Below are 144,179 nucleotides of genomic sequence, written 5' to 3' on the forward strand. Positions count from 1 at the left end.
GCAGAAGTTCCTCAGGGCCCCCTCCCTGGCCTTCCACATTCTGGACACCAGAGGAGAGAGACGCCTTGGCATGGAGTGTACAACCAAGTTCAAAGACAGAACTCTTCTCCAGGGCCACCTCAGTACTATTGTGAAACAGAATTTAGTCACGCTAAAAACTATCCAACCAAATCCAAAAAGTACGATCCCAACCAAATACATGTAATACTTATATTAAAGAAAAGCATAACAAAGACTAGAAGAACTTGGAACCAACTGCTAACAGTAGTTTTCTCCCGGTTTGTAAAATTATATATTTTTGTTTGCCTTTTTTTTTATGCTCCCCTCATGTATTTTACAGACTTTCTATGGTGAGAGTGCATACTTATATAATTTGAAAAATTATCATTTTTAAAAAATGCATGGAGGGGCTGAGTCTTGAGTTCAGTCTTTAATTAAATAAATGTGAGTCACACTGGCTGTTGAAGATTTTTATCTGTTTTAAAATGATTAAAAATAAAAAAATAGAAAAAAGTTGGTATGATAGAAATATCTTTTCCAAAAATAGCTGTCCCAATTACTTAACAGTATATATGGTTTCTCTAGAAGCATATGCATTTCTTAATATACTGGCATTGTTATCTCCCCTCTAAGAAGTTCAGAGTTGCTCAATAATAATTGACCCAGTCACTGTAATATTGGGACACTGGCAGGAATTGACTGTTGAAAATCAAATTTGTTCCAAATACGCAGTCCTCAGTCTCAGATTATTTTTTACAGTCCCTCCCACATAGGCTTTTCTCTCTTGTCCCCAGATTGGATCACTAAAGGCTTGTAGAAGAGGTAAGAGAAGAGGGGGCAGAAGAGATGCGTTGCTTACTAAGCAGCTAGTATGAGCTAGCACTGTGCTACAAGGAGCCAGAACACTATTTACTGTCTAGTAAAGGAAAACTCCCCAAACAGCTAGCTCCTCTCTGCTTCCAGTCTCCTATTCTTCAGAGTAGATATCTTTTTCTTTTTTCTTTTTTTTTTTTTTAACTAAGTGTGGTGACTCTATGTACAATGTCTTAGAAATACTAGCAGGAATAAAAGGAAGGAAGGTAGGGAGGAAGAGAAGGAGGGGAAGGATGGAGACAGCAAGGGAGGAAGGAGAAGAAAAAAAAGGAAGGGAGACATCTGTGATGCCTGATTTATATATATATATATATATATATATATATATATATATATATATATATATTTATATATTTATATTTATATTTATATATATTTATGTATTTATATATTTATATGTATATTTATATATATATTTATACACACACACACATACACATACACACACACACACACAAGTGAAGCTATGGATGCATTTAATCATTATTCAGTTTATTTATTTTTGAACAAGGGTCAGAAAATGAAGACACTCTACTCAAAGGTTAATTTCAAAGTGTAAATTTCAAGAGTAGCCGCTGCTCTTTTATAGAGCCACTACTAAGCAGATGAAAATGCTGGTAATTTATTTCTTTATGAAACCTTCTTTTATAAACCTTACCCACCGTGATCATTTCATTTTCTGAATTCCTATTTCACTTAGGGCCTAACTTACATTACTTGGCATTCAGTTATATACTTTTTCTGGCAATTCTTGCTTTTTATTATTTCCCCATGTTTTAATGTTCTCTTTCCTACAATAACACATAGTCCTTGAGGACAGGGCCACCTCTTAGTATCTGCCATCATGCCCAGCTCCTGGATACAAACCTAGGTCCCAAAAGATTTTTATGGAAGCCCCAGCCTTACTGCCCCTCTTGAATGTCCCATGGCACATTGTTCCTCCCATTGCTACCACAGGTATGACACTGGGCTCTGTCTATCAGTGGTTTGGATACCAGTGTGTCTGTTTATGATGCTGTAAACACCTTAAGGGCAGAGTCAGTGCCTTATTCATCTCCTCAGTCCCCTCTGAGTTTTACAGTGCAAGCGACACATCATAGGTACTCGACATATATTGATTGGCTCAAATAGATTAAGGATGGAATTCTGATGTATTCCCAAGTCAGCTATGTATAAGCAGGGTTTTCTAAGGACCAAAGGGAGTCAGGAGATTCACCATCCCCTTTCTTGGGATTCTTGAAACGTTTTAATCACACATTTTAAAAGGCCACATAGTTTAGTAGAAAAAGCACAAATATTGGGGTCAGATAGCTCTAGCTGACATCAGAGTTGTCACCACTTTCTCTTTTAAGCTATTTTCATTTTCTTTTTTTTTAATATTTATTTCTTTATTTTCAGAGAGAGTGTGGGGGGAGGGGCAGAGAGAGGGCGAGAGAAGGAAATCCAGACAGGCTATGCAAGGTGGGCCTCGAACTCATGAGCCATGAGATTATGTCCTGAGCCAAAGAGGGATGCTTAACCTACTGAGCCATCCAGGTGCCCCTAACCTATTTTCATTTTCAAATGTTCACTTGAGCAGAAAGGTCCTTTCTTGATCTTTAAGTTTGTAATTACCCAAGCAACACATGAATTAAAATAATTACTAAAAAAACTTGGAAAAAATCATTCGACTTGTCCTTCCCCCAGCTCAGCTACCTCAAATACCCACTGTCAGCCATCTAGTGTGCTCGATTCTGGTTCTCTTTATCTGCATTTATATACATATGACTGTGTGTATAGATAGATGGAGAGATAGATCCACACTCTTTTTTTTGTATTTTTTGCGTAAATACGTCCATACTATTGCATACTGTTTTGTTACATTTTTCACTTAATTTCTTTCTCATTCAATATTTAATGTCAATTTATCTATAAATATGTATTTATATATAAAAATATGATTGTCTCCTTATCAATCTTTATTTATTTATTTATATGGCTTATCTTGTGCCAAGACTTTGTGGCTATACCTTTGAGAAGGACATAAATCCTCTGGGCACCAGTTTAAACTGGAAATCTTACCTACTTCAAAGTGTTGGGGTGAAGATTAAATAAAATCATGCATGCATATCACCTAAATGATTGGTACCGAATAAAATGTAACAACTGTGGCTGTTATTGTCATTACCTTTGAAACACAGAAATTACACTGGGAAATTCCTAGCTTCTTGTCAGGGCCAATCCTCAGTGGGATTTTAGGAAATCCACAGTAGAACAAGAACTACAGTATCCTGAATGTCGTAATTCACTGTTTGCAGGAGAACTTCGTTCCCTCACTTATGAAATACAAGAAGTCCCCGGGATTCCATAGGAACTTGGATTTCCTCCTAGTGCCTCCGTTCCCGTAGGGTTATAGGAGTGTTAAGGGTGAGGAGCAATGTCTCCCTCCTAATTGCCTTCCAGGGAACCAGCAGTGTGAGTTCACCTTTTCATTAACCAGAGCCACATATACAAAGACCTCACAGCAGCAGCAGCCTGACATTAAATTGTGACAAAAACAATACCCACTGGCGACTCCAGAGTACAGCTGTTCTCCCTTCCACGTCTGCCTTCCTGTTACAAGAAGGTGTGCATTGCATGCCTATCAATCCTGTATTTAAGAGGGCACCTCAATACATACATTTTAAATCAGACCTGAATTGCTGATCAAAACTGTTTGAAGTTTTCCAGATGCAAGTACATTTATCTACAGCACTTCTGAAGATAAGGGGGAGAAAAGCCCAAAGCTTGTCAAAGTTAATTAGATTCATACAAAAAGCTTAACAGTCCTATGCAATGTTTTTACTCTATTACATATAAATGTACAATAATTCCACGAACACTGGGTTTAATTGCTCATAATATTTTAATTAAGGTTATGCTTTGTATAAATATCAACTCATCATTTACTGTGACTACAGTCCTATTTAAATGATGAAGTCAATTTGACAGTACATTCATGAAAAAGAGAGCCTTTTAAGAGTTTTCTCTTATGTGGTCTAGAATACTAATGGAGGTTAATTGTCAAAACAAGCCTAGCAAGACTTCAGAATTATCTTCACATTTTAGTGATAGAACAACATAACCACATTTTTATGTGACCTGCTGACCTAAAACCATGCATAACATAATGGATATTGTAAGTCTCCACGTATGCTTCTTGAGAATCAGAGAGCTTCTTTTTAATATTTACATTTTGTGGCTGCCCTTTAAATAGACACCCTTTAACTACTGTATTTGCGATTCAGATGATCAGATAATTAGATGTAAGATTAGATGCGCCAGAAGAGATGGCTGCCTCAATTAATCTTACAGTCTGTGCCTCTGCAAATCACTACTTGGTGTGTAACAGAAAATATCAAATTAAGTTTTCAGAGGCAGGGAAATCTCAAGTCTGCAGTCATTTTAATTCCATCTGAGGGAAGGATATAATTTATTACTGTATTCAGAATTCATGTTCTCTTTTTCCAAAACACCAATTTTAATTAGAGAACAGAGACCCGAAAGAGTAGAAATAGGGGGAAAAAACGCCTTCTGGTGTCCACAGGGATCACTATCTACTCCTTCGCTAAGCAATACCTGTCTCAAGTCTGTGGCTGCCATGAGTGAATACCAAAAGATTAGAGACAGTGAGCCTTTTCCTATCAAGTGGCCCTCACCAGCCTTCGAAAGAGCAGTGAGGCATCTCCCATCTGGCAAACACCCCAATTGCTTTTCTTCCCCTTGCTACTGGTTTTCATATTCAAATTTCACAAACCACTGTGTCTTCCAAAATGATTTAGTAGTTTGTCTCATCAAATACAAGAAGATGCAAGAAAATCTTATTGCCAACTTTATGTACTTTTTATAAATAGAATAGAATTTTTAACAGAATAGAAAGAGGACATAAAAATAGTCCTAGAAACTAGAAAACAGATGGCAACAAAAGATACCGGTATTTATCCATGGAGCCTATTAAGAGGGAAGTGCAAAATAACCAGCCCATTTTGGGTTCTTTAAAGAGTTTTGAATAAAGTAAATTCCTACAGCTTCTACTGAAATCACAGGACTTTTAACAATAGAGGGTGGCTGGGTGGCATTTAAGTATCTAAGTTCATAACTCCCAGACGGGAAATCCAATGCTTGAGTCCTATGTTAAGACATTACCATGACAAACCTGACGCTAAAGTCATTTGAAGGTTTCACTTCATCTGCCCATGCCATATTTGAAAGTTGGGGCTAAGTTAATTTAAAAAGTCACTCTATTCATTCATTCAACAAATATTTGTGAAATACAGGAAAGCTTTCAAAAAGAAGCATCTGCAAAGTAACTCCTAGGGGAAAGAAATCTCCATAAATAACAAGAGGGCAGGAATAGCTTGTCATAAACTTATTTAATATTCCTCTGATCTCTAAATATGAGGGTGACAACACATGGGGACATGCTAACATCTTCAAGGATACCTGAAAGAGAAATCTGTTAATAGCAAACTGGAGCCAGAACTGATGAGCTTGACCCCATTTATTACCTGATGCACAACTAAAATAGAGCACACTTTGTGTATTTGTTTCTAAGTTTAACTCCTGCAGCACAGAGATCCCAGCCCATCATTTTTCTCTTTTGTGTTCACACAGTAGTTATATTATCTTTAACTGTGTGCTAATTATTTGCTAAGTGTGGATAGATCCCATTCCCCAAACTAGATGGTGAGCATCTAAAGGGCAGGGGAATGTCTTCTACAGGTTTTTCTCCTTCATTACCCCACACGACACACAGCCAAACACAAAGCAGAGGCCGTGTGTGAGGGATGGAAGAAGAATGGGAAGAAAGAAAGAAAAGCAGCCAGAAGACGAGTGAGCTTTGGTTCCAAGCTTATCAGCATCCTTTCCTTCTCTCTAGTTTTTGCCAACGGCCTCAATATTCTACCCATCATTCTACAGTCTGGTTCTCTCTGACTTCTCCCTTCTCACCTCCCCAGGTCTCTATCCTCAGTCTCTTACCTAACACAAGCACTCAGCTAATGCAGCATCTGCCCACCTGGCCTTCTTGTTTTAACTCTTCCCTCATGGTTATCACCTACTCTACTGGTGCTCCCACCTCCTCAAACGTCTTTGGTGGCTTTCAGAAAACCCCACACGTTACACATATAGTTTAGGTACTACCACCAGCTATTCTCGGTGCCTAGGGAGCCCCTGTCCATCTGCCTACACATCTCCATCTTGTTCCATTTCCCCTTCAAGGCCCAGCCCAAAGGCCATGCCTCCAAAAAAGGCTTGTATGTTCTCATGTTGCCCAAACTCATTTCTGACAGCTCTCTGCCTTTGTAGAAATGCCCTGTGCCTCTCGGGTGTCCCTTTTGGTATCTTTAACTGTTAAATCTCCCTAAGCATATTGCAAGTTCCTTGTAAAAAAAAAAAAAAAAGGCCACCACATCTCATTAAACTTTGTACCCCATGCCTTTTCCATAGTAGTTGCTAAGTAAACATTTGTTTAATTATGCCCATGAACCCTCACAACCTTATACCACCCTCAGCACCTACAATCTTAGTGATGATGCAGGAACTACAATTTAAGAATGGATTCTAGGACACAATCCTTCTATCTCAAAGCACATAAACATCTCAGCCAATGAAGAAGTTATCCCTATTTAAAATTCTACTAAGATAGTAAGTCCAAGTATTTTAATATGAGATATTTACATGTTACACATATTTTCCAGCCACCAAACCAAAACATTTCTACAAACACAGAACTCCTTTCACTAAACACGGCAAATTAACATGTTAATTCCTCTCCTTTCTTCTTTGTCCATTTTCCAGTGTTTTGCTGGTCTAGACAGTTCCTTCGGTGCCTTCTTTACACTTTGAGTGCATTAGCACCTCCACTCTTCAGCTGCCCCAAGATGATTTTTTTTTTTTTTTTTTTTTTTTTTTTTGCCTAGGAGTGATTTTTTCCTGTCCTTCCTCCTTTCTAACAAGACCTGCTAATTCTTTATAGCCACGGCTTGTCAACTTCTTTCACATAACCTTTGCCGACAGCTCTCTGAAGACCCGTACTGCAATACAGGCAGGTATGCCTTCATGTCTTCCACCCCACTTTTAGGCTTGCACTATCTCTTCCGTAACTCTTTCTATACCTGAATATAATTCCTTAGATCAAAACTAAATTACTCACACTGCAGTTTAAGGACATTTTTCCCTCCTTTCCTAATCTTAGGGGATGTGGGGCACAGTAATTTTCCTCTGTATAATTAGGGGGGGAAAACCTTCAGAGTGTGTCCCGAGAAACTCTTTTGATATTATTTTGTTTTTCTCTTGGACAATATGCCTTTTATATTATTTATCCAGTAGAAATCCACAGTACGTCAAATTTGCTCTGCCAATGACATCCTATTTCTTTTATCGTGTCTGCACAGTTATCTTGTCTGAGCTGATGGCTCCTGTTTTGAGAGTCCATGAAGGATTGAAAGATTCAGCATTAAGCTTGGTGAATTGTGGTTGTTAATCCAACGTCCATACACCATGGTAGTGTGGCCAACTCCCCCTAAGATACGCGTGATTTTAATGGAGAAATTCAAAAGAGCTTATTAGCTTAGAGGATTTACATGTATTAGTAGCACACTTGAAGTGTCCAATTACTATTGTGTTCTTATATAATATACCAGCTGAACCTTAATAAAGAGTTCACTCACCTGAGTCTAGAGGTTCTGTCCTACACAACCCTGGACACTATACAGGCCTCGTGAAATGTACACACGAGATGGAGACAAGTTTAGAGGATGCACTCACAGAAGTCCCTGAAAAGCACTATGGAGGATCTATAACCACACCTAGAAGCTTTCTTGCTTTCTGAGCCTCAAACATGACATGGTTACACAAGGATCCTTTCAAAACAGGACTATTCCAACTCTCTTCCTTCAATTGGAGGAACGAGAAAAAGTTAGCTAGAACTGGAATTTTTCCCAGCAGATTACTTAGAATAGAGTGAGAAGAAACTTTGCTGACGACACCCATAAATTTAAAAGAACAAATAAATAGGGGTATGTGGTTGGCTCAGTTGGTTAAGCGTCTGACTTGATTTCAGCTCAGTTCATGGTCTCGCAGTTCCTGAGATCAAGCCCTGCGTCGGGGTCTGTGCTGACAGCACGGAATATGCTTGGGATTCTCTCTCTCCCTCTCTCTCTGCCCCTCTCTCACTCGTGCTCTCTCTCTCAAAATTAATAAATAAACTTTTCAAAAAATTATTTAAAAAAACAAATAATAATCCTTATCAGGCAGTTGAAGATCTGCTTAGAGCTCCTGCAATCCATTAGAATGGAGTACATGTTTTATTCACTTGCTGAATCTTGACCACAGTGGCCCCCCGAGGATGAGCTCCTGTAATTGTCCATCTTCTCAATAAAGAACAATGCCAGTTGGACAGACTGAAGCTACTGAAAAATAAGCTGATTTATCTTCTGCAACTAAGCAAAGAAATCACTCCCCATCTTAATGTTGCTCGCATACATCACACTGCCCACCTACCTTGTTTGGAAGGTTCACGCAAGTTAGAAGCCCTGATATTCTCACCACCATGTCATATACTCCACCTGACTGGCACTTCAGTCTAAAGTATCAACTAAACACTTACTTAGAAGCCTAATTCCCCTTCTATTTTCAACCCACTTGGACATGTAAAAAACTTCTGCACATTTTGTATTTTCACAACCAACCCCAGACACACTGCTTGCCATTTTGTAAAAATACTAACAGATAAAAATAAAAGACTTTATGAATTCTCCAAAGTTAATAAAGCAAAGGTTATCTCAGTAAAGTAATTATTGTCTACTACTATGTGATAATTGCCACATAGCAATTTATGAGATATATCTGTCTGGGGGAAAGCATAGATGCACATATATACACAGATATGCATGTATGCACACATACATTTCTTTTTTCCATTTTGGGTACTAGTGTTATAGATGTTACATGAAAAAAAAAAGTCAAGGGGTGCCAGTTAAGCATCGGACTTTTGATTTAGGCTCAGGTCATAATCTCTCACTTCATGGGATCAAGCCCTGCATCAGCTCTGAGCTGACAGTGTGGAGCCTGCTTGGGATTCTCTCTCCCTCCCTCTGGCCCTCCCTGCTCATGCATGCTCGGGCTCCCTCCTTCCTTCTCTCTCTCTCTCTGTTTCTCTCTCAAAATAAATAAATAAACATTAAAATATATACATATATATTTTAAGTCAACTTTTCAGGGAACCAAATATACTGCTGGTGGTATTTTAAGTTGCTATACTTTTAAAGAACAATTTGTTTCTTAATTTTAATCAACAATTTTTCCATCTCCCTAATGCCTCCCACACTAGGATTTCTGTATCGATTTATACCCAGACTTTGGGAGACTATACATGAAGTTTGCCCAGGAAGAGTCCCTTTCATTTTTGCTTGCTATACCGTCATTAAACACTTCCACACTCAAAGGTGTCCTGGTTTATATAACAAATTGATGACCCTATCCTAAATGAATTTGTAGGATTAGGGATATAAAAGTTCAAGGAGGGGTAAAGTACTCTCCAAAATATGACCGTCTTGGGGTACCTGGGTGACTCAGTTAGTTAAGTGTCCCACACTTGACTTGGGCTCAGTTCATGAACTCACAGTTCATGAATTCAAGCCCTACACTGGGCTCTTTGCTGACAGTGAGGAGCCTGCTTGAGATTCTCTCTCTCCCTCTCTGCTCCTCCCCTGCTTTCTCTCTCTCTCTCTCTCTCTCTCAAAAATAAGCAAGCTTTAAAAAATAAAATAAAATGAGACCAGTCTTCTATCTAAAGATGTGCTAAATCTCTATTCTAAGAATGGAGGAGGGATTGACAGACCTCATCTCTACTTACCTATATTCTGCCATGTCAGAATGGATTAAAGATTGCTTTTTATCAACTTTGAATTGTCTTGAACTCTAAGGACAGAAATGAGGTGTGACCTAAGGTGAATGATACTAATATGGATACCCAACTATTGATACTCCTGCAAAACTTGCATTTTTGTGCACTGGAAGAAAGAGGCTTATCAAAACATAATAAATACAGTTGACCCTTGAACAACATAGTCTTGGACTGCATAAGCACACTTATATGTAGATTTTTGTGATAAATACGGTATAGTACCATGCATGCATTTTCTCTTCCTTATGATTTTCTTTTCTCTAGCTTACTTTATTGTAAGAAAACACCATATAATACATATAACTTAAAAAAATATGTGTGAATCAAATGTTTATGTTATCAACAAGGCTTCCAAGCAACAGTAGGCTATTTGTAGCAAAGTTTTTGGAAAATCTAAGTTATGCATGGATTTTAGACTGTGGGCAGGCGGGGAGGGGGAAGAGGTGCCCCTAACTCTTGCATTGTTCAAGGTCAACTGTAATCTCTATTGGTGTAGAGAGCCGGGCTGTGTTTTAGCATCCTAAATTCTTAGTAAATAAATGGGTGAATTGGATACATTCTCCATTTCTACAGAAATTAGACAAGTAATTATTTTCCTGTATGCTGTTATATGGTTTCATTTTCATTTACCTAGGCTGGTCTAAGAACCTAGAATCCTAGGTTGGTCTAGACACATATAATTTATTCTGTTTTCTAGCTAAAGTCAAGAGTAAGCAATTATGGATTAATATTAATTACTCTAAAACTAAAATCAGTATCTTTGAAAATTGTTTTTCAAAAGGCAATGGGAATTTATTTGCCCATTCTCATATCCCTTTCAGGTGGTATACTGTGCAACTAATTGATTTGGCTAGACTTTCAGAAAGAGCTCTTGTTAAAATAAATTAATCCTCGAGACTTTATTGTGGATTTTTTATTGCCATGATGAGTAATTAGACCAAAATAAGTATAGCTGTACAAAATGACAATAGTTTTTCAACGTCTTAAGCAAAATAATTTCTTTCACTGCTTGTCACATAGTCCTTTACAGAACCCCAATGTAAAAATAAGTAAAGCTGAATCCCTCAAGTCTTTCTTTTCCTTCACTCCCTCATCTAACCAAGTGCTCCAAGCACCTCTAATGAACTCAGAGCTTCAAGACTTGGTATGGAAACATACTATAATTTTCCTCATAGGTACTTGACATTACTAGCTTCCTACATGACTTCAAAAGCATACTGGTCCTGCTAAAAAACGCCCAACTAAACATATTCCTGCTTCTGTCTCTTTTTGAAACAGAACATGCTATCCAGCTCCTCTCAAACTCTGGCTAAAAGAAGTGACTTTAAAGAACATTGTTGAAGGATATAACAGTCAATCTCTAAATTATACTTTGGATCTAGTCAGACCACATGAAGTTTACGTATACAGACCAAATTAGCTTAGCTTTTCGTAATAGCGCCTTTACTGAACTGGCACTTACTAAATAACCTTTAGATTTTTTTTTTCATAAAGTTGCTTTTAAAAAGAGCATTTGCTTCAAAAAATATCATTGAAGAAATTGCCTATTAAATCAGTGCTCATTATTTATGGTCTCATGTGATAAATCTCTTTTAAAAATCAGTACCAGGAAACATGTACTCCTGAGGAACCTGCTTACTTTCTTCTTTTGGATAATAACAATGACGCAACTGATCATGTCTCCTTTGTCATCATGGCTGCCAAGAACCTTAGAGCTAAATCTGAAGTTCAGTGGTAACATATATGGTAGACCTTAGGTCTCATACTTGAGTTCTGTTTCTTCATAATACCAAGTTCTGCTTTTATATATATTTTATTTCTCTCATTATAGGTATTCTAATTATAGGTATTCTAATTATAGGTATTCTAATTATAAACTCCTTCAAATTCCTGATGGAGTTAATTGCTCATGAGCCATTAACTAACATTGTAACTGTATTAGTACAAATCTGTGAATCCAGCTAACAGTGTTACGATCAAGTCAATGCTGTCCACATTATCATTAGCTTTTGTTGGATGCTTTTGAAAACATTATTTACTTCTTGCCTATCTTCAGAAATATCTCCCAGCTTTTAGAAAGATTACTAAAAATGGTTCTATCATAACATATGCACATTATCTCAGTAAACTGGAATGTAAAGATTCTAGGATTGAAAACCTCACTGGGGCTTTCTTACTATCCCCTGACATCTTGAGATTTAATTCCATCTCAACTATTGTTCTACCTTTTGCCGTCTAAAGATCATTTTCCTCTTTTAATTTTAAGTCTAATCTAAGAACAATCATTTAGTACATCAGGCATCATCCTAAGTATCTCAGGGTATGTAATACCTCACTAAATTCTCATAACTAGTATTACCCATTCTTACAGATGAGAACACTACAGCCAAATGAAGTTAAGTAGCTTACCCAGGGTCACGTGGTACTAAGTGGCAAAGCCACAATCTGAACCCAAGTAGTCTAACTCCAGGGTCCCTGGAGTTATTATTCTATATTGCTCCTTTGGAAAAGTGTATAAAATAACAAGCTTGAATTCTGCTGCAAGAGATTAAGCAAAATATTAATAAGAAAGTTGTAATAGCATGACTTATATTTTGAAAGGATACCAGGAAAAGTTTTGAAAACAATTTTAACAGCTTCCGAAATAGGGCAGCATTTCATTTTCTTGAGCTATTTAAGTGTGAGGCTGCCTGAAGATAAGAATGGGGAGGACATTGTAAAAGTCTCTTCCTGCTCAGTCACTCTAATTTTTACAATATCGGGTGAAAGAGTTTTATGCAAATGATGGGCAATTCGCAGACCTCTGTTTCTTCAACTCTAGCCCTTTGTAATTGTTGAAAATAAGTAAGTATGGTTACCATAAGAGATTATAAAATATTACTATTCAGACACCATTTTGCACAAGAGCAAGGGTGGCAATATAGAGCAATAAAATGGAGGAGGGACATTTTCAAGAGATAAAATTCTTTTGAACATATTTTCTGCAACCAGGGAAAATACACCGGCACCCAAAGGAATATGGGAAACTTTACACTACATTTACGCACAAACACATTTTCTACTTCTTAATTTAAAAAAGGAAAGGACAGCATTAAAATGCGCATACAAATAAACAGGCCATTTATTTACTTCTACTAATTAACATCTCTTGAGATCTCCAGGGTCTCTTAACATCTCTAGGGCCTCTCTCAAAGGATGTTCTCATGGCAGGAGAACCAGTGATTCAAAAACTTGCTGAGTCCAGAGGGAGAAATGTCAGAAAAGAAAAGACACCCTAAAAACAAACATGTTAATTAAAAACATGAGATAAACACCAACATCTCCCACCTCTACCCACTATCCCTGGGAGGCCAGGGAAAATAGTGTTCCTGCTTTAAACTTTTTTTAAAGGGCCAAATTAGTTACGAATTCTCCAGAAACAGTTAACATTTGCTCCACACAGTCATCACCCCCAAAAAACGCAACTCCTAAAATCAGAGCTAAAGAGCAGAAGTAGAAATTTCCAATTGCTCAGATTTAAAATGCATGACACCCAATCAGTGTCACACCCAAAGAAGTGTTGTAAGTTCCCTTGGCTATTTCCAGCAGTCTCAACCAAGAAGAAAAAACTAAGACAGTTGGGATATCCAAGAGTGAATGTCAAGGTTGGGAGAAGACCAGTCAGGAACAGAAGGGGGAGACTGGATGAAGCTGTGATTTGATTATGCACCAAAAACAGTCTTAGTTAGAAATATGATTCCTGTTGACTGAAAACTGAAAGTGATGGGGTTTAGGACAACACATCACCCCCAAATACTGCACATTGATTTGAATATTTTAAGCTAAAAGAGTTTGAAAAAAACAGCAGAAAGAGAAGGTCTCTCTGACCTTATCCCCCACCTTCCCTTCTCCCCAAAGCAGCTTATAAGACCTTAATGTGGGAGGTGCCCTTCCTATACCCAGAAAAAAGGAGCATCTTTATCTCCTGGATGCAGGAAACCTAGAAGAATCTGCACGTGTGGTCCTTATGAAGTTCCCCCCAATTTATTACATCTACCTTATATTCTTTGACCTATCATATCCTTCTACAAATGTCTACTCTTCATCAAACTTAGCTAAAAAACTCAGACTTAACCATTTCTTTGGAACTTCTCTTCCTTATGAAGGTGCCTGTATCACATAAAACTTATATTAAATAAACACGTGTGTTTTTCTCCTGGTTATCTTTCTCAGTCCAATTTTCAGACCCAGCCAAGGACCCTAAGAGAGTAAAAAAAAAAAAAAAAACCAAAAAAAAAACCTTTTCCTCCCCTGAAAAAATATGGAGAAGGAGAAGAGAATAGGAAAAGAAGAGAAAGGAAAGGGAAAAATTAATGAACTGTAGAGGAAAGATGAAGGTGGAAAGAAAATAAAAATTGACCAAATTAACTCAAATAAACCATTTTTATGATACCACTCTGAATTCTTCCTTAATTTTCCTTATAATATATATGTGCATATTTTTTTTAACATTTTTTTTATTTATTATTGAGAGACAGACAGAGACAGAGCATGAGCATGGGAGGGGCAGAGAGAGGGAGAGATAGAATCTGAAGCAGGCTCCAGGCTCTGAGCCATCAGCACAGAGCCCAACGCGGGGCTCAAACCCATGGAGCACGAGATCATGACCCGAGCTGAAGTCGGCCACTTAACAGACTGAGCCACCCAGGCGCCCCTATATATGTGTGTATTTTAACTGTAGAAGCACTATTACCATTTTAGCACAATGTCAAAGGCATGGTTTTGGAGGCAAACAACCCTGGGACCAGGTCTATTCCGACCCTGAATAGCTGTGTGAACTGAAGAAATCACTTAACTACACTGAAGCTTGGTTTTCTCACCTGTAGCATGGTGATAATAAGAGTTTTCAAATGATTACTATTCCTCCACAAATCTATTTTCAATGTATATTTACAATAAAAATATAAGAGTAAGTTATCTACAATTCTAGCTGCATAACATAATTTTCACCTTGCACCATAGTTTCCAAGCAGTTTCCATGTTTCCAAACTTCCAAGCAGTTTCCATGTTGCTAAGACTTCATAACTGTCAATACCTGCAAAAATTCTGTCTAGTGGATGCATCACGTTCCTGTACTGCTGTTTTCAGTTTCTCCTTTTTGTAAATAAGGCAGTTATGAATATCATCCTGCTGAGGGTGTTTCTCCATATTTTGCATGATTCTTTCCCATGAGAAGAGCTTTCCGGTAAAGGAGTGCCAACTCCCTAAAGGGCATGAACATTGCTCTTGTCTTTTAACAACCAGAAGCAGAAATCTAGATCTGCCCTCATCAGTCAAGTGTGTGATTAATCCACTATTACTAATTACCGTGATCTGTAACCAATGTTTCAGGTTATGTGATTTTTGTCATCTTTACAGAGGCTCTTGTGCTCTTCAAAGATTCTCTTGAGTGAATTCCGGATTCTAGATCAATAGTTAATTCATGAACCTTCCCAGCATTCTCACCCTTGCTTCCCAGGTAAACACACTTGCACATACACAGTATGGATGGAGTTTCTCTAGAGAGCGATTTTCAGCCCCTATCTGCAATCACTAGGCTGTCCAATCAATATGAAGTGAAAAATTGCAGCCCAGTGTATTCAGCCAAAATTCAACTATGAGATGTTTGTCCATGGCAGCTTGTATATTATTTAATCGAGACCTTTATGACAACTTTTTCCATTGTGGTTGGTGATAAATGGAATCAATCAGGAGATGTACACCGATCGATCATCTAACTACTTCGAATTGTCTGTAAACTTTGTTGAAGTGCAAAGAAAAATAAGAACCATAATCAATATAATTGGTAATGCTGGAGGGAAATCAGACTTGGATGTTTTAAGTATGCAGGTGTGAAACATGACTTCCTGTCTATTCTTCACTGTCCCTGCTGGCCTGCTGTATTAACTTTAAGTCAAAAGTTCACCTGATATCTTTTAAAGAAACTATCATTTTTCACGTTAATATCTCCTACTTCATATTACTAATATTTATCTGCAAAGATCACATCTATTTGCTGTCATCTACAAATCTCATCTATGAATCTCATATTAATAGCTTCTGGGGCAAATAACATTAGGACTGTGTTACTCAGGATTTAACCACAAACCTTTGAAAGGTCATGATATGCAAGACAGAACTCATAAATAAATAAATAAATAAATAAATAAATAAATAAATAAATAAATAAAACCATTTTCGAAATCCATAAAATAGTTGTTCCCATCTGGATTTTGCATGAGATTATCTCTTCTATAGCACTTCAAGTTACTCAATGAGATAGAGAGTCTATTTTATAGATGAAAGAAGAATAAAATACAAAATGTGGTTTAACATACTTCAGAATATTATTAAATCATACCTCAAAGCATTTAGGAATAGGGGGAAAAAAGACATGAAAAAAACAATATGCAACTATTTTTGCAGATTCCATGAATGGAGAACATAAGTCAGGGTCATACATACTCTTAATGACACGAAAGTCCAATATTCTGGAAAGAGCATGGTATACCAGAAAATTTAACTGTATAACATGATCAAGTTCATTATTATCCTAACCTCTCCAAAGATTCCTCATCTGTAAAATGGGATGATACCTCCCTACTTCACTGAGTTTTTGTGATAACTGATGTTTGTGAAAGCACTTGGTCAATTATAATCTATGGATTCTAACTGTGAATCATATTTCTTTGACTTTCTTCACATATCATCAGCATTTTCACTTCAAAAATCAATTTGCCCTATATCTTCTTACTGTCCAATTCTGCATGGATGCATCACAAATATCACACAATTTTTCTTTTCCCCAACTCCTGCAATGTTAGCTGGAGATTTAAAAGAGACCAGTTTCATTCATGCAGAGAGTATTTTCTATAGATTTATAGGTTGAATTGTGGATTTGATTTCAATGGATTTTTTTTCTCAAACATTTTCAGAAACACCGGGCACAGGAATATAATCAAGGCAAAAACACCTTAAGGTATTACCCCATCTGATAAAGGAGTATTTAGTAAACTTACATTTATCCAAACATCCTAACTTATACAGTCTCTTCCTTCTTAAAGATTAAAGGCCTTTAAGCATAAGTCACCTAAAATCACCATTGTCATCTGCATCCAGGACTTTCAGGAAAGAAGCAAACAGGCATTTGTACAGAAATCAACACACCTCTCCATAAAAAGGCAAATTGGCATCTATTGTAGCTGGAACTTTAGAACCAGACTGAGCCAGTCTGGACATTCTAACTTGCAGGTTGTAGGACCTTGAAAATTTTATGTTACTTCACTGAAGCTGAGTTTCCTCATTAGAAAACCAAGAGTAGTCGTGAAGGAACAGCAAGATGGCTGGCAAATCATGGATTCTGGCTAAACATCTGTACCTTTCTCCCAAGGCCACCTGAGCTCACCTCCACTAAAGCACTTACACCATATACTGTAATCACCTGACTCTTTCGACTGCAAGCTCCCTGTGGACAGTGCCTGCTTCTTATTCATCTTTGCATTCTAGTGCCTGGTGTGAGATGCCACTGTTTGATTGATATGTCATCAAAACTTGTATACAAATGGAATGGCTATTTGCAAAAGAAACAGATACCATCGTGGGGAATATGCAAAGCAATATAGGAATATAATTAATGTTAATATAGCAACATGAAATTCATTTATTCATTCAACAATTTATTCAACAACAATATTTATTAGCAACTACTGCCTGCTAGATGTTTTTCCAAATGCTGGGGATACAGCAGTAAACAAAACAGAAAAAATATCCTGCCGCCAACGGTTCCGTCCTAATGCAGGAAATGGACAACAAATACAAGACATACGCAAAATACGTAGTATATGAGATCATTGTAAGTGCTGTGGAAAACACTAAATAAGGAAAGGGGAGAGGAAAGGTCAAGATTTTAGGAAACTATACTGAGAAGGTGACACTGGAGCAAAGACCTAATGAGGGAGTAAGCAGCGTATGTATGTGTTTAGGAGAAAAGCGTTCTAGGCAGAAAGAACACATTTCAAAACCCTGAGGCAGAATTCCTTGCAAGTGTGCCTAGAGAGGAGTTCAGAGACATTGGCTGTGGGGAGCGGGTGGGTGCTTGATCACATAAAGCCTTATGGGTCACAGTGAAAACACTGGCTTTCACTCTCAGTGAGGTGGGAGCCAACGGAAGGTTTTGAATAGAGAACTAACATCATCTAACTTATATTTTAACAGAATCACTCCAGGGACAGGGTGGAGAAAAAGGGCAGGGATATAAATAGGGAGGCCAGTTGAGAGGCTATATTTATAACCCAGATAGGATAGGATAATGGTTCGGACCAGGGTAACCACAGTGAAGGTGGCAAGTAGTGGTCAAAATCTAGATACATTCGGAAGGTAGAGCTCACAGGTTCGGCTATAACATGCAAACTAGACAGGAGTCAAAGACTGATACCTAAGCATTTTGAAAGACAAAGAATGGGCTTAATGAAAAATGAGTTACACAGGGTTCTGACATTAAAATGCAGGTGGCAGCTTCTGAGGAATAAAGAATAATCACTGGCTAGGATCTAAATGGGCAAAACACAGCAATCACTATAGAGAAATAACCTTTTGCCCACAGCTTAAAAAAAAACAAAAAGGTATAAAATGGAGGGTACATTCAGTAGCATGTGGTATCCCCACCCCTGGCTAAGACAGGATGTAAGAAGATACTCATACGCAGATGAGGAACAGCATCAAGGGTGTTGGAAGGGGCAATACAGGAGTCAGGGTGTGAAGGGGACATGTGGAAGGGAGGAATGATCCCAACCAATCAAGAAATGGAAACCCAGAGTTCCCTATGGTTGCTGGACATGATGCCTGCTAGTAGTAAGGGCAGGAAGAAATGATAAACAAATGCAAAATATCCTCATCCTTGGAAAGAGGACCAATGACTGGACTTTGGAAGCAAAAAGAGTCTTACATTGTTTTCTTTTTCTTTTGATGTTTATTTGTTTATTTTTTGAGAGAGAGAGTGAGCACGTGAACGTGCACATGCACACACATAGGGGAGGGGCAGAGAGAGACAGTATCTGAAGCAGGCTCCAAGCTCTGAGCCGTCAGCACAGAGCCCAACATGGGGCTCAAACTCATGAACTGTGAGATCATGACCTGAGCTGAAGTCGGGCACTCAAGGCGCCCCTTGGGAGAATCTCAGGGAAGCTGGTATCCACATCTACCCTGCCCCCCCAACAAACCCAAACCCCAGCATACAACATTCCAGAGTGGGGGTGGAAAGTAAAATTGTATGTAATTGAATCTTCAAAAGTCTCCATAAAGTGACATATGTGTATGTATGAGCAATACATCTCTCTATTTGTATATATAGAGAAAGAGCAAAAGCAAGAGGGAGAGAAACGGGGAGAGAACCTACTTATTCCGCAGCCACAGAAATACAGTGAACTTCTCATTAAAAGAGGGGAAAAAGGAAACTTTGAAAAAAGCTATAATCACATGAAAGTAACCTCCCTCTTCCTCAGCATTTTAGTTGCTTTGTGTCGAGGGGAATGAGATAGCAAAGACATGCTATAAATGTGAATGAATGAGTGAATGAGATGTTACATCACACACTCCACAATTCAACTAACAAAGGTATGTATTTCCCTTTATTTAATAACAGTAGATGAAAAAGATATATTCCTTCCTCCTCCAAATGCAAGAAACACACACACACACACACACACACACACACACACACACACCGGTGTTGTAGTCTCCAGGGCCTAAAATATACTAATTTTCAAAATTTGATAATCCAGTTCCCATAGCAACCATAAATCAGTCTTTTGAAGGACGCATAGGAAGGATATTCTGGCTGGAAACAACATTCTTTGACCACTGAGAAAAATGAAACCAAAGCCAAATTATAGCAACCCAAGAAAGGATTGTTTTAAAGGTCCCAAGTTTCTTCTCTTTGACAGTATTAATGCTAAAGTAGGCACGACATCCGCATGCTAAGGAAACCTTGAATTCCAAGGGGAGAGCGGAACGCCGAGAGGCGCCGCCTGGCCGGCCGCCCGGGAGCCTCCCCGCGGCGCCGGTGATTGCCTATCGATCTGAGCTGCGCCCAGCCTCCTGTCCGCACCCGGCAGGTCAGCAGTGAACTTGTACCAGGCATTGGCTGTGCTCTTTTGGGCAACCCAATTTCCTAACATACGCAGCGCGATGCATTGTCACTATACCTCTCATCTCTTTCAGAATTCGAACGTGTGTCAACAGAACTAAATTTCCACACACTCCCCTTCAAATTGTTGCTGGAAAACCTTCACATAAGATTCGAGTCTCCCCTGATTTGCTTGGGAGCTACTCTACAAAAGAATGTCTCTTACTATGTTACCTTAAGCAGAATATTGGAAACTTCAAGCGTCTGTTAGTATTCACAAACTGGCAATAAGAATGAAATAGACTACATCAACTCTAAAGTTGCTAAGAAAACAGCATCTTTGACTTAACCAGGTATGCTTTGGCCAGCCACAAACAACACTTCGGAGTTCTTTATTGTTAGGTCTGGAATGTACCCAATTAAATGGATTGAAAAGAGCACTTACCCAAGGAAGCTTAGTGTTCAATCTTCTTTTTTCAAACACTCCCTTCTAACATTCCTCAGCACAAATTCATTGAGTTCTCTCTCACTTGTGCTGTGTACCTTTTATGTCCCTTCATTGACTTCCCAGCTCCTGTCCTCTAAAATTTCTCCCTTTGGGGGTGGGTGCCTGGCTGACTGGGTCAGTGGAGCATGTAACTCTATTTCAGGGTTGTGGGTTCCAGTCCCACGTTGTGTGTAGAGATTACTTAAAAAGGTAAAAATAAATGAATGAGTGAATGAATGAATGAAATTCTCCCTTTGTAAATTCAGTTTAGTTTCATCATTTCATGATGATCCTTCTCAAATGAGCACCCTTCCAGGAACTTCCAAGCCCAGCATCCATTCTGTAGCAAACAGGTTTCTTCTTCCAGCCACTCCTTTCTCCATTCCTGTTACCGGGGCGGTGGTCTCATCGACAGGTAACTTCCCAAAGGGCCACGCTGATTCTAGTTTCTTTTCTGCCCTCCTGGTGCAGTGAACTAATCCCTCCTGTCCTATTTTCATCTCCACTTCTGAGAACAGCAGCCCAGAGAGGCATCCTTCTATCCACTCTGGCCTCAATGAGGAGATGGGGGATCAGAGTCATTACTATCCACTCTCACTTACCTACCTAGCTGGAGGGACAGCACTGTCCGCATTGCAGCCTAACCCAACTTCTTTCAGGTCCTGGAAAGCACCACACTCTTTCATAACTCCACAGCCTCCACAGTAGATGCTGTATCCTCTACTTAGAAAACTCTTCTGCCCCTGTTCCCTGCACCTGGCTACTGCCAACGTGACGTCCCCCGGTGTATCTTGCCATCACTTCCCCCCAGGAAGATGCCCTGACCTCTCTGCACAGAGCTATGGACCTCTACTCTCCCCATGGAAGAATAATTGCTGGTTTAGTTGCTGGTCTTCCTCACTGAAATCCAAGTCTTTTTGGGCAGGTACCTTTCCTCTCCTGACCCCATTGTAATTCCAGCCCATAGCGTATTGTCTCGCACACAGGTGTTCAAGGAATATTTTTGAATGAATGAATGACACAAATATTTTTTTTTTTGTTATCTACCTCCATGTTCTTTCCAATACAATGTTCCATCTTTGAAAAAGAAAGTATTCAAATAAGAGGTGTTATCAGTGGTCACATAGGGAATAGCTTGGTCAGCATGACTGCAGGATAGTCAACTTTGTAGGGGGTTTCCCTCACTCAGGAGGCTCCCTGTCATCTGACCTGCCAAAGGAACTGAAAGGACCTCATATACTTCAGGCCAACACCATGCCCCGCCTCTCACGCAGGCGTCCTACCATCCTAACCCAGTCCAATACTACAAGGAGGCAGAGTCCCTCCGAATGCCTTCCTTCATATTCAGCCAGAACACAAGGATGGAAGAGTCATGGCCATCTCCCTTCATACACGGCCTCAGACTGTAGTTCCTTGAGATGTCACTCAGCTCCTGGCTTGGGGCCAGACACAGGATCTATGCAGGGAAATCTCATGAATAAATGAGGAACTCTTTTTTTTTTTTTAAGTTTATTTAATTTTTTAATTTATTTTGAGAGAGAGACAGAGAGAGTGAGCAGGGGAGGGGCAGAGAGAAAGGGAGAGAGAGAATCCCAAGCAGGATTCTTGATCGATCCCACCAACCGTGAGATTATGACCTGACCCGAAATCAAGAGTTGGACACTTATCTGACTGAGTCACCCAAGTGCCCAAAGGGCTCTTTTCAGTGCTTAGTTGTCTGCCCTGTACTAGCTCTTGCCTCACTCACATAAAATGCTTCAGATTTATACAACACCCACAAACAACACCCCCTAGTTTCAATCAAGCCTCTTTGAAAAAGTAGTCTCCACCTACTCACTCCACTCTCACCTTCAGACCACTGGATCAGGATCTGAGGCCCAATCCCACCAAGGCCACCAGCAAACTCTTGTAACAAAAAAACAAAGGACACTTCCTAGAGCTTACTTGGTTTGTCCTTCCTAGAACGTTTCATGCAACTCACTTTCCTTCTGGCCCACTTTAATTCTTTGACTCTTCTCATAGATTTCTCCTCTATCCTTTTGACAACACCTATTCTGTATTCTTCACTGAAAAAGGGGGGGGTGGGGTTTGACCAAATTGCCTTTAATCATTATAGTATTATAGTAAAGCTAAATCCCCTGAATTTTTACTATGATCCAGTCCTATTATATACACTTCCACATATTAACTCATTTTATGGTTCACAACTAGCCTATGACTCAAATACGTATCATCTCCATATTATGGGTGAGAAAATTGAGGACGGAAATAAGTAACTTGCCTCAGTAACTGGTAGAACTAGGATTTGACCCCAGGCAGCAGAGCCCATACACTTAACTTCTATTCTATGCTCATCCGTTAAATGATGGTGGTCCAGAAGGAGCCCTCTGAATCCACAAATATTACCTGAGTGATCCTACCCTTCCCTGGTTTCATACCCGTATTACCAGACAACCCCAATCTATTGTTCTAGCTTACTGCTCAAAATCTCTCAGCTCAAGATCCACACAATCCAACTGCCTGCTGAATACATCCAAACAAACTCATCCTCTTTGACTTACCCAATCAATGGCTTGATGCAGAGCCTTCTTCACTTGTAGAAGACACCACCATGCACACAGTGCAGCCCAGAGATAATGATGTCACCCTTTGCCCCACCCACTGCCTTGCCTCCCACATGTACTGGTCAGCAAGTTCACCAGTTCAACTCCTTCCTTTCCAACACCTCAGTTCAGATCCTGATCGTTCCTTATCACACTTACAGCCTCTTCACACAGCTGCTGGAGCGATTTCCTAAAACCACAGCTGTTCTCCTCACGTCTCCACTGATGATATTTTCAATGACTCCTCATTCCTTCAGGGTAAAATGCTAACTCCTCAGCATAGCACACAGTGCCTCCCTGATAGGTCATGGCTACTTCTCAAGCCTTGTTCTACCTTACGTCCTAGCCTCTGGTCCCCAGGCCTGTATACATGTGGTCACTCGTGTTGAAACACAGTCAATCACCCTTCTTCCCCCTGTCACTCACCTATCATCTTTGGTTCATTCTAATCTGCTTCCCCACGCAGGCAACTATACCCAAAAGAGCCTTTCCTGCCTCCCACATGCTCTTAGAGCCCCCTAAGCTCACTTCTCCCCTGTTACCCACCATACTGAATTATAACTACCTTTTGATTGTTTTTCTTTTTTAATCATTAGACTGGACTTTTCTGAGAACAGAGGGCACATCTTATACCTCTTTGCATTAAATAAGCATCTAACACAGGACTCATACAAAGTAGGTGTTCAATAAATCTTTGTCAGATGAAATTGCAAATGGAAACACAAGCTTTTAGAAGCCGGTTCTGCCCCTCCTTCTGAATTAAGTAGGCATATGGATACAAAGCTAACTGCACTTCAAGTGAAAGAAGCAGATGGCTTCAAAGCACATCAACTCCAGCCAGGGAATGTATACTCTTCCTTTCAAAACATCCTTAAATTAACACTTTCATTATTGATCCCTTCTTCTTTATAAAAAGAAAGAAAGAAAGAAAGAAAGAAAGAAAGAAAGAAAGAAAAGAGAAACTTTAACATGTTTAATCTAAATAGGGGAAAATAATGACACTCTATGGGATGAAGATAACAAAAGTACAGTAGGGCCTCCCTGATATAAGCATCATTAAGAAAGAAACTGATTCACATAAAATAAGTTTCTTTATTAATATGTGCCTTTCCTTAAAGCATCAAATAAATGTATTTTTTTTCCTTTCTGGAAGAAAATCATTCTCAAATATATGCTTCTCTACTTTTATAATCAACGAATATATAAAAATATGCTCATAGCATAGTAGGGAAAGTCAATTTTTAAAAGTAAGCATTGGGGGCGCCTGGGTGGCTCAGTCGGTTGAGCGTCCGACTTCAGCTCAAGTCACGATCTCGCGGTCTGTGAGTTCGAGCCCCGCGTCGGGCTCTGGGCTGATGGCTCAGAGCCTGGAGCCTGCTTCTGATTCTGTGTCTCCCTCTCTCTCTGCCCCTCCCCCATTCATGCTCTGTCTCTCTCTGTCTTAAAAATAGATAAATGTTAAAAAAATAAATAAAAAAAAAAGTAAGCACGGTCCCATGTTGTTAAAACATAAACATACATATTTACATTTATATTGACATTTGTATTTATATTATGTAGCTCTTCCAAAATATTAATAGTGGATATCTCTGGTTGTGAAATTGCAACAGATTTTTATTTTGTTATCTCATCTGTATATTCTAATATTTTCACAATAAAGCGTGTAAGTTATATGATAAAAATAGAAATTCATAAAAAATTAGTACTATGCTGAATTTAAGATTTTATTGACAAGATAAATCATCACACTCATGTTCCATATTTACCCATCGGTATGCTTGAAAGCTAATAAAGTAAGCAAATGCCTCAGCAAACCAATCCAAAATATAATGCTTTCAGAGTTCTCAAGAATATAGTCTAGATTTTTCAGCCCTTCTCAGTCTACAGCCATATCTGCTTTTTTTTGCTATCAATTCCTGCTTCTAGAAGTCCCCTTTACCTCTTTTGAAATATGTTATTTGCAAATTTTCTAAAGTCATTTGCAAAGTAGAGTGATTCTTTCTTGAGACCCTGAAGTGTAAAGTCTGCTTTTTTTGAACACAGACTTTGTGACATCCGTTGGCACTTTTTATTTACTATGATAGTTAAGAGTATGTTAGGGCTTTGCAATTTAGTTCAGCTTCTAGCTTGACAGCAACTAGCTATGTGACCCTGGACAAACTATTCAACTTTTCTGAGCCCCAGTTTCCTCATCTGTAATTAGGGAGAACAATAACTGTATATGTTTATTATGAATACAAAATAAGACAAGGAAGAAAAGTGCTCCACAGAGAGCTGAAAACAAAGGCAAGTACCCAATAAGTGTTAGGTATATTATTTATGTTACTATTATTGTTCACTCCTGATTCTCAATTATTTTCCAGGTATACAGGCTTCCAGATACTTGAGTTCTAGGGAAGCAAAATATTTCTGTATGTAAGCAACTGGTTACAGAAGTGTGTCACCTGAAGGCCAAATCAGGTTAATCTCGTCCTTAGGAGTAGGAAAAAAAAAAAAAAGTGATAAACTTGTTGAAGTAGTTAGCAAATTATAGCACACCTGATGTCCAGTAAATTAAACATAAGACTGTAACTCTGAATCACTAACTGTAGGTCTGAAGAAGCCATGTTTATGGCGACTTGTTCCTCAATATGCTTACGTCAGTTACTCTGGAGCGAGGCTATAAGATTGGAGTTCATGTTGATAAGGCTAACTCTCCCCTGGTGCTGCGGGGTGCTTTGAGAGCCTTTAAACAAAGGAAGTTGCCTTCATATACATTTTTGACCATCACCGGGATAAATAATAGCGACCAGATACAGAGTACACGATGACATACTTTTACCGAAATACAAGTGAGCCATGAAAGTTCTTATCAGAAAGAAAGTTTGGTGGCACTGGGGGCCTCAACAGCAGTCTTACAAACTTGTTGTCAAGTAGCTCCGGTCAGTAATATATTACAGGTCGGAGAACTATTTCCAAAGCAAATAAATTTTTTAAGTATTTTTCTAAGAAAAGAGTAATAGATGTTCTTTATAGAGAAGTTGGCAAAAACTGAGAACTGGGGATGAGAGAATAAAAATTATCCATAATTCACCACTAAGAGATAAACGCTATTAAAACATTTTGACGCATTTTCCCCCTTTTGTGCTTATTATCTTTATATTTATACATTTATATATAAAATCATGCTGTTATAGGCATTTGTATCCTGCTTCTTTTTTGACTTATTATAATATAAGCATTTTATAGAGCATTAAAATTCTTTGTAAACATCGTTTTTAATAGCTGCATAAATGTTCCATTGTAAGGATATACCATAATTTACCTAACTGCTTCCTCATTGTTGGACATTTAGGCTGTTTCCTTTTTTTTTTTTTTTCTTTTTTTTGCTAACACACAGAAATTTTAAAGATGGTTTTCAAGAGAAAACAAATTTTATTTCGTAGGTAAATGAAGTACACAATGAAACAGACAGTGATGATAGGTTAGTGTAATAGATTCACTGCTAGCCTCAGGTTCAATCAGAATAGGCATTTATCTTTCCTTCAAGCAATAATTCATTTTAATTCAGACTTTCCATTCCTAGCTGCTTCCTCACAAATATGTTTTCCATCTCACACAATTGCAAAGACTCAGCCATAAAGCTCACTTTTTGACAGGTGGCATTTAATTTGTCTCTAGGTCAAAAGCCCTACTATCTCTTGTTGCCATACTGAACAGAGGCAGGAAGCCTCACTTACAATCCTGCCCATGTGTAACCCTCCTCCTTTGTGAGAATATTTGCCTCTTCTTCAAGCTCAATTCTTGGCTAGTCTGTCAGATGCAAAAGTGCCTTCCTTGGGTTTCTGGGGTACTTTAGAATTAACTTTTCTTCCCAGGCCCTCGGGCTCTCTTGAAGTGTCTGTCTCCATGGGGACCAGAACTCCCTATCAACAGACTCCACCCCACCTTAAGAGGATCCCTATTTCCTTCAGAATAGGCCTCTTTCCAGTTATGCTAGAAAGTCATGCCAGAAATATAAATGCCCCACCTATGCCTCCAGATGAAGAGCTTAAACTCTGAGATAATTGAAGTAGTCACAGCAAGAAGCAAAGCCTTGGGGAGGCCATTAATAATGCAACATGTGGTCATGCAGATTGCATGTACAAAAGAGAATATTATAAGCATATTTAATATGAAATGTAAGAACTACAGCGGAGTGAGTTAGGAATTTCAGTTGATTCTCCTTGGAAACTAATCACTTACCACTGTCTAAACAGCCATAGATTGATCACAAATGGAATCCAAAAAACATAACAGCTCGTTGGGGTCAAAATAGAGATTTCACAAAACAAAATAAAATTATGAAATATATGAAATAGGAAAGTTTGTAAGACAGAGGAGAGCTAAAGACTTCAAAGTCCACTTCTATTAATATTGAATCTGGTACTAGGGGATCCAGCAGACTGATCCCAACCAGACCACCTTATCCTTCAAAAGACCAGCACACCCTCTGGAATTAAACATCATACAAAGTAACCAGGAGTAGGACCAAAGAAGTTTTATCCTTCCTGCACAGAGAACTAAACTGCAATGAAGAAAATATCTAAACTGTAGAAAGTGGGTTTTTCTCCCTTTATCATTGTACCTAAATAATGATTTTTCAGCATTGGAGGCATAGTACAATTGCACAGTGTTTGGTGTTCACATGAAATAAAATGAAATAATATAGAAAGCCCTTGCCATGTTGCCTGGCATGAGGCTCCTGTTCAATAGATGTCAACTGATTCTTTTCTTCTATAAAGAAGAAATGGGCTTAAGAGAATAACAACAGAACTTGTTTTTGTGCATTACACTTAGTGGGAAGATATAGATCGATATAGATATAGATGAGATAGATATAGATAACAGATATAGATATAGATATAGATATAGATATAGATAAATCTGTATCTATCTATCATGTATCTATCTATCTATAACTCTTTTGGGGGGGTGGGGGTGGAAGGGGGACACAAGAAGCTAAACATTCTTTGCTTTATACCAACCAACATCCAGAATTTAAACAAACAAAAATAGGTGGGTACTTCTTTGCTTAAAAACAAACTTCATTTTATTGTTTATTTTTTTAATGTTTATTTTTGAGAGACAGAGAGAGAGAGAGTGAGCAGGGGAGGGGCAGAGAGAGGGAGACACAGATCTTAAGCAGGCTCTACGCTCTGAGCTGTCAGCACAGAGCTTGAACTCACCAACACTGAGATTGTGACCTGAGCTGAAGTCAGACACTTAACTGACTGAGCCTCTCAGGTGCCCCAACTTCATTTTGTTTTTTAAAAATCCATACAAATAAGCAGACTTTTAGAAGTTTACATAACCTTTTGAAATTCAGTATGTTCTTCAAATATCATATTTACAAATACAGGTTTGAAGTAAATGAATGCCTAGGGGCCAAAGTGTTGTAGAGTTCAGAATTTTTCAGATTTTAGAAAGGTAATAGGATGCATATGTGCCCAGGACTGTCTCAAGAGTCACAGCCTACTCAAACACATTAATATTTCTTCAGGGAAACTTAAGGATTTTCATATTGAATAAAATAAATGAAGTCCATAATTAGACTCATGTCTGTTCAGTGAAGGTTATGCCACCAAATTAGTCTGTGACAAATAACAGCAACAAAGAAGTACCTGCTGGTGCTCAGAGATTTTTTAATTTCAGACTTACGGATAAAGGATTATAAAACTATTTTTGATATGAACACACACGATCAGGTAAACCAGTCTACTGTGTAAGTTTAAGAAAGGTAAATAATTAAGAGAGAAAAAGTACAGCTTTGTACTGATACCATCTACACAAAACACTGCTGCAAATAGAAACAACTTTTATGAAAATTACAAGACAAAAAAGAGTTGGTGTAACTGAAGTGTGTACCCCATAAAACAAAAGGGTTTCAAGAGCCTCTAGTATAGATTTGGGCCATAAAAGCACTATCTTGGCATAAGACATCTTAAAATCTACTCTGATCATTATTTACTACCACTAACCAAAATCTACCTATGAGTCCAAAGCCACATTTTTTAAAATCTTATTTATTTGTTTTGAGAGAGAGAATCAGAGGGGGAGGAGCAGAGAGAGAGGGAGAGACAGGGAATCCCAAGCAGGCTCTGGGCTGTCAGCAGAGAGCCTGACGCAGGGCTTGAACTCACGGACTGAACCATGAGATCATAACCTGTGGCGAAGTCAAGAGTTGGACACTCCACTGACTGAGCCACCCAGGTACCCCCAAAGCCACATTTTTTTTTTTAAGGCAAAAGACAGTAACTCGGAAATCGAACATGTATTGTGGGCAATCGAAGGCTCCTCCAGAAACTGACAAGCACACATAATTCACCTCTTCATGTTTATAAAGGCACAAAAATCACATAGTGAAAACAATATGTGAACACGTTCTTCCAGTTATCACCGTCTTTGTATAACCTGCACCCTATTATCACTGCCAAATCCCAGGATTAAGAATAGATCCTTAGCACCCCAAATAACAATTTATAGTGACATGATCTTGAGTCTTTTTGGTTTTTAATGCACTTGGATAGTGTAAGGTTTTTGGATCAGTTTGACATTCGTCTTTACCTTTCTCCATCTCAAAAACCAAATATTTTCTCTCTATCAGCAAATGAGAAGGCTTCATTATTATCAACCAGAAACATTCTCTGGAGAAAAAGACCCTTTAACTATACCTTATCAGGGGGAGCTTAACATAGACTAGAGCCAAACAGGAAACTGTTGTCTTGGGCAGACATTTCCCTACATTTAAGTGCTCAATGTTAAATCATTATATATAACAAGTCACATTAGGAACATATTTTAAGGCTGGTCAATCTTTAAAGCATACATATCTTCTGAAACACATACCAAAGTTTCAACAAATAAGAAACTCGAGATCAGAGAGGTCACACCCAGATAATTTGTACCACAGCCAGAACAAGAATTCCCAATACTCATAAATAATTTAAGTTAGGGATACATTTTTTTATTGGGGGTGGAGGTGCAATATAGGGGGCAAAGAAACATGGGTTGAATGTAAGTTATCAGTGACTAGTTTTATTTCAACAGTTATTGGGCTCATACTTTGACCTCAATGAAAGTAAAATCTAGCTGTAGAATCAACACAGGTAACTAAAAAAAACTATTGGCAGAAAATGTTCAACAAGACCTTGGGAGACCCTAGGATTCAGATGAGGAAAAAGACCGGGGGTTGGTGGGGAGGTGGGGGAGCGGTTAGTTTTCTGGGGAGACTGAAATGAGGCAATGCAACAATGTACCGGGGACATACGCAGCCACTACAAAGAATCTCTCAATTGTTCATTGAGTCAGAAATATATTTAGAATCTTTACAACCATCGCCAGGTCATTAGAGTAGACTATGGACTCCCTGGTCCCTTAAATTTTAATGAACCTTAGCCCTTTAAAGGTGGCACTGAGATCAACTTTAGCTGTGAGACAATTAAAATGTTAATGGGGTTTCTACTATAAATAGATTTATGAAAGAAGGAGAATGCTGACTGAGTTGTTTCCTGGCCCGGACTTGTTACTGTCAATTGAATTCAAGCAAGATGTGCCCTACAAGGGATGTAAGGCATACCTTTTAATGGCGCTGCCTACTGTGTTTCCTATTTCAAAATTCATTTCAGTGTTGCATATAACACGCCTAAAGCCCAATACAAATACTATTCTGTTATCATATAATTGGCCAGTGTGTATTCCTGTGTCTTGGGTTTCTACTTGTTTTATTTTACATGTGGTATACCAGTACACTGAAAGGAAAGTTGTGTTCGTTTTTTGCTCATCCCTATTCAGAGAGAGTTCAAAAGTTCAAAAGATAAGAAGTGGTTCTCAGCATGAGTAAACCGTGAAATGCATTGCAAAATAAATTTTTGATGTCAAGATACATTCCTAGTTTATTCATGCTGAGAATAGTTTTTTTGTGTATTTTTTTATCTTTTGGAGTTTATAAGCTTGGATAGCCAAAATTTGTTTAAATTCCACAATAAATAAAGAAGCAATATAATTTACTATTATTTTATTGCCACATACTTTAGACTATAAACCAAACCCTTCACAGTGTAACAAAAATCTGGAAATACTGCAAATAAATATTAGTACTTTGAGCTCCAGAAATGAAAACCATTCAAAATGAGACTGCCTTTCTCCAGGTCAGAATCCTCTAGACTAAACTATGAAAATAATTTTCTTAGTAATTCAGAAAAACAAAAGTTCAAACCTCCTGTGATTGCCCTCAAGAGCAAAATCCACTAAAGTTCACGATTACTGTCAATTCCTTTTTTTTTTTTTTAATTTTCTTTTGTTTAATATTTATTTATTTTCGAGATTGGGAGAGAGTGAACATGCGAGCACGGGCGCATGGGGCAGGGGAGGAGAGAGAGAGACACACAGAATCCAAAGCAGACTCCAGACTCTGATCTGTCAGCACAGAGTCCACAACAGGGATCGAACCCACAAATCACGAGATCATGACCTGAGCCAAAGTCAGACATTTAACCTACTGAGCCATCCAGGCACCCCACTGTCAATTCTTAATTAACCATCTCAGTGAGGAAGAATATTAAACACCACTGAAAACTGTTCACTGAAGAATAACAAAATACACTTTCCAAATCACAAGTTCACAAGTCACATAATTTATACACAAGGAGCTGATTTACAGACAACTGGTTGGAAATGCTTTTACTAATTCTGAACATGTACCCATCATTATCACATGATTATCAAATAGATTTCTTTAAAGAAACTAGAGATCTCTAGACGCTGAAGTCAAATAAACATGGCAGTTAAGGGGCACCTGGGTGGCTCAGTCAGGTAAGCGCCCAACTTCGATGCAGGTCATGATCTCATGGTTCCTGAGTTCGAGCCCCACATCAGGCTCTATGCTGACAGCTCAGAGCCTAGAGCCTGGAGCCTGCTTAAGATTCTGTGTCTCCCTCTCCCTCTGTGCCCTTCCCCACTAGCACTCCGTGTCTCTCTCTCTCTCTCTCAAAAATAAATAAACATTAAAAATATTTTTTAAAAATGTCAGTTAAGATTGCTGAGACAGACATACAATTAATCCTATTTGAGTGTTTTGGAATCATTAGTGAAATAGATTATTTTTGTGCTGGGTCTTAGAGATTAGCCTGGAAGAAACAGAGGAGGCAGGAAGTTCACTGAGAGCAAAGACCACATGGAAGGAATGTATGGAATGCATTTAGGGCCCTGAGATATCCTGGTAAGGGTAGAACAGCTAGTGCATGGAGGCAAGGATGGCAGTACCAGTTAACTGCAGTGTATATCATCCCCAGAAGGTACTCTCTCCTTCCAACAGCCTCTAAGGCCTTGCCATACTCTGCTTTCTTCCTGTAATGAATATTCTTCTGCTCCTAATCCTATCTCACTTTCAAATGCCACCACATTCATAAAGGTCTTCACGATATCCTCTCATGAATTTGGTTTATTCCTTTTTAATTATGGTAAGACTTTGGTCTAAGTCCTTTATAGTACTTAACTATATACAACAGAGAAGAAAGTACTTGATTATAAATATGTTCCTTCGAGGTGAAGGTTTTATTTTACCCCTCTTTACAAATCTCTACAGAAAATGCCTTGATGATTCTGAGTTGATCTGTGATTAATTCTGCTGGTGTAGCATAGCAGGAAGTTCTTTCTCCTGTCATTTCTGGTGATGGGAATAATGAGGCTGAGAACTATGAATGATGGCAGATACATAGTAAGTGTTTAGTCTGCCAGAATGCAGACTGCCAACACAGGTAGCCACTCTATAGAAATTTCCACCTCTTGTCACCATGACCAAAAGTGATACCTGCTAGATCTAACTTCTCAACTAGAACAAGGTTCTTCCATCAGGTCTATCTAGGTTACCTCTAGGGCAAATTTTTTTTTTTTCAGTAGTGACACTTTCCACTTCCCAATTTCCTATTTTATTTACATTTCCTGAGGGCTCTTCCTCTAAGGCAGTTTTTTAATCTTGTCCTTAGGTCTTTCTTCCTCTCTCCTCCTCTCATATATTAAAATTTTCAAGGTTTCCTTGTTCAATAACCTTTCTCCTCACTTTTTATTTATACTGGTGTTTCGACACTTCAACATCCAGGTGTAGCTCTAGCCCAGACCACTCTTCTGGTCTCAGACCCTTAGGTGGAGCTCCTCCAAAGCATCTCCATTTGAGATCCCACAGACACATAGTGCTCACATGGTCAAGGCTGAACTCATCCTCTTCCCCCCATAAAGCTCCTCTTCCTCCTGTGTTTCTGATTTTCTCCATTACCCAGAGGCCACGGTCCAGTCTTCTTCCTTCCCATTTCCATTCATTCATCGACTCCTCTTGCTATCAATCTTTCAAATCCGTTCCTTCCTTTTATCACCACCACTGTTTCCTTCATTGATTAGACTCACACCACTTCTCCCTCTACTACTGAAAGAACATTTTAAGCAGGCTCCCTGCCTCTGGCTCCTTCCCTCTTGAGCCCATTCCTCATTCAAAACCACAAATCTAATTAGGTCCCTCCCCTGTATTCAGTCAGTCACTTCCTGGCTCCTCACTGCTTCCACTGCAAAGTCCAAAGTTCTCATCTTGATATGTAAGACCCTTTCTGTGCTATCCCCTCTGGCTGCCATGAACTCATCTACTACTGTGACCTCTTTCATATTCTTTCCTCCAGACATGATTAGGGAAATGGTTGATGGCTTTCCTAAAGCAGAGATTGTGCCTCCTTCTTGCACATGCTGTTCTCATCAACTGGAATTCACCATCATCACTTGTATTGCCCATCTAATCTCTACTCACAGAATCTGCTTAAGAAAATTAAACTCTTAAAAACCTGCCCTGAAGCCATGGATTCTTTCTTCCTTCCAGCTAGGTTACTTCTTCCATCTCTGCCAAGTTTTGGTTTGTTTGTTTGTTTGTTTGTTTGTTTTCAGTAGGTTCTAGTCTGTTTCTTGATCTCCCCCCCCCCCCAGGTATTCAAGGTGCTCAAAGACAGAGGATCACCCTATCTTCTCTGTATCCCCAAAGCCTAGCAAAGTACTTGACTGAATAAGTATTTGTTGAATGGAAGAAACAAGGAAAGAAATCAGCTACATATTAAGCAAATGGGTTAGTGATTTGATTTCAGCATTAGTGGCAAAAAGATACATACTTAGGATTTGAACATAGCCCTTTGGGTCAGCTCATGAAATCTATGTGCTCATCTAGTTCCTGAGTCTTCCTACCTATTGAAAAATAATGGAAAATCAACTGCTGGATGCAACAAAAGGTAACAAAACTAGATTTAAGCCTTAGCAAAGCCCATGCAGCTGAAACTGGGAAGGAAAATGTTAGGAGTGTTGGGAGACAATTCTTCAAGGTCTCTTGCATTCCGGCATATCTTGTGAAGCTTAGATGGCTTTTGTTCTGGAAGGATGTTTGTATAGCAAATAGCCTTGAAAGATTTAGAGAGAGTCTCCTGCCAGGGCTGAGAGAAGGGTTGTTTAATGAGCAGCATAATAAAGATGATGTCTCCCTCTAAGGGCAAAAGTTGGCTAGGTTTGCTAACAGTCCCCTTGTAAGATTGGAATTTTTTTTTTTAAGGCCTCAGTTCCACAGCTGGGACATAAATTCCACTGTGTGTATAGTACGCATTTAGGTCATTCCTCATTGCCCCTGTGGAATTTGGGAGAAGAGGCAGGGGCAAAGGAAACCAGTTCAAACATGAAGCTCATGTTACCTGTTATGGCATGGCTAATGAAGTCCTTTATCTTTGATCCAGGGATCTCATGTCTTTTGTCAGCAGCTATGCACTGTGGCAGACTACCTTGTTACCTTGCAGGTAGAGTAAAATTTTAAATACTTAATAGTTCTTGACAAGGAGAAGAGAACTAAAGGCAAACAAATTAAAACCTGCTCAATAAATTTTGTAAACTTGAATAATACTGTAATGATATGATCTTGAACAAAATGTAGTCAGTAAGAGCATAGATTCTAGATTCAAACAGCTCAGGTTCATAGCCTAGCTTTTACAATTATTAACTATAAATTCCCCTGAGCTTCATATTCTTCTATACAAGTTCTCCAGAAAACCTTAACTTCCTTTGGATATCAATTTCCTTTCGTGAAATTTGGCTCCTAACATTACCTTCTGATAGGGTTGTTGTGAGGATTAAATGAATTAAAATATGTAAAGTACTTAAATTGTTCCTGGCATATAATAAGTGCTATTTAATAATAATATTCTGATGCTTGAACTTTAGTCCATGTATAATCAAAGTTTTTAAGAAAAGAAATGATGTTAGTAGGTTTCTGCTTTGGAAACCAACTTTGATGAAAATTAAATCATATGTATAATAAAAATAAAGAGGAGCAAGATGGTATGAAAGAGAAGACCACGCAAGAGATATCTGTAACAGTCAAGGAGTAAAAATGGCGTGGTGGGACTCGAGTGCTGGCAAGAGGAAAGAGAACTAATTCAAGAAATATTCATTGCTTGTGTTTATAGGATTTGTCAATTGATAGGAATATAAATATTAACTTATAGCTATCTAGTCAATATATACAAAGGCCTTTTAACAATCATCTCACCTCAAGCTCATCATAAAACTACAAGGTAAATTGGGAGAAAGGTGACAGATAAAAGATTTCAAATATGAAGGGAGGGGAAGATGAACAAAATACCCAAGAAGGAGAAAATGTAGGGGGAGGCAATGATGTCTAGAGATGACTTATGGACATCGTGAATCTGAAGCCCATGGAGATAATAAACTTATAGTTGAAAATGCAAGTCTCCAAAGACACTGGGGCTAGATATACAGATCTGAGTGTCATCAAAACAGGTCTGATAGAAGCCAGTGGGAAGAAAGAGACATAAACTGTAAAGAGGTAAAGTGTAAAGAACAGGAAGAGGAATATACATAGAAGGTGGGAGAGTGCAGGGCCCAGTAGAGGAGAACTATAGGTGATACCAAGTGTACAAATGAAAAGCACAAGTGGGACTTCTGGGTGGGCCAGTTGGTTAAGCATCTGACTTCATTTCAGGCCATGATCTCACAGTTTGTGAGTGGGAGCCCCACACCAGGCTCTGGGCTGACAGCTCGTAGCCTGGAGCCTGCTCTGTATTCTGTGTCTCCCTCTCTCTCTGCCCCTCCCCTACTCACACTCTGTTTCTCTCTGTCTCTCAAAAATAAATAAAACTTTTTTTTTTTTTTTTTAAGAAAAGCACAAGCAAGGAAGTGGAGAAGTAGCAAATAGGAATAGCCAGTAATATCATATGCTACATAAAAATGAGAGTAAGGTGAGTTCTAAAATAAAAGCAGTTTCTGAGAATTTTAGCAGAGGAAGCCAGACTACAATGGGTTAAATGATCAATGATAAGAAGGACACAGCATCAAGAGCTGTTCTTGAGAAACTGAAGACAAGGAGAGAAGGTCAAGACAGATCTGCATATAGATACAGACATATGATAAACATGAAATAGAGATGTAGAAAGGGATACTTGGATACATTGGGGAGAAAAGGGAAAAACAAGCAGTGGAAAGGAAAGAGTTGTCCATAAAAGAAACTAAAGAGATGACTGATAGAAAACTTTTTAAGGATGGGATCTGGAGCATACAGAGAAGGGATTACCTTGAAAAAAGAGTGGGAAACTTATTCCCATGAGACACAGAAGAAAGAAGTGAAAAATACAGGGAAAAAATATATATGTTGAAGCCAATGACAGGGAGTCTGACAAAATTCATATAATATAATGTCAATTTCATTAGTAAAAGTATAAAATGAAGTTCACTGCTAAAGCCCCAATGCAGAGTTGAGGTTTCAGTCTGCTTGAAGTAATAGGAGAAAGAGTTAGCTACTGCTGAATCTAAGTAAACAGATTCAGACTAAAGCAGGAAGACCAGGGAGGAGGCTGGTAAATTGAGAGCCGAGAAAGGAGAGGTCAAGGGCTGAAGGACTACCACAGAGAACAGTGATTAGTAACAGAGCTCTGGAGTTAGACAGAACAGGTCCAAAGCCCATCCCACGACTTCTCAGCTATGCAACTTCAGACAGCTTACTTAACTTCTCTCTGCCTCAATGTCCTCATCTAAAAGTGGAGATGACAGTATTATCTACCTCATACGATTGTTAAGATACAACATACAACATATTCATAAATACTAACTGCCGACAGTAATGTCTTGCCCATAAAGAATACACAGCCTTCTCTAGTTCACTTTATGCTCATTTAGTGTGCCTGATCTCACCAGAAAGAAAAATATTTTTGAACTAATTTACAGTAATGAGCAAATGATGGACCACAGGCCATGCCTAAATTATTTGTAAATTTAAAATGTGGACTGTTAATAACCCCAGACAACTCTAATTGGCTCAATTTCTGACTTTATCATGAGAAAAGAAAAACAGATCCAAAACAAAATAAAGCAAATTCCAATATGTTGTGTGGGACAAGAGACAACTCTGTCAGTTTCCCCTTCATGACTTTGATTATAGCTTCTTGCCTTTGTCTATTTCTAAACGTATTGATTCCACAAAAATCTAAATCTCTGCCACTCTCACCACAAGTTTCCACACCTACACCACAAGTTTCTACAACTACAGAAGGCTGGCATAAAACATAGTTCTCCATGCCTGTGTTCACGGTGGGAGTAGAGGTGATAAACAGTATCACAGCAGGCATATTTTGGGTTTGTATGTCAAACTGCCTGTATCAGATACCTGCATGAGGGAATGGCTGTGAGGTGTCCTAGACAGTTTAGGAGACTGCTGGGTCACAAAGTGGTCACACCTTTGTTATATCTCCCCATACCTCACAAGTGTCAGAGGAATCCAAGTATCTCAAGTCCCAAGAGCTTAAGTTACTGCATCTGCCTTTAGGCACTTCTGCCCACAGGATAGCTGCAATACTTCCCTGTTTACTACTTTTCCTCATGTTGTATACAATAATTATGCAAGTGTTTACAAGACAGCATTACAAAGGATAAATTTTAATAGAGTGTGTTACCGCCAGTCACTTTCCCTTGATGTCTCAAAGATCTGGAGTAGAGTTTATTTCCTTCCATTTAATCCTTTAGAAAACATTTGCAGAGTACCATTAACATAAGTAAACTCTTCAATATCCCTTTATCAAAACGCCATCACCAGACAACTCTCCAATTCATTATGTACTTGCCAAGGATGGCTTTCCCCATCCCACAATTCCTAGTTTAAGCCCAGCCTATCAGTTAATACTTAAACACCTACAGCCATGAGAGAGCAGAATTTTTCATGAAAAGTTATCAGTGAGGAGGAGAGAAATCAGATCTTCTTTGTGAGGAACTATCTTAACGATTTCTAGAGAGTTAGCACCCCAATCACTTTCTGTACCTAGCACCAAATGCCACTGGAACCCTGTAGCTTTTACAACAATCAAGAAAGCCCCACTTTTGGGTGCCTTTAAGGTTTTTCAATATCCATGAGGTAAAGAATACCAGCCCCACTCCCACTGAGAGCCCCCGGCAGTGATTCTGGGGTGCCTGGGTGGCTCGGTCGGTTAGGTGTCCAACTCTCGATTTCCATGGAGGTCACAATCTTACAGTTCGTGGGATCGAGCCCCACATCAGGCTCTGTGCTGACAACACGGAACCTGCTTGGGATCCTCTCTCTCCTTCTCTCTCTGCCCCTCCCCTAACTAGTGCATATGTGCTCTCTTCCTCTCTCTCTCAAAAAAAATAAATAAACATTTAAAAAAAAAAAGAATTTCTTAAAATCAGGTACTGGGTCTGGATGTTCTGAAATGGAGCATATTTGCTAAGAACTCCAATGCTAGAATTGAAACCACTTGATCCAAATCTTCTGAATTCTTGGAGTGTACACTTAACTTTAGTGTGTCTCTTCATCATAAAATGGAGACGACAACAGTGCCTACCTTGTAGGGCTATTTCCAGAATAAAGTGAAATAATACATGTAAAGGAGCAAGAAATTTGCCTGGCATTTAAGAAGTCAAACAGATGAATTATTACCTGTGATTTCCAATATCTCCTTACATAGTAGGGACTTAGGCACTCTTTCTCGAATACTGATTTTATGAATCTTCCTAACTTAACTTATCCAAGGTTTCCTAAATGTGATAATACAAGATCATCATACAGATTAAATATCATTAGAGTTGGAGTATCCACTTGTCATACATCTTTTGCTTCATTAATAAAGTTTCCATTGAAAATGAGCTTACCTGTGGAGGAATGTGCCATAAACACAATGCATTAAGTTTAGGCTGACCATCATTTAGCCACACAGCCATTTCCTCTTTTCACGTGTCACCCCAGTTTCAAAATCTGCTCAAGGAGAAGACCAGCTACATAAAAGTTTGACCTGTGTTAATGACCTATAAGTGCCAGTCAGTAAGATGACGCAATTTCATTAGTGGTCCTCACCTCATTAGAAGCCTGCTCTCAACTGATAATGGACCTCTGAGGTCAATAAAAATTTCAGGGAGAATTCTCCTTAATTGAATAGATGAGCAGGTGTATGGAGTCATGACTACATTCCACATGCCTACAACAATTGGAAAGGTATCTGCAGAAACCTACCTCTAAATCTCCAACATGATTCCTGCTAAGGAACCCTTCACTCTAATACCAGGGAAGACTAAATACAAATTTGATCAGATTTCTTCCCATCTGGAGTCAGAAAATACTTAGAGTCATCAGACTGATCTCAATAATCCTCAGAAAGACCATTTCTATTAAACACCCAAGAATTTATATTGGCTTTAATATCCAATCTCATCTCACCTGATAAATAAATGAGCTGCAATAGCAGTGTCCTTTAAAAGAATGCAATGTCATCCTTCCAGCCTTTTCCACAAAAGTGTCAATATTGAAACATGAGGTAAAACAGTTAAGAAATGTAAAAAGTGATACAGTATTTCTACTATTTCTCAGTCTCCCAAAGGGATTATTCAGTTTCATGCGGTGTGGATGATTCTGTGGCTACCTAATGAGCTAACCTGAAATCCACTTTAATAACAGCACTCGTAAAGGTAAAAGCATGGCTAGCTGGCAGTCTTGTTAAATCAAAAGCAATTTCTAAGAAGTGAAGGCTATTCATCCATGAGATAGCCAAAGAAAGATGTGTTTTATGAGATAAACTGGAGAGGAAAAGTCTAAATCAACCTTCTCTTCAAAATAAACAAGACACGTTTTATCAAGGCAGGAGAAATCACCTACCCAGGAACTCCTTGCATTTCTGCAAATATGCATTTACAAACCAGGTAGTAAAGAAGTTGTTCTGAGGGGCGCCTGGGTGGCGCAGTCGGTTAAGCGTCCGACTTCAGCCAGGTCACGATCTCGCGGTCCGTGAGTTCGAGCCCCGCGTCGGGCTCTGGGCTGATGGCTCAGAGCCTGGAGCCTGTTTCCGATTCTGTGTCTCCCTCTCTCTCTGCCCCTCCCCCGTTCATGCTCTGTCTCTCTCTGTCCCAAAAATAAATAAACGTTGAAAAAAAAAAAAAAAAAAAAAAAGAAGTTGTTCTGGAATGCTACCAACACCCTGCCCATGTCTCAAGATTTATAGTTAGTGACACTCGCAGTAACCAGGTAGCAAATTTAATCTCCAGTGAGAAGGAAAAAATACAGAAATGTAAAGTGAATCCTAATATGGTATTTTTCTTACAAGAAAAAAGTGAAGTCCCAGAAAGGTAGATGGCCTTATGTGCTTATCTACACCATTTTTTTTTCCTGTTACAAAATATTCACATTTCAGAAAATCAAAGAGGAAGCAAGGAAGTAAGTAGCTAAGTAGCAAAAATGTTAAAATACTCTGGTGTCTATTCACAACCGCTCAAGAGCAGAAAAGGAAAAGCAGAATTAGATCTGGCTTCTCTCTCCGGCAGTTGGATGATGATCCTTCTGATGCTACAGAATTCAGTGAAAACTTCTCCAGCCAGTCAAAGCGACCAGGCAATTTGTAAAGAGTCAGACTTCCTCTGAGCTTGTCCCTACGCCTGACACAGTGACCAAGACCAAGAATTAATGTCTCCTGGCCTTCATCACTTCCAATCTGGAAATGAAGCCACGCCCCACCCCCAGACTGTGCTTTTCAGTCATCTTCCCACTCTTCAATTCTGAGGAGGCTAGCGTCTAAGTCGCCGAGCTTTCAGTCCATGACATACCCGGCTCCCCAGCTCCTCACTTGGGCGGATGAGCCGAGGTTCGTTTCTCTCAAACCTGTGGAATAATCCGCTCCATCGGACTCAAAGACACTTCTCAAAAAAAAAAAAAAAAAAAAAAAAAAAAAGCACCCCAAGTCATTGATCTCCAGAAAGAACATGTCAAGAAACTCGCTGCTCGACAGGATTTCATCCAAACCCTTTCAGAAAGTGGAGCTTGTCATTAGCCAACTACTCTTATCAATTATTTGAAACACACACACTCACAAACCGCGTACACACGCACACACCCAAATCTGGAGGGAAATTCTGTCGGGCGCTTTAAAGTATCAAGTGGAAAGCACGCCGCCCCTAATCCCGGAATCTGCTCCCGGGCTGGCGCTCCCCGAGAACGCGCTGGGGACCGCGTTCCCGCCGCGCTCCGCCCGGGACATCCCGCAGACGGCGCACGGTGCCCGCCCGCCGTCCCTGCCCTCCCTCCTTCCTTCCCGGAGGGAACAGGCTGCGCCCGCAGGGTCCGCCGCGGGCCCGGGTGGAGCGGAGGCGCACGGGGACCCGCTCTCCCCACGCGTCCCGGAGCGCGCGGGCGTCACTTACATGCCCGGCCGGAGCTGTAGGGCGCTGCCTGGTGGCCAGCCGGCGGCCACCCAGGCGCAGAAGCACTAGAGAGCCACAGTCGCCAGGTCATCTCAGCGGGGCGGAGCGGCGCGGCTCCAGCCGCCACCGGGGCTGCGCGCGGCGCGCCACTCCGGCTCTGCAAGTCCGAGCCCGGCGCAGAAGTTGGGCTCGCGGGGCAGAAGTTGCTGTGCGGGGCTCGCGGGGCTGGCGAGGTGCGCCTCGCTGAGGAGGGCGCGGCAGCGGCTTGACCACACTGGGCACCACCCGCTGCAGGGAGCGCGAGAGGAGCGGCCGGCGAGCCCCCCGAGGCGCCGTACGGCCGCTGAGCTGCGCGCCCCTGCTCCGCCGGGAGCGACTGGAACCCGGCGAGCCGCGCGGCCCCGCAGCCCCCGCAGCCTCGGTGCCATGGAAACGCGCTCGCCGCCCTCCCGCCTCGGCCCCTACTGAGCGCTTAAAGAGACAGCCGCGCCGCCACCGCGGGCTCGACGAGCCGCTGGCTCCCCCACCCTCTACGCCCCCCTCACTCCCACCTCTCCACCCGGCGCGGCGGGGGCTGGACGCTGGGGGGCTGGAGAGGCCGCCGAGACGCCAAATAAGCGGCTTCGCTCAATTCTCCCGCCTAACTCTGCTCCCCACCTCTTCCTACCCTGCCACCCACCTAACACACACACCCCCGCCCAGCACACACACCCAAACCCCGCCAGAGGGGCGAAGCTGCCTTGGCTCGCCCCCTCCTCCACCAACCTGCTCCGAACCCAACCAGCTGTGTATCTGCCACAAGCAGAGACCAAAAGAAGGCTGACTTTGGATTCTCTCTCGCTCCGCTCGCTCCCACCCCAAGTCTCGGGAGTCCGTCAGAACACAGGCTTGGGGGAGCTGTGTTTGAAGTGGGAACCAAATGGCAGTTGATTGAGTCAAATCTCCTGCCAAATCGACAGTTGCAGGACACATCGTAGGCTCATCCAAAAACCCTCGTTACTCAAAATGGGATAATCCCCCTTCATTTATTTGGCCACCATCTCACCCCCTTCGGGCACCAGAGTTACAAGGAGGAGCCAACCCTTTCACAAACCTACTCCCTCCTTTCCTTCAAACCTTCTCCTCTTCCCCCAAATTTACGGAGGAGCAGCCAGTTGCGAGCCCCCACGGCCCTTCCAGAAGGGAACGGCGTCTGCTCGAACGGGAAGCTCCGGCTGCGGTGGTTGGCCCGACTGCCTGGGACGCACAGCCAAGCGCGGCGCGGTCGCCAGCAGCTCCGGCCCGAGGCTGTGCCTCTGCCCGGCGCCAGCTGCTGTCTGGAAGGCCACAAACCTCTGGAGTCTGTTTCGTGAAAATAAAAATCTATGGTGCGTCGTGCCCTCCAACAAGGACAGCCCAGGTTCCGAAGCCAGAATCTGCAGTTCAGCCCTGTAGAAAATGGATGAATCCGCAGTGGGACAACTTTTTTCTTTGATTCCTGAACTTACCAAAAAGTGGCTCTCCAATGACTCATTCATAGTCCAATACTTAAAGTGGTACCATCTGATTTCCTCAGTCTTAGGAGCCCTAAAATGATCCCCAAATGGCCTTTTGGGCTCCCTTTTGCCCTTCATATTTGAATTAACCATCTGGCTTAGTTTCAGTCTTCTGAGCCTTTGTTCTCCCTTCTCTTCTTTCTGCTTTTTCTGCAACTAAAGAAGCAATTGGGCATTTAAAGGAGGGACCCAGGAGCAAACTTTTGGGGTTTCTCTGAAAAGAACGAAAAAAATGAGGGTGAGAAAGAGCCATACCCTTCCTGAAATCTTTACCCTCCTATGACTTTGTCCTCCTTGGTTTAGAATTCACACCAACCTCCAGCGTCTTCTGTTTCTCTTAGACATATCTATATATTTTTGTTTTTATTTTATTGAAGCTTAACAAAGTGAAAAATCATAAATATAAAACAAGGTGATATCTCTATCTTCTGACAAATATCTGTAACAAACAGAATTTTAGTTACTTGCAAAATAGAAAACATTATTTGAACCTCCTTATTTCACAAAAGAGGGATTCATTCTTCATTTTCTAAACATCAGTATACATGAACCAGGCCTTCTCCAATCCCGGAGAGAGTGGACCTGTGGACAGTGTTGGTATCTATTGTAGAGATGCATTGTCACTTAACTAACTCCTAATTAGTTCTGATAATGGCAGGCCTAGTGTGTGTTGCTAAAACACATTGATAATTTTTAAATCTATTTTTAACTCTTGGTTTTAACTTCTTCTAAATCTCTTTGCCACCTTTGTTAATAAGTAACAAAGTTCATTACTTAATTTCACCCCCTCTTCTTTTTTTCCTCTCCCTCTTAGGGTGAGGTGCTAATGAACAGTAAAATGACCAAAGGCAAGCAGGAAAATGTGGGGGAGGAAAGGAAGAAAAGGAAACTGGGTAATTCACAGTGATGGTGGCTCCCGAACTAAGTATACTGACTCTATAAGGTAGGGCTGTTTTTCTCTCCTCCTGGGGGTAAGCACAGGCGAAAAGACTAATCCTCTCCATTGATTCAATTTCTAGTTTCTTTTGCACAAAACCTAAAGACTCCGGGTTATTTCAATACACTATGATCTTCATTGTTTTAATGAAAATTTATAGCACACCTAAAGATGACGGTATAGATTAAGTATACCCTGAAGTTTCCCAGGGCTTGATAAGCCTTTCTTTGCTTCTGGACTAGTTTTAACTCTGCAGGGCTCTATCTTAAACTAATCTCATTCCTTCCTGGAGTGTGAAAAGTTTCTAATCATTTTCTTTCTTTATAATACAGAAACCCTTGCATAAATAATAGACCTCCTTTATTACAAGGCTAAATTTTATATAAGCCAAAGATGAAACTCAGAACTATTTTGAGAACTAAAGACTGATAGAAAAATGCTGGAACGTATGTAAATCATCTGATTGCATGGTTGTTTAGACAAGGACAGCTTAGGTACATTAGAAGTGAATCTATACATTGAAAATCACAAATTAGGAAGATTTCCTTTTATTTACATTAGTTTAAAAACATGGTTGTTACAGATGAACATTTAAAGCACTTTGGATGTAACAGGCTAAATATGATTAATGTATATTTCATAAAGTGGGGTTGATTTCAGATTATTCTAGCATGGATAATGATATGAACACAATGTCATGTAAGCAATTATCAGTAAAGAAAACATACTCTTCCAGCATAAGGATTTAGACTTCTGCCATGAACTAGGAAACTCTAATTTGAAGTCAGCTTTCCTTTTGCAGTCTATTCATACAATTTAAAAATAATTGGTGCTTTGGCTTGATTGGTTGGTTATGTTATATCTCTAAAACAGGGGAGTATTAAGAAACCTGTTAGCTACAGTCTTACATATTAAAAGAAGTGGTCAGGGGATGCTATGAACACGTTAAGGGAAGCCAGATACAGACAAAACAATTCATTCAGCATTCATTGCCTAAAGTGAAAGAATTCTAAAATTAACAAAGCAAGACAATGAGTCAAATACACAAAGAACCAATTTTTAAAATTAAGAGAGAGAAGTTTTGTGTCGATGGCATCCCTTGCTCAGACAAATTTCATGGGGGAAAAAACAGAAACATCACGAATTGGGTTTTATTCCTGTGAATGATTTTTCACACTGTCAACCTGGGCAGGCTCTTAAAAATGGATTTGATGTAGCAGACAAATGTTCTCTCTGAGAGGAGTCCAAAGGATTTGGGGGGAACCTCCAGTGGGAATGCCACATGTCACCCCACTCTCTTCAGGCCTGCATCAAAGGAGTAATAAATCTAACCAGCTTTTCCCTTGTTAGGAGGAGGCGGGGTAAGCCAATTTCATGCTTTATGTATGCTGGTTGTAAAAAGGAATGCTTACCTAAAAAGAAATAGATTCTGACCAGATGTTCTCAAAATCTTCCTCAGCTGCTGCTTGAAGCTTTACAGTCACCGCATACTTTATCTTCTCGTCTATCTCCTTCTAATTGAGAAATTGTTGATCCATGCAGTTCGACAGGCAGCCTGCTGCAAAAACCTTCCTGCCAAAGCTTTTCAGCCCTGCTCTCCTTTTGCACACAAAAACGTCCAGTGTCTGTATGGGGACAAGAAAAGAGAGCAGGCCACTTCATTCGGCAGGTGTTGTGGGTTGAAAGAGGAGGAGGTCAGAAAGTAATTCTTCAAAGGACAGCTTCTGCCACCTGAAAGTGTAATAAATTGCCATTATAGAAATGCCTACAAGCACTAATGAGCCATGTACATTGAAATCTTGATGTCAGGCAAAGTAGAATGAAATTCACCCAGGAACCAACTGGGATTGTCACACCAAGATGTGAATAATCATTCTCACTTTGGTTTCATCTGCTACTAAATTTTGTCCCTATGAACCAATAGCTCTTTCTCTTCTCAAGGAAAATGATAAATTCAGCATAAAATTTGTAAGATATCCGTCTAGTGATTTATACATAATTTCTCAGTACTGTGCTACTCCTCAACCATAAAGAGTTGGCCAATCAGATGTAAGATAGAATTATTAACTTCAGAATTATATTATTAGAACATAATTAGAAAATTAGCCCAGATACACATTGACTGGTACTTTTTTGGAAACTATACCTCACACAGATAATTCTTGTGTGTGTGTGTGTGTGTGTGTGTGTGTGTGTGTGTGTGGTAAAATATATGTAATGTTAAACTTAGTATCTTAACCATTTTTAAATATACAACTTAGTAGTGTTAAATATATTCACACTATTGGGCAACAGATCTCTAGAACTTTTTCATCTTGTAGAACTGAAACTCTAGTCCTGTTAAACACTAATTCCCCCCCTTCTCTGCCCAGCCCTTCACAAATACCTTTCTACTTTCTGTTTCTATGATTTTGACTACTTCAATACTTCATGAGTAGAATCATATGGTATTTTTTCTATTGTGACTGTCTTATTTTGCTTAGCATACTGTCCTCATGGTTCATCCATGTTGTGGCATGTGACAGGATTTCCTTCTTTTTTAAGGCTGTATAATATTCCATTGTATATATACACTACATTTTGTTTATTATTCATCTGTTAGACATTTGGATTTCTTCCACCTTTTGGCTATTGTGCATAATGTTGCAATGAACCTGGGTGTACAAGTATCTCTTGGAGATCCTCCTATGAATGCTTCTGGGTGTACACCCAGAAGTGAGACTGCTGGATCATACAGTAATTCTATTTTTTTTATTAGCAGGAGTGGAATCTCCATACTGATTTCCATAATGGCTGTACCATTTCATATTCCCATCAGTAGTTCACAAACGTTCCATTGTGTCCTCATCCTTCCCAACACTTCTTATTTTCTGTTCTTTGTATAATGGTCATTCTAATGGATAGGAGATATATTTCATTGTGATTTTAATTGAATTTCTCTTATGATTTGCAATGTTGACCATCTTTCCATATATTTGTTGCCATCGGTATATCTTATTTAGAGAATTGTCCTTTAAATCCTTTGTCCATCTTTTTGATCGAGTTATTTGGCTTTTGTTGTTACAGAAATTCCTTATATATTCTAGATATTAACCCCTTATCAGATATATGATTTACAAATATTTTCTCCCATTCCACTTCACTCTGGTGTTTCCTTTGATCCCCAGAAGTTCTTAAGCTCAATGTAGTCTTTTGTTTATTTTTTTTTATTTTTGTTGCCTGTGTTTTCAGTGTCAGCTCCAGGAAATCATGGCCAAATCTAAAGTCCTAAAGCTTTTCCCTTATGTTTTCTTCTAGAAGTTTTATAGTTTCAGGTCTTATGTTTAAGTCTTTAATCTATTTTGGATCAATTTTTGTAGATGATACAAAGTAAGGGTCTAACTTCAATTGTTTACATCATGTAGATATGCAGTTTTCCCACCTCCATTTGCTGAAGAAACTATTTTCTCCATTGAATAGTCATGGTACCCTTGTCAAAATCATTGGCCATAAATGCAAGGTTTATCTCTGGGCTCTCTATTCTATTCTATTTGTCTGTATATCTGTCTTTTTGCCAGTACCACACAATCTTGATTACTGTTGATTTACAGTATGTTTTGAAATCCAGAAGTGTGAGACCTCAAGCTTTGTTCTTTTTCAAGATTGTTTTAGCTATTGGGAATCCCTTAAAGCGAATTTGCATACAAAGAAGTTGCTCACTATTATTTGAGTAAGGCACACTTTTTCCAAGTCCTTTCTGTCAGAGGGGAAAATGAACACTAGAATCTCTTCCCTGGCAACTTTTATCCTGAATTCCTATTTTTTTGTGTGTCTGAATGCCTTGGGTAACTGGTCAAATCCAAACAGCCCTTGTCAATGCCATTCATATCCAGGAAAGATCAAAAACAATCCTTGAGAGTATAGAGTTTTCCGTTCCTTTTCCAACCCAGTATGTATAAAGCAGAGGAAGATTTTACAAGAGCAGGTAAGTGAGCAAAATAGTAGCTGATGAAAGTCTGTAAATAAGTACAAATATCCACTTAGGGAAAATGATCAAACCCAATATAGTCTCAGGCCTATCTTTTTCAACCCCACATAAGAAGATAGGAAGCACTGTCAGCTCTTTTCTGGAAAGTTAAGCCCAAATTGTGGCTAAGTCCCCAGATCACCAGCCTAAAGCTAGTACACTTGAAAGCTCATTAGCCTACATTTACATACAAACATAGTGCACATTTGCACCTGGAATATTTTGGTAGTTGTGACTGTGTGTTTTATGTAGCATATGAGAAGGCAGCTTTAGCTTACCATGTAGCTATGAAACAACAGTATTCAAAGTCCTGTCATTATAATATCAAAAAAGTGAACAACCCACAGAATGGGATAAAATATTTGCAAATCATGTATCTGATAAGGGGCTAGTATCCAGCATAGGTAAGGCTTACAATTCAATAATAAAAAGAAAAAGGGGGAAACAATTTGAATAGACATTTCTCCAGGAAGATATATAAATAGCCAATAAGCACATAAAGATGCTAAACATCATTGGCCACTAGGGAATTGCAATTCAAAACTGCAATGGGGTGCAATTTCACATCTACTCGGAGGGTTACAATCAAGGAGACAATAATAAGTGTTGACAATGTTGGAGAGAAATTAGACCCCTCATACAATGCTGTTGGGAATGTAAAATAGCCACTTTGGAAAATAGATCGGCAGTTCTGTCAAATCCTGGATTACCATATGACCCAACAAGTCTATTGCAAAAGAGCAGAAGACATGTCCACACCAAAAGTTGTACAAGAATATTCAAAACAGCATTATTTGCATGAGCCAAAAATTGGAAAAAAACCAAATGACCATCAGTTGATAAATAGGTAAGCAAAACATGGTATATCTAAACAGCATATTATCCACCCACAAAAAGGAATGAAGTACTAATACATGCTACAACATAGATGAAACTTGAAAACCTTATGCTACTAAGTGAAACAAGCCAGACACAAAAGGTCACATATTTCTTTTATGATTCCATTTATATGATTCCGTTTACAGAGAACAGACAAAGCCATAGAGACAGAATGTAAATTAGTGGTTACCAGGAGCTGGGAGAGAGGGGAAAATAGGGAGTGACTATTAATGGGTGTGGGCTTTCTTTTTGAGGTAATGAAAATGTTCTAGAGTTAGGCAATGGTGACAGTTGTACAATGTTGTGAAAATACTAAAAAGCACTGAGTTGTATACTTTAAAAGGGTGACTATCCGGGCGTGTATATTATATCCCAATTTTTTAACGTTGAGTTTACGGAGCAGTGCCAAACTGCAAAGTGTTTTATACTGGTCCCTGAGAAGATGAGAAGTCTATCTCACAGTGAAAGCAGACTGCATCACTAAGCACTCGATTTACTTCAGCTGACTCTTTTTTTTTTTTTTTTTTTTTCATGGCAAGACCTTCTCAGTGAAGTAAGCAGTCCATTGATTCTCCTGCTGAAGTAAGCTCCTTATCATCCTTGGAACCAGGTAATGAAGAGTTCACAGATCAGCTACTTTGAGTAAAGCTGCTGTAATCTGCATGCCTGACTTGGTTGCATGACACACTGATGAATGAATTAAGACATTTACAACTTCAAAGAGAAACCATTCCAAACTTACATCTTACCTACTGATTGTACATGGTAATATAACTTTCAGTACAGCTCACCATTGCCTCTGTATATCTGGCAATGGGTTAGGTAATAGAAATTAAGAAGGAGGAGAGCAGGAAGAAGAGCAAAAGAAGGAGGATGAGAAGTAAAGAAGTAAGGAAGATGGAGGAGAAGAAAAAAGAATCCAAAATAGACAGGTGTTATATGCTTAAAGGATTTATTCTGGGAAGTTAAACATGTGACTTGTCCAATGTAGTATAACAAAAGAAGTAGAAATAAAATATAGAGAAGGGAGGAGTTGCTTCGGGGCAGGATATGCTTTCTATATTGTCTGAAAAATCTTCTAGAGGATGCATATGAGGTAGGTCATAGAGGATGAGTTTAACAGGCACACATCTTGGAATATGGAAGAATATAACCAGAGTTAAACTAAAAGGCCATACATATAAGTTGGTGTTTGTCAAGGCGTGGTTCCTAAGCCAAAAGCAGCAATATTGCTTGGGGCCTTGTTAGAAATAATTCACAGGCCCATGGGGCACCTGGGTGGCTCAGTCAGTTAAACGTCTGACTCTGGGTTTCAGCTCAGGTCATGATCTCACAGCTCCCTGACTTTAAGCCCTGCATTAGGCTCTGCACTAATGTGTGGAGCCTGCTTGGGATTCTCTCTGCCCCTCGCCACCCTCTCTCTCTCAATAAGTAAATAAACATGAAAAGAAAGAAAGAAAGAAAGAAAGAAAGAAAGAAAGAAAGAAAGGAGGGAGGGAGGGAGGGGGAGGGGAGGGGAGGGGAGGGGAGAGAAGGGAAGGGAAGGGAAGGGAAGGGAAGGGAAGGGAAGGGAAGGGAAGGGAAGGAAAGGAAAGAATTCACAGGCCCATACCCTAAATAAGGAATCAGCCAGTCTGGGGCTGGGGCCCAGCCATGTTTTAATAAGCCTTTCAAGTTATTCTGATACACACTAAAGTTTGAAAACCACTATTTTAGATAAATACAAAAAAATAGTTTAAAAAATAGATACCAAATCTAGGGGGAAATAAAAAGCAAAGAGAATATTCTAGTTTAACACTATTTTCTCTCTTCTCCCTCAGAAAACCTCACTAAATGAAGAATTAAAAAAAATGTTTCAAGATATTATCTACCAAGACAAGTGGGAGAGGAAAGAACAACTAGCCAACCATTTCCAGAAGAGTTTGGAAGATAGAAGCCTGATGCAGGATTCCTAACTGCCTTGATAGATAGAAGTCATAAAAGTTACAAGGCAGATCCCTGCAGAAGACAATGCCTACAGGAGAAGCAAGCTAGTTCCCCAGAAAGAACACAAAGAAACATAGTACTTGAAGGCACCTGGAAGGAGTAGGTGGTGTGTGGGCCTAAAATAAGGAATCTGGTTGAAAAGTATGCAGCGTAGTTGAGTCCCTGATGTTACTCTCTCCTTATGTCCCTCAAGAGACAGGTGATGTATTTTCCGGAAAAGCTGAACTGTAGGTGTCTGGCCTGACACACTGCAAAACAGGGGTGAGGCAGAGAGCACAGGAACATTCAGTAAAAGGCTACAGGATGAATGGAGGGCTCTTCATTGCCCTTCTCACCTGTAGTCTTCAGAAAACCTGTATCCAAGTGTATATCTTGCACCATGTGGAGGTTGGAAGATTGTCCTCTGGAGACCCCAACTAAAAGGCCAGTGATTGATAACCTTCCAGTGACATTTACCACTTGGCTACTCCCACCTACAAAAATAGAGCTTCCTTTCCATAATCTTTATATGTTTATGCTTAAACATAATCAGCTGAGGACCAGATGTGAAGAAGGATTCCAGTATGTAGAGACCTATAGGAAAAGAATAGATAATAGGAAACTGAAAAAAAGAGGGAAAAAATTTCCCCTTCCCCTAAAATTATAATTACCATCTTCAGAAAGAGAATATATTACATCCACATCCACATAAAAATATTTTGCTATAAAAAAATTCAGGAAATGAGAAATTGTTTTATACAGCGATTTTTAGTTACAACATGGTTGACACACAGTATTATATTAGTTCCAGGTGTACAACATAGTGATTTGACAACTATAACATTATGAAATGCTTTCAACCTAGAATTCCGTACTCAACTAAACTATCAATCAAGTATAAGAGAAAGATAATTTCAGATATACAAAAACTCAAAAAATTGACTCACTCTTATACTCTTTCTTAGAAAGGTACTAGAGGAAATGTCTCAGCAAAATGAGGAAACGAAAAAAAAAGGAAGGAAATAGGAAGAAAAATATGGAAATCAGAAAATAGGGGCTCTGGCACTTATGAGGCAAAGAGAATTTCCAGGAAATTGGCAAAGGAAATTTTTTACAACCTAACCTGTGTGAGCCAGAACTAAAAAGCATCCTACCAGCTGGGGATAAGCAGGGGGTATGGGGTGAAAATCTCTAGAAAACAAAAGGGTGGGGCCATTTAGCCTGTCTGGGAGATACAGAAATCATTTCTAGGCATTAGAGCATTTGGGGAGAAAATTACCAATAAAAGAGAAAAAAACTACTCAAGAAAGTGATAAACTGTAAACCAACAACAACAAAAACCAAAGCTCAGATGAGAAAGACAATATCCTAAGATATTATTTGGTTTAGCTGCAAACAATATGCCATACATAAAATAATATAAATATTCGTGCATATTTATGATAAACTACTCAGAGCATAAAGGAAAGGAAGATTGGGGAAGTGAGGGGTTAACGGATCCCAAACAAAAAGGAAGTCAATAGACACAGCCTGATAGGATAAATTAAGACATAACAGAATAGGCTGTTCTATCAGATAGTAGTATACATATGGAAAAATATGTCCTAGGATAGAAAGAAAGGAGAGGCAGGCTGTTTTGCAGTGTAATCAAGCATTTTCTGAGCAGATATCTCAATTCTTAGAAGGAGTCTGTCATGCCAAATCTGGAGGACCAACTATCCGGGCAAAAGCAACAGCAAGTGTTAAGATTTCGAGGTAACACTAAACTTCGTGTGTTTTAGAAAGGCAAGAAGACCAGTAAGCATTGGGCAGAGTCAACATATGGGGAACAGTAGAAGAGACATATCCAAATGGGAGAAAATCATTTGAGCTTCACAACTGTGCTGTACCTAAGAAGATTACATGATTCAAAGAAAAACAAAGCAATACCACATCTGTTTATTTTATTTCACGGATTTATCCTGCCTTGCGTGATTCTATCCTACCTTCTTTACCACGTTAGTAGCATCAACCACCGACACCACAGCACCCTGTACTGTAGTAAACACTCAGATAAAAGTTCCTCTGGCCAATATATCTGAGTCTTTTGCATGTCTGGGAATTAGTCTATTACCACATCAATCATGCCCCCTCCGTTTCTAGCTACTCTACTCCATTTTGCATTTCTCCGTGTAATCATCATCCCAGTTTGCTATCACGTTTTAAATAGTAGCAACCTACAAGATTTCACATTTTCTGAAAATACAAGACTCTTGTGTAGAAATTATAATTAGGCCGGCTGGGCTATGTTCTATTATTAGTAAGAATTGTGATTTTTAGAGTTGTGGGTTAATTGCTAATAACTGTATGCAGTGTTTTCCCTCAAGATGTTTTCTATTACAGTAATTAACTGAGCAGCTGGGAGAGCAGACATTAACCATTTGTCTTCACAGTAGCCCTCACTGGGGACTCCCCCCAAACCTTTGCACATGGCTTTATTTGCTATTTGATGCGTAATGTAAGAGGGAAGCATAAAAGATATAGGATGTCCGCACTTTGGAATGGATATCCAATTTTAAATGATTTTTTCTTGTTGAAGGGATTCTTCCCCACACATGTGATGAATAGATTATGAGAAATGTAGAATGTCTTTTAGAGATATGGACTTATTTGACTAGTTTTTATGTGCATATTTCTCTTAGTATCTTCACACAATGAAATTTTGTCACAGTGATTGTGTCAGAAGCCTGAGCTACCCTGAAGACACCACTGGTTTATCTGTTTACAAATTAGATTGGACCGGTAAGAGCTGGCTGATACACTGAAGAAATCTGTTCTGGAAAACTTTAGGAGCCACTGCCTGGTAGCCCTATTCTTTTTCATGATATTTGAATTCCCATTTGGTGGTTACCTCAGCTTTGACCCTTGATTTTAGTATCCCGGCACTCCCTCTAGGACCCTTGGTGCTTCCCTGTGTGATTTTGTTTACCATCTGATGTAGCTCCTCTCCCAAGACTATATACAAAATCGGATATTTGACCCCAGTTCTCCTAACCAATTCTGCTATCGCCTGGATGCCACTCCATCTCTGCCAAGTTATTTTCTACAGCATGCTTTTTGTTAGCGCAAAGGCATTCTTCTTCTTCTTTTTTTAAACAGGGAACATTTTATCTAATTTTTTTTTTTAAGTAGGCATCACGCCCCGCACAGAGCCCAAGGCAGGGCTTGAACTCACCTCACTGAGATCAAGACCTGAGCTGAGATCAAGAGTCTGATGCTTAACCGACTGAGCCACCCAGGCACCCCATAACACATTTTAAAAATTGATCTCAAACCACAGGTAGGTAGAGACTAAGTACAATTTTTTTTTTAATGAAAAAAGCGAGGCTTTGGGGAAATTTTTAGGTATATAAGAATTTGTTATCTTCTCTCTTGTTGAATAAAATAATGAACTCATTAGTGTTAAGATCTCATTGCTTTTTTTTACCACGCTTTTCCAGAGGCGAGAGTTGTCTTTCTTCTTAATATTACTCCTTTCCTCTAAATCCAGAAAAGCTCTGGGTTTCTCAGAGTGTGTGGTCATAAGAGCCTCAACAGGAAGAATGCTATCTGATTTACACTAATGCTACAGAAGCTACACAAACAAAAGCATTCTAGGCCCTCTGGCAAATGAGGCAGGCCACAGCTTTTCTTTGAAAAGACACAAGACCCTGACCCACTCTGCCCAGTTGGTGGTGGCTCATCAGGACTCATTGGGGCCACCAACTCAGTGTCAGTGCTCAAAAGGGAGACTCACCCATTACAGATCACCCTCCTGAGTCTAAACTTTGCAAGTCTCAAAGGTCCCCCTCGTACTTCGAAGAGTGTAATATACCAAGGGTGTGAAGGCAAACAAGGCCGTAGTGTGAGGTAAAGACAATTTTTTATTTAGAAATTTCCATACTGGAAATCTCAGTGGGAGCCTGCGTCATTAATTGGAACAACCCTGGAAACAGGTTGACAAGACAGAGTCAGGTAGAACCTAGAGTCTGGGATAGATGCATTCAAGAAGACAAGTGTCAAGGCAATTAGAGGTGAGATACCAGGCAGAGAAGTGTAAGTCTGTGATCCTCGGGATCAGCGAGAGGTTTAAACAAAAGCAGGGCAATAACCAGGATGCCCACTTATTTGGTTGTGGACAAGGAAGCTCTGAGTCATCCTGCCTCTTCCTCTAGAAAACCTTGACTCCATGGGTTGATTCTCCCTGTACAGCATTCCAACCTAAATGATGCTATCTGCTTAATTTTTTATAAACAGTGCCTTGCAGGGAAATGCTTTAATGAATCCTTTTTGATTTACTGGTTGGTTGAACCAATTTTGGAAAAGCCCTGCAAAGCATGAATTAAAATACAAATTGAGTTTAGAAAATATCAGCTTGCATATTCCAAAGGCAGATAAGCTCTTGTTAACTTGCCCTCACATTCTTCCTTATGGCAAATCCTTTTCAATACACTCCTAGCAATAACTAACAGAGGAAGGCCAAACAAACCTAATATCTACATTTTCTGTCCACCTAAAATGAATTTTGTATGATGAAATCTGAGTTGATTGTTTCAAATTAATAGCCAGGTGTTTTAATTTTACTGTCTACTTCATTCAAATTTATTTTGAACTCCTTAAGGTGGGAAACATGTTTTATACTTATTTATATTATTCAAATGACAAAACTATATTGGATAAGGTCATGTTGAAAGACTGAAGTGTCTTAGTTAACGTTAAAGTTTCTTTGGGGCCTTTTCTAGAAAACTATTTCACAAAAGAACTGACTTGTATTGTCATTATTACTTCGGTTAACGGGGTGGGGGGGGCGGGGGGAGCGGGGGGGGGGGGAAGGAGGCATAGATAACAGCAATGCCTCTAAATACAATGCTAAATACAATACAATACAATGCTAAAATACAAACACTCTCCTACTTCAGAAATAAGAACCAAGGATAAAAGTCTTGGTGTTTTGGTGAGTTCTTCATAAGCAAGACAACACGTGAGGTTTTGCTATAATTCAAGAGCCATTCTGTCAGTGCTTTAAAGAGGGTAGAAATTAAGCTATATTAAAGCTTGTCTTGGCCCAATTATGGAGTGAAAGTGAGGTATCTATGGAATGGTTCCAGGATACGTTTCAAATCAGTTTGAATCCAGCTATTTGGTCCTTATTAGGACTTCAGGGGACAGCCAAGAATTACATTTAATTCATTATCTTGTTCTAAAAGCACTACAGTGGCTGCTACACAAATTGAAAGCAGCATTTACACAAGCTAATACCCATGGTATCTTTCCAATTTATCTTTTGGGCATTATCACCTCCCAGTGTACCTCCTTGAAAGTTTGACATGTGGCCTGAATTCTCATTTTGTAGGATGATAGCTATTCACCCTGAAGAGAACATTGAAGAAAATGGCCCCACATTAAAGTACTAAGAATGCTACCTGAAATACATTTTAAAAGATTTGAAAATAGCTACAGTCTTGTGGCAGAAATTGTGCTATATATAAACTTGCCTTCTAGGCAGTCCATTCTTTCTGGATTGAAGCTGAAGTATTATTATTGACTTAATTCATTGCTGTTTGACTCATGTCCAGCAATCTGCTGTAGATCCATAATAGAATTATTGCTCTCCTTTGTGAAACATTCAAAACCGCTGGTGCTTATTTGTTCATTTGTGTGTCACTGTTCTTTAAAAGGGAGAAAATTTAAATATGTTTATTTCTGTGATATGAAAGTAAATATATAACCTGTTGAAATTCAAGATAGGAAATTGTTCCTTTAGGAAACTGGTAGGAATGACACAGGAAGAAATGTTGCCCACATACAGTGTGATTTCTAATAGTTCATTGATCTGACTGTTTGGTGTCACCTTTTAGAGTGTGCATTAACAAAAACCCTGCATGGCTATGAGATTGACAGCATAATCCTAGAGTGTTTTATGTGACTAGACACTAGCAATAGAGAATAACGTGTGAACTCCCAGATATCAGGCAACAGCACTCCAAGCCAACTTGTATTAATGCTTTATATTGATGTAAAACCTTTTTTGGCAAAAAGTAAAAAGCACTTCCTTAAAATTGTCTTGTTGGGTTTTATAACAACTCAGCAATGCACAATATCTGAGACCACAATGTGTTGAGCTAAGATAATACCTTAAATTTCCCAATTCCTAATCTAGTATTTCAAACGTTTAATCATTAGTCATCCTTCCAGTCTCCAAAGATGCCAAAAATTACTCATTCCATATAAGACTTGAAAAAGGTTATAGAAAAATCTTTCAGAGAAGATTCTCTTAGCGTCTATAAACCATTAAGTAAACATTTAAAAATCAATTGTATGAGAATTCGAGTGACTTTCTTTTAGCTGAGGATTTAAGCCTATTATTTCATTCTAAAGAAGAATAAAGTGAATGTTAAGAAAAGATCAACAAAACAGATATTTTCCAAATATATCTATTTCCAAATAGATATATTCCAAAACTTAAGCACACTCTTTACTAATTCAAAATGCTTGATTAATCTTTTAATTGCAAAAAATGTTCACTAGTCTTTTAAAAAGCTAAGGATTAGCCATATTAGGAAATATTCACAATCATTTTGATACACATAACAAATGGAAGAATAGTTCTTTGTTTTTCGGAGGGTAATTGTGTCTTACTTTCTTATAATCTTATTTCTAGTCTCTCAGTTAACAGGCTACAGTGCTAAATTACAAGTTCTTCCTCTAGATGTAATGAAAGCACGCAGAGGTGAACACATAAAAAATAAAACACTATACAGGGCAATGTAAAGTTAGTCTTGGTGGTCCAAAAGCAAGATCTACAAGTCAAGGCTTTCACTGCTAGTTTGCTTTCCTGCTTTGTTGAGTTTAATATAATGACTTAAGGCCTAACTCAGTATAACACCCTTTTCTGTTCTTTCAGAACATATCTTCCCTTATTTCCCTCTTAATCACTTGGTCTTTGAAGATATTTCTATCAATGGGGAGGAAAAATGCCTTCCTAAAGGTAGCAACTGACAGTTAATAATTCAATGAAATTTCATAAGAAGGAGCACTGAGGATGCTCATTTTCCTTCAGTTTTGCTAAGACGCATGATAGATTTACCAACACCTGCTGTTATAATCTTGTTTGCCCTTTGAATTAAAGTAGAGCAGGGGCGCCTGGGTGGCGCAGTCGGTTAAGCGTCCGACTTCAGCCAGGTCACGATCTCGCGGTCCGTGAGTTCGAGCCCCGCGTCCGGCTCTGGGCTGATGGCTCGGAGCCTGGAGCCTGTTTCCGATTCTGTGTCTCCCTCTCTCTCTGCCCCTCCCCCGTTCATGCTCTGTCTCTTTCTGTCCCAAAAATAAATAAACGTTGAAAAAAAAATTTTAAAGTAGAGCAAAGGAACTGCAAAGGAAACAATCAACAAAACTAAAAGGCAACTGACAGAATGGGAAAAGATATTTGCAAATGACATGTTGGATAAAAGGTTAGCATCCAAAATCTATAAAGAACTTACCAAACTCAACACCCGAAAAACAAATAATCCAGTGAAGAAATGGGCAGAAGACATGAATAGACACTTTTCCAAAGAAGACATCCATATGGTCAACCGATGAAAAGATGCTCAACGTCACTCATCATCAGGGAAATACAAATCCAAGTCACACTGAGATATCACCTCACACTAGTCAGAGTGGCTAAAATGAACAAATCAGGAAACTACAGATGCTGGTGAGGATGTGGAGAAATGGGAACCTTCTTGCACTGTTGGTGGGAATGCAAACTGGTGCAGCCACTCTGGAGAACAGTGTGGAGGTTCCTCAAAAAATTAAAAATAGAACTACCCTACTACCCTGCAATAGCACTACTAGGAATTTACAGAAGGGATACAGGAGTGCTAATGCATAAGGGCATATGTATCCCAATGTTTATCGCAGCACTTTCAACAATAGCCAAATTATGAAAAGAGCCTAAATGTCCATCAACTGAAGAATGGATAAAGAAGATGTGGTTTATATATACAATGGAATACTACTTGGCAATGAGAAAGAAAGGAATCCTGCCATTTGCAGCAACATGGATGGAACTAGAAGGTATTGTGCTAAGTGAAATAAGTCAGTCAGAGAAGGATAGACATCATATGTTTTCATGCATATGTGGATCTTGAGAAACTTAACAGAAGGCCATGGGGGAAGGGAAGGGGAAAAAAATAGTTACAAACAGAGAGGGAGGGAGGCAAACCACAAGAGACTCTTGAATACAGAGAACAAACTGAGGGTGTGGGGGAGAGGGAAAATGGGTGATGGGCATAGAGGAAGGCACCTGTTGGGATGAGCACTGGGAGTTGTATGTAAGCCAATTTGACAATAAATCATATTTTAAAAAAGTAAAGGAGAAAAATGTATATATTTCATTTAGGTTTAAATGACCTTATGCTAGCAAAACCGTGTGCCATCTTTGCCTTTTCTGGATTCCATATACTTTCTCTTTTATTTGGAGCAACTGTGTGTTTGGTTAATAACCTCACTGTTTTCTGCTGTTAAGGGAACTGAAGTGCCATTAACACATATTAAAGTACCATTGATTCCATTAGTGCCGACAAGCACTAAATCCCAATTTCTTTTTAAATAAGCATTAAAACAAATGCAGATGTCCTTTATTAACAAGTAACATGCTGAGCAACCCTTATTGCAATAGTTTAATATATGAGAGATGTCTTAAAGACCAAGTTAGAATCTTAAGGAGCTGAAATGCTAGAACTTGGGTACAATGAAGGACAAGTGAAGGAGTAAATAGGAATTTTCTACACGCTCAGGAGGCTATCCAAAGGGTCATGTTTTATGTCCCATGTTAGAATCATAATCACTTTTCGCCTTTGCATGTCTCCACATTTGTGTATTAGAACACCTATAATACCACAGTAGTGAAGAGACACATGCTGTAGATTTACAATAAAGTGGTTTATTAATAAGGAACTTAAGCCTAGAAAATGGGCATAGCTTACATGGGCTCTTACTCTGTGGCTTCTAGATGTGGTCCTCATGATTAGATGTTACCATAGAATAGTAAAGCACTTTCAATTGTGAAGCAATCTCAAGGGAAGATATTTATGTGCCAGGGCATCTTCTTAAAATCTTCTTAAAATACATGACAATTAAAATACATGACAATTCTGGGGACCTTTTCACACCAGTAGAATGTAGAAGATTTCAGCATAAACCTTAGAGTCAAATACGCAACAAAAACAAAATGTTTTCTCTTTTTGTATTGATCACATTCCTAACCACTATTTTATTTCTTTACCCTTTTCCTTCCTTCTTTCTTTTTTCTCTTTCTTTCTTTCTTTCTTTCTTTCAATGTTACTTATTTTTGAAAGAGAGAGCACAATGGGGAGAGGAGAAGAGAGGGGGGACAGAGGATCTGAAGCAGGCTCTGCCGACAGCAGCGAACCCATTGTGGGGCTCGACCACAGTTCATGAGCTGACCTGAGACAAAGTCAGATGCTCAACCGACTGAGCCATCCAGGTGCCCCTCCTCCTTGTTTTTCGTCTCTTCTTTACCCATTCCTAGTATGGATTATGCTAGTTGTATGTATTTTTTGAAATCTGTTCTAATTTTTTTTTCAAATAAAGACATAGACAAAACTGAGAGACATTCACTTACTTTATTTGTTTGCTACTGCATTTGAAGAACCTAGAACAGTGCCTGACACTCAATATTTGTTGATTAAAAGAAAAAATGGTCGATGGCAGGTGATAAGCAGATAGAGATAGGTAGATGGATGAAAGAGAGATAGATAGGTAGATAGATAGATACTGGTAGGAAGCTAGGAAGCAAGGAAAGAAGGAAGGAAGGGAGGAAAGAAATGCCTGCACATTTAGGCAGAACTGCCTACTCAAATAAGTTTGACAGAGTGGAGAATGGCTGGAAGCAGTAGCAGATCACCAAAGTATAGAAGCTAATAGGTGGCTTTCCACAGTTCCACGGATGCTAACAAAAGACATAAGACTCCGTCAGAGACAAAGAACTTACTTACAAGAAAAGCAATAGCAGGTATATCAGCATATTTGTGTCAGCTCCCTAAGCTCCAAGTTCCACAGGGCTACATGGAGAGCCAGATAGAACCTAAACGCATAATACAGCGTGCCACAAGAGAGGAACCAAAAATTTAAGATATCTGCGACTTTCCTAGCAAGCACTTTTTTATATGGTCTGGAGGGAGAGCAGGTGTGTCAAAGGACCTGTGATTCATTACCTTGCTTTCCAGGATGGCCACTTTAAGGATTCCCTGTCCAGGAAAATGAGTAAAAAGAGCAAAAGCTTAATAGAGGATAAATCTGCTTTAGTATGTAGCTTCAGAGATTACACTGTTGAGCTACAATGTATGATTAAGAAGAGATAGCTGATTGTATGCACCATGGGAGCTAGAAAACATCCTGAGAGGTGATTGGCCAAATAGAAGAAGAATAGCAGAAAGTAATCAGCACATTCATCATACAGAATAACCTCAGATAACTTGGAGTACATAGCAATGCCCCCACCCCAAAACAGCATCTATTATGGATGGTTTACAAATGGATAGGTATGAATGGAAGTCACTGGAGTATCACACAGTGCGACAAGAGGTATTGGCCTGGAGTTATAGAAGGTGAGTGGAGTGTCAGAGAGTAGAATTGATGGGCTGCTTCATTGAAAAACACTGGAGCTAAGGTTGAGTACATCTTTTCTCCGAAGGCGGGTTCCCATTGTAAGAGGAGTAAGAGTAAAGGCTTGGCACCGCTATCCACAATGTAATGTTCTTTAACCAAATGTCTGAGCTGGCCCGTGGGGGCATCTTGTAGGAGGATTTCTGTTAAACCCGTCCCTGAACTCCCACGTCCAGCCATCAAGGTTGTCACAGTCTGTCTCTCCCTTCTTAAAAAAACCTTCAAAGACATTTTTAGTATACTCTTTTAGGGAAAAAAAAGTGTGGCTCGTTATGTTCGGCTTTTCCATGTAGCTACATTCTCAAGGATTTTGTTGTCGTTGGCAGCAGGGAGGTTGGAAACCGAGGAGCACTAATGAAATTTAAAAAGAACATCTTTTTATCTCGCGGGGTTTTAGCGGCTTTGGTTACTTGTTTATCTCCTGAAATTATAGCTCCTTTTTGATATAGAAATCTTAATTTCAATTCTCTGCAACATCAAAAGCGAAACAAAGACCACACTCCTTCAGCTGAGCCAGAAGCAGCAGGTTCAATGAACTCTGCATACTTCCTTGATGTTTTAGTGGTCTGTAGTTAATAACTTGTTATTCATTTGCTTTAAGAAAAAAAAAATCTAGTGGCACATGGGTGGCTCAGTTGGTTAAGCTACTGACTTCAGCTCAGGTCATGATCTCATGGTTCGTGAGTTCAAGCCCCACATAGGGATCTGTGCTGACAGTTCAGAGCCTGGAGCTTGCTTCAGATTCTGTATCTCTCTCTCTCTCTCTGCCCTTCCCCTCCTCGCACTCTCTCTCTCTCTCTCTAAAAAGTAAATAAACATTAAAAAAAGTTTTTAAAGAAAAAAAAACTACAACAGAAATTCAGGTGGAGTAACCAAAAAACAAACAAAAACAAAACAAAACAAACAAAACACAAAACAAAACCAAACAAAAAGCTACAAATCTTCCAGATTTGTTTTTCCACAGAGTTATTTCCAGGTTTAGGATATTTCTATCAGTGCATTTTTTTTTATGTCCCTGGAGCTGCATTTATCATTCCCATAACTGTGTAGGTATAGGGAGACATCCTAAATGAGTTTTAAGGGTCTCCTCTAGATTGGGCCTTCTGTTCAATGTTGCCACTAGCTTATTAGAATAGCATGAACAGAACAGTTGTTTTGGTTTGAGTTTCAAGATAAAATAATTACAACTCTCCAAGACAGTCCACAGATACAATTTGATAAATATGTCCATATTTGTTTACAATATGTTAGCTGACTTTATTCATTTACTGCAAATAAATAAATCTGATACTAAAAATTCCAAAAGGAAGCAAAACAAGCTAAATATCAGAAGCATGAAATAAGGCTTCTCACTTAACTCATAAGTATGCTTTTATCTTGAATCTCACTCAGAAGAGCCTTGGACATATTAACATTGCCCCAGTCCTAGGTAGCTCTATCTAGCATTGCTTTACTACTTAAAAGCTACAAGGCCTTGAACTACCTTAATTTGCTTCCATTTCAGAGCACCCTCTTTCAACTGAAATATCCTGAAGTGGAATGTCTTATACAACAGGGTGAACAACCTCCAAAGAACTCATTAGCATAAGAAAGGAGTAAGCGTTGCAACTATTTTCCACTTCACTCTTTTCATTAATTATTGTTAAATAACGAGTTCAGACAATATCTGTGATAAACTATGTGAAAGGCTATTCCATATGTACTTAAGAGAAAAAAAAACTCTATAAAAAGGAAAAAAAAAACCCTCCCCATCTAATTCTCTCTCACACTGGTCAGAGGCCAGAGTGGCAAAAAATAGTGTAGAAAAGTCTTTCCTTTCATTGCATAGGATGAGTCTGCCTAGACATGAGATAGAGAAGTTGATCTCTAGTGACCCTGAAGGACCGTATAAGATTTCAGAGAAAATGAATGTACATTATAGAAGATGGCTGTGTCATCATTTGTTCTAATTAATTTCACATGTTTGAGGAGATTGGTTGACATTTACGATCAAACTTTATATTTTGATTTATTTATCACCAGTATTTATCACGTTTATCTGCAAAGAAATCTGCAAGCTGCAATCACAGCGACTGCTTAGGGCATGCCTGGTGTCTATTTCCCTGTTTTACAACAAGTTCAAGGTTTTCACCCTTTTCTAAATTGTCAATATTAGAAGGGATCCAAGGTTTTAATGAGAGTAAAATTTGGAAAGAGAGATTCTTACTTTCGCCAAAGAACATTAGGCTTAAAATATTTCATCCAACAGGCATCAGTATTGCATTTTGCACATCTGAGTCTCCACAAGTTACCTCATACTCACCTGATAGAATCAAATTGCAAGTTTCGTCACAATAAACTAGAAATAGGCCTTTCTTGGTCTCAAATTTTGACTTGGTCTCATCCTGACTTCAGACAGAATGAAAAGAAATTTCATCTTTCAGGGATAGCCCTGCAAATGCAGATGACACTGGGTACTGTCAACCCAGAGGTGAAGAAGGAAGATACAGAAGGCAAGCGAGATGAGAGATGTTTAATCATAAAATTACTCTTCTCTTTGCAATTTTTCCCGGAGTAGAGTCTGCTTCCATTCCTCGTCATTTTCACCTGGAGACTCATTGCTATACTAATGAAAGATCATATCAGGAAGGAACCAAAGATGGCTAGTAAGCTTTAACTGCAAAAGATTTTAAAGGAAGCTAATATGAGCATCAGTAGTCTATGGTAATCAAGACAAAAAAAAATATTCTAAGGGCAAAAAGAAATACTAATCTTGCTGCATAAAGTGGGCAGGGCATCCATGTGGCCACTGCTACAATTAGTTTACACAGGCGTGTATTCTAATTGATTTACAATATAAGGCCTAAGTTAATGGCATGCATACCCAGATGCTAATCAAGCTACCTGATACACGTCTCAAGCATTACCAGCATGAAGAGCGATATTGTCAAATGTATGAAGGTGAAGAAATAGGGCCATTGTCAGCTCAGAGTAAGAGAGTTCAAAAGGCATCTACATCTGGCTTATTGCAAGCCTCATAACAAGTCCTTCGCCACATTTTTTACTGCCCCCTCCCCCTCCTACCCCATTTGTCCAGAATACCTTGCACAAAGTGGGCACTTACCTTTGTGTGGTTGAATGTAATGTTGAATAGAATGGAGTCAGAACTAAAAATTAGGAATGTATGGTTCTTAACCTACCTTTTGCCAACAGTTTTATGAGCTTAGGGAAACCACTGAACTTCTTTACTTGTTAGTTGTCTCATCTGCGTCATAACAGGTTAGAATCTATAAGCCCTGAGGTCCTCTCTTACAATGGGATGACCTATCCTTAGGAAAGATACCTGTTCAAGAGCACCTCTGCTGTATTTGTGGGTTTTCCCACAGGAAAACTCTGTGGGTTTTCCCTTCCTTCCCCTTCTCTCTTCTATGTGCTTTGGATGGAGCTGACTCTAACTCTAGTTCCTAGGTTAGCATATGGTCAACCCTAGCCAATCCAGGCACTGAATTCCTCCAACCATTGTCATATGATCCAGTCAGAGCCAATAGATACAGTGATACTTTGGACTGCGCGGACAAACAATTCTACGGATGACATGAGATGGAACTGCTAGGATTCAATTATAAAGCTGATAGGCAGAAAGCTGAGCAAAGAAAAAGGGAGAAATTGAGTATTAATAGCATCAATTGATCCCCTGCATCAAACTTCACCCAAAGCCAAAATAACCTGTAAGCTTTTCTATTATGTGAGCCAATATGTTCCTTTTATACTTATGTCTGTTTTAGGTGAATTTTTGGTAAGTAAAAAAAGGAAAAAAATCTTTACTTTTAATACCTATGCATTCCCTATAAAGTGTTTCATAACCCTGTAACCCATGAATATTTGTCAATAACAGAACAGATCTAATGGATCACCTGTCCCATTCATCTGTCACTACAAAAACAAGGCTTCTATTAATTGGAAGAAAAGTTTGTGTGTTTTACTAATGAAAGCAAGCTGTTAATCCCTACCTAAAGCTAAAGATGATAAAAGTCATATAATGAACCTTTCTATAAGAGGCTTGGTCTCCAACCACTGATAGGCTTTCAAAGACCATAAATACCACTTAAACAATGGCTGACTTAAGGGAAAGAGTCCACTACTCATTGAGTATTTGTGATATTCCATGCAGTTTTTAAAATAAATATTTGCATGCTACTTCGTATTTCCTTACTGATGTCCTTCTCTGTTCTCTCTGACATGTTTTAGCAAAATCCATTTTTTTGCCTGCAAGATATATGCCTATATTTCCCACAGTGTGTCCATTGGAACACCTAGATTGTGACATAAATCATGGACAGGTTCTTGACTGAGTCAGATAAGTCTGGGAAACAATTTAAAATCTGTCCCTCTCTGGAAAATTTATGTTAATATTAGAATATCAAATTCTCTGATTAGTCTTCCTTCACATTATTTAATGCAGCATTTGCTAAACTATTTAGATAAAAGCCATTACATGCCCTGCCCACAATACCTAAAAACATTTGAGAAATCTAGCATTCTACTGAAACTACTTTGGGAAAAATGCTCATTTAGCTCATGTCTTCAGAAATTACAAAAATTTGTGAGGATCATTAGAATTCAGAATCAAGAGCTTAAACTCTTCCTCTAATTGGACCTGCATCTTGCCCACCTGCCTTCAGATTCCATTAGGTTGAACCATATGAAATTATCCATATTTTATGGTTGCTGACCCACATCCCAACTCTTATCCTCTGCATTAGATATTTTTCATTTGCTCCTCCAGTCTACTCTCTGCCCTCCTCCATCCTACTCTGTGTCCTGTGGGGGTGCATCAGTGAAATTCCTTGCTTTCTAGCTTCAGGTTGGGTTTTCCCAGTGGGAGCCATTGGAACATGGGCAGGTAGGAGGGAAGGAGAGATACCTCTTGCCCCAGCTCTCTCTGTGTCTCAGATTGCTTTGAATTATATCTAAAGCCCACATTCTCAGAGCTCTGTTTTCATGATGCTTTCTCTAGCACAGGGGTTCTCAACTTTAACACTATTGATATCTTGGGCTGGATAATACTTTTTTGTATGTGTCTGTTTAACAGCATCCCTGGCCTCTATCCACCAGAGGCCAATAGCATCCCCTCAGTTATGACAACTCAAAATGTTTCCAGATACTACCAAATGTCCCCCAAAGAGAAAAATTTCTTCCTATCACCCACCCCCACCATTGAGAACAACTGGCAGCTACTCTCCCCTGGTTTTATTAACACTTCCCTTCCTTTGCCCCTTCAGGCCTAGGGGCGGTACACAGTTCTCACTGCTAACACCACAGTTGGGTCTCTATCCCTGGTTTCTCTGCTTTTATAAATAGCTCTTTTACTAAAATTGCCCTCAGTTGTCTCAGTTCAGTGTGTTATGTGTTCACTCTTGGGACACTAACTTATATACTCTCTATTCTCTCCCAACCCCATTATTTACTATCCACCACTTAAAATCTGTTTACTTTCTTCGAACCTTTACACAAGTTCTTCTCATAAGAGAAATAGAGGCAGCATTGATTGAGAGCTCACCACATGTCAAATATGGTGGCTATAGCTTACATGATTGTGGTAAATATTAATGGTTGGTTGTCTCACCACCATCCATTTTCTCTTTTCAAAAAGTACTCTAATTTGGATTCAAGTATCCACCCCTCCCACATATAATCCATGCGCTTCAGGCAGAGCTGACCCTACAGCTACTTCCGATTGTTCTAAGATTGTTAGGACGGACTATTCTAAAGATAATCCATTGAGCCATTCATGACAGGCATTAATTAAGACTTTGGCTCATAATAGGCATGTGCTACAATTTGGCCAAATGAGACTTGAAGAGCAGTTTGATGGCAGTTCTGGGAAAGACATTTCCTACACCAAAGAGAGAATTGTCAATTAATGGTCTCTTTGTCTCTGACTTTTCTAGACCTTATAATGAGCATTATAAGGTCTGGAACTCTTAACAACTACCTCAATACTGGTATGAAGAAGTAATCTCAGGCAGGAAAGCAAAGTTAGAGAATCACAAAGAAACAAGGCCATCGATTCAACCATACCTGATCACTGCCAACCTTCTGGACTTTCTCAATTATGTTATCCAATATATTTCTTCATTTTCAAGAAAGTTTGAGTTAGGATTTCTGTCACTTTCAGCTAAAAGCTTCCTAGCTGAGCCATTCATTTAATTCATTCAACAACTGTTTATTTCCTACTTACTATATACTAGGCCCTATTTTAGGCATTGGGGCTACTGCAATGATCCAATGAGCCCCAAATTGATCAGGAGAGTTACTTTCATGTCACTCTAAGAGCTAGATACATGTGCGTGATGCTGATAAGAATTCTCAGTTGAGAGATGTTAAGTGACATGTTTAAAGAGACCAAACTAGAAAGTTTTAGAGCTGGACTAGGGGTGTCTGACCACGTAGCCTTTCTATTACATTCCTTTCTATTTGAATCAGCCATATGAAATCATTTAGCTACCAGTATCCACATAAAAGAGACACAATTAGGTAAGTTTTGATGAGGAGGGAGTGGTTAGATAATCCAGGACTCTGCAGTCATTTCCATGAGTTTAAGGAACAACTAAACTAAATATGGAGTTGCCCTCCCCTGGTGACTTGACCTTACTGTGGTGCTTGCTGGTTCAGCAGAGCTCTCGGAGTCTTATCTACCATCTATCTCCACCTCATAGACTCAGAACAAGCCAATGGCTCCCAATCTTGTGCTTCCCTATGGGGGCCAAGAGAACATCTGCATTTTTTCCATGTCACATGGAACTTTGCATAATTATGTCCTGCTTCTACTTTTATTCCATCCCTGCGTTTCAGTGGGAGGCCAGGGTATAGCTCTGCTTTTAGATTTCCTTTCAAAATGACCACCACTCTCCCAGATGTCCTCTGGGTTTCCAACCCACAGAAAGGAAGGCACGCGACCGTGTCTGACTGGTTACCTTCCTTCGTTTCTTAGCCTTTCCTCCTCTTCACTCCTACATGGGGTAGAAGAGGCCGGATTTATACTTCTTCTTGTTTTTCAACTGTTTTCCCTATTTCACATCCCTGACTATGACCTCTTGCTGGGCTCGTAGGGTGGATTCAGTGTGGAGGGAAAAGCTACTTTTTTGATAATATTCCTTATGAAGCATTACAGAAATATTTCTCCCATCCCATTACAAATGCCAGCACATTGACCATCTGGAATTGTTTTCAGAATAAAATGAGATTGCATGAAAGCTGTTGATAAAATGTGAATGACAATAAAAAGTAAGATATCATAGTGTTATTATTAATTCACAAAGGAAACAATCCATTTAGCCCTTTATTCCAATTCTTTTTTTTTTAAACTTTTTTTAATGTTTATTTATTTATTTTTGAGAGAGAGAGAGAGAGAGAGCGAGCAGGGGAGGGGCAGAGAGAGAGGGAGACAGAATCCCAGGCAGGCTCCATGCTGTCAGCACAGAGCCTGACATGGGGCTTCAACCCATGAACCATGAGATCATGACCTGAGCCAAAACCAAGAGTTGGACGCTTAACCAACTGAGCCACCCAGGTGCCCCCCTTTATTCCAATTCTAAGATACTTCTGTACTGAAAACAAATTATGGAATTAAAGGCTGCCAACTGTATCCTGTTACAGTATGGAGCAAGAAACCAATCAATAAATTATATCAAAAGGTTATTGGTAAATCTTTGACTTGTGAAGTAACATTTTATAGTGAGGCAATCTTACAGATTTTCAATCAGCGGTTCTCAGTCTTTGCTGTACAATAGAATCACCTGGGGTAATACACACGCCCAGGCCCTACCTTCAAACCCACTACATTAGATTAAATATTCCTTCTTGAGAAGAGTGACATTACACGAAAAACATAAAAGAAGCTAAGGGCTGTTTTCATAAGATTTTAGTATTAAAAATTAGAGCCCCTCTGGAAAATCAGAAATGCCACAGGGATGGGTTAACGAAAGTAAAAGCCTGAGATCACTTGCCCAGGCTGGCAATCTTATTTTCAGGGTCGGAGAAAGCAGAAATGATTTTATGTAGACACCGTTCCATTTTCAGATGAGAAACATGACGACTGCCGGGTTTGTCCAAAGTTATCCGCCAGAGCCTACAGCCTGGACTCCAGCAGGATTCTCAAAGGCAGCGATGGCATCTCCCCCCAATTCCCTGCCCCGTGACTCCGGCATCTCGCTCTCAGCATACACTTCTCTGCCCTTCACCCAGATGAAAGCACGACTTCAGAGAAATGTGAAGTAGTTCCAGTTCCTCCTCACACTTAAATTGGCCTAAAACGCCAGCTGATCAGAAACACAGATGCCTAAGATAGAAATAGTCCTGTCTTCCTGGCTCCCGGGGCCAGGAGACAAATGGGTGGAGGCCAGAGCCACGAGGGAGGTGCTGCTGAAGCCAGCCTCCCAGCAAGCAGCAAAGTGAATCACCGCTGCCATTCAAAACGTGTCCAAAAGAAACCAGGGCTTCGGGGGAGAGGAAGCAGGTTTTTTTATCCCGCGACTCTGTAGAGATGGTGGTGACAGCAGCTGTGCTTCCTCCCCTTAGAAAGTCATTTTAGCGTTAGATTTTCCCTAAGGAGGAAGCAGATGGAGAGAAGCTTGACTTACACATATGTGACTGCTGCTGGCTTTCCTACTGCTGCTACTGACCCTGGATTATATGGAGAAACAGCGCTTTGGAGGAGGGAGGGATGATTATTCAAGGGGCTCTTTTCAGACCCTTAGACCTAAAGGCCTCAAGAGTGTGTTAATGTTAGGGGTTAACTGTGTGCTCTTTGAAATTCTGAAGATGTGGCCATAGGCTATCATTTTGTAGAAGATGATGATGTCTCCTGATTACCTAGTAAACAAGAATAGCCTGACAGCTGTGACAGGCAAGGTGGCCGTGAGGGTGCATTGCTCTGAGTTCCTGGCCACAGAGTGGTTGTAGTCGAGTCATCTAAGCAGTGCGATGAATTGAATCATAGGCTATGTTCCGGCCTAATAACCAACATATTTCCTTCTTGCAGACACAGTACTTCTCACCCTCACATCATCCTACAGAGAGGCACCGGCATATGACTCAGGGAAGCAACATAATTGGGTGAAAAAAAAGCAAAGAAGAAAAAAAAGTCTTTCTTCTTCCTGACTCCGCTTCCAAAGATTTAAGCCTAGAGGACACAGTGAACTCCTATAATGGATAAAACATTTGCTCCTTTTCTGAAGATAAAGAGACAGATTCTCCTTTTCTGAAGCAGGGAGAAGAGATGAAAGGGGAAAGGATGAGGGCAGAGAGTTTAATTAGAAAGGGAAGAGAGTGCCAACTCCATGAAAGTCATGTAAACCGAAAACTATTTTCTGCAAAGGACAACCATGGCATTGTTCACGCATCCAAGAGAAGAATGGGGGCTGACTTTTCATCCCCAGACCACCGAGCCTGCAAAACACTTGCATGCTCGCAAGATAACACTAGCACTTCCTGCCATGGGCACCGGAATCTGTGAAGGGTTTCCCTTCATGGGCAACTAGCACTTTGTCGGGCGGATACCCAGCAGTTGACTTCTGTCCCAATCCAGAGACTTTGCTTTCACCCTTCTTATTTGCCTCCCATAGACACACCTTTGCTACGTCCCAAAGAACGAGAGTGGGCACTGGTAGCTTGTGGGGTGATAATGGATTATAAAAAGTCTTCACCCCTATTCTCTGGCAGTACTTAGGAGGACCAAACAAAACCTGGTCAAAATTCTCCCTGAGCAAGGAGATTAATAAATATATCCCATCAGAGGTGTTAGAGAGAGAATGATATAAGCACAAGTAAAGTAGAATGGGAAGGGGGGAAAAAGGTACTCCATGTTTCTGGGACAAGAAAAGGAACTGCTTCTTGGAGGAAGTGACACTGGAACCTAGTCTAGAAAGACAGGTGGTTAGAAGCTTCTAGGTGGAGAGTGGCAGCAGGACAAGCATGGCATCCAGGGAAGTAGAAGAACCAGAAAGTTGTGTGAAATAAAACTCAAAGAAGAGGGAATATAGGAGTGGTCACATCAAATGTATCAGAAACTTCCTAAGAATCTAAGGGACAATGAAAAGTGTTCTTTCGATTTAGCCATTGGATTTAGCTACAGGGGAGCATTGGTGACTCTGGTCAGAGTAACGCCAGTGGACAGTGCCATACTGAAGAATGAACTAGAGGAAAAGAAGCAAACTGTGTACGTGGAGAGCTGTGGTTCTCAAAGTGTGTCCCCTGGACCTGCAGCATTAGCTTCACCTGGGAACTTGTTAGAAGTGCAAATTCTCTTTCTCTGTCTGTCTCTGTCTCTGTCTCTGTCTCTCTCTCTCTCTCTCTCTCTCTCACACACACACACACACACACACACACAGCCATCAATCTGGGTTTTCACAAGCCCTCCAGATGACTCTGATGCTTGCTAGAGTTTGAGAACTATTGGATCTTGTGCTGAACTTGAGGTCTTTATTTAACAATAATGAGGAAGAATTTATATTGTCTTTTTTAAGAACATGGTGGGGGGTGATTATATTAAAAGTACCTTGGTAACCAGTGAAATATCTCTTAATGATTTTTTTTAAGAGGTTGTGTGTTTTTTCAACGTTTATTTATTTTTGAGAGAGACAGAGACAGAGAGCTGAGCAGGGGCAGAGAGAGGGGGAGACACAGAATCCGAAGCAGGCTCCAGGCTCCAAGCTGTCAGCACAGAGCCCGATGTGGGGCTCGAACTCACAAACCATGAAATCATGAGCCAAAGTTGGATGCTCAAATGACTGAGCCACCCAGGTGCCCCTCTCTTAATGATTTCTAGTAATGGTCAAGGAAGCTCACCACAAAAGTGAGATTAATAATAGGTATATAAACCCTAAATTCCTAAGAACAAGAATTTTCTAGGGAGTTAAGAAGTCCACCCCAAATCCAAGCAGGGTGACTCAGAAAAATTTCAAGATTACAGACTTATAATTTGTTTGATTAAATTTAATAACCTTTGGCGTTTCTAGAAACAAAAATGTGAAAGTGCATGCAAAGACGTCTAGACAGAGTGAAGGTCAGGGAGAGTGTGGGAGGCTGGGGATAGTGGTAAGAAGCGAAGGGAAGGCAGCAATCAGGACTGGGTAGGGAGAAAGTACGTGGTGATGAAGCCACGCTAGCAAAAGATGAAACAAGAAAGAGAAGCTGAATACCCTAATCAGTGTCAGGAGGAGTCACGCATCTGTGGTCTGAGGACAGGTCATAAGCCTAAAGCACCTGAGTCGACTGAAATCTACTCTGGGCAACAGGGCTGTCTGTAGCATCATGTTCTAAGTGCCCAAGACCTTAGAGTCACCTGCCCAAATGGCTCCAGGTGCGCCTCAAGAGTCTGTACTCATTCTCACTTGGGTCTCATGCCCTAAGGAAAGGCAGAGGAATGGCCAATGGGTGGCCGTTTGTTGGCGGGATGGATTAAACTTGTATTTGTGTTGGCAGAGGTGTTCCCAACATAGATGTGAAACCCTTAACAAGTCAGGGCAAGAATCAGGAATGAAAAGAGGTGAGTCAGAGCAGAAGAGCATAGGATGGAGGCTGGGAGCTGTGAGGCTAATTCCTCCCCACAAGGAAAGTGAAGGTCTAGAAGGCCTAACCTGGCACTCTAGATCATAATGAAGGTATATTTGTCAAGGTAGGAAGACAGAACATATTGTAATCAATAACATGTTAATTAATTATTTATAAACACTTAGATGGAATGTGGGCCTTGATTTGTACTCTCGCCCTAGGCCCCACACAAGTTGGGGGGGGGGGGGCGCTGCTAGTACCAGGGATGGTTAGTCATAAATATTCTGGTCATTACAAGAAATATTTTCAATTCTAAATTAGTATATAGGTCTTCTTATTTATAAATAAATTTGTGGTGGTTTTCCTGATTGTAAACCACTTCCTCTTCAGGCAATCCATTGAGTTCCCTAGTCCTGTGTCCTTGAGAACTAGATCTAAACCATAGGGACCATGTGAAGACAATGGCACCCACTTGATTTGCCTAAGCGTTGGATGGTATCTTGGACAACATTGATCTCCTCTGTAAAAAGGGTAAGAAGGAAGAGCAGAAAAGAAGGATAAACTAAAGGAGAGCTGAAGCCAGATAGAAAGAGCTCTTCTTTCTAATACATAAAAAGGAAAAATGTCAGCTATTATTCAGTCTCATTTCAAAGGTTCAGTATTAATGGCAAAAAAGCAAAAGTTCTGATGCATCAATTTGGAAAAAGCTGTTATCAAGTGCTAAGTGTCCCTTAAGTAAAATTATGGAAAATTGGAATAGAAATTCAATATATTGCACAAATAGAAAATTATGTAGGTGGCATAAAAGGAACGTGTTGGAATCTACCTAGGCTCTAAAATTAAGAGTATCCTACTGAAACCATTTCTTTACTACTTACCAGAGACCACTTAAAGTGACTAAAGCTGATGGTCTATGTAAGAACTGTGGTGCCTTTAAGGCCAACTGCATATGGAATTGCCCCAGGGCCGGAGGCAGGTGGTAATGAAGACCTTGACAACTCCCACCATCAGAGGCAGATAATCTGTCCTATTCTCCTCTGGGGACTCTCCAAGCTGAGATTATTTTTAATGGGAATTGTTTATTATAAAGGCAGATAATTTTAATAATTTTCAAAGCTGAAAGGAAGCAATGAGCACTTGTAGCATGTCAGAATATGTTGGTCTCTGGCACACATAGCTTGAAAACACAATTTTTCCATTTAAGCTAAAAATCACAAGGAATATTTTAGACCATGGCTCAGTTTTTTATAGATAAATATTTGAGCACTAGTAGCTACAGACTGAAGGAATACCATCTATACTTGTCAACTCTAATTTTTAGAAAGATCCCAACTATTATCTACTCCCCCCCCCATGCCAATTTCATCCGAGAGAGGAAGTAGAGAGTAGGAAAGAAAAGAAGTAACAAATAGAAAAGAGGGCGGGCGGGAAGTACAGACAATATGGTAACACTAATAATATCTCCCACTTGGCTATAACACTTCCCTATTTAAAGGATTTTTACATAATTCTGTTATTTGCTTGGTACAGCCAGCCCATGAGGTTGGTATTACTACATTCATTTTGCTAACGAAAAAATTTGGGCCCAGGGATACATCACTGGCCCAAGATTACACAGAACAGCTGTATGAAGATTAGGCCAGAATCAATGAAATAATTCCCATCCTGTAGTCATAAAATTAATGATTGTGATATTTAACATACTCTGATAGATTATTACGTATTGGGCATTGTAACGTTTAATCTTGCCAACCAAGGGGATAGGAATATTCATTGACTCACTTTCACAGACATGGGGTTGGAAGCAAAGTAACTTGGCCAAGTCACCCAGGGAGCAAAAAGTCAAGAAGCCAGAATTGGTGGCCCTAACCTGCCTTTGGTCTACATCGTTACAGTCCTATATGCAGTGTAAAAGGAAAATTCATCTACCCATCTCTGATTTTCCAACATTATGAAGGAAAAATATTGCTATCTTTTTCTATTCCTTTACTTTAGTTTTCTTTCCTGCTCCTCTTCCTTCATTCCACACAAGTCAACCTCAAATCCTTTTAAAATAAAAAATAGCGGGGTGCCTGAGTGGCTCAGTGGGTTAAGCATCCAACTTTGCCTCAGTTCATGATCTCATGGTTCATGGGTTCAAGCCCTACATTGGGCTCTCTGCTGTCAGCGCAGAGCCCACTTCAGATTCTCTGCCTCCCTCTCTCTCTGCCTCTCCCTCTTACTCTCCCTCTCCCCTCCCTCAAAAATAAATAAAAATGTTTTTAAAAATAAAATAAAATAAAATAAAATAAAATAAAATAAAATAAAAAATAGCTTTCTTGACATATTTGAGCCAAGCACCAACCGCCTTATGTCCTCAACTAGAATTTCCAACCATGCTTCCATTGGTCGACATTTCCCTTCAATATATTTTCCCTACACCCTAAGCAATTACATATTGGATATTTTTAAAAATGCATTATCCTTGCGGCACCTGGGTGGCTCAGTCAGTTGAGTGTCCGATTTCAGCTCAGGTCACGATCTCATGGTTATTGAGTTCAAGCCCCTTGTCAGGCTCTGCACTGACAGCATGGAGCCTACTTGGAATCCTCTTTCTCCCTCTTTGTCTGCCCCTCCCCAAGTTGTGCATGCTGTGTCTCTCAAAAATAAATAAACTTAAAAAATATGCATTATCCTTTTCCACTCTACACACACTCTGTGAAACATCAGTGTGGGAAAGAGTCTGCCAATTACCCACCAATATCTATCTAGCCTCTCCATCCTCTAAAAAATAGAACATTGGTTTTGTGACCAGCTTAAATACTCTATTTCCAAGCATTCTTGAGGTAGGGGTGGTCATGATGCGTGGTTCTGGCTAACAAGGTACAAGCATAAGGTGACTGGGGCTATCCAGGAAAGTTTTGCTTTCCTGATAAGGCAGGACACCACTCTTACTTCTTGTGGATTTCTTCTTCTTACACCTGCAGTGCTCAGGGAAGGTTAGAGATCAAACATGTGGGATTCATGAAGTGACCATGTGGATAAAAGTCATAGGTCAAAAATGGAGGAGCAGAAGGAGAGAAAGCGTCTAGACTCTGATGTCACCAGGAGCCACTGTAACGGTCCTGGATGGCTGAACCCTGGTCGATTTTCTGTGAAAGAAAAAGAAACCCTTATTTGGATAATTGACTGAGATTTGTTTTATGCAGTTGAATACAATCTTATCGGACACAGTGTGTTAATACTGAGATAATAGTGTAACCACACTGGTACAACAACAAGAAAAGCAAATCTAATAGCAACAAAATCAACAGCAATTATATAAGAAGAGCACACACTGTGGTTTCAAGGGTGTGAGTTTATGCTCCAAAAATGAGAAATCAAAGCTGATTCCTATGGGCTTGTGAAAAAAGAGAGAGGCATTTATTGACAAGAGATACAATCGATAGAGAAAACAAAGAGATGCTAAATGAAAACACAAGTGTAAATAACGATGTAAAATGTATAACAAACATGTTGATTTTACTCATATGTAATGTATCTACACGTTTAACTCCACGTTGTACTAAAGCAAATATCAATAAGCTAAAACTACCTGGGAAGAACTCTATGAAGGCAAAATTATGAATTTCAGAAATGTTTTCACTGATACCCCTAATTTTCTACTACTTCCGTATCAACTTCTCATATCCTCAGCCCCCTCCCAAACCTCATGACTTCTGATTTAGTGCCTTTTATGTGTGTCCTCTGACTCGGCCAAGGACGATACCCAAAACTCATTTGCCCCATTCTCCAAACCTTTGGAACCCTGCACTTTGCTAGGAAAGGCCTGGATATGCTAAAGTAACCTGATATATTAATTAGAAAATATGCCTTTTAAGGGAATTAAAAGGAAATATGAACTATTGGGACCTCATCAAGATAAAAACAATCAACAAAACTGAAAGGCAACTGACAGAATGGGAAAAAATATTTGCAAATGACATATTGGATAAAGGGTTAGTATCCAAAATCTACATAGAATTTGCCAAACTCAACACCCAGAAAACAATAATCCAGTGAAGAAATGGGCAGAAGACATGAATAGACACTTTTCCAAAAAAGACATCCAGATGGTCAACCAACACATGAAAAGATGCTCAACGTCACTCCTCATCAGGGAAATACAAATCAAAACCACACTGAGATACTACCTCACACCAGTCAGAGTGGCTAAAATGAACAAATAAGGAAACTACAGATACTGGCGAGGATGTGGAGAAATGGGAACCCTCTTGCACTGTTGGTGGGAATGCAAACTGGTGCAGCCGCTCTGGAAAACAGTGTGATGGTTCCTCAAATAGTGCTATTCCAGCAATAGCACTACTAGGAATTCACCCAAGGGATACAGGAGTGCTGATGCATAGGAGCTTGTCAACCCAATGCTTATAGCAGCACTTTCAACAATAGCCAAATCATGGAAAGAGACTAAATGTCCATCAATTGATGAATGGATAAAGATGTGGTTTATATATACAATGGAATACTACTTGGCAACGAGAAAGATGAAATCCTGCCATTTCATTGCATGATTCATTCCACCCACATTGCAGCAACATGGATGGAACTGGAAGGCATTATGCTGAGTAAAATAAGTCAGTCAGAAAAGGACAGATATCATATGTTTTCACTCATATGTGGATCTCGAGAAACAGAAGACCATTGGGGAAAGGAAGGGGAAAAAAACAGTTACAAACATGGAGGGAAGCAAACCATAAAAGACTCTTAAATACAGAGAACGAACTGAGGGTGGATGGGGGGGAGGGTGGGGGAGGGGGGAAATGGGTATGGGCATTGAGGAGGGCATTTGTTGGGATGAGCACTGGGGTGTTGTATGTAAGCGATGAACCACTGGAATCTACCCCAAAACCAAAAGCACCCTTTACACACTGTATGTTAGCCAATTTGGCAATAAAATATATTTTAAAAGAAGAAAAATTAAAAAAATATGCCTCTTTCCCTGCTTACATAATATATCCAGGAACACTTAAGACATGTTTCTGGGAGGGCTGTAAGATGTGACTATTCACAGGAATTTCAGACACCATGTAGGGACTGGCCTCTTCCTGTTTGCAGAGAAAGCCCTATCACCAGAGGAAGAGGCCATCACACAGATGACAGCTTGACAAAACAGCAGTCATCACTCACCCCTGTCCTATAGACAAACTTCTTCAGGATACCCCAAAGGCGCCCTTTCCTGAACCTTTCCTAGTGAGTTCTGCATGGTTCTCTGGTGGGCAACGTGTAACTCTGAAACTGTCTTACTTTGTTGTTTTTTTTTTTAGCACCTGATCTCAAGCTTAGAAACCCAGCAGCTTTTATAATTCAATGCACCATTTTCCTTCACTAACTTTTGCATCATGTTATTACACTTGTTTGTGGAGTCCCTTAGGATATATGGATTAAAATGGCTAGGAGAGAAACTTTCATTTCTATTTAATTGAAAGTTACTGGTCAGACAAGTGTTCTATGTAATTGTTCACATGGGATGCTAAAAAAAAAAATCTATACTGTATTTTCCCAAACCTAAGCAGATCTGTATGACTTTCTTTAACTTTGATATGCCCTTATTTTCCAACCCAGCTCTGAACTAAGTGACCTCACCAGTCTAGTTAAAAGCTCTAACCGGGAAAAGAGTTTTTGCTCTTCAGATTCTTTTGTGACTTCAGCCTTTACTTTTTCAGTTGATTAGTAGATGAGAAATTTGAACTTTTATTTAAAGTCTCTACGCTGGGTGATTTTTAAAAATCAAATAATTCTAATTCCATATGATTCTTTTTAATGACTTTTTATAACTGTCGCTATTTTATCCATTGTTTCCACCCGTTCTTCACTTTAGAGAATGAAATTCAGCATTCACTAAAATGAAGTACCCAACGAACAATTACATTTAATGTGTATTTTCTCTTTTTCTGTCTCATAGTGTATTGAAGTTATGGATTCAGACAGAATCTCTTTGCAAATGTGGACAGCAGACTGCACTCTGTCTTTTCATGCTGTCATATTCCTTTGTTGATATCTCTGTTTTAAGATGAGTTTGCCCCATGCATCACCAATTGTCTTTTGTTTTCACGCTGCAGGGAAGACTGGGCTAATCCATATGTCACTATGAAGTTTCAGGCCTCTCTGTTTGACAGGTAGCGAGCCTGACAGCAATCTATTGAAAATGCATTTTAGACAGCAATCTATTGAAAATGCATTTTAGACTATCATTTTTCCAGTCTAATTTACTCTTAATAAAATGACTTTGAAGACAAGGGGTCCACTCTGTGTTGGTTTGCTTCTTTCAGATAATTGCATTGTGAGAAAGACACATTGACATTTTTCACAAATACAAAATGATGAAATTCCCTTGGGAATAAAATAAGATAGCTTCACAATAAATAGCCTCTTTTAGCCTAAGTGATCCCAAAGCACTTTGGGAACGGTGGACATTCAAATGACACCCCAGGGTAGGGAAGCAGTGAAACATTCATCCAAGCCGTAGAGTGAGACACATTCTTTTCTGTGCAGTGGAAAAACACAGCACCCACCCTCGTGCACACACACCTTTGTAAAACAAGTTATATTTATGTATTCTATGCATATGAATGTGCCTATTACAATTGCTGGCAATTTTTTACAAAAGAGCATATATAAAATATATCATAAAAGTGCATATGTAAAACTAACAGCATTAAATTACTTCTTAACATGATTTCCTTTTTTTTTTTTTTTAATTTTTTTTTTCAACGTTTATTTATTTTTGGGACAGAGAGAGACAGAGCATGAACGGGGGAGGGGCAGAGAGAGAGGGAGACACAGAATCGGAAACAGGCTCCAGGCTCTGAGCCATCAGCCCAGAGCCTGACGCGGGGCTCGAACTCCCGGACCGCGAGATCGTGACCTGGCTGAAGTCGGACGCTTAACCGACTGCGCCACCCAGGCGCCCCCATGATTTCCTTTTTTAAATTCACTTCATGCTGTGCATTTATTCATTTCTTCCCCTTCCAAAGAAGAATAAAAATAGTAAAAGCTAATATCTACTGCCCCTTTATCCATTTCCAGCCACCCTGGCAAAGTCATTCATCATTTAGTACCCACATCTCCAAATCTGAAAGAATAACTCCTTATAGGTACTTCCTCACATGAAACTTTGATAGAATTTTGCCAAATGAACACTTGATTGCCCAGGAAGAAGTGTTAATTAATAAGGTGTGTGGTATTTTTTAAGCCATTAAAATAATGCCTACGGGGAAGAAATCCTCAAAGTTTCTTAAACTGCATGTACCATCAGCAATATAATGGTTCATCATGTTGCTTTAAGAAAAAACTATTCTGCACTTAGGACATAATATCAAGGTGATAAATTTTCATTTTATTGCCTTAATAATTTAAATGGCCACCCATGCTACTTTTGCTACATCGATGACATTATTAAATTTTGGAATTGAGTAAAAATGATAATTACCTTTTCAAATGGGAGAAAATGGTTAGTTTTGCCCTTCGGTTTAGCCACGATGCTGGATCCATAGATTTGTTTACACTTATCTCAATGATTATTTTGATGAGGGAGTTGTTGTATTCTATTCTTTGAGACCAGCAGTTCTGTAACAAGCAGATCTTTAGCACTGAGGAAAGGATAGTGAAGCAAGCAAACACTGAGTGAAACTGACTGGGTCCCCGGGAATATTCATGCTCTTCATTTTGTAATGTCCACCACAGCCTTTTGGCCAGCATATAAAGAGGAAAAACTAACAAAGAGTGATCTTTTTCCAAGAAAGTTTTGTTCTCTCTCTCCTCCCTCTCCTGATAAAAACCAACACCAAATATTCTGAGAAGTTGGAGTGAGAATTTTAAATGCTCTTGAACTTGCACCTGGAGCTGTGCTTTAACATCTCAGCCTCTTAGATGGTTTGGGCTCTTTTCGCTGAAGGTGTGGAGAGCTTAATACTCGGAATATAATGTTTTGGTGCCATCTGGTGGATGATTGACAGTTTAGCGACTTCACTTAAGTAATGAGAGGTTTCTGAGGAAGGACAGAAGGAAGAGCCACGGGAAGGAAGGAAGAAATTGCTAATTTCTGCAAGTCATAGTAGCGTGGAGCCTGCCATAAGACATGCTGTGAATTATGGGTAAGGATGTGGAGGAGGGGCGGTAGTGAGATGAGAGCAGGGTTTGGAGCTGCGACAAGCCAGTGGTGGTGAAGCTCAATTAGCAAGAGTGGAAGCCAGGAGAGAGCAACTAGACAGCCCTAATCATTGTCAGGAGGGGTCGCGCATCGTGATCTAAATCGAAGTCACAAGCCTAAAGCACCTGAGCCCACTGAAGCCTATTCTGGGCGGCTGGGCTAGCTCTCGCTTCTGCAGGAGGGAGAGGTCAAATCTGAGGGGCTCAAGGGCATATCCAGCAAATGGTGCTAGACAGCAACACTTGATTGTCAGTCTGGGAAAACCAAGTTAACCCATACGATAAGAACTGAACCACGAGTGGGAAAATCAGAGGTAGGTGTCAGCAGGAACGGAGTTGAAAAGTTAAAGCTAAAACTTCATTACCAAAAATCTTTGAGGTCTCCAAGGTGCCTTAACTCAAAATTCATGGTCTTCCCTGCCACTCTCAACCCAATCCTTAAAAAAATAAAAACAAAACAAAACAAAAACCTGTTTCTTGTTTTCCTTTTTCGATGATGGCAAACCATCCAGTTTCCAAGTCAGCAACACAGAGTCTGCCTGATTCCACCCCCATTCTTCATCCCCCCCCCCCATATCCAGTCAAGTACAAACTTCTGTTGATTTCACCCCCTACATAACTCTTGAATCTGCCCACCTCTTCCTTGCTGAAACCACCTGGCTCAAGCAACTACTCTCTCATCTGGTTGACTGATCACCTCCTAATCCATCCACCTCCTCTCACTTCTCTTACTTCCAATCTGTTCTCCACAGTGTAGTTAGGGCTGTATCTTCAAAATGATTCCTCTCCTGCTTAAAATAGTGCTATCAGAACACCTTGCCTTTAGGATAAAGATCAAACTCTAGCATGAACTGCGAGAATCTACGTGACCAGGTTCCTACTTTCCCATCTTATTCTGCACGCTGTCTCCTCTGGGGTGTTCAACTCTAACCACTCAGGCTTTCTTTACAGCCCATCCTTCTTCCTACTACAGGACTTTGCCTATGCTGCTCCTGCCACCTGGGTGCTCCTCTCTTACAGCCTTATGTACTTAACTCTTATCTTTCAGAGCTCAGTTCTAGCTCACTGATTCACCCCTGGCCTTTCAAATCAAAGCCTTTCATGTTAAGCTCTAAAAGCTCCAAATTCCTCCTATTTGGATACAAATCACACCTGCAATTTTACTCTCAGAAATTATTTGAGAGGAGGAGTCAAGATGGCAGAGTCGTAAGAGGACCCTGGGCTTGTCTCATCCCTTGAACACAGTTAGATCAACATCAAACCATTTGAACACCTAGGAAGTCGGCCTGAGGAGAACGATCTGCATAATTTGAGAGGGAGAACATGGCAGGTACACGGTACAAAGAGGTGAACTGGGGGAGAGAAGAGCCGTGGTGTTGCAGAGGGGAAGGGGCTATTTTCACAGAGAGGAGAAAGAGTGGGAGAGAGAGAGCAGTTCATCAGTTTTGCGCAAGAGAGAACTTCCCTTGAAAAGCAGCTAGAGACAAAGAGTGAAAATATCCATGGAGGACTGCATAAGAAAACTGTTCCCCAAAACCATTGACAGGGAATAAAAGGAGACAGTTTCAATACCTCCAGTTGTTTATAAACAGTGGAGCACAGAGTCTGAAGTTTCAGCGGTCGGTCCCTGGTGGTGCTCTGGCAAAGAAGCAGGGAAGAGCCCGGGAGCAGGCAGCGTTGTCTGGGGATCCCCTCAGTGACACGGGGACAAGTAGTTCTCCCGTTTGGAGTGCATTTGGTAGAGGTTATACGGCCTTTCTCTGGGCAAAAGACCTGGCAGGAACCATTAAGCCACCACGTTCCCCTGTATAGGAACAAAGATGCTCACTGAGGGCAGCGAATCTGGTGTTGGCTAGGTGTTGTAATTTGCTATGAATTCTGCACTGCTGCCCCGGGTGGTGGCACGACTGTTTCCTGAGACAGGCCGGTTCTGGCTACAGAGCAGCAAGACCCTCCGTCAGAGGATCGCTGCAGGTCTGACCCCCCGGGGTCTCTGAAGTTTGGGGTTTTGAAACACAGCCATGCCTGAAATACAACTCTGGACAGAGGTGCCTCCTGGTAGGCAGATAGCTCAGACGCAGACAGAGGGAAGGTAGGGAGCTGATGGAAGCAGGGGACATGGGGGGACAACTGATCTTTCATCTGTGAGGGTGCGAACTCCCCGCTCTGGAGGCTAGAGAGCTGGATGAAGCCATTTTCACCATTAGCCTACCAAGACTGATCCACCCCAGAGAAGACAGCCACCAAGTCAAGAACAGAGCCATTATACCAAACCCCACCCCCACTCCCCCCATGCCCTCCAGGCACATTTCCACAGGGCAAGTCAGCCTGAGAATCAGAGCAGCAGGGTCCTCCTCCAGAAGACCAGCACAAATCCCTTCCACGAGCTTAGTCTACTGACCATAGAATGCTGCAAAATTTCAGCTCTAGGAGAAACTGGATCTAGCTTCATTTGGGGTTTTGTTTGTTTGTTTGTTTGTTTGTTCGTTTTTGTTGTTGCTTCTGTCTTTGTTGTTGTTTTTCTTTTCTTTTGTTTCTTGGATGCAAAAAGAGAAAAAAAATTATTATTTCACTTTATTATTCTTTAATTTTTAGTTCCTTGATTTTTTTTTTCCTTTCTTCTTTTCTCTTTTCTCTAATAACAAGGTACTTTAACAAGCAGGCGAAAGCACATCTAGGATCTCGCTTCCTTTATTTGATTTTTTAAATGTTTTACATTTTTATTTCATTCTATTATTATTATTGTTGTTGTTTCTTCCTCCAAATGACAAGACAGAGGAATTCGTCTCAAAAGAAAGAATAGGAAGAAAAGATGGCCAGCGATTTAGTAAATGCAGATATAAGTAAGATGTCTGAACTAGAATTTAAAACAACAATTATAAGAATACTAGCTGGGCTTAACAAAAGCATAGAAGACACCAAAGAATCACTTTCTACAGAGATAAAAGAGCTAAAATCTAGACAGGCTGAAACAAAAAAAATACTATGACTTAGGTGCAAAACCAAATGGAGGCCAACAAACTCAGGATGGACAAGACAGAGGAGTGAATTAGTGATACAGAAGATAAAATTATGGAAAATAATGGAGCTGAAGAGAAGAAGGAAACAAAGGTCAGGGATCAAAAAGGCAGACTTAGGGAATTAAGTGATTCCTTAAAGAGTAATAATATTCTTATCATAGGAGTCCCAGAAGATGAAGATAGACAAAAAGGGGCAGAAAGTTTGTGTGAACAAATTAATGCTGAAAACTTCCCCAATCTGGGGAAGGAAACAGACATCAAAATCCAAGAAGCACAGAGAACTCCCATTAAATTCAACAAAAGCTGACCATCACCAAGACATATCATAGTAAAATTTACAAAATACAACACAAGGAAAGAATCCTGAAAGCAGCGAAGGAAAAAAAAAAAAGTCCTTAACCTACAATGGAAGACAGATCAGGTTCACAGCAGATCTGTCCACAGAAACTGGGCAGGCCAGAGGAGTGGTGAGATATACTCAACATGCTGAATGAGAAAAATATGCAGCCAAGAATAGTCTACCCAGCTAGGTTGTCATTCAAAATAGAAGGGAAAGTATTAGCCTCACATTTTGGTAAAGAAACCAAAGTTTATTAAAGCGACTGATAGCTGTCAGAGTAAGATAAATACCATATGATTTCACTCATATGTGGAATTTAGGAAACAAAACAGATGAACACACGGGAAGGGGAAAAAAAGAGAGAGGGACGCAAACCATAAGAGACAATTAAGGATAGAGAACAAACTTGAGCCTTGCTGATTTGGATGCCTTTATTTCTTTGTGTTTTCTGATTGCTATAGCTAGGACTTCCAACCCTATATTGAATAACAGTGGTGAGAGTGGACATAGTTGTCACATTCCTGACCTTAGAGGGAAAGCTCTCAGTTTTTCTCCATTGAGGATGATATTAGCAGTGGTTCTTTTGTATATGGCTTTTATGATCTTGAGGTATGATCCTTCTATCCCTACTTTCTTGAGGGTTTTTATCAAGAAAGGATGCGGTATTTTGTCAAATGCTTTCTCTGCATCTGTTGAGGGGATCATGTGGTTCTTGTCCTTTCTTTTGTTGATGTGATATATCACATTGATTGATTTGCGGACATTGAATCAGTCCTGCATCCCAGATATAAATCCCACTTAATTGTGGTGAATAATTCTTTTAATGTATTGTTGGATCTGTTGGCTAGTATCTTTTTGAGAATTTTTGCATCCATGTTCATCAGGGAAATTAGTCTATAGTTCTCCTTTTTAGTGGGGTCTTTGTCTGGTTTTGGAATCAAGGTAATACTGGCCTCAGAGAATGAGTTTGGAAGTTTGCCTTCCATTTCTATTTTTTTGAATAGTTTGGAAGAATAGGTATTAACTCTTCTTTAAATGTTTGGTAGAATTCTCCTGGGAAGCCAGCTGGCCCTGGAGTTTTGTTTGTTGAGACATTTTTGATCACTGATTCAATTTCTTTGCTGGTTAAGGGTCTGTTCAAATTTTCTATTTCTTCCTATTTCAGTTTTGGTAGTTTATGAGTTTCTAGGAATTTGTCCATTTCTTCCAAATTGCCCAGTGTGTTGGCATATAATTTTTCATAGTATTCTCTTATAATTGTTTGTATTTCTATGATGTTGATTGTGATCTCTCCTCTTTCATTTGTGGTTTTTATCTATTTGGATCCTTTCTCTCTTCTTTTGGAAAAGTCTGGCTAGGGGTTTATCAATTTTGTTAATGATTTCAAAGAACCAGCTTCTAGTTTTGTTGATCTGTTCTAATGGGTTTATTATCTGCTTGTTTGTTTCTATATCATTTATTTCTGCTTCAGTTTTTATTAATTCCCTTCTTCTGCTGGTTTTGGCTTTATTTGCTCTTTCCCTTTACCTCATTAAGATGTAAGTTAGGTTGTATATTTAGGACCTTTCTTGCTTCTTGAGATAGGACTGAATTGCAATATACGTCCATTTTAGGACCACCTTTGCTGTATCCTAAAGGCTTTGGACTGTTGTATCTTCATTTTCATTTGCTTCCGTGTATTTTTTATTTTTTCTTCAATTTCCTGTTAACCCATTCATTCTTTAGTAGGATGTTCTTTTTTAATATTTATTTATTTATTTATTTATTTATTTATTTTAACATTTATTTATTATTGAGAGACAGAGAGACACAGAGCATGAGCACGGGAGGGGTAGAGAGAGGGGGAGACACAGAATCTGAAGTAGGCTCCAGGCTCTGAGCTGTCAGCACAGAGCCCGACACGGGGCTCGAACTCACAAACTGTGAGATCACAACCTGAGCTGAAGTCTGACGCTTAACCAGCTGAGCCACCCAGGCGCCCCTTGTAGGATGTTCTTAAATCTCCATGTATTTGTGGTCTTTCTAATTTTTTTCTTGTGGTTAACTTCAAGTTTAATAGCATGATGGTCTGAAACTATACATGGTATGATCTCAATCTTTTTTTAACTTTTTGTACTTATACATCTATGATTTGTTTGTGACCCAGTGTGTGATCAATGCTGGAGAATGTTCCTTGTGGACTCAAAAGAATGTGTATTCTACTGCTTTAGGATGAAATGTTCTGAATATGTCTGTTAATTCTATCTGTTTCAGTGTGTCATTCAAAGCCAAGTTGCCTTGTTGATTTTCTGCCTGGGTGATCTTTCCAGTGCTGTAAGTGGGTGTTAAAGTCCCTCACTATTATTGTATTATTATCAATGAGTTCCTTTATGTTCATTATAATTGATTTATAGATTTGGGTTCCTCCAAGTTGGGGGCATAAGTATTTAAAATTGTTAGATCTTCCTGATGGATAGAACCCTTAATTTTGTTAGATCTTCTTGATGGATAGACCCCTCCTTCATCTCGTTACAGTGTTTGGCTTAAAATCTAGTTTGTCTGATACAAGTATGGTTATTCCGGCTTTCTTTTGGTGTCTGTCCATTAGCATGGTAGATGGTTCTCTATCTTTCATTTATAGATGTCTTTCAGCCTAAGATGAGTCTTTTGTAGGCAACATATAGATAAGTTGTGGGTTTTTTTATCCATTCTGATAGCCTATGTCTTTTGATTGGAGCCATTTACATTCAGAGTAATTACTGAATGATATGAATTTAGTGCCATTGTGCTACCTGTAGAGTTGGTGTTTCTGGTAAAGCTCTCTGGTCCTTTGTACTCTGTGAACAAACCCATAGTTTGTTCTCTATCATTAGAGTCTCATGTGGTTTGTTTCCCTCTCCTCTCTGCATCCCCTTCCCATATGTTCATCTGTTTTGTTTCTTAAATTCCACATATGAGTGAAATCATATGATATTTGCCTTTCTCTGACTTATTTCACTTGGCATAATACATTCTAGCCCCATCTGTGTCATTGCAAATGTCAAGATTTCATTTTTTTTGATGGCCAAGTGGTATATATTTACATCTGTCTATATATGTACACACACATCACATCTTCTTTATCCATTCAACAGTTGATGGACATTTGGTTTCTCTACATAGTTTGTCTATTGTTGATAATGCTGTTATGAACATTGGGATACATGTACCCCTTCAAATCTCTATTTAACACTTGCCTTGTGCCAGCACGGGACTGTTTTATAACCTACCTCAGAGGACTGTCTGGGGGAAGTAATAGGATGGGAAGCAATAAAGTCTGCACTGTGGAGCCAGAAGGAAACAAAACAAAAACAAAACAAAAAACCCAAAAAACAAAAAACAAGGACAGTGAGAAGAAGTAGCTGATTGGAGGACAGTGCATTGCCTGCACCTGTAGGAGATTCTCAGAGGAGGCCCCTGAAGTACATACAAAGATGATCCACATTCAGCCTCCTGCTGGCCCCTGGGCACAGTGCCATCTTATAGCAGGTGCCAAACAACTAAGAGCTTTCCTCTCCCCTTCCCATCTTCCAGATGACAGAAAAGAGAAACTCTAACTTTAAATCAAATTTGGAGCTTTTACTTTTATATAGGATCAGACAATTTTCAGAATTGAAATAGTATTTGCAACCTTGAATATCTGAAAAACTTCTAAATCTCTAACATGAAGCAGAACATTCATCAATCAACCTGCATTTTCAACCAGCACCTGAGGAAGGAGTTTCCTGCCAAATAAATTTTAAAAGGACAATGGGAGATTAAAATAAAGACGACTGTATCTTTTTTTTTTTTTTTTTTAATTTTTTTTTTTTCAACGTTTATTTATTTTTGGGACAGAGAGAGACAGAACATGAACGGGGGAGGGTCAGAGAGAGAGGGAGACACAGAATCGGAAACAGGCTCCAGGCTCTGAGCCATCAGCCCAGAGCCTGACGCGGGGCTCGAACTCCCGGACCGCGAGATCGTGACCTGGCTGAAGTCGGACGCTTAACCGACTGCGCCACCCAGGCGCCCCAAGACGACTGTATCTTTATATTCTAATTATCTTGAGCCCTGCTTGTTCAACATACCAGATATACACATATTGTTTACCTTAATTCTCAGAATGCTGTGGGGTAGGCCTAGAATTATTATGCACCATTTCCATTTTAAAGATGAGAAAACATTGAGAGTTTACATAAGTTTCTCAAAATGATCAGCAAGTAAATGAAATTCAATATTTCAACTCATTACTTAAAACCAGGTTATGTTAAACTACTCTGTTATAAGCAGGTACACTTACAGCCATAATATTATCTTATGCAATCATATTAAGCATTTTAAGTTAATTTTTTATATCCATCATTTTTTTTCTTTCCTTAAAATGGGATCACCAAAAACTCATTCTATCAGTTTGCTGAAATGTTTGGAGGTTTCTGTGGAAATCCCAGTACCTAGGATCTCTCCTCCATAGAAAACCATGAAGCCACTCCTCCCCTCTCCTCAACCCACAGAGGGACTGCCATGAGGCTCTAGCTAACGATCTTTATTTCTGTGCAACTCATGATTTTATATTTCTTTCTGAATCCAGGAAACTCCATCTTTTGTCTTGGGGGAACCTATCTCTTTGTCTAATTCTCTTCTTCCAATAAGGCTGGAGCTGGAACTTCTTAGTATTAAAAAAGTTGGATTTCCACTTTCGCTTTAAAAAATTGGAAGTCTGGCCTTTCTGGGCTCAGATCCCACAGAACAAAAGCTGGGGCAGTTCAGCAGCCGCCTTCTTTATCCAAACCACATGCCCTGCAGCTCGCCACAGACCCTTCCAGCTCACCCCTCCCATCGCTTTATCTGCCAGACTCTTCTAAGCATTTGGATTTGTTAACCTTGGCTTAGGCTTTTGGAAACAAAATCCAGGAAGGTTTGCTGTGACTTCTTCTTTGGAAAGTGTCATAATCCTCCCTGGAAAGAATGAGACAAAACAAGCTACCTTTCTGGATGACAGGAGAAAAAATTCAGGGAGAGAGGGTACAAAAAGAAAAAAAAAAAAAACTCAAAATTTGATCTATCTGCTACTTCTCCCTAGTAAAGAAAATTTATTTCCATTCTTGTACACCTGAGTTGGTCATCTGAAATACATACCTGCTCCTGCTGAGATGTAATGTCTATATTCAACATTTTGCAATGAACTCAATGATTCAATAAATGTTTACTGAATCAAGGGGTTCTGTTCCCAAGCAGATTAGCACAAAAATATTAAAGATCAGCCTCCAAGCCTAAACACGGACAAGAATTTGTTCTAGGAATTTTAATTATATCTAGATTCACTAACAAATTTGCCAACTATAACCCTCTGGAGTTGCAAAGTACACGAGTGAGAATGACATCTTTGATTTTTGGCTAAATAATTAGTTCTCTGGGCCCTGGACCATTATCTAAAAGGGAGTCTTTAGAAAGCTGTCACTTTATCCCAGATGTGCCATCTGTATGTATCAAATCTACATAAAGTAACAAAGGATTTGGAAAAGTGACCTGGATAAATTCAGTAACCTGGGATTCCCTCTGGGTGACAGTGCTCCTGACTCGTCAGTCAAAGAAGTGCTTGTGCTCTTTGGGTAAATTTTCAAAGTAGTTCAATGTATGTATATCTGACCTAAGAAAGAGAAAAGGATAGCAAGGGATTGCCTAAAACAACAAGCACTCTATAATATGAAGATGTTTGAAAGGATTTGTTGCCCTAACGGTTAATGATAGGCTGCTTCTCCAAGAATTCTCATGCTGGCTTTTGCCACTAGTGGAGCTCAGCAAAACAACACACTGCCAGCTTTCCAAACCACCTTCCTTCTTCTTTTTCACTTTTTCCACAGAACAAAATACTTCAAGGATTGAATCATAGGAGGCGTATAAGAACAAATACTGGAACCATTATATTTCCAGAGCCCACTTGCTGTTTGGAAGCCCAGATCCCTTGCCACAGAGGTCGTACCAGCTTATCGGCCGAGTTCAGTGAATACAATGGTAGGTAATAATAACAATGGCGTCCATTGATTCTATATCGTGTGCCAAATATTTGGCATGTGTTTTAAGTGTTACCTCAATTCTTACAAGAACTCACGTTTTAAGGTAGGATCAAAGCTCAAAAAGGTGAAGTGACTTGTTCCAAGTCACACAGTAATTGAACCGTGAGTTAAGAGCATCTCATTTAGTTTTAAGTCATCGTTCAATTCACGATGTATCCCTACACCCAAGCCCTTGCTGGTGCCTTTAAAACACTCTACAGAGGACCAGAGAAGGGTTGTGGCATGATGACTTTTGAATAAGAAATAGGAAGATGCTTTGTTCTTGTATTTGTTTGAGGGACAAAATGAAATCTGAAATGTAAGATCCTGAGGATTCATCACACACACACACACACACACACACACACACAAATACTTTGAGTCATTAGCCCCAAGCCACACACTTGGCTGTGGTTGTGCTGTTGAGGGCTGGAAGTGCACATAGGCTTTTTATCTAATCGTTTTAAAGGACTTAGGTAGCATCCTCTGATTACACACAACAGCCCTTTGAGAGAGATCTCATTATTGGTCCCATTTTACAGATAAAGAAGCTAGCAATCACAGAAGTTAAATCACTTGTACATGATCACACAGCCAAAGGGATTTACAGCCCCAGATTCAAATCCAGTGCTGCAGATTCTAGCCTTAATGATGAACCTCCTCCTAAAAATGATTTCTCCCTTCTCAATATCCCATTTCACTCTAAGCCCTGTATCATGGCTGAAATCCCACCATTCAGAATTCTTTTCCGTGGGGAGAGGGATTGCTAATCAAACATCAGAGTTCTCCCCTTTCAATAAAACACCTATAGGCAGGTGATACTAGCTGCCAGTCCTTCAAACTTGCCTGTGTCTAAGAGTTGTCACTGGATCCTGTACGACTTGCTGAACTAGATGAAAGGAGCGCCTGACACGGCAGAGGATGGAGAGAAGGGGGACAGAGTATAGCCCCTCCTACTCCCAAAGGAAGTTTGTAGGTCCTGAGCCCTTAGAGTCCAGGAAACGGGGGCTGCCCAGGGTTAAGAACGTTCATCTGTAAACGTACCCCCTGTGATTCTACCAACAGTTGGATCTGACTGCATCAAAGTGATGTTCTACTTTCAAGCACGTGTTTAAAACACTTGGGCCTTTCGTGGGTGGCTGTGAGCCGAGAGTGCACCATGAAGGCCTGAGGCCCCGGGCACACTGCAAGAGTCCAAGGTGGGCAGCGCTGCCCGCCCACCCCCAAATGCAGCACTCAGCCCCTTGATCACCTGAGAACCTTTCCATGTAATCATGTTGTCGCCAAGTCCCGCTTCCGGTACTTTGTGTCTCAGCTGAAGAAGAGAAGAAGTCTTCGGGGGAAATTGTCTACAGTGGACAGGAGTTGGAGAAGTCCTCCTTGCTGGTGAAGAACTTCGGCACCTGGCTGTGCTACGACTCCCCCAGCGGAACCCACGACGGGTACCGGGAGTACCCGGACCTGACCACTGCAGGCGCTGTCACCCAGTGCTACAGAGACACGGGCGCCCAGGCCCACTCCATCCAGATCATAGAAGTGGAGGAGACTGCAGTGAGCAACTCCCACGGATGGGCAGCCAAACCGTTCCACAACTCCAAGATCAAGTTCCCACCGCCCCACCCAGCCCTGCATTGTCAGCCCAACTCAGGCTTCACCTCCAAGAGGCCAATGTCTTCTAGATGCAGAGCCTCCCTGTCCCCAAGTATGACCAAATAAACTTAGGAAAACCAGAGCGCTCAGAGTAAATAAATTAATGAAAATTAAAAAAAAAACAAAAAACAAAAAACAAAAAACGGGCTTGAGGCTTACTTTTGAGACATTCCAAATGAGTCGGGTTGGCCATATCTGTCCCACCTATTGGAACCCTTGCTCAGTAGTCATGCTTTGTAAGGTCTGGGGCTGTTTTCAACAGTTATGACCCCATAACCTGTAAGATACCAGGGGAGTAAGCTAACCCTACATTAAGTGAGACTCATAAAAGGAAACTTTCCCTAAGATTTCATTGATGAGAACTCACCCACTCTTTCTTTTTTATAGAAATGTACTTATTTATTTTGAGAGAGAGGGAGGGCATGAGTGGGGGGAGGGGCAGAGAGACAGGAGAGGGAGAGAATCCCAAGCAGCCTCACTGCCATCAGCACAAAGCCCAATGCAGAGCTCTAACTCACAAAACAGCAAGATCAAGAATGGGTACCAAAAGCCCCATGCTTAACCCACTGAGCCACCCAGGTGCCCCTCACCCACTCTGTCAATATTCTCTCTCTTGTCTCTCTGCCAGTCGCCATATCCTATGTACCATAAAGAACACCAGTAAGTAGAAGCTTCTTGGTTAGATTTTCAGAGCCTCATGTTTCTAAACTCCAGAGTACATAATGTTATCAAGAGTAAAACAAAATTAAAAAAAAAAAAAAAACAGCCTACAATCAACATCAAATTTTTTTCAAGTTATTTAACTTTTGTATAAGGAAACTCAGTGCCCTACAAGATCCATAAAATGATACAGCTAAGCAAAATACAGAATATAGTATTATAGATTGTAATTCTAAAGAATTAGTGAAGAGGATAGAACAGCTTAGGATTTAGGGTCAGCAGGCCTGGGTTGAACTCTGTTTAACCATTTGCTGGATGTATGATCTTGGGTAAATTAATATCTCCAAACCTCAGTTTCCACATCTATATGTACCCACTACTTGAGGTATGTGATGACTACAATGTGAATGTACATTAAATGCTTTTTATACAGCCTGTCAGAGAGTAAGAACTCAGTAGATGGTGCCTGAAAGCATTAAGAAAAGGAAGTCAAAGGACAAACAGCAACATTTCTCCTATGCCACACACAGTTAAATATCTTTATCCACTTACTAGCAAGAATTAGGGAACACTCACCATATCTCATTTTTTCACAACGTCTTCTTATGAGACCTTGGGTGATAAAATGATTCACCTCAAAAAAACAAAAAAAGGGGCGCCTGGGTGGCGCAGTCGGTTAAGCGTCCGACTTCAGCCAGGTCACGATCTCGCGGTCCGTGGGTTCGGGCCCCGCGTCAGGCTCTGGGCTGATGGCTCAGAGCCTGGAGCCTGTTTCCGATTCTGTGTCTCCCTCTCTCTCTGCCCCTCCCCCGTTCATGCTCTGTCTCTCTCTGTCCCAAAAATAAATAAACGTTGAAAAAAAAAAAAAAAAAAAAAAGAAAAGAGGAAGAAAACTATCCCAGCAAGTTCATCTAATCTTTCTCAATTCCCTTAACGGTAACAAGGATCAGGGACACCTATCAGTGTTGTATAGATAAACTTAGTTCACGTATGTGAAAAATACTTTCTAACTTACATGATGCAGTTGAGTTCAAGATATTTTTATTTCTTATTTGGGATAGGAGGGATTGAAGATATAGGAAGTCGTTTTAAATATGAGAAGAAAGAACACTGAATAACTGCCTCATCAAAAAGTGACAATTTCTGTCTAATTGTATCCTTACTACTGAAGGTCAACCTACACCACTTTTTTTTAACTTATCAATGGCAATGATAAATTATGAGATTAAAAATATGTTAACTAGGGGGAAAGAAAGAACCACTATCATCATAGGACTTCATATATTTATAATTTGGCTTCCCAGATATGTTTGATGAAGAGAAAAATCACCTAAAGTACCAAAGGGGATTACCTGCCAGAACCTATATCTAGCATTCTGGAATAGACATTTGACCAAAACGCTTCCTTCAAAAGAGACAACGGTGCCTGCAGTAATATACTACAATTAATATTTAAAAATAACGAAGGGGGCGCCTGGGTGGCTCAGTCGGTTAAGCAACCGACTTCGGCTCAGGTCATGATCTCACAGTCTGTGGGTTCGAGCCCCGCATCGGGCTCTGTGCTGACAGCTCAGAGCCTGGGGCCTGCTTCCAATTCTGTGTCTCCCTCTCTCTCTGCCCCTCCCCTGCTCATGCTCTGTCTCTCTCTGTCGCAAAAATAAATAAAAACATTTAAAATAAAAAAAATTTAAAAAAAATAACAAGGACTTGACTTAGTTTTTTATATTGGCGGAAACACTTTTATCCACAGGTATTTTACTAGCACCAGCTTGAAATTTTATTTATTTAATTATGCTCTGCATATGTATTGAAATCTGGCAAGGTGAGCATTTTTTAAATTTTTTTTTAAATGTTTTTATTTATTTTTGAGACAGAGAGAGACAGAGCATGAGCAGGGGAGGGGCAGAAAGAGAGGGAGACACAGAATCTGAAGCAGGCTCCAGGCTCTGAGCTGTCAGCACAGAGCCTGACGCGGGGCTCGAACTCACAGACGGCGAGATCATGACTTGAGCCGAAGTTGGACACTTAACCGACCGAGCCACCCAGGTGCCCCAAGGTGAGCATTTTTATAGCCAAATATTCTTATCCTATGTTTAAAACAAAAATCCTACACTTCCTTGCCAAAAAGCTATTTTGGTTTTGGGTGTAGAACTCAGGCGGTTTCCCTGAGTAGGTCTTGGGTAGGGCTCACTTTGCCAGGCTGATGAGACTATTATAGCCTGCACTTAAGACTTGAATATTTATATATCACAGTTTATTTATTGAAGTAGGTGAAATATTTTTAGCTCCCATTCTGTCTTTATAGAGGAAACAATTACCATTGGAGAGAAAGAATATTATTAGCTTGGAAATCAGGAGGTGTGATGATTTAAAAATAGCAGAGGGGTGAAAAGAGCAAGTCTGGGTTCACACCGCCTCGTTCTGCAGAGGCTCTGCTTGTGGTAGCTGTGTGACTTCAGGCAAGTTTGTTAACAACTCTGCGCCTCAGTTTTCTCATCTTTAACCTTTGTGGCATATACACACAAACTCTCCTAAGAATGTTGCAGACTTCATCCTTAAACTGAGCGATTAAAAAGAAAGAACATAAAGGACAACAATGAAACCCAGCAGAAGAATTTACACGTGTGCATGAACTCTTGGTGCAACGAAGATGACGTATTTTTCCTTTCTACTAAGAAGGCACTAGCTGTGCAACTTGGCTCAGTGGGGGCTTTTCAGTTAGTGTCTAAATTTAGCCCTAGAATAATTTCTTTTAGGAGTGAAGCTAAAATTATTACTTGGGGGTGGAAAGTTTTAGTGTACCTGTGTGTTTATACACATGGTGGTTATCACTATAGGTGAGCCTGTGTGTTTATATATGTGGTGGCTATTGCTACAAGTGAGTTAAACAAAGTTCTTCTTTTCCTGGTAGATTCAAGAACATTCATACTCAATGAAATGTGAGCATCTATATTTTGTCTTCTGTGTGCCTTGCGCTACTTGGGATTTATGCTTTACCTTTCACAGGTAATTCTTTCTTCAAGGTGACAATAGTCTGGCCCAGAGATGGGTAAATTCTTTCCCATGGGCCAAACTGAGCCCACTGCCAGGTTTTATATGGCCTAGGAGCCAAGAATGGTTTTGATTAAACGGGTAGAAAAAAATATAGAGAAGAATTATGTTTTGTGACACGTGAAAATGACATGAAATTAAAATTTCAGTATGCATTTTTAAAAGCGTTATTGGAACACAGCTACATTCCTTCTTTGCATAGTGTCTATTTTCTTGGCTGCTTTTGTGCTACAACGGCAGAGCTGAATAGTTTGGACAGAAATCATATGGCCCACAAAGCCTAAAATATTTAGTATCTAGCCCTTTAAGAAAATGTTGCTGACCCCCTGTCTAGCCTAAATCTATCCCAGAAAGAAAGGAAGATTGGCACACTAACAAGATTATAACCAAGGTTCTAGTAAGCAGAGGATAAGCTGGTATTTATCTGATGACTATAGAATAATCTTCTGCTTCAAGACGGGAGAGAGAGAGAGAGAGAGAGAGAGAGAGAGAGAGAGAAACACACACCAGTTCTTTGCCAACTAAGAAACTCCACTTAAGGATTTCTCATAATAAGAATTTTCCCAAATTGTCTTATAGTGGTAGTTTGATCCTAATTATACTGAATGGGGACTTATTTGGGTTATTCCATTATGATATTACACAGACAGGGAGTCTGAAATTCAAGCAATTGAGACCAAACCCAAGCCTACCCCATATCCCAGGCAAGTTGACGCCTCTTCTGGGAGCCTACCAGGTTCACGCCTCTTCTGGGAAAGTGACGTAGAGAATTCCTCCCCAAAGAGGAACTAGCATGTTTGGTACCATTTAACATCCATCAAGTCACTTCTTACTCAGTTGAAAGCATTGCTGTCACTTCTGAGGATGCAGGGATGAGCAGGAAAGCACCATCCGCGCTCTCATGGAACTTAAAATGCGATGGAGGTGACAAACAATAAGCAAATGAAGAAAGAAAGAAGCGCTGAAAAATGCTCTAAAAACACAAGATACAAAACCTGTGTGATTCCACTCATATGAAGGATGTAGAGTAGCCAAATTCATAAAGACAGAAAGAGGGGAGGTGGGAATAGGGAGTTATTACTTAGTGGATACAGATTTTAAGTTTTGCAAAATGGAAACAGTTCTGGAGATGAATGGTGGTGATGTTTACACAATATCAATGTACTTGACCGCCACTGAACTATACATTTAAAATGGTTAAATCGTAAATTTCATGCTATTGTATTTTACTGCAATTTATTAAGTTGGGGAAAAACACTAGCGATACAGAGATGGTTCTAAAAGTTTCCATAAAGAGGAGGGAAAAAAAAGTTACCCATAAAAAAGAAAAGAACATTCCATTTCTGATCAGGAACACTGGATACTAGATAACAGGGAAGGAGAGTATTTTCAAAATTATGTGCTGAAATTATCTTCAACTTAGCCTTCTATGCTCAGACACATTATTAACTAACCATGAAGGTGGAAAAAATCATTTTCAGAAAAACACACACACAAGTTAGAGTGATGGTGGCTGGCTAACAGGCTGCTGTTCATGTTAATGTATTTTAAGTTTTTAAAAATATTTTGAATAGGTAATTAATCCACATGGTTCAAAAATCAGAATATATAGGGGCGCCTGGGTGGCTCAGTCGGTTAAGCGTCCAACTTCGGCTCAGGTCATGATCTCATAGCTCATGGGTTCAAGCTCCCCATCAGGCTCTGTGATGACAGCTCCGAACATGGAGTCTGTTTTGGATTCTGTGTCTCCCTCTCTCTCTGCTCGTCCCCTGCTCATGCTCTGTTTCTTTTTTTTTCTCTCTCTCTGTCTCCTCTCTCTCTCTCTCAAAAAAAATCAGAATATATAAAAACGTATATATGGTAAAACTCCCCCTCCCAGTGCTCATCCCCATATTCTCAGGTTGTCCTTACTGCTCATGCCCAGAAGTAACCATTCTTGTAACTTTCAGAGTATCACTATGCATATATAAGCAAATTTGAATTAAAGATTCTTTCTCTTCCCTTCCTTTAAAAGATTGCTTAAGGCCTGAGTAGCAGGAAGTTTGAGCCATATGCAGATCCAGGAGGAGAATGTCCCAGGGAGAGGAAAGAGAGACCAGAGGCTCCAGGGCAGGAACTGGTGTCATGTATTTAAGGATCAGAAATAAGGTCAAAGCAATGAAGAATGTCAAAGTAAAGATCAAAGTGAAGGTCAAAGGAAAGTCAGAGTGCATGAGGGATAGTGTAGAGGAGAAAAGGTAGAAAAGAAAGGAAGGCCAGTGACCCCACCTAGAATAATAGTTGATAGCTGGCCAACCCTGTCTTCATTGAGAAACTGCCTGCCGTGATAACCATCCCTGTCCATTCCCAAAGGACCATTACGATAGTTTGACATCAATAAAAGGATTCCATGGACACCCCCACTTGTTCCAGAAAATGGTCAGCTATGGAACACCCCCTCCAACACTGAACACTTCTTCCTCTTTTGAAATATCCCCAGATGGCTCAGTTGCCCCCACTGAAGCTAACCAAAGAATCTGAGTGTTCCTGAAGTACAAATAGAAAGTCTCCCCCACTTCCAAATAGCCCACCTTTTTAAAAAAAATTTTTTTAACGTTTATTTATTTTTGAGACAGAGAGAGCAGAGCATGAACGGGGGAGGGTCAGAGAGAGGGAGACACAGAATCTGAAACAGGCTCCAGGCTCTAAGCTGTCAGCACAGAGCCCGACGCGGGGCTCGAACTCACGGACCGCGAGATGGTGACCTGAGCCGAAGTCGGCCGCTCAACCAACTGAGCCACCCAGGAGCCCCTAAAAAGCCCACCTTTTTGCCAATCAGAGACTGTGTTTCCTCTTTTTCCACTATAAACTTACTCTACTTTCTACCACTTTAGAACACTTGCTGGGGTGCCTGAGTGGTTCAGTCGGTTAAGTGATCAACTTCAGTTCAGGTCATGATCGCATGGTTCGTGTGTTTGAGCCCTGCATCGGGCTCTGGTGCGAACAGCTCAGGGCCTGGGGGCTGCTTCAGATTCTGTGTCTCCCTCTCTCTCTTTCTGCCCTCCCCTGCTTTCTCTCTCTCTGTCTCCAAAATAAATAAACATTAAAAAAAGAACACCTGTTAAAAAGAAAGTAATGACAGATGGGCTCCCTTGCCCAGTTTAGGAAGAAGCAGGCTTTGCTCATTTTCTCTCTAACACAGTTTTGTCTTTAACATCATGAAACATTTATACCTTTGGCCTAAGTTTAGGGCCCTACCTTTCCCTTGTTCCTAAATGGACAGGGAAGAGAGGAAGGAGAACTCAGCAGATTCTTCTTGTTTAATTTTATTTTATTTTGCTGTATTGTATTGTATTGTATTGTATTTTAGCATTCACTGTACTTCTTAAAGTCTACTATCTCTCAACACTATTTCTAAATATTCATTTTAGCCCCAAATTTGACATTTAGAGGAGTTTGGGTTTTGGGTTTTTTTTTTTTTTTTTTTTTTGACTGAAGATTGTCCAACATATGCATAGATACAAACATGAAACTTTTCAAGATTTATTTAAATAGTTCTTTGATGTGGTTTTCATAAAGCAATATTGTGACTCAGTGTGAATTTTTAGAAAAATTATGATGAATTCTTTTAAAATTCTAATTATAGTTTAAATGACTTAATTGCTATTCAAAATCAAGCACATCATACACCCAGTTCAATATACTTCTTTAAAATATTGCCAAGCATTAAAATAAATTATCATGTATAGTGCATAATTTCACCTTAATTATGTATTCCTGTGATTGGTTTTCAGTTTCACTATTTCTGTTATCTTTACACAATATCTTTCTTCTCCACAGTATTTCTTGTTTGATAAAGGGGTAATGTTAAAAAGAGGAGATTCTTAATTTTTTAAATGTTTTTATTTTAAAAGTAATGTATACTTAGAAAAATTTAAAACAGTATGGAACTGGGTAAAACAGAGGTGAAATTTGTCCCTGTCCCCATGAATTCTACTCCCATGAAGTAATCAAAATATGATGTGTGTGGGGGTGCATATTTGTGCACACATGCATGTGTGTATTTTTTAAAAAGTCAAGAATGGGACTTTGTGAAGAGTTTTAGCCAATTGCAAAATTAAAGAGCACATAGTCACACAAGACTGCCTTCATTTCAGACACCAACAACAGGTTTGCGGGGATCCCAAAGCCACCCACATATTTGTACACTTTCTAGGACTCAGAACTCACTGAAAGCTGTCATACTCATAGTTACAGTTTATTTCAGGAAAAGGATACAAATGAAAATCACTCAATGGAGGAAGCACATGGGATGGAGTCCAGGGAAGTACCAGACACAGATCTCCCATTGTCCTCCCCTGGGGTATCAAGACACATTACTTTCCTGGCATCAGTGTGTGACAGTGTACATGGAATATTGACAACAAGGGAAATACATCCAAGCCTCAGTGTTCAAAGCTTTTATTGGGGTTCCGTTACACAGGTATGATTGAGAGGTTTCATTGCCCACATAGTCGAACTCAGTCTTTAGGCGGTCTGAAACAGCATGACCCTAAGTAACATTGCTGGGTTTTCTGGTGTGGTTGCCCCCTGGGCATAGCCACGCCCCACCATGCATCATATTGTTAGACCATCTGGTGAAGCAAGGCCCAGGAAAACAGACACTGCTTTCTGACCTGTCATTCCAAAAGCTTAGTGATTACCCCACAGAAGCCAAGGTAAAAGCTCTTTACTACACAGGCTTAAACTCTTTACTACACAGGCTTCCAAGTGAAGAAACTATTAGACGAGTATAAGCACACTGATTCATTTTTTTTTCAATTGATTTCAGACATGATTCCATGATTTTTATTTTTTAGAGGAGGGAACCAGTAATTGTCTTTTTGCAATCATAAAGAGTATTGGGGATAGTATGGGAAATAGGATACTATTCATTTTATGCTTCTGCTGTTTGTCTCTATTTTTTTTTCCTCTTTCTTTCCACTTGCCCTTCTCCAATCCACTGCTGTTAGTTTTAATTACTAAAATGTCACTCTGAGTTAGGGATCACCTGTACAATGCCCAAAGAGGTAGGTAAAGGAATAAACTTCCCATTTGATGTTGGCTCAACATTGATATACTTTGTTTGCATATTACACATAAAAGAATATCCTTCTTTTCCAGAAAGGAAATCTGTTTCCTTACTTTTCCACTGAAACTTATTTTTCTTTAAAGGTGTAGATCTTTCAGCAATTTTTTTTCTTTTCCTGCTTTTGATGGGGCATGTAGAGAAATAGCTCTGGTACAGTAAAATGAACAGCTAAGGCATGTAGAAAATTGGCCCTGACTTTTACTCTCAGACTCAAGTCAAGAACAGTTTGGTCTGACTTCAGTAAGCGAAACAGCACCACCAAGTGGAGCCTGGGGCTGCTTACACCAAGCCCCACCCCACTGCACTTTGCAGGTGCACCTTCACTGGGGCAAACCTGCCTAAGAATTAGTGCAGCAGGCCCCACCCTCAGAAGACCGGCACAAACCCCTCACATGCACCAAGTCTACTGATCATAGAGCACTGCAAATCTTCAGCTCTAGGGGAAACAGGACCTAGCTTCCTTTATTTGTTTTTTTCGTTTGTTTTTTTTTGTTTTGTTTTGTTTTGTTTTATTTTATTTTGTTTTGTTTGTTTTTTGGATCTAGGGTTTTTTAAACAAGCACACCAAACATACATAGGATCTAACTTCTTTTTTTTTTTGACCTCTTATTAATATATCCATCATTCTCAGGAGCAGGAACACAACAGACTTTCCTAACAATTACACACACACACACACACACACACATACACACACACAAACAGTAGCCCAGACAAAATGACAAGACAGAGGAATCCACCCCAAAAGAAATAACAGGGGAAGTCACAGCAGGGACTTAATCAATACAGATACAAGTAAAATGTCTGGACCAGAATTTAAAACAATAATCATAAGGATACTAGCTGGACTTGAGAACACATAGAAGACACTAGAGAATCCCGTACTGCAGAAATAACAGAATCAAAAACTAGCCAAGCCAAAATAAAAAATTCTGTAACTAGGATGAAAACCTGAATGGATGCCCTGACAATGAGGATGGACAAAGCAGAGGAACGAATCTGTGATACAGAAGATAAAATTATGGAAAATAATGAAGCTGAGAAAGAGGAAAAGAAAGGTATTGGATCATCAATGTAGACTTATGGAACTCAGTGACTCCTTAAAACATAGTAACATTCATGTCATAAGAGTCCCAGAAGAAGAAGAGAAAGAAAAAGAAGCAGAAGGTTTATTTGAGCAAATTATAGCTGAAAATTTCCCCAATCTGGGCAAGGAACCAGACATTGAAATCCAAGAAGCAAAGAGAACTCTCATTAAATTAAAGTAGGCCATCACCAAAACATATCATAGTCAAATTCACAAACTACACAGACACAGAGAGAATCCTGGGAGCAGCAAAGGATAAAAAAAAAGTCCTTAAGCTACAAAGGAAGACAGATAAGGTTCACAGCAGATCTGTCCACAGAAACTGGGCAGGCCAGAGGAGTGGTGAGATATACGCAACATGCTGAATGAGAAAAATATGCACCCAAGAATAATCTATCCAGCCAGGTTGTTATTCAAACTAGAAGGGAAAGTGTTAGCCTCACATTTTGGTAAAGAAACCAAAGTTTATTAAAGTGATTGATAGCTGTCAGAGAAAGATAAATACCACATGATTTCATTCATATATGGAATTTAGGAAACAGAATGTATGAACATATGGGAAGGGGGAAAAAAGAGAGAGGGAAGCAAGCCATAAGAAACATTTAATGATAGAGAACAAACTGAGGGCTGCTGGGGGGGCAGGGGAATGGGCTAAACGGGTGACGACATTAAGGAGGGCACTTGTTATGATGAGCACTGGGTGTTATATGTAAGTGATGAATCACTAAATTCTACTCCTGAAACCAACATTATGCTATATGTTAACTAACGAGAATTTAAATAAAAATTTGGAAGAAAAACTTAGAGTCTGGTAATGGTGGCCCTTAAAACATAGTTTCCTGTCTAATGGAGTAATGTCCACTAAGTTCTAGCTGGTGTTTACGTGGTGAGAATAAGAGAACAGTTTCCTAAGAAAGGCATAAAATTTGACATCACTCCACTCATTCATTCATTCATTTATGTGAAAGTAACATAGCATAAAATTAACCATTTTAAGGTAAAAAACTTCAGTAGCATTTAGTACATTCATAATATTGTGCAATCACCACATCTATCTAGTTCCAAAACATTTATATCACTCCAAAATAAAACCTTGTACCCATATGCAGCTCTCTCCAATCCCCCTTTCTTCCAGCAACTGGAAATGACCAATCTGCTTTCTATTCCTATGGATTTACCTATTCTGGGTAGTTCATATAAATGGAACTACATACTATGTTCTCTTTTGGTTCAAATTTCTGAAATAAATCCATTTTAAATATGGCCACAATGCTGAAAAGAAAAAAAAAACACAATGAACAATGAACAACATTATGGGGTTAGATAAACATGTTAGGGTAGGTATGGCCCACCAGCCACTAGCTAATAGCATCTGTTCTGATGTGAAAAGGGACAGAAGAGGCCATAGATAGAAGGGGCCTGGCAAGATGTTTTCCAGGAAGGGAGGGATTGAGCTGGGTCACCACATTTATAAATCCAGTCAAAGACACAGAATTTTGTTTTATTTTTTAATTTTTTTTAAACTTTATTTATTTTTTGAGAGAGAGACAGAGTGTGAGCAGGGAAGAAGCAGAGACAGAGGGAGACACAGAAGCCAAAGCAGGCTCCAGGCCCTGAGCTATCAGCACAGAGCCCGACGCGGAGCTCAAACTCATGAACTGTGAGATCATGACCTGAGGTGAAGTCAGATGCTCAACCGACTGAACCACCCAGGTGCCCCAAGACACAGAATTTTATAAAAAAGAGTCTAATAGAATCATGGTTTAGATAGGAAAGCCAAGCCCAATGTTCCAAAAAGTCCTAGAAAGTAGAGAATAGAGAAAAGTATTCCAAAAGTGGCAATCACGTAGACTGCAGACTTACAAAGCATGGAGGATTAAAAAAGAAGAAGGAAAAAGTTACTGGGTAATGGTGCGCCTCCGTGGCTCAGCCACTAAGCATCTGTTAAGCATTCGGCTCAGGTCATGATCTCACAGTTGGTGGTTTGAGTCCCACACTGACTGAGTTTGAGCCTCGCTTTGGGCGAGCTCGTGCCCTGCTTCAGATGAACTCGAGCCCTGCATCGGATAAACTTGAGCCCTGCATCGGGTGAGCAGAAGCCCCACTTATCTCTCTCTCCCTCTCACTCTATCTCTCTGCCCCTCGCTCATTTGTGCCCTCTCTGTTTCTCTCAAAAGAAAGAGAGAGGAAGAAAGAAAGAAAGAAAGAAAGAAAGAAAGAAAGAAAGAAAGAAAAAGTTTGTTGGCTATTGGGTAAAATAGAAATGTGAGGGATTATGCCAATTGGAACTCAGCTTGAAGTATAGCTTTGCTTTGATACTTAACATTTTAGTCTCAGACTCTCCATCAGGAAAAAAAAAAACACATTGCACCGAATTGCTGTTAACTTATAGATATTATTTATATAGTACCTGGCACAAAAAATTATTAAGTGTGAATTATTATAATAATAACATTGGTATTGACGGAGTTATTTTTTTATTTTCTTTCAACAGAGTTTAAACCAATACTCTTAGAATAGACATTTTTGCTCTCTGGACTGCCTTGCTATTCCCGTTGTGTGTAGGTGGGACATTATAGGCAGATATGGCATATCCTCAAAGTGTTTAGTAGATCCCAAATAGAATGTAGAGGTGTGTTTTACAAAAGCATATGAAACAGCCTTACCACTGGTTAAGGGGAATAGTCATGGGTTTTTAAATTAAATATAAAATATTTTTACTCATTGGAAAGGATGACAGATGGACAGTGTGACCCCCTGTAATCCTTTTTAGTTGCGGAAATGACAGTTAGTGAGGGATTAAGCCTGTCAGTGTCACACTGCCAGCTGGACAGATCTCAAATTTAGAAGGACAACTTCTGTGTCAGACTAAGTAGGTCAAATTTTTGTGCCTTTTCCATAAAGTCCACTGCCAAGCAGAGGGTGAAATTCAGGGCACTTGTTGATTTGACAAGACTTAGATTTAACTTTTTCAAATATTTTTAGTAATTATCTCGGAATTTAACAACAGTAGAGAATTATGTCAACACCTTTATAATACAAACAGTATTTTGGTCTATTTACAACTAGTTTTGTGGGGCGCCTGGGTGGCTCAGTCAGTTAAGCGTCTGACTTCAGCTCAGGTCATGATCTCACGGTTCGTGGGTTCAAACTCCTCATTGGGCTCTGTGCTGAGAGCTGACAGCTTGGAGCCTGGAGCCTGCTTCAAAATCTGTGTCTCCCTCTGTCTCTCTGCCCTCCCCTGCTCACCTCTCTCTCTCTTCCTCTCTCTCAAAAATAATAAACATAAGAAAAATGTAAGGGGAGGGGCCAAGATGGTGGAGCAGCATGGAAGTTCTCTGCTTCTCTTTTCCCCAAAATGCAGCTAGATCAGCACCAAACCATTTTGCACACCTAGAAAAGTGATCTGAGGATTAACACAGCTACCTGCATAACTTGAGCCACAGAATTCAGCAAGTTGATTGAAGTTAATTTTCTTAGTGGAGATGAATGCAATCTTACCAGGACAGAATTTCCCAAATAACAGTGTAAGTTTTAAAAAACTAAAAATGCTTCATGAAAAATGGGCGTGTCCATGTGACGCGTACATAGATAAGAACAAGAGCAGGAAGGAAGGTCATCACCAAAAGGATGAGACGCCAAAAGAACAATCCATTAGAGGAATAACTGAGCTGGAATTCATTAAAATTTAAAACTCCTGCTCTGTGCAAGACACCGTCAAGAGAATGAGAAGGCAAGCCACACACTGGGAGAAAATATTTACAAAAGACACATAGGAGAAAGGACTTTTGTCTAAAATATACAAAGAACTCCTAAAATTCAACAATAAAAAAACAAACCACCTGGTTTAAAAAATGAGCCAAAGACCATAACAGACACCTCACAAAAGATACACACATGGCAAATAGGCATGTGGAAAAACTATTGACATGATGTGTCATCGGGGAAATGCAAATTAAAACACCAGTGAGGTACCACTACATGCCTATTAGATGGGCCAAAATTTGGAACACAGACAACAGCAAATGCTGGTGAGGATGTAGAGAAACAGGAACTCACATTCGCCACAGGTAACAATGCAAAACGGTATAGACACTTTGGAAAACAGTGTGGCAGTTTCTTGCAAAACTAAACATACTCTTACCATGCATTCCAGCAGTTGTGCTCTTTGGTATTTATCCAAAGGAGCTGAACATTTAGAATCCACACAAAAACCTGCCCATGGATGGTGCTAGTAGCTTTATTTATAATTGTCAAAATATAGAAGCAAGCAAAATGTTCTTCAGCAGGTGAATGGATAAATGGTAGTATATCCAGACAATGGAAAATAATTTAGCACTAAAAAAAAAAAAAAAAAAAGAGCTATCAAGCCATGAAAAGACATGAAAGAAATGTAAATGCGTATTATTAAGTGAAAGAAGCCAATCTGAGAAGATTATGCGCTGTATGATTTCAAATATATGATACTCCAGAAAAGGCAAAATTATGGAGACAGTAAAAAGATTGCCAGGGGTGAGGGTTGGAGGAAGGGATGAATAGAGGACTTTTAGGGCAGTGAAAATACTCTGTATAACATTATAATGATGGATACACATCATTACACATTTGTCCAACACCACAGAATGTACCACAACGCCAAGGGTGAACACCAATGTAAACTGTGGAGTTTGGTTGATAATGATGTACCAGTGTAGGTTCATCAGTCATAACAAATGTACCACTCTGGTGGGGGGACTGGTGATGATAATGGGGGAGGCAGTGCGTGTGTGGGGACAAGGGCTATATGGGAAATCTGCACCTTCTCAGTTTTGTTGTGACTCCAAGACTGCTCCAAAAAATAAAGTCCTTTTAATTTAAAAAAAAAAAAAAAAAAAAAAAAAAAAGAAGAAAAGAAAAAGAAAAAAAAAAAGTACAATGAGTTTGAGAGAGGTTAGGTAACTTGACAAAAGTTACAGAGTGAGCAGGTGGTAAAGCTAATCTTTAAAACCCTATTTGGGGGCGCTTGAGTGGCACAGTCAATTAAGTGTCCAACTTCAGCTCAGCTCAGGTCATGATCTCACGGTTCGAAAGTTCGAGCCCCGCATCAGGCTCTGGGCTGACAGCTCAGTGCCTGGAGCCTGCTTTGGATTCTGTGTCTCCCTCTCTCTGCCAGTCTCCCTCTCATGCTCTTTCTCTCTCTCTCTCTCAAAAATAAAATAAACATTAAAAAACTTAAAAAATATCTCTTTAAAAAACAAAAAAAAAAAATTAAAAATAAAACCCAATCTGACTCCAATCTCTTGCTTTTAACTACAGTGCTCTGGTGCCTCCAAAGTATAATAAAGCAACTGATTCCCAAATGTTGATTTTCTTGATCACCAAGTTTTCTAAGCAGACTTTCTATATTTTCATTTATATCATTGATTTTAAAAGAAGAGACCCCAGTGGCAAGCTTTGAGAAGCCCTTTTAAAGGCTGAGGTCTTATAAGAAGTTGATGCATCTGATGTCAAAGAGGTTACTGCCTGTGTTCTCTAGGATTTTGATGGTTTCCTGTCTCACATTTAGGCCTTTAAACCATTTTTGAATTTATTTTTGTCTACGGTGTAAGGAAATCGTCCAGTTATAGTGTTCTGCATGTTGCTGCCCAGTTTTCCCAGCACCATTTGTTGAAGTGGTGTTCTTTTTTCTGTTGGATATTCTTTCCTGCTTTGTCAAAGATTAATTGCCCATATAGATATGGACTTATTTCTGGGTTTTCTATTCTGTTCATTGATCTATGTGTCCATTTTTGTGCCAGTATCACGCTGTCTGGAAAACAGTATGGATGTTCTTCAAAGTTTAAAAATAGAACTACCTTACTGTCCAGCATTTGCACTAATAGGTATTTAAATACCCAAAGGATACAAAAATATTGATTCAAATATTGAATCAAATTTAAACATACAACCTGATGTTTAAAGCAGCATTATGAACAATAGCCACCTATTGGAAAGAGCCCAAATATGTCCATCAACTAATGAATGCACACACACACACACACACACACACACACACACACACACACACCATGGAATATTACTCAGCCATAAAAAAGAATAAAATCATGCCATTTGCAATGACATGGATGGAGCCAGAATGTATTATGCTAAGCAAAATAAGTCAGTCAGAGAAAGGCATACCATATGACTTCACTCATATGTGGAATTAAAAAAAAAACAAATGAATATAGAAGAGAAAAAAAAGAGAGGCAAACCAAGAAATAGACTCTTAACTATAGAGAACAAACTGATGGTTACCAGAGGGAAGATGGGTGGGAGGATGGGTTAAATAAATGATGGGCATTAAGGAGGGCATTTATTGTGATGAGCACTGGGTTTTTTATGTGGGTGATGAATAACTAAATTCTATACCCGAAACCAATGTTGCATTGTGAATTAACTAACTAGAATTTAAATAAAACTTGAAAAAATATAAAGGCTAATGTCCTTATTTTAATCAGCACCCACGGGTACATTAAATCCATTTTATTGAAATATTTTCTACTCCGTATTTCTCAAACTTTCCATAAGAACGAAATAAGTCTTTTCCAAATCCTTAAGTCCACTTGCATTGTGCCTACAATTTTCCCCTGATAGAGCAGTCAAATTACTTTGTCAAAAAAGTTGTATAACCTTTCCAGAAAACAATTCAGAAGTACATACCAAGGTTCACAAAAATGCTCTTATTCAATCATCTCATAAAATTGCCCTTCAGGAATACATGCCAAGGAAATAACTCAGCTTTTTGTACATAAATCTTTTTCTGGGTTTTAGATTCTCTTATAATTTTTCTATTTTAATGTTCTGCGCTACTTAGAAAGATAAAAACACAAGAACAGTAAAAATAAAATTACAAGTTATGTTACAGTTCACAATGAACTGCTACGCAGACTTTTAAATACTGATTTTGAAAAATACGTATTAACGTGGGCAAAATGCTTATGATAAGACATGTGAAAAATAAAGATGTAGATGCATAAAGTATGATCTAATTTCTAAAGTATATTTACATGTATAAATGGTGTTTATTATATACATATACTAAATAACTAGACTTTCCTATGCTTCGTTAGTCTATAGATGCAATGAATATATATATATTCATTATTCATATATATATTTTTCACTGGGTTATCCAGTCTCCTGCAAAGCTGTCCCCAAGATTTCTGAAATACTAAAAGCATTTCCAAAACATATGTCTATGTATTTCTAAATTCAAGTAATTTAAGTATATTTCTGAAATATACATACCATTGACCATTGAATAACACAGGCTGGAGCTGCTCAGATCCACTTAACATGTGGATAAATACTGCACAGTACTGTAAATACATTTTCTCTTCCTTGTGGTTTTCTTAATAACATTTTATTTTCTCTAGCTTACTTTGTTATGAAAATACAGTTTATAATACATATAACATACAAAATATGCATTAATTGACTGTTCATGTTATCAGTAAGGCTTCTGGTTAACAGTTGGCTACTAGTAGTTAAGTTTTAGCGGAAGTCAAAAGTTTCACATGGATTTTCAACTATGCAGAGAGTCGGTCCCTCTAATCCCTGCATTGTTCAAGGATCATCTGTATATTCAAGTACTTAGCTATATTCAGGAAATTCAAGTATTTCTGAAATATATGTACTGTGTATTATCTAGCCTCCTGCAAAATTTTCCACCAGTATTTCTGAAAGTCTTACGGAAGTACACATGGATATGTTACTTAACCACCACTCTCCACTCAGAATGTTTTCTCTGGGGCTGCCCTACTAAGCATAGCTGTCTTCTGCCAGAAAGTCTCACCATTACCTTTCATCAAACACTATTCTCAAGTGACTCCATAAATCCTCCCTCCCCCAAGAAAAAGAAAAAGAAAGCTTACAAGCTTCCAACAGCTCCAATGGATAATAACTTCTGCCTCCCCTAAAATATTCTAGATGCTTGTTTTCATGTATTATTTTCATAATGGTTTGCTGATTGTCTGGAACCTGCAGTTCAAGCTATTAAAAGCCCTAGCAAATCACTAAATCTCAAAAATGTTTTAAACTCTCCCATATTTGCTATAGCGCATACCAGCAAGATTATTACCTATATTTTCTTAGGATTTGTGCTTACCACCTATTTGGAAACTGAATATCTTACATATTTTATGGCATCATTCAAGGAGCAATGCTGAGGTTATATCACCAAGACATTTATTCACATGTCTGCAAGATATTGCTAGTATAATTATTTCATGTATTTAAACTTATTCTTGCCATGAATTCACAACACTAATCATTTCTCCATGATCCACTCAAAGGTAGTAAGTATCATTAAGATTCCTTAGGGGATATTTTAAATTTTGGTAGAGTCCCCTAGAAATGATGGATACTACCTTGACCATTTCTGTCTTAGCCATAGGGATATAAAATATTATTATTATGTGTACAGTTCTATACATTGTATACTGCTTGATGATAGATAGCACAATATCTGAGGGAGTGCCATTTACAACCTAGTCACCACAGATTCATACAAAATGTTTTATTATAAATAATTGCATAGTTGAAATTATTATATGTTGTTTCAGGAAGCACTATATCTCCTGTAAGGGATTGACTTTGTCTAGTTTGCAAAAAGGCATCATGTGAACTTCCAGAAGACCTAGGACGGATCATGGTCACTTACAAATTAAACTTTGAATGACCCTGGGTAATACTCAGGTAACTAAGAGGGGCTGGGTTGATAGAATGATGACACTAAGAGAGAGCGGGGAAGGAAGGAAAGATAAATTATACTCAAGAATTGGAACTGTGAAACAGAACTCAGAAAAAAATTAGGGTTGGAAATCTAGAGTTGAATTCATGAGCATATATGAGACCAACCAAACAGATGGTGTACATGTGACACAAGAATATACTCAGGGATGGGGCGCCAGGGTGGCTCAGGCAGTTAAGCATCTGACTTCAGCTCAGGTCATGATCTCACAGTTGGTGAGTTCCAGCTCCCCACTGGGCTCTGTGCTGCCAGTGCACAAAGCCTGTTTTGGATCCTCTGTGTCCCTCTCTCTTTGCCCCTCTCATGCACGCGTGCATTCTCTCTCTCCCTCCTGCTCCCCCCGCTGAAATAAATAAACATTGAAAAGAAGAATATACTCAGGGATAAGAAAATCAATAATTGAGCCCTGAAGGCAGAAAGGGGAAAAGGGTAGTCAGAAACCCAAATAGAAAATGGTCAGAGTAGTAAGAGGATAGATGAAATAATATCATGGAAACAAAAAGAAACTCTTAAGAGGAATAGACAATCCATACTGTCAAGAGTAAAGACAGGTCGAAGAGAATGAGAATTGAAAAGAGTAGATTCTATGTAAAGATTGGTGTGGGAATTAAATGACAATGAGTTGCAGAGAGACTGGAAAGTGAATAACTAATAGTAATAAATAGAGACTGGATTCTCACAAAATCTGGTTTTGAATCAAGAGAGATTATCATTCCAAATGTAATTTTTCATAAAAGAAAAATGTTACATTAGAGATCAGTCTTTAGTACTGACTTAGTCCATAACGAAAGAACAGTACTTCTTTAGTTCATAATGAAAGGCCAAAACTGCAGATTTAGGATTAATGCTGCAGGAGATAGATGCTGTCGCAACTCTTGTAATAAAAACACAACTAAATAAAACAATATATGTTAATAATAAATTGCTTTTTGGGGTGCCTGGGTGGCTGAGTCGGTTAAGCATCCAACTTCAGCTCAGATCACGATCTCACAGTTTGTGAGTTCGAGCCCCACATCAGGCACGCTGCTGTCAGTGCAGAGCCTGCTTCAGATACTCTCCTTCTCTCTCTGCCTGTCTCTGTGCTCTCTCAAAGATAAATAAACATAACTTAAAGATAAAATAAAATATTAAAAAGTAATAATAACAAATTTCTTTGTATGTATCTTGAATGTGGGTGGCTGGGGAATATAGGTTTTATTTAAGGATATTGAGTTGGTAGATAGGTTTTATAGAAGGACTCTGATGTGAACTTCCAGAAATTCATTGTGTTTAATTTCACTTCTTAACAAACGATTGGGCTTTACCTCTATTTATCTCTGTCACTGGCATTAGTCACGTAGTTTCTGGCTTTTATTTGGAGTTGTTTAGGTGTTTATGAGTATGAAAGGGGGGGGAGGGAAAAGATACGGTAGTGAAAACATGTATAAGGAAGCCAGCTCAAGGCTAGTGTGGAGAAAAGGATCTTCTGTGATTCAAAGGCATTTTTTTTAAGTACTTTTATATCCAAGGTGATCAAATCTTGAAACAGTCTATATTCTAATTTTTACTTAAAAGGAAAAGGGCAAGAAAAGCAAAATGGTGAAAGAGAAAGTTGCAAGGGGTCAACAATGAAGGAAGAGTGAGAAGAAAAAGGTCAGCATTCAACTGACCAAGAAATTAAATTAATTTTCCAGAATAGATGAGTCTCATAAACTCTCACCATGCTGCCGCAATAAAATACTTCAGCTGCCCATAGGATAAAACGAAAGGATGAAACTTAGTTACCCACACTGTCATGGAGAGAAAAGTCAACTGTCAAGGGGAACTTCTTGGATCTTAATGGTTTCTCAGCCACAGGAAGACCAGACTCATTTAAAGACAAAATTGAATGTGTTAGTATTTGGAAGACTATAAATATGAGGCATTACAAAGAAAAGGGGGAAAAAAGCTGACCAAAGCATTGTTTCATGTCTGCAAATACTGTACTGCTGGGGCGTCCTAAAAGAATTAAATGGGCTTCAAAATGTTAATATCAACAGTTGCTACAAAGTATGTAATAGGAAATATTAAGGTAACAATTAAAAAGAGTCTTCCTTACTTCCCCTACCTCTCTCCCCCTACCATCTCCCCTGAACCGCTCCAGGCTCAGATTCCTTCACAGATGAATTCTACCTAATACTTAAGGAATACGTAATACTAGTTATACACAAACCCTCAGAATATATAAGGCGAAAATTATTCTAATCTTAAAACCAAACCAACACACGATAAGAAAATTACACACCAATATCCTTCATGAAAATAGATGTAGAAATATTTAACAAAATATCAGCAAATAAAATTCAGCAATATATAAAAAGATAATATGGCTTGACAACTGGCATCTATCATAGGAATGTATAATGTTAACAAACTTTAAAAAATCATATCACTGTCTTAATAGACACAGAAAGGGCATTTTATAAAATGTAAACCTATTTCTGATTTCGAATTCTCACCAAAGTAAGAATCAAAGGCAAATTTCTCAATCTGACTTAATATTCAAGGTGAAAAATAGAATATTTCCCCCCAAGATTGCAATATTTACCTTCACTGTTATATTCAACACTACTCAAAATCCTAAACAGTGCAAAAGGCAAGAAAAAGAACTAAATGGCCTAGAAACTGGAAAGAAAGAAAGAAAGAAAGAAAGAAAGAAAGAAAGAAAGAAAGAAAAGAGGCACTATGTCTAAAAAACCTTAAGTCATCTGCAAAAGAGGTGTCAGAAATAATAAATGAATTTAGCAAGATTGCAGGACACGAAGTCAATAAAGAAATCAGTTATCTACATACTAGCAAAAAACAATTGGAAATCTTGAAATTTAATTTTACTAACATATGCAATAGCTTCAAAAACCATGAAATACTTAGGGGTAAATTTAATAATAATGTGCAAAACATGTCATACTGAAAATTATGAACCATTGCTAATAGAAATAAAAGAGTCCCCAAGTAAATGGGGAGATACACTATATTCATGGATCAGAAGGTACAATTTCATTAAGGGGTCAATTCTCCCTAAATTGCTTTGTAGATTTAATTTCAAAATCCTAGCAGTCTTTTTGTTGTTGAGATTGACAAGCTGATTTTATAATTAATATGGAAATGTAATGAAGAATAAATTCGAAGGGCTTTTGCAAAAGTAAAAATATAGATCAATAGAACAGAGTCCATAAATGGGCTCACATATATATGAACAATTGATTTTTAACAAATATTTAGAAGCAACTCAATAAATAAGTATAACATTTTCAACAAATGGTTCTGAAACAACTGGATAGCCATATGCCAAAAAATGAACCTTGGTTGCTACTTTACAGCACGTACAAAAATTATTGTGAAATGTATCATGAACTAAAACATAAGAGCTAGGGGAGCCTGGGTGGCTCAGTCGGTTAAGTGTCTGACTCTTGACTTCAGCTCATGTCATGATCTCAGAGTTTGTAAGTTCAAGCCCTACCCTGGGCTCTGCACTGCCGGTGCAAAGCCTGCTTGGGATTCTCTCTCTCTTTCTCTCTCTGCCCTTCCTGCTCACTCTCTTTGTCAAAACAAATAAATAAACTTTAAAAAAATTTAAAAAATAAAACATGAGAGCTAAAACTATCAAACTTCTAAAGGAACACAGAAGAGAAAATCTTTGTAGCATTAGTTTAGGCAAAGATTTCCTATTTAAGATTAGAAAAGCACAAACCATAAAAGATGAAAAAAAATCAATAATTTGAACTTCATCAACATTTTTAAAATTTACTTATTAAAAGACAATGTAAGCTTCTTGTTCAGACAAGATGGCATAGACTCATTTCTCACTGCCCCTCAACTATATACATTACAACTATAAACATTAAAATAATGTATGAGGCAACCAAGGGAGAAACCTGGAAGCTACTAAAAGAAACAATAGTTTGGGATAGCAGGACTAGAGAAATGACACAGGGAAAGGGCATCTTACCTCTCTCCCTACCCAACAGAAGAAGGAGATCAAGATCTGGTGTTTCTCTATTCCCAACCTAGAGATAAAAGGCAGCCCAGGCAAGCCCATTCCAAACCTAGGTTGAAATGAAGCATAGATGAGCCTGGCACCACCGGTGAGGAGGACATATCTCAGAGCCCTGTTGAAATAATTGGCCAAGGAAGTGTTCTTCTTCCCCTCCAAGCCCGAGACTTCCCTCCTATAACTAGATAAGTCAGAGTAGCTGGGAGCCCCAGCCACAACAAATTGTCCAGGCTTAGAAACCTCTTTGTCTTGCAGACCTGAGATGCTCTTTTCCCACCAGGATACAGCAGACTGCCCATCCTGGGGATACCCTTCTACCCCCTCAGCACTAGCAGAGACCAGTGGGAGCCCCAGATAAAGCAGAAAGAACAAAATAACACCACAGAGTGCCTGAAAATTGAACTGTCAGAGGAACCACAGCCCACAAAAGAAGCCTATGACCTGTATTCTAAACCTAAAGCCTGCTGAAGGAAAAATCTCAAAGGAATTTAAAAAATACAGACAACTGAATGAAAATACTATATCAAAGTATGCGGAATGCAACTACAGCAGTGCCAAGAGGGAAATTTATTCCACTAAATGTCTTCATTAGAAATAAGAAAAGACCTCAAATTAACCATCAAAGTTCCTGCCTACACAAACTAGAAAAATGAAAGAAAAATAAACCCAAAGCCAAAAGAATGAGAATATTAAAGCGTGACTAGAAATCAATGGAACTGATAACAGGAAATGGGTAGAGAGAAATCAATGAGACAAAACTGGGATCTTTTTTAAAAATTCAATGAAATTGATAAACTTCTAGCAAGATTGACGAGAATCAAAAAAGAAAACCCTCAATACTTCAAGTGGTATTACAAACCTGTACTCATCAAGACAGTATGGTACTGGCACAAAAACACTCAGATCAATGGAACAGAATAGAGAACCCAGAAATGAAATGTACCCACAAATGTACGGCCAACTAATCTTTGACAAAGCAGGGAAGAATATTCAATGGAATAAAGACAGTCTCTTCAGCAAGTGGTGCTGGGAAAACTGGACAGTGACATGTAGAAAAATGAACCTGGACCACTTTCTTACATCTTACACAAAAACAAACTCAAAATGGATGAAAGACCTAAATGTAAGACAGGAAGCCATCAAAATCCTCGAGGAAAAAGCAGGAAAAAACCTTTGACCTTGGCTGCAGCAACTTCTTACTCAACATATCTCCGGAGGCAAAGGAAACAAAAGCAAAAATGAACTATTGGTACCTCATCAAAATAAAAAGCTTCGGCACAGAAAAGGAAACAATCACAAAACTAAAAGGAAACCAACGGAATTGGAGAAGATATTTGCAAACGACATATCAGATAAAGGATTAGTATCCAAAATCTATAAAGAACTTACCAAACTCAACACTCAAAAAACAAATAATCCAGTGAAGAAATGGGCAAAAGACATGAATAGACACTTCTCCAAAGAAGACATCCAGATGGCCAGCCGACACATGAAAAATTGCTTATCATCATCATCATCACAAGGAGATACCACCTCACATCTGTCAGAATGGCTAACATTAACAACTCCGGCAACAACAGATGTCGGTGAGGATGTGGAGAAAGAGGATCTCTTTTGCACTGCTGTTGGGAATGCAAGCTGGTGCAGCCACTCTGGAAAACAGTATGGAAGTTCCTCAAAAAATTAAAAATAGATCTACCCTATGACCCAGCAATAGTACTGCTAGGAATTTACCCAAGGGATACAGGAGTGCTGATGCATAGGGGCACTTGTACCCCAATGTTTATAGCAGTGCTTTCAACAATCGCCAAATTTTGGAAAGAGCCTAAATGTCCATCAACTGATGAATGGATAAAGAAGTTGTGATTTATATATAAAATGGAATACTACTTGGCAATGAGAAAGAATGAAATATGGCCTTTTGTAGCAATGTGGATGGAACTGGAGAGTGTTATGCTAAGTGAAATAAGTCATAACAGAGAAAGACAGATACCATATGTTTTCACTCTTATGTGGATCCTGAGGAACTTAACAGAAGGCCATGGGGGAGGGGAAGGGGAAAAAAAAAGTTAGAGAGGGAGAGAGGCAAACCATAAGAGACTCTTAAAAACTGAGAATAAACTGAGGGTTGATGGGGGGTGGGAGAGAGGAGAAAGTGGGTGATGGGCATTGAGGAGGGCACCTGTTGGGATGAGCATTGGGTGTTGTATGGAAACCAATTTGACAATAAATTTCATATTTAATAATAATAATAAAAATATAACTACCCTGTGACCCAGAAATTGCACTACTAGGTATTAATCCAAGGGATACAGGTATGCTGCTTTGAAGGGGCACATGTACCCCCATGTTTATAGCTGCAATATCAACAATAGTCAAAGTATGGAAAGAGCCCAAATGTCCATCGATGGATGAATGGATAAGGAAGATGTGGTATGTGTATGTGTATATATGTGTGTGTGTGTGTGTGTGTGTGTGTGTGTGTATATATATATATCCACATCCACAATAGAGTATTACTCAGCCATCAAAAAGAATGAAATCTTTCCATTTGCAACTATGTGGATGGAACTAAAGGGTATTATGCTTGGGTGCCTGGGTGGGTCAGTCAGTTAAGCGTCCAACTTCAGCTCGGGTCATGATCTCACAGTGCATGAGTTTGAACCCCACAGTGGGCTCTGTGCTGACATCTCAGAGCCTGAAGCCTGCTTCAGATTCTGTGTCTCCCTTTCTCTCTTCCCCTTCCCTACTTGTGCGGTCTGTCTGTCTCTCTCTCAAAAATAAATAAACATTTAAAAACTTCTTTTAAATAAAAAATAAAGAGTATTATGCTAAACAAAATTAGTCAGGAAAAGACAAATATCATGTGATTTTACTCATATGAGGACTTTAAGAGACAAAACAGATGAACATAAGGGAAGGGAAGCAAAAATAATATAAAAACAGGGAGGGGGGCAAAACATAAGAGACTCTTAAATGTGGAGAACAAACAGGATTACTGGAGGGGCTGTGGGAGGGGGGATGGGCTAAATGGGTAAGGGACACAAAGGAATCTACTCCTGAAATCATTGTTGCACTATATGCTACTACCTTGGATGTAAATTAAAAAAATAAATGAAAAGAAATTAAAAAAAATAAATCAAAAGAAAAAAATCATCTGTCTCAGTCCAGGACCGCAATGAGGCATATCATTATAGGTCCTGAAGTTATTACACAACTTAATAAGGGAATACTACAAGTAATTAATCTATTCAAATATTCATATGCTCAAAAACTTAAATGAAATGGACCAATTCCTCAAAAATCACAAACTACCAAGACTCAACCTAGATGAAATAGATTAATTTACTTTTTAATCATTAAGTTAATGTATTAGTGATTAAAAGACTCTCAAGAAAGAAGGCTCAGATGGTTTCACAAGAAAATTCTACCAAACATTTAAAGAATTAACCCTAATTTTACACAATTTCTTCCAGGAAAGAGAAGAACAGAAAACACTTCCCAGCCGATTTTATGGGGTCAATATTACCCTGATACCAAAACCAGACTAAGAGAATATAAAAAAAAGAAAACTACTGTGAAAAAAATGAAAAAAACTCACCCAAAACTTAGCAAACCAAATACAACAATGTATAAAAAATACACATCATGACTAAATGAAATTTATTTCAGGTATTCAAGCCTGGTTCACTATTCAAAATTAATTGATGTAATTCGTCATGTTGAAAATGAAACATAGGTATATGTTTATAACATATACAGCATATTTTTTGCTGAAAATTACAAAATGCTGATGAAAGAAATCAAAGACCTATGGGCACCTGGGCAGCTCAGTCAGTTAAGCGTCCAACTTCAGCTCAGGTCATGATCTCACAGTTCATGGGTTCGAGCTCTGCATCGGGCTCTGTGCTGACAGCTCAGAGCCTGAAGCCTACCTCAGATTCTGTGTGTCCCTCTCTCTCTGCCCCTCCCCTGCTTGTGCTCCGTCTCTCTCTCAAAAATTATAAACATTAAAAAAAAAAGAAATCAAAGATCTAAATAAACAATATACTATGTTCATGAATTGGAAGTCTCAGTATAGTATAGTTTCAATTCTCAAATTGATCTATACATTTGATGCAATTCCTTTTAAGACAGTAGCACATTTTTCTGTAGAAATAGACAAGTTTATTCTTAAAGTTATACGGATGGGTGCCTGGGTGGCTCAGTTGGTTAAGCTTCTGACTTCAGCTCAGGTTATGATCTCATGGTTCGGTTCATGAGTTTGAGCCCACGTGGGGCTTGCTGTCAGCATTGAGCCCTCTTCATATCCTCTGTCCCCCTCTCTCACTGCCCTTCCCCTGCTCACACAGTGCTCTGTCTCTCTCAAAAATAGATAAAGATATTCTTAAAAAGTTTTATGGAAAGGCACAGGCCCTAGAATTGTTAAATCAATCTTTACAAAGGAGGATAAGGTGATAGGAATCACTCTATTTAATATTAAGGTTTATCATACAGCTACAATAATGAAGACAATGTGGTATTGGTGGAGAGATAGTGTCATAGATCAATGAAACACAATAGAGAACCCAGAAATAGAGCCACTCAAATATACTTAACTGACTTTTGGCAAAGATACAAAAGCAATTAAACAGAGGAAGGATAACCTTTTCAATAATTGGGCATCCACAGGCAAAAGAAAAATAATCAGAATAAGCCACACAGTTTATACAAAAATTAACTCAAAAGGGATCATTGACTTAAATGTAAAGCACAAAACTATACAATTTTTAGAAAATAAAGAGAAAATCTTTGGGGTCTTGTACAAGGCAAAATGTTCTTGGACTTGGCACTAAAATCGTCATCCATAAAAGGAAAAATCCATGAATTAAACCTCAACAAAATTAAAAACTTTTGCTTTCAGAAAGACAACGTGAAGAGAAAGAAGAGACAAGCTATGCAACAGGAAAAAATATTTGCCAATCACATATCCAACAATGACTAGTATCTAGAATACATGGAAGACTATAAAACTTAACAGTAAATCAATAACCCAATTAGAAAATGAACAGACATTTCAATGAAGAGAACAGATGACAACACATGAAAAGATGTTCAACATCATTAGCCCCCAAGGAAGTGCAAGTTAAAACTATGATGAGATATCACTACACATCTATCAGGATGACTAAAATTAAAAAACAGTGATAAAACCCCATGCTGGTGAGAATGTAGAGAAACCAGATCATCGATGCATTCCTGGCAAATATGTAAAGCAGTACAACCTTTCTGGAAAGTAGCTTGACAGTTTCTTAAAAGACTAAACATGCAGTTACCGTATGACCCAGCAGTTGCACTTTTGGGGTTTATCCTAGAGAAATGAAAAGTACATTCAGATAAACATCTGCACATGAATGTTCATATAAGCTCTGTTACTAATAACCCAAAACTGGAAATAACTCAGCTGTCCTTCAGTGGGTGAATGGTTAAAACACCTGTGATACGAGCATATTATGGGAAAAAACTGAGCTTTAAAAGGAATAAACTATGGGTATATAACAATCTTTAGAGAACTGTGCTGAGTGAAAAAAATCAATTTCAAAATGTAACATATTGTATGAATCCATTTATATAACATTTTGAAATGACAAACTTCGGTTGTAAGTGAAGGTAAGAACGGGGGAATCGATGGATGTGGTTATAAAAGAGCAATACCAGGAATCTTTGTGGTAATGGAAGTGCCTCGATCTTGACTGTGGTGGTGGATATACAAACATAGACGCCTATAGAGCTAAATATTATAGAGCTAAATCATACACATGCACACACTCACAAATATGTACAAGAAAAAAAAAGAAAGGAGAAATTGTAACTGTAACTTCAAGTTATAGTTTGATTTAAAGTTTGGAATAGAGCCATCTCTTTGCAGGTTAAGAGAGAGAGTCGGGGGAGGGGGGGAGACAGAGAGAGGATGCTGGAAAAAAAATGGAAAAGCAAGTCATGGTGAGTGAGCAAACATATGCAAAACACATACAACTCTGATAAGAGACTAGTATCTAAAATATATTTCAGGGGTGCCTGGGTGGCTCAGTCAGTTAAGTGTCTGACTTTGGCTCAGGTCATGATCTCATAGTTTGAGGGTTCAAGCCCCACATCGGGCTTTGCACTGACAGTGCAGATCCTGCTTGGGATTCTCTCTCCCTTTCTCTCTGTTCCCCCCTCCACTGCTCTCTCTCTCTCTCTCTCTCTCCTCAAAGTGAATAAACTTAAAAAAATTAAAAAATAAAATAAAAAATAAAATATATTTCAAAATTATGATTTAATAATGGAAAACAACAAACTCCATTTGAAAATGGACAGAGGATGAACAGACACTTAACTGAAGAAGGTAACATATTGTCAGTAAGCACATGAAGCAATGTTTGACATCATTATTCATCATGGAGGTGTAAAATAAAACCACAACGAGGGACCATTACACACACAAAGGAATGACTAAATTAAAAATAGTTTACAGAGCTTCCAGGTTGGTGAGCACGTGGAGATTGGGGGAGACAGGTCCCCTGAAAAGGACGTGAGTTCCATGTGCTCTGGCCATACCTCATCCCATGCATTTCTTCCATCTGGCCTGTTCCCAAGCTGTATCCTTCCAGGATAAGCCAGTGATCTGTGCTGGAGGTCAAGGGCAAAGCCTTATTCATCCGGGATCAGCAACACCTCTATTGGAACGAGTTCTGGGAACAATAGAACACGTTATTTAATTATTAGAGGAAGATGGCGGCGTAGGAGGACGCTGAGCTCACCGCGTCCTGCGGATCACTTAGATTCCACTCACACCTGCCTAAGTAACCCAGAAAATCGCCGGAAGGCTAGCAGAACGGATTCTCCGGAGCCAAGCATAGACGAGAGGTCCATGGAAGAGGGTAGGAAGGGCAGAGGGCCGGTGCGGGCTACACGGACTGGCGGGAGGGAGCCGGGGCAGAGGGGCGGCCTGCCGGCCAAGCAGAGACCCGGAGTCTGGCTGGCAAAAGCAGAGGGGCCGGACAGAGTGTGTTCGGACAGCAAGCGGGACTTAACATCTGGAAGGTTATAAGCTAACAGCTCTGCTAGGAGAACGGGAGGGCTGGAGGACAACAGGAGGGAGAGCCCCGGATGACAGACCGCAGCTTGGTGGGGAACAAAGGCGCTCGCCAGCGCCATCTCTCTTGCCCATCCCCCAGCCAAATCCCTAAGGGAACCAGTTCCTGCCAGGGAACTTGCTTGCACCGCGCAAACACCCAACGCTGTGCTTCTGCGGCTCCGTCCCTCCGGCGGGTCTGACTCCCTCCTGGTGCCGCAGGGCCCCTCCCGAAGCGGATCTCCGAGGGAAAAGCGAGCTGAGCCTGCCCCTCCCGCCCCTGTGCACATTGCCGATCCACCCCAGTTAATACGCCAGATCCCCAGCACCACAAGCCTGGCAGTGTGCAAGTAGCCCAGACGGGCCACGCCACCCCACAGTGAATCCCGCCCCTAGGAGAGGGGAAGAGAAGGCACACACCAGTCTGACTGTGGCCCCAGTGGTGGGATGGGGGCAGACATCAGGTCTGACTGCGGCCCCACCCACCAACTCCAGTTATACACCACAGCACAGGGGAAGTGCCCTGCAGGTCCTCACCACTCCAGGGACTATCCAAAAGGATGAAACGGAAGAATTCCCCTCAGAAAAACGTCCAGGAAATAACAACAGCTAACGAACTGATCAAAAAGGATTTAAACAATATAACAGAAAGTGAATTTAGAATAATAGTCATAAAATTAATCGCTGGGCTTGAAAACAGTATAGAGGACAGCAGAGAATCTATTGCTACAGAGATCAAGGAGTCAGGAGGAGGAGGAGGAGGAGGAGGAGCTAAAAAATGCTATAAATGAGCTGCAAAATAAAATGGAAATGACCATGGCTCAGATTGAAGAGGCAGAGGAGAGAATAGGTGAACTAGAAGATAAAATTATGGAAAAAGAGGAAGCTGAGAAAAAGAGAGATAAAAAAATCCAGAAGTATGAGGGGAAAACTGGAGAACTAAGTGATGCACTAAAGAGAAATAATCTACACATAATTGGTATTCCAGAGGAAGAAGAGAGAGGGAAAGGTGCTGAAGGTGTACTTGAAGAAATCATAGCTGAGAACTTCCCTGATCTGAGGAAGGAAAAAGGCATTGAAATCCAAGAGGCATGGAGAACTCCCTTCAGATGTAACTTGAATCAATCTTCTGCACGACATATCATAGTGAAACTGGCAAAATACAAGGATAAAGAGAAAATTCTGAAAGCAGCTAGGGATAAACACACTCTAACATATAAAGGGAGACCTGTAAGACTCGTGACCCATCTCTCTACTGAAACTTGGCAGGCCAGAAAGGAATGGAAGGAGATCTTCAATATGATGAACAGGAAAAAATATGCAGCCAAGAATCCTTTCTCCAGCAAGTCTGTCATTTAGAATACAAGGAGAGATAAAGGTCTTCCCAAACAAACAAAAACTGAAGGAATTCGTCACCACTAAATCAGCCCTACAAGAGATCCTAAGGGGGATCCTGTGAGACAAAGTACCAGAGACATTGCTACAAGCATGAAACCTACGGACATCACAATGACTCTAAACCCATATCTTTCTATAATAACACTGAATGTAAATGGACTAAATGCACCAACCAAAAGACATACGGTATCAGAATGGATAAAAAAAACAAGATCCATCTATTTGCTGTCTACAAGAGACTCATTTTAGACCTGAGGACACCTTCAGATTGAGAGTGAGGGGATGGAGAACTATTTATCATGCCACTGGAAGTCAAAAGAAAGCTGGAGTAGCCATACTTATATCAGACAAACTAGACTTTAAATTAAAGGCTGAACCAAGAGATGAAGAAGGGCATTATATAATAATCACAGGGTCTATCCATCAGGAAGAGCTAAAAATTATAAATGTCTATGTGCTGAATACAGGAGCCCCCAAATATATAAAACAATTACTCACAAAGGTAAGCAACCTTATTGATAAGAATGTAGTAATTGCAGGGGACTTTAACACTCCACTTACAGAAATGGATAGATCATCTAGACACACGGTCAATAAAGAAACAAGGGCCCTGAATGATACATTGGATCAGATGAACTTGACAGATATATTTAGAACTCTGCATCCCAAAGCAACAGAATATACTTTCTTCTCGAGTGCACATGGAACATTCTCCAAGATAGATCACATCCTGGGTCACAAAACAGCCCTTCGTCAGTATGCAAGAATTGAAATCATACTATGCATACTTTCAGACCACAGTGCTATGAAGCTTCAAATCAACCACAGGAAAAAGTCTGGAAAACCTCCAAAAGCATGGAGGTTAAAGAACACCCTACTAAAGAATGAGTGGGTCAACCAGGCAATTAGAGAAGAAATTTAAAAATATATGGGAACAAACTAAAATGAAAATACAACAATCCAAACGCTTGGGATGCAGCAAAGGCAGTCCTGAGAGGAAAATACATTGCAATCCAGGCCTATCTCAAGAAACAAGAAAAATCCCAAATACAAAACCCAACAGCACACCTAAAGGAAGTAGAAGCAGAACAGCAAAGACAGCCTAAACCCAGCAGAAGAAGAGAAATAATAAAGATCAGAGCAGAAATAAACAATATAGAATCTAAAAAAACTGTAGAGCAGATCAACGAAACCAAGAGTTGGTTTTTTGAAAAAATAAACAAAATTGATAAACCTGAAGCCAGGCTTCTCAAAAAGAAAAGGGAGATGACCCAAATAGATAAAATCATGAATGAAAATGGAATTATTACAACCAATCCCTCAGAGATACAAACAATTATCAGGGAATACTATGAAAAATTATATGCCAACAAACTGGACAACCTGGAAGAAATGGACAAATTCCTAAACACCCACACACTTCCAAAACTCAACCAGGAGGAAATAGAAAGCTTGAACAGACCCATAACCAGTGAAGAAATTGAATCAGTCATCAAAAATCTCCCAACAAATAAGAGTCCAGGACCAGATGGCTTCCCAGGGGAGTTCTACCAGATGTTTAAAGCAGCGATAATACCTATCCTTCTCAAGCTATTCCAAAAAATAGAAAGGGAAGGAAAACTTCCAGATTCATTCTATGAAACCAGTATTACTTTGAATCCTAAACCAGACAGAGACCCAGTAAAAAAAAAGAGAACTACAGGCCAATATCCCTGATTAATATGGATGCAAAAATTCTCAATAAGATACTAGCAAATCAAATTCAACAGCATGTAAAAAGAATTATTCACCATGATCAAGTGGGATTCATTCCTGGGATGCAGGGCTGATTCAACATTCACAAATCAATCAACGTGATACATCACATTAATAAAAGAAAAGATAAGAACCATATGATCCTGTCAATCGATGCAGAAAAGGCATTTGACAAAATTCAGCAAACTTTCTTAATAAAAACCCTTGAGAAAGTCGGGATAGAAGGAACATACTTGAAGATCATAAAAGCCATTTATGAAAAGCCCACAGGTAACATCATCTCCAATGGGGAAAAACTGAGAGCTTTTTCTCTGAGATCAGGAACACGACAGGGATGTCCACTCTCACCGCTGTTGTTTAACATAGTGTTGGAAGTTCTAGCATCAGCAATCAGACAACAAAAGGAAATCAAAGGCATCCAAATTGGCAAAGATGAAGTCAAGCTTTCACTTTTTGCAGATGACATGATATTATACATGGAAATTCTGACAGACTCCACCACAAGTCTGCTAGAACTGATACATGAATTTAGCAAAGTCGCAGGATACAAAATGAATGTACAGAAATCAGTTGCATTCTTATACACTAATAATGAAGCAACAGAAAGACAAATAAAGAAACTGATCCCATTCACAATTGCACCAAGAAGCATAAAATACCTAGGGATAAATCTAACCAAAGATGGAAAAGATCTGTATGCTGAAAACTATAGAAAGCTTATGAAGGTAATTGAAGAAGATATAAAGAAATGGAAAAACATTCCGTGCTCATGGGTTGGAAGAATAAATATTGTCAAAATGTCAATACTACCCAAAGCTATCTACACATTCAATGCAATCCCAATCAAAATTGCACCAGCATTCTTCTCGAAACTAGAACAAGCAATCCTAAAATTCATATGGAACCACAAAAGGCCCCGAATAGCCAAAGGAATTTTGAAGAAGAAGACCAAAGCAGCAGGCATCACAATCTCAGACTTTAGCCTCTGCTACAAAGCTGTCATCATCAAGACAGCATGGTATTGGCACAAAAACAGACACATAGACCAATGGAATAGAATAGAAACCCCAGAACTAGACCCACAAACGTATGGCCAACTCATCTTTGACAAAGCAGGAAAGAACATCCAATGGAAAAAAGACAGTCTCTTTAACAAATGGTGCTGGGAGAACTGGACGGCAACATGCAGAAGATTGAAACTAGACCACTTTCTCACACCATTCACAAAAATAAACTCAAAATGGATAAAGGACCTGAATTTGAGACAGGAAACCATCAAAACCCTAGAGGAGAAAGCAGGAAAAGACCTCTCTGACCTCAGCGTAGCAATTTCTTACTTGACACATCCCCAAAGGCAAGGGAATTGAAAGCAGAAATGAACTACTGGGACCTTATGAAGATAAAATGCTTCTGCACAGCAAAGGAAACAACCAACAAAACTAAAAGGCAACCAACGGAATGGGAAAAGATATTTGCAAATGACATATCGGACAAAGGGCTAGTATCCAAAATCTAGAAAGAGCTCACCAAACTCCACACCCGAAAAACAAATAACCCAGTGAAGAAATGGGCAGAAAACATGAATAGACACTTCTCTAAAGAAGACATCCGGATGGCCAACAGGCACATGAAAAGATGCTCAACGTCGCTCCTCATCAGGGAAATACAAATCAAAACCACACTCAGATATCACCTTACGCCAGTCAGAGTGGCCAAAATGAACAAATCAGGAGACTATAGATGCTGGTGAGGATGTGGAGAAACGGGAACCCTCTTGCACTGTTGGTAGGAATGCAAATTGGCACAGCCTCTCTGGAAAACAGTGTGGAGGTTCCTCAAAAAATTAAAAATAGACCTACCCTATGACCCAGCAATAGCACTGCTAGGAATTTACCCAAGGGATATGGGAGTACTGATGCATAGGGGCACTTGTACCCCAATGTTTATAGCAGCGCTCTCAACAATAGCCAAATTATGGAAAGAGCCTAAATGTCCATCAACTGATGAATGGATAAAGAAATTGTGGTTTATATACACAATGGAGTACTACGTGGCAATGAGAAAGAATGAAATATGGCCCTTTGTAGCAACATGGATGGAACTGGAGAGTGTGATGCTAAGTAAAATAAGCCATACAGAGAAAGACAGATACCATATGTTTTCACTCTTATGTGGATTCTGAGAAACTTAACAGAAACCCATGGGGAAGGGGAAGGGAAAAAAAAAAAAAAGAGGTTAGAGTGGGAGAGAGCCAAAGCATAAGAGACTCTTAAAAACTGAGAACAGGGGCGCCTGGGTGGCGCAGTCGGTTAAGCGTCCGACTTCAGCCAGGTCACGATCTCGCGGTCCGGGAGTTCTAGCCCCGCGTCGGGCTCTGGGCTGATGGCTCAGAGCCTGGAGCCTGTTTCCCATTCTGTGTCTCCCTCTCTCTCTGCCCCTCCCCCGTTCATGCTCTGTCTCTCTCTGTCCCAAAGATAAATAAACGTTGGAAAAAAAAAATTAAAAAAAAAAAAAACTGAGAACAAACTAAGGGTAGATGGGGGGTCGGAGGGAGGGGAGGGTGGGTGATGGGTATTGAGGAGGGCACCTTTTGGGATGAGCACTCAGTGTTGTATGGAAACCAATTTGACAATAAATTTCATATATTGAGAAAAAAAAAGAAAAAAATAGTTTACAATATGAAGTGCTGACAAAGATGTAGAGCAACTGAAATTCACATACATTTATGATGAGAGTGCAAAATTGTGCACAACTTTTGATAACGGTTTGACAATTTCTTATGAAATTAAACACACACCACATGATCCAGAAATCTTACTTCCAGGTGGGATCTCCTTTCAGTACCCAGTGATTTTTCTCTTGTGATGAAAACTATGTTCCAACAATCTGAATAAGGTACTCAGAGAAAGTAACATTTTCTATTGCATACAATACCAGCAATTGTAGTCTTTCCATTGAAGGAGGCTGTTGAATAGCGAACTGGACCTCATCTTCAGGAAAAATATGTATCAGTAAGGAGGAAAGATTAAGTAGAAACACCAGATTGAACAAGATATCGGAGTGATCCTTGAATTGGGCTTCTTTGAATTCACATGTCTGCTTATTATAATTTAAGCAATAAAGTCAGCAATCCAGCAATTGGCCTATATTATAGTGTTTTGTGTACAGTTGATACCCATTTAATATATATTTGGGGAATTAAGTTAAAGTGATTCAAGCCCCACTCTTTCTTTGAATCCAGTTGAATTCCCACCTTTTATATGAAAGTTTTGCTGATTTCGTCTCCTACCACTAACCAACCTTCCTTCTTTCCACCAAAGCTATTTCTTACTCCTCTAAATTCCAAGATTTCTTGCCATTTTCACTCATTGGGAATTTAATATATACTATATACTTGTGATCCATTCATACACATGTATATGGCACATCTCCCCAACTAGGTTGTAGACCCAGTATGTCCCATAGCCTGGGAGAAAAAATTCATTCTGTTTATTGCTCAAGGTGCAATCTGGTTACTCTAACCAAGGAAATATTTTGTTTTCATATTTATTCATCTTCCATTGATTTTTTTAAAGATAGATCATTTTTAGAAGGTTTAGATATACAGAGAAATTCAGAAGATAGTACATGTAGTTCCACTATACCCTGACCCCAATTCCCCTATTATTAACATTTAACAGTTGTATGGTGCGTTTGTTAGAATTAATCAACCAATATCGATACGTTATTATTAACTGAAGCCCATAGTTTTTTCAGATTTTTTTTAGTTTTTACTTAATACTTTTTCACTGTTCAACGATCCCATCTAGGGTATCACATTACATTTATTTGTCATATCGCTGTAGGTCTTTCTTTGCTGTGACAGTTTTTTGGACTTTCCCAAGGATACCTTCTTAGAAATTTTTATCATGAGGTAACTCTTCTCTTAAGAATCACCCAAAACATGGAGTTTCTTTTTTGTGGCCTTTTATCTGTGTGGACTATATCATAATTCTAATGGAGAAAAACAGATAAGAAATTCATGATGGCCCCTGAGACTGCAACTTATCATCCTACAGAGTCATTCTCTGAAACACATAAGGAAAAAAAACAAAACAACAAAACAACTACAACAACAACAACAACAACAAAACTCCTTACTTCCAGACATGTCTTTTCAGGGCACAGTCTTAGCCATTCCTTCCACTCTCCACTTCCACACTCAGAGTCACCGTGTTTGATTGGGCAAGACCATTTACTTCACAGAGGCACCGAGGCAAGAGGTGGGCCCAAATCTAGACCCCACTATTCTCCAAGCTATCTACCCACGCCTTGCTTCTTCCTGTAGGAACTGCTTTCATTCGGTTTGCACAGAGGTGCTATTTGGGCTAGAGGAGGTTGGGGTTTCCAAGTATAGTTAGTTCTGCCACATTGTCTCTTAAACTTATTTATTTGTTTGTTTATTAATTTTATTTTAGAGAGAGCACACAAGCAGGGGAGAGGGGAAGAGAGAGAGAGAGAGAAAAAGGGAAAGAAAGAAAGAACCTTAGGCAGTCTTCATGCTCAGCACAAAGTCCAACATGGGGCTCGATCCCACAACCTTGGGATCATGACCTGAGCTGAAATCAAGAGCTGGGTGCTCAACCAACTGAGTCCCCCGGGTGCCCTGACCAGTTTTTAAACTGACTAGAAAAACTCCAATGTCCAAGTCAGTAAAATTTCATCTTTTACCCAAACTACTGAAATAGCCTTCTAATTGCAATGTATATATACAACATTCTTTAGCATAACATTAAAATCTCTTACCATCTGGTCTCAGTTTACCCTATTGGTCCTATCTCCCTGTGCTGTCCAACCTGCAGATTGTGATTTAGCCACACAGAGATATTTGAATGTAACAAGCTCTCCCATGCCTCTAGGAAATGGGACAAAAGAAGCCCAAGGGAGATCTGGAGAATTTGAGGTAAAAAGGACCGGTGACCCAGTTCCCAGAGAAAACCAAAGGAAGCATCAGGACACCAGCATAAAAAATGAATGTTCAATGTGCCTAATCATGCAGGGCAGTATACAGCCTCATGGAGGAGCAGAATGTCTGAGAAGGTAACGGAACTATCGGAAAGAGATATTTTTAATTGTACTGAAAATCGTTTAATGTGATTTTATTACATTAAAAAGCATTCTGGGAAGGGTCCACAGCAGAAAAAAGGTTAAGACTGCCTTTATCTGGTATGTTCCAGGCAGAGGCTGCTCCATCAGCCGCATCCTGAACAGAAGACCACAAGGCACAGAACGCTGACTGGCTCTGGGAGATACTGGGAGGGGCCAAGCAGCCTTCAGTTGCCACTGAGATGAACATTCCTCCCAGCCTAACCTACACTACCTTCTCCACCCACCGTGTGGATTCTCAGAGGGTGATCCAAATCCTTCATTCCATGAACAGTTTTGAAGTGGCAACCTGGATAGCAACATCGACCTATATTGGCCAATGTCCAAAGAGCAGACAGAAATAAAACCATGTTGGAGAAGACTTGGGGTGGACAGAAACATGGAGCACTGATGGGGATGCCTCCCACCAGCTAAACCCCAGAGCTCAGACCTAACCAAGGCAATGGGTGTAAGGCCACTAAAGTGACTGAGATTAAGTCTTCATCACCAAACAAAATGGAGGTTTAACATATTAATATAGATATTAATTATGTTATAGAAAAATAAAGGTAGAATTCTTGGCTCTCTGGGTTGTAGACTCAACCACAAATATTTATTTTTTAATGTATATTAATTTATTTTTGAGAGACAGAGTGCAAGCATGGGATGGGCAGAGAGAGAGAGGGAAACAGAGAATCCCAAGCAGGCTCCATGCTGTCAGCACAGGGCCTGACATGGGCTCAAACTCAAATCGTGAGATCATGACCTAAGCCACAACCAAGAGTCAGACACTTAACCAACTAAGCCACCCAGGTGCCCCATAAATAATTATTAAATGACCTAGAACTTATTAATGTTCTTGGTACATAGTAAGTCCTCAGTGAATGTTTATTGAAAGAGTAAGTAAAACTTATAATAATTATTTTAAGCCATCTCCAAGTTCTGAAATTGTCATCGTCCATTTTTTTTCCGGAAAAGCTTCAGTTTCCCACTAGGTGGCGTCCATTATCTGGAGTTCTTTACTTCCTGGGTTGCTAAATGATTTTTCTCGGGCCCTGACCCATGCTTCCTTATTTGCAGTTGGCAGAGATATTTTCCACTATTTCACTAGAGACTTATATTTTTTCTTCTTATGCAAAACTGTTGGGATTTCCCCACTAATCTTTCTCAGGCCGCCTCTGCAACTGCTGAGGGAAAAGACTGAAGAATCTAGCTGCAACTCATCTAAGTACCAGAGCAGCTGCAGGGAACACATCCATTTCGCCTTCTTGAAAACGTTCTTTGGACACAGACTTTGCAGTATTGTCCCCCTTCTGCATGTATCTCTCAGGCTCGTCTAAGTTTTATGTCCCTCATCCCCAATGTTCCATGAGAAGTAAGACTCTATTTTAACTTAAATATATTTTTTAAACCTTTCTGTTTAAAACTGTCTGGGGGCACCTGGGTGGCTCAGTTGGTTAAGCATCTGACTCGACCTTGGCTCAGGTCATGATCTCACAGTTCATGAGTTCGAGGCCCACACGAGGCTCTGAGCTGGCAGCACAGAGCCTGCTTGGGATCCTCTCTCTTTCTGCCTCTCCCTATCTCTCTCTTTCTCTCTCTCTCTCACAATAAATAAACTGTAAAAAAAATAATAAATAAAATTGTCTAAATTTTGGACAATAATATAAGAAAATAGCTATGATGGGGCGCCTGGGTGGCGCAGTCGGTTAAGCGTCCGACTTCAGCCAGGTCACGATCTCGCGGTCTGTGAGTTCGAGCCCCGCGTCGGGCTCTGGGCTGATGGCTCAGAGCCTGGAGCCTGTTTCCAATTCTGTGTCTCGCTCTCTCTGCCCCTCCCCCGTTCATGCTCTGTCTCTCTCTGTCCCAAAAATAAATAAACGTTGAAAAAAAAAAATTAAAAAAAAAAAAAGAAAATAGCTATGAGAAATGCCAAAGAAGCTTAGAAAAACTTGGGAAACAAGCTTCTCAAAAAGTACCTTCACATTTTTGACCATTGTATTTTCACACTCTGAAAAACAAAACAAAGAAAAATCTCCATTACTTGAAGGGGAATAAGTGAGGGACTAGAAAGATTAGTGAAAGATTGTGGAAGAGAGTGAAAAATATGAGCTGAAATATGTTTAATTTTTCTGGTCAGTACTTGGGAGAACACTACATCATTGTCCATGAGCTTCGTGGAGTCTTATTGTTTCTGGGCAATCTTGTCTTCTTTCTAGGCTACACAGTCTGCTGAGGCATTATCCCAGGCAGATTTATCATCCACAGATTCTAGTATCTGGAAGCTGTTCCTTCCTGACTCCCAGCCATCTTGCCAGACCAGTACTTATCCCCCACTGCAGACAACTACTGTGCACCTCCATCTGGAGGCCTCCCAGGAGATTAAAATTCCACCGTCACCACCACTGCCCCTTGTAGGCCTTAGCTGGACAATGACATTGCCATCCATTCAAGACAGAGACACGGGGGGGCGCCTGGGGGGCGCAGTCGGTTAAGCGTCCGACTTCAGCCAGGTCACGATCTCGCGGTCCGTGAGTTCGAGCCCCGCGTTGGGCTCTGGGCTGATGGCTCAGAGCCTGGAGCCTGTTTCCGATTCTGTGTCTCCCTCTCTCTCTGCCCCTCCCCCGTTCATGCTCTGTCTCTCTCTGTCCCAAAAATAAATAAACGTTGAAAAAAAAAAAAAAAAAAAGACAGAGACATGGGAATTCCCCTCAAATCTGCCTTTTCCCTCACCTCCTACCTAATCAATCATTTGGTCCTATCACTTGGATCTACTCTGCATTTCTGTTTCCATCCTTTCCACTCAATTCCCAATATCCTTCTCTTGGCCTAAGCCCTCATCGGCTCTACTTGGAGGAACGCTGCAAGCTCTAATCCCATTTCCTTGCCTCACCACCCTCTGGCTCCTCATCCACTGTCCCCAGATTGGTCCTTCCCAAACACAAGTGTGATCATGCAACTAACTCCTGTTTCTCTGTTCTGTCTGTAGAATAAAAGTCCAAATTCACTGGAAGGCCCTTCTTCCTTATAGGAGTCAGCCCTTGCCCAGCATCCACCACTGCTCCTGGTCCTGCATTCTAGCCTTCTAAATTACTGGCATTCACAAAGAGGCCCTCCTCTTCCATGTCCCATGCTTTTAGTAGTGCTCATGTTACCTCCCTTCTCTGTAACGTCCTTCTATTTCCTCTTCTCCTGCATTCATCTAGAAAACTCCTGATCATTCTTCAAGACCCAGATCATCCTCCAAATTGATCACTCCTTTCTCTGTCCTGTCTTGGTACTTTGTATATAAATCAATGAGATGGTCACCATGCTTCAATGCCAATACTATGGATTCCCTGATAGCAAGGACTGCTTATTTTTGTGTTCTTTAGTGACAAACGCTGTGCCTGGCCCTACTCAGTATTCAGAATGCCTCAAACATTGGATAAATGAAGAGACAGGATATTAATTATCAAAATTTACTGACAGCTTAATGAGACAAGAACTTCGCTAAACCTTTATAAACATTATCTCATTTAATTCAACAGCCCAGTGAGGTAAGCTTTATAATTATTCTGTTTTGCAGATGATAAGTTTCAGGAAGTTAAGAAATACATGCAAAATCAATATATGCAAATGAAGGGCTCAGATTCTTTGTTTAGTTTCCCCACCCCCGCCCCTGCCCAGAGCTCAGTCTCTTAACTCAAATCTATGCTGCTTCCCCCAACTGAATATGAGGAAATTTTATTCTGATTTTCAAAATACTTTTTTTTTAAAGGAAAGTCATGGACTCTGTAAGCTAACCACTTAAGAGCTTGATGCTGATTGCAGAAAAAAAAAAAGGCAAGAGTGACTTTTCAGCATGGTTTGTGAACACTTAATGAGGGGAGGCTTACTAATACCCTTGGGCATTACCAGTAAGCAGCATGGTTTCTGTAAGAACAAGCGATTCTAAATCAACTTTTTTCTCTTCTGGGAGACAGGATTACTTGCTTAAACCAGGGAACTAGAGTGGGTGTGTGTGGCGGGGAGGGGGAGGTGTATGACTCCCCAATATTCTCCCCACCCTGCCCCACTGCACAACAGCCATGTCATTTTAGGTGTTGACATCAACTTCAGGAATTAGTACTGTTAGGTCCAATTCAGTGTTTCTGAAAGTACTGGTCTGTAGGATTACTATCGGCAGTGCTTGATGAAAATTAATTTCCCATTTCCGTGCTCAGAGATTCTGTATGAATAGATGGAGGTACCCAAGAATCTTCTCCCAGAGGAAAATGATACAGGTAGGTCAGAGGCACACTTCAGAAAAAGGTCTCAAAACCAATCATGAGATCACATCCCTTTGCTGGGAGTCTTAGTTCAAGCCAACCAGGATCAGGTTTTATCCCGGTAATGGTTACTGGTCTAGGTGTAGGTTCTAGGGTGACGAGCTGTCCATGTTTGCCCAGGATTTTCCTGGTTTTAGCACTGAAAGTCCACATCCCAGCACACCCTTCACTCCCAAGCAAACCAGGATTATTGGTCACTCTAAAGGTGATCTAGGAGGTTGTCCTAGTCCAACTGGAAGAACAGTCTTCTATTCACATGCTTGTCCCTTCCCACCCTCCCTCTGTACACAAACAAGGCAGCATGTTGTCTCCACTGCTGTTGGCAGCCAGCTCACAACCACAAGGGAAGCTGGCCTGTGGACAACACACGGGAGAAGTAGAGCAAATGACAAACAGCAGAACAGAGTCACAGTCCTGGTTGTACATGCCCGGGGCCCTCCCTACCTCTGTGCACTAATAAATGTCCCTAATGTTTATCCCAGGTTGATTTAGAGCTCCACCCTTGTGTGCAAAAACATTTTAACCGACGCAGTTTGGCAAATCAGGATATTGGGAAGAAATATGACAAAGTCTCTTTCAGACAAAATGAAGATGTGGACTAAGAAACAGGACAGTAGGGTAAATCCAATGCTTCTGAATGTGTGTAAGAGATTCCCCTGGGTTCTGTCTTACTGAAAGTTAGGAGGACAAGTGTATGAAAACCTGAACCAATACGAAAAATATTCTATGAAAGCTGCTATAATGACTTAAATGTAACGAGATGAAATTTAATAGCCCTAAATGTAAACCCCTACTTCTGGACCCCAAACAGTAATTTCACAAGTGCAAGATGGTGGAAACATGGCTTAAGAGCAGCACGTGTGAAAGATTTAGGGATTTTCGTTGACTGTAAACTCAATATAAGCCAACAATGTGATGTGGTTGCCAAAAATGCTAATGCTATTGTAGGCTGCCTAACTAGAAGTGTAACAAAGATCTCCCTCAGGCCACACCAGTCATAATAACCTTTTACAAAACAGCATTTTTCTACTTTTACAACCACCTGTGTTCTCCTGTTTTACCCGTGGAAACTCTAGATACCCTCCACCACCAACTCTTTCTTTTTTGTTTTTTAAGAAGACATTTTACTTTTTTTTCTTAAGTTTATTTACTTATTCTGAGAGATGGGGGGAGTCGGAGTGGGGCAGAGAGAATCCCAAGCAGGCCCCACGATGTCAGCACAGGGTCTGACCGGGAGCTCAATCCCACGAACGGTGAGATCATGACCTGAGCCAAAGTCAAGAGTCTGACTAAGCCACCCAGGTGCTCCCTCACCACACACCAACTCTTACTGAGAATCCTTTGGAGTCTTACTATAAGCGTGTCCCTCTGCTCTCTTTTTAGAAACTATTTCAACCACGGATTAAGCTAGCCAGCTGTCTACTTTTTACATTCTTATACTCAAGATACAAAACACTGAGGAAAATCAGATAAATGATAGCACTACAAACTTACCATCACTATTTCCATCAAGACCCCTCCATACTATTCAGCAATCTTTCATTATCCCCAGACAGGCTCTGTCCTCTTCCCCATTAACTTTCACTCCTCTTCTCAAGACCCACACCTCATTTTCTCCCTGTGGGTGACCTAGCCTCTTTCTTTGTAAAAATGTAATCTGAATTAACACAACTCTTGCCTTCACCTCCCTCAGGACATCAACCCCATGATTTTCTGGACATTCCCATGGAGTTTCCATCCCAAACTGAGAGATACTGAGACCTGTGGAGGCCAAGAAGCATCTCCAACTGGACATCCTCTGAGAACCTCCATGTTTTTCATCAATCCCTTTGGTTCCAAGACCTCTGTCATTGCAGAACAAACAACCAAAGTGCCAGGGTCTTCTAGGTGACAGGTAGAGCTGTGTTCCAACCAACACTGTCACCTGGTGCCAGCTGGTACCTCCGTATCTTAAGAAAAATAGATCCCTCAGCTTTTGCTGGTGGCATCCCTTCAGAGGGGCTAGAAGTTAATGTATCTTCTCCTTTTTTTATCCTCCCTACCTTCATTGCCCCCAATCCCACACCCATCCTGGGCAACCAAAACCTTCTGCATCATTTTACCAAGTGATAAAGCTTTCCTGGAAACTGGTTCATACAACTGACTACTCCATAGAGTCTGTTTCTCCAATTTATATGCATCATGCCTAGGCATGCTTCAGCCTAGCCGCAAATACAACCCAGGCTCAAGATGAATCTCTTCCACCTGGAAAACTAGAAGCCAATGAACAAGAAGTCAAATTCCTGGCTGAGCACATCTGAGCCTCTCCTCCCCGCTCTCCTACCTCCTCAAGACTCTCTCTCTATTCTCACCACTGCTCTGTTCCTGACACCTTGCATCTCTTCAGAGCTCATTTTTCTCCAGAATTGTTATCCTCTTGGGGGAGGGAGGGATTTTCTCTTTGTGCATATGTCCATACTCAAGTTTTTCCAATCCCTCTAAGAAATAATAGAACAAGAAAATTTGAAAAAAAATCTCTTGAGCCAGTGGCATAAACTAATAAAAATGTGCCCTGGAGTAGAATCGAATGTAAATCCTCCTCAAAAATAAACTCACATCTCTCTTTCTCCTTTAAGTATTTTAAGTAGAATTAGCTAAGCAATAGCAGGTGTTCGTTTGTTTTTAGGGTTTGATGTGAGGAGTATAGTAAAGTGAACAGACAGAGGCTAAATGCATATTTTCTGTTTTCTCCTCCTCTTTCTACAGTATTGGGGCTGAATTACAAAAGAAGAGAAGGTAGGATCAGTTTCCTGAGCTTGAGTGCTTTGGGACTGTAGCACAGTGTGGGCTATGAGCTGGCTGAGGTTGGTCAGCCCCTTCTGTCTGTTCCAGGGGGACTCAGCATGGACACATCTGTGTCATCTTCAATTCCAGATCCTGGGCCTCCTCAGAAGGACCATAGTCACCACAGCAAGCTTCCTATTCACAGCTGCTCTACGATCACTAAGGTCCCCAAACCTCTGTCACTAAGGACCACCTTGCTGCAAATTCAATTAACGTTCTCCAGGCCCTTTGCTATTTGAATTCTCTACAATATCTGTTGTTGGTTTTTATGGACTTTTTCTTGAAAGTGTTCTTCCTTGTCTCCCATGAAATCACTTGTGTTAGTTGCTCTTTCTGCCCCCAGGCCATTCAGTCTTAGTCTCCTTAGTTGCCATCTCTTATTTAAGTATTAGTGTTCCCCAAGATTCTGGTCTTTTTCCTCTCCTCTTCTCTCTTCACTCCACCTTTGAGTGATTGCATCCCTTCCCATGGTCTCATCCAGCACCTACAGACTGCCAACTTCCAAAGCCACATCTTTATTTTTTAATTTTTTTTAAGAAAAAAAAAGGTTTCATTTTTTATTTCTTTTTTAATTTTTTTAATGTTTATTTTGAGAGAGAGAGACAGAGACAGAGAGACAGAGAGACAGAGTGTGAGCAGGGGAGGGGCAGAGAGAGAGGGAGACAGAATCTGAAACAGGGTCCAGGCTCCAAGCTGTCAGCACAGAGCCCGATGCAAGTCTTGAACCCATGAACTGTGAGATCATGACCTGAGCCAACGTCAGACGGTTAACTGACTGAGCCACCCAGGTGCCCCAAAAGAGGTTTTATTTTTAAGAATGTGTTTGGACTTAGGGTGCCCGGGTGGCTCAATTGGTTATTTTTTTTTATTTTAACTTTTTAAAAATTTAAATCCAAGTCACTTAACATGTAGTGTAATAATGATTTCAGGAGTAGAATTTAGTGATTCATCACTTACATACAACACCCAGCGCTCATCCCAATTAGTGCTCTCTTTAATACCCAACATTCATTTAGCCCATCCCCCTACCAAACACCCCTCCAGCAACCCTCAGTTTGTTCTCTGTATTTAAGAGTCTCTAATGGGGCCGTCTGTGTAGTTCAGTCAGTTAAGTGTCTGGCTTCACCTCAGGTCATGATTTCACAGTTCACGGGTTCAAGCCCCATGTTGGGCTCTGCACTAAAAGTTCAGAGCCTGGAGCCTGCTTCAGATTCTCTCTCTCTCTCTCTCTCTCTCTCTCTCTCTCTGTGCCCCTTCCCTGCTTGTGTTCTGTCTCTCTCTCTCTCAAATACAAATAAATATTTAAGAGTCTCTTACGGTTCCCCTCTCTCTCTCTTTGTATCTTATTTTTCCTTCCCTTCCCCCATGCTTATCTGTTTTGTTTCTTAAATTCCACATATGGGTGAAATCATATGATATTTGTCTTTCTCTGACTGACTTATTTCACTTAGCATAATATGCTCTATCTCCACCCACGTTGTTGCAAATGGCAAGATTTCATTCTTCTTGATTGCCGAGTCATACTCAATTGTATATATACACCACATCTTCTTTATCCATTCATCCGTCGATGGACATTTGGGCTCTTTCCATACTCTGGCTATTGTTGACAGTGCTGCAATAAACATGGGGGTGCATGTGCCCCATTTTTGTATCCTTTGGATAAACATCTAGTAGTACAATTGTTGGGTCGTAGGGTAGTTCTATTTTTAATTTTTTGAGAAGCCTCCATACTGTTTTCCAGAGTGGCCGCACCAGTTTGCATCCCCACCAGCAGTGCAAGAAAGTTTCCTTTTCTCCTCATCCTCCCCAAAATCTGTTGTTTCCTGAGGTGTTCATTTTAGCCATTCTGACAGATGTGAGGTGGTATCTCAGTGTGTTTTTGATTTGTATTGCCCTCATGAAGAGCAATGTTGAGCATCTTTTCGTGTGTCTGTTCACCACCTGGATATCTTCCGGTGCCACACCTTTAACACCCATCTGTCTTCTGAGTTCCTAACCCAGTTCCCCTCCCCAAATATATGTTGGATATACAGTAAGACACTTCAAACCCAACATGTTCAAAATTGAACCTCAAATCATGCTTCTCCACCCCACCTAAGGCCTTCTTCCCTCATGATCTTTACCTCTGTTAATGACACTATGTTCATATAGCTGGGGGCATCTGGAACTTCTCCCATTCCCTCACTCACCCACGTCTCTTCTGTGGGCTAAAACTGTATGCCTTGGGGCGCCTGGGTGGCGCAGTCGGTTAAGCGACCGACTTCAGCCAGGTCACGATCTCGCGGTCCGTGAGTTCGAGCCCCGCGTCAGGCTCTGGGCTGATGGCTCAGAGCCTGGAGCCTGTTTCTGATTCTGTGTCTCCCTCTCTCTCTGCCCCTCCCCCGTTCATGCTCTGTCTCTCTCTGTCCCAAAAATAAATAAACGTTGAAAAAAAAAAATTTAAAAAAAAAACAAAAAAACAAAAAAAACAAAAAAAAACAAAAAACTTTATGCCTTGTCTAGAGGCCCAGTGTCTACTGATTTAGTTCAGGTTTTTATTGTTGTCCAAGTTGTGGCAACAGCCCCCTAAATGTTCTTCTTCACCTCGGTCTCATGTCCCACCCCCTCCCCACTGCCTGTCTATTCTCCTATTACCAGAAAACTGTTTTTTTTTCTAATGATATGATAATCTCATTCCCTTGCTTAATGTTTTTTAGTAGTGCCTTTTTACACACTTCCAAGACAAATGCCAAATTCCTTACCATAAACTATAAAGCCATTATTATCTGCTCCTGCTTCCCTTTCCAACTCAGTTCTTATGCTGCAGCTACAGGAGTCATAGTCTCAGTCCCATGAGAATATTCCGCTGCCATGAAAGAATAAATGTAACAATAAATAACAGAGAGCAAAGCCTTCCTTCCCTTAAAAAACATCAGTTTGGTTCCAAATATCATTGTTAATTGTGTATCTGTATGTTTCTCCCAACACTAGATTGTTCGGTCCGTAAAGGCAGTAGTGGAATTTTGGTCATATTTTTATCTCTAATGCTTAGCATGGTTGCCCAGCCTATTGCATCATTCAGTAAATTCCATGAAGCAAAAACCAAACAAAGGGGGATGGGAATGAGAGAAAGCAAAAGGAAAAGATTCAAGAGAAAGAAATAGAAAAGAAAAATAAGCAGAGAGAATAAAAGAAACGAGAGATGGAAAGAAAGAAAAGGAAGAAGGGAAGGAGGAGCAGAGGTGGGAGGGGGGAAAGGAGGAAGGAAGGAAGGAAAGAAGGAAGGAAGGAAGGAGGGAAGGAAAGAAGGAAGGAAGGAAGGAAGGAAAGAAGGAAGGAAAGAAGGAAGGAAGGAAGGAAGGAAGGAAGGAAGGAAGGAAGGAAGGAAGGAAAGTCTGTACTTAATGGTACTATTTTACAATCTTTTCAAGCCATATTCTGCTCTTGGTCTGTCTCTGTCTGTCTTACAAACACATGAGGCCCCTAAAGCTTACCACATAATTTTTTAATTAAAAAAACTAATAAAAGAATTTTTATTTGAGAGATGGAAAGAATATTTGTCCTAAAGCATCAAAGAATCTTGTTGGAGAGCAAGCATCTAAGCATCTGCAGACAGCTGAGGATTTTTTTGGAAAAAAAAAAAAAAGAAATGTTAGGAATTGAACAGAATTATTAACTTTGTGTGACATTAATATTTAACCCTAGGTGTATCTTTAGAAAACAGGAGAGAGAATATTAAAGTTCCCTGTCCTCTAACTGAATATTCTAAGTGTACTAGACTCTCAATTTAGACAAAATCAGGAGCCTGGAGTAGTAACAGCTGCAAGATTAAATAACATTAAGTTCCTTTCTTCCTGTTTTCTAACATATAACTGACACCATGTGCGAGCCCTTTCCCTTTGTCTTAAGTGCTATACGTCTCTCCCAGCAAATACGTGAGACCTAGAATAACCTGGGTAATGATGTTATCAGGTGAGGCTCGACATGGGGAAGGGATTTGTGCTAAGGTATCCAGGAACCACTCCCCGCACCTCTCCACCCCCCTTCCCCCCCAGCCAACACACACACTGCTAAAAAGACTGTCATAAGCTGCCCCCAGCTCATACAAAGATCAGAGGGACTGCTCAGGATAAATTCCTGGGCTAAGGTGAAAAGGCTTGCAATCAAGATAAAGTATACTCTCTCTTCCAATAGCAGTCATATAATTTAGGAGCTCATGGGCTGATGTTGAGAGGCCCAAAGATTACATTTTTGACCTTTCAAGCCTTGGCTAGAAATGCATACTTTCAAGGGATTTGATTTGCTGCATTGCCTATCTCTGGTCAATGGGGAAGAAATAGAGAGATGGAATTTCATCATGGCTCGATGAGCTGCAATCAACGTGGTGGAACATGACTTCAAACTGCATGCGAGGCAGTGAGTGACTGAAGTCAAGGAGGGAAAAGGTTGTTGGGAGCCAGAGTGCCCTCCCTGGATGGATAGGGTTTTGGACTCGACTCTGTAGGCAGTGAGAAACCATTCATGGAAAGGTTTTAAGCTCAAAAGTGACACAGATCTGGTTTTAGGAAGGGGATTTGAGCAGCAGATAGAAGAGAGAGAATAAAGACCAGGAGAACATTGGGACGTTTTTGCAAAAATCCAGAGTAGATGCAATAGAGTCCAAGTTTAGGCAGCAGAAAGGGAGAGCTTGGTGGTGAAAAGATCAATGAGAGAAAGGGAGAAACTATTAAGAAGAATGGAAATGGTAGCAGGAGACCTTTCTTCCCTAGTTCACCTGACTCCAACCAGGTGGTCTAACTTCACTAGCTGCCCCTCAACCTGACAAGCTCTCAGGATAGGACATTTTTTACATGCTCTACAAATCCGACCATTTAGAGCAGAAATTCTCACCAGCATTGTCCGTCCCCAGCACCTATGACGTATTTTAGCATTAATGCTTCCTGGGTGCCCAGCCACACTCTTCTTGTTACCAGTTCCATTGGGTACTCTTGGTCAACAAAATCGCTACTTTAAAGTGGAAATCACACTGGGACACCTGGGTGGCTCAGCTAGCTAAGCGTCTGACTCTTGATTTCAGTGCAGGTCATGACCTCGCTGCTGGTGTTGACACGGGGTGTGCTTGGGATTCTCTCTCCCTCTCTCTTTGCCCCTCACCCCTGCTCATGTTTTCCCTCTCTCTCTCTCTTTCAGTCTCTCTCTCTCTCAAAATAAATAAATTATGTTTTTTGAAAGTAAAATAAAATCACACCATTAAGTACCTGCTCCAGACATTAAAAAGATGAACTTTCTTTAATTCTTCAAAGGTCTCACCCACACCATACATTTTTTAAATATCCAACATAAAAACGAGTGACATACTTTCGTGTTCAAGTGTTTGAAATATATTTTCTGCTTTATGGTTATTTATAGAGTTCCACTGACTGCTTATGAGATATTTTCTTTAGGATACAATTAAAATAAGAATTAGCAAAGAATAATGAAAAACATAAACTTGCCAGGTTAATAAAATGATTTCAGATAAAATAACGTACTTGTTCGGTCACCCTCCCACCTGATGTCCATCAGAATTACATCTGGTGGGTGTTAAACACTAACCTTCTGGGGTCTCTCGAGGTTCTTAGTAAGATTAGAGAAGAAGCCAGAAACTGAATTGTATTTAGCAGCATTCCCAGATATTTCATGTGCATAGCCCATGAGCCATGCTTTGGGAAATAGTGTATCTAGTAAAATGTCTCCCACTTTTGCCTCATCTCCAAAGATTTTTGATTCCCTGCTCACTGAATCCAGATGTCACAATCATTTTGGAAATCACGCTCATCAAAACTGCAAAGGAAAATCTTTGGATGTTTTATTTGCTTGGGGAGAGAAAATCATGACCTCTTACACCCTGGGAAGGGGTGCAGACTAGTTAGAGACCAGGGGGTCTCACTCTTAGGTTGCTCTGATGCTAACTTCTCTGACTATGGGCTGGGTCTGGCCCTCGCATGGAGGGATTTGCAGAAAGAGTGCTCCATGCTCAGAGGGGTTATAAGAATACGGCATTTATCATCAGATTTAGTTCGGTATCTAACAGATCCAAAATTTGATTAACGAAAAGAGTGGCTCTCACGTCCGGGGCAGAAAGCTGGGTCAGGAACCAGATGAAACCGTCAGAGGACACAGACAGTTTAGAGGGAGATCAGGCAGGCACAAGAGAGCTATTATAAGGGTCTTGAGTGGACACTAGGATCACCTGCAGAATGTAAACAGCAACAACAGCGACAACAATAAAATAATACTAATGCCCAGGTCCCAGGTGAACTAAGTAACTCTGGAGGTGGTCCCAAGAATAGGTATTCTGAAAGTTCTCCAGGTGATCCTATGTGAAGCCAAGGTTGAGAGCCACTCCTCTGAATACCTCCTTTCTTTGAGTAGCTTGTTGCCCTGACTGATGACAT

This window comes from Leopardus geoffroyi, chromosome C2 (genome assembly GCF_018350155.1).
Source record: "Leopardus geoffroyi isolate Oge1 chromosome C2, O.geoffroyi_Oge1_pat1.0, whole genome shotgun sequence".
Classification (NCBI taxonomy): domain Eukaryota; kingdom Metazoa; phylum Chordata; class Mammalia; order Carnivora; family Felidae; genus Leopardus; species Leopardus geoffroyi.